The sequence below is a fragment of a genome, unplaced genomic scaffold, assembly GCF_019419815.1.
Source record: "Pyrus x bretschneideri cultivar Hongxiangsu unplaced genomic scaffold, Pyrus_bretschneideri_v1 Contig1, whole genome shotgun sequence".
Taxonomy (NCBI): domain Eukaryota; kingdom Viridiplantae; phylum Streptophyta; class Magnoliopsida; order Rosales; family Rosaceae; genus Pyrus; species Pyrus x bretschneideri.
In genome coordinates, this window is record NW_025999390.1 from 5738371 (window position 1) to 5874887 (window position 136517).

The window sequence follows — 136517 nt, forward strand, 5'->3', positions numbered from 1 at the left end:
CCCACTGACCTCCGACGCTACGCTTTCCGGACTCTAATTAGCGCCAAATTCCACTTGCGTCGCTCTCACAGAATAAAACCTAAAGCTCCTCCAGATCCAACGGCTGGCCACCACTCCTCACTCTCCCACGGTCCCACCCAGTCTTGACTGTCCAACCGAGATTTCAATCCACACCGTCAGATCAGACATCGCTCTCATCCAGCCCTCCATTATTTAGGAAATTCAATTTCAAAAAACATCGAGAGGGAGTGAAAGTGAAAAAGACCAAAAGTTCGAGAGCTAGCTCTATCTTCCCCAATTCTTCGGATTCTCTTCCGATTCTCTTCAGTCTCTGTAATTCTCTGATCCGGTTCGAGATTTTCAGCAGATAAAAATCGAGCTCCTTCAGAAATTTCAAACCTTTTTTTTTCAAAATTTTATGGCTGCTTTTTCGGTAGTGGAAATCGCCGCCTAATCGCCGCCGTCGCTCCGCGACGGTCTCCGGTGATGATTGAGCTCCGAAACGACACCGTTTCTACGTTACGGATGGCGTGCGCGGTGGAATTATTTCTCGAAGGGTTTTGAGAATTTGTGTATTGGAAATTAAATGCGAATTTGGGAGGCTAATTGTGCATGTTGGTTTTTGAATTTATTGGAGATTAATGGAGCAGAGCGAAACGGTCTCCGAAGTCGCGCCCAAGAAATTGGCGAGGCAATTGGATTTCACGACGCTGTGTCGAGCGTCGGCGAGTGCGGCGGTGCCGGACGTACAGCTACAGCTACAGACACCGTCAGTGGCGCAGCAGCAGCCACAAATCTCACAGGCAAAACCACAGTTGCATTTGCATTTACAGTCGCCGCAGCCGGTGGCGGTCCATTCCTCGAAGCAGTTAACGCCGCCGCCGGCGATTCCGCAGTTTCAAGCTCGGCCGAGTCCCGCGCCGTCCTGCAAACGTTCGGATTCCGCACCCGGTGCACAAGCTTTCGCAAGTGAGGTAAATTTCATGAATTTTGATCATATTTGGACTTATTTGTTTGAATTTGAAGTTTATTTGGTTGAATTTGGTAGTGAATATTGGAAATGTTGAGATAGGCTTTGATGTAATGCCAATATGATCTTGTGGTAGAAAAATAGTGCAAAATTGGTAATTTTATGCTTGAATGGTAAATGTGGTTGCTAAGGGAGTTTACATTGTACATTTATGAGAAATTGTGTTAAGATTTTCAGATATATTATTGATATCGGTAATGTTGTTTAATAACTTATCTGAAAGTACAAGAATTTCCTACTATCTTAATCATAGAGAGGTGGAAGCTCTGCTTTTGACATTCTCTTCGATATTCTACTTCGGTTTTATATCGTTTACTGTTAATTATTGTTCATTTCTTTTGTTTCTCTCTAATTAAGTTATGTTTAAAGCTTCCTGATTGTGAGATTTGTTGTATTATACTTTTCTTGACCTTTGTGTGCATGTGTTTCTCTTCAGCAAACAAGAATCTCCTTTATCACGCCAACGTGGTGATGGAAAAGATTGTACTCCAAAGAAGCAGAAGCAGTGCAACTGTAAAAACTCTCGGTGCCTGAAGTTGTAAGGACATCTCCTCCTCTTCATAACTTTTAGCATTAGATTGCTCCATTTGCGATTTGTATTTGTTTTCGGTATCTTGTTAATTTGAAACTTGGATGCCAAAAAATCCTTTGTGGATGATCTCTTCACCTCACATCTGGAGAGTGGGGGAGATGTTATAGATATTTGCATTTTGGTCCTGGGCTCTTCATCTCACCTTTTGCATATCTTGTGAATTCTCTTATACACTGAAACCTTGATATTCAGTTTAACCCTTTCATGTAGAGTACATGTTTTTCCAAGTGAAAATGTCAAAATGCTTTATGGTGGAAACGCAGCTCGTGGTCCATTAACATGTAAACAAACAGATATTCTCAATGATGCTTCAATTTGCTTACATAAAGCTGCAAGCTTGAATGTGAATTCTCTGTAGATTTATATTGGGAAACCTCTATCCCTCAATATGGTCTTTTCGTTCCATATGCATATTGGAATGAGATAATTTGTGGAATTAATGGTTGAGTTGATAAATCCTCTTTAAGTTACTATCAAATACAAAATGATGTCACCTTTATTTTCTAGTACTTTATATGTTTCAAATTATCCCCATTCTTTAGTACCTAAACTCAGAACTTGACAATCTTGTAGGTACTGTGAGTGCTTTACAGCTGGAATTTATTGTGAAGGTTGTAACTGCTCGAATTGTCACAATAATGTGGACAATGAAGCTGCTAGGCAGGACGCACGTGGAGCAATTTTAGAGCGTAATCCAAATGCCTTCCAACCAAAGATTGCTAGCAGCCCACAAGAATCTCGTGATGGTAGGGTATGTAATCTGACTCATTTGTAGCTTCATCTGTGCCCTTGGATTGACTTTTACGAAGTTCTTATGATGGTGAGAAAACAAGGAGGTGCAAGCATAGTACACGCTTAATGTTTAGTCTAGTTATTGATGTTTGTCATTATAACATTAATTCAGCTCAGTGTGCATTAATAGTTTCTTATAACAAATTCAGGAAGATGCTGGGGAAATTCAAGCAGCTGGAAGGCACAACAAAGGATGCCACTGTAAGAAATCAGGCTGCCTCAAGAAGTATTGTGAGTGCTTCCAAGCCAATATTCTATGCTCCGAAAATTGTAAATGCATGGACTGCAAGAACTTTGAAGGAAGCGAAGAGAGAAGAGCTCTCTATCATGAAGGCCACAATACTGTGGCCTACATGCAACAGGCCAATGCAGCCATTAGTGGGGCCATTGGAACCTCTGGTTACGGGACCCCTCTTGTGTCCAGAAAAAGAAAAGGCTACGAACTTTATTTTACCACTGGAAATCAATCCACTCATCCGATTGCACAATCTCAACAGGTACAATTTTTCTTCAAGTACTTGAATACATCTTTGTTAAGTTTTGGGTAGTTGTGTGTTTGGCGTTGAATATTTTGATAAGTTGTTCTTGTCAGGCTTCAAAAAGTCCAGTATTGCAATTATTAATACTTGCTTGACCTTAGCTCATGAAAGCTAAGATCATTGTTCACATTTTTTTTAGCTCAGGCTAAGCTAATGATCATTATTCTACAAAAATGCTTGTGGAATATGGCAATCCCTTCCAGATTAAATTCAGATTCAGTTCATTATTCTTGCTTCCATTTTCATTCCATCTATTTCTTAAGCTAACAGGCTTCGTGTTAACCTTATTTTTTAATTGAATTTTATCAGGAAAATCATCTAAGACCTCCTATGACCTCTTCTTCTCAGTTGTCTGTTCCTATCTTTCACGCTGCTAATGCAGCAGTATCAAGACCTTCAAAAACAACTACATACAGGTGTGTTACTTTTCTCAACATTGTTAATTGAAAAGTTTGCTTTATTTTCTTTCAAAATATACTAATCATCATGTTTTGTGACTGAAGATCTCCATTGGCGGACATCATCCAACCAAAAAACGTAAAGGATCTGTGCTCACGTTTGGTTGTAGTTGCAGGAGCAGCTGCAAAGGCACTTGCAGGTTTTGGTTATATACACAAGTCAATTAGATTCCTTTATTCTCTTGGCAATGCATGTGCATCTCATTTCACTTTTGAGTTTTTAGAGCTCTTTTTTATTCTTTGTTTAAAATATTTTGAGGACACTGCTAGAACCCTACTGTCCTAATGGGCTCTCCCAAGATGACAAATTTTTAGGTAATCAGTTGACTGAAAGGCTATTATTCCAAGGCATGGAACTCTGTTGTTTTTGGAAAGACAATTCTATTCAGTTTGGTTTTGGAAAACTTGCTTTCCAACTAAAACTGCCTTATCATAGTTTTAAAAGTAAATGAACAAGAGGCTGTTTCTAAAGGGCCCAAGAAAAAGGAGCTCATGGTTATTGACCAAAATCGAGTATATGTTTTTCTCTTGTATTTTCATTGTGCCATTTTCACCCGGGCTTCTGTTTATTTCAGACTAATCAATAGATTTGTGAATTTTTGATTTCCTTGGGGAGGAAAACTTCCTGCCTCTCTTTCTCCCACCTTTTAGTTGCTACAGTGAATGCTAGATATTCTACATATGGTCTTTAAAATATGTGATTCGGTTTTGAATTTGCTAATTTAATCTGTCCAGGAAATAGGGAAAGAGAGACAATTGATAAGACTAATGCCACTTCATCCACTCAAGAGGGGAATAAACATAAAATGGAACATGATAAGCAGCATGATGACCATATAGGAGTGAATCAAGCAGATAGAAATGCTAGTAGATTTTCTGGATCGAATGGAGGTGATGTGCAAGATAGTAGGCCAATGTCACCTGGAACTCTTGCCCTGATGTGTGATGAACAAGATAAGATGTTTATGGAAGCTGGATTGCCAAATGGTGCTGGAACCGATAATCCAAGTATGCCTCAGAAGTCAACTCAGGATATAGGTTTCACAGAGGTTTACGTGGAACAGGAAAGGCTTGTTCTGACAGGGTTCAGAGATTGCCTTAACCATCTTATTACGCGGGGGAGCATAAAAGGTGAGCTTCTCCAAGTTACAATTCTAAACTTATGATTGTCGAAAAACAAATACCCATGTGCTTTGTGAATATTTTTGAGAACTTAATACTATGAGAACACCCTACAAGGAAGAGATCAGTTTGGCTTCGCTCCTATATTTTTCTACCGGTTCAGAGCGTTGTGGAAACTTGGCCGATCATGTCTTCTTTTACTGTAACTAGCAGACTTTCTAGAATGAATGTGCATTTTTAGTCATGGATATAGATGGTTTTCGGGGTGTTGAATTCCCCACATCAACATCTTGTTTTAGTCTTTGGAAGATTTCTTTGCAGCTAAGTCCCGAAATTTGCAATTCGAAATGTTATAGTGGCCCAATACCAAACTTATTGACAGGAATCTTGTTGTCTTTATTAAAGCTTTAGGACAGGGTTAAAAAGGAAACCTGGGGACTGTAAAAAGTTCTATTTTGTGACTGTTGATTGACTTTGTTCTTCCTTCATGCATCCAGCAAGCCTAACAAGAGTGAGTCGTTTGTCTTTGACTTTGCAGAAACAATGTGTTCTCCCAAGGCAAAAGGGAGAGGGTAAGCCAGAAAGCATCCGTACAGGTTGGAACAGCAAAACCTACCACTGAACCCAGGTACCAGAAAGAGGCCTACAGCAACGGTATTGTGAAATCTCCTCTTTCATCAGCAAACGGTAAAATTCTTCAGCCGGTAACAACAGTCACTTCTGGTGACAATGATCTCACTCTAAAGGTTGGATTGCCCATTGAGAAATAATACTGAGCACTCAAACCAATACCGGTTGTAACTTAGGGTAGAAGTAGCTCCAAACTCAAATGGTACCACCGTGCCTCTTTCGAGACACTTTAGCATGATTTCCTGCCATATCATTTGATCTTAGGTCTTGCAGTTAGTAAAAACGAACTTTCGTAAACTAATGAGGGCTAGACCCTTTTTCTCTTGGCATAAATTAATTCTCGAAAGAGCTTCTTTCAGTTTTGTTATGCATTTCCGCTGTTGTATGATAAAGTGCTTTTTTTGGGTTTCCCATCTCAATACATAAGTGTTCAAATCTCACAATAATTGTTGATATTAACCGTTGGATCTCTTTTAATGACTAGGGTTGGAATCCTGGTAATCTGGTAGAAGAGCTAGAAAAAGCCAATCCCATGAAAGCACTGTTCCCAGATGCCATTCCATGCCACAGTACGATTACCGTATTGGTGGAGCTTCCTTGCATCTTCCTTAAACTGGATTTTCGTTCTAATTGTTTTGTTTGTTTGAATGTTGCTTCCTACCACTTTCATTTTTTTGTTTGATTTTTCGTTCAAACAGAATTTGGCTCCATTAGGGTTCTTCACCATAAGGAGACGAGCACATGAACCCAATTCACTCAATCGAATACCAAAAATTTCTGTTTGGTTGCTGGGAAATTTGAGAAAATGATGTAAATGCCAAAATAGTTTCCAAATTACTAATTCTTAAAGAACTTAGTCGCTCAAGTAATTCAGAGCATGTACTCTTGTCATCATGTTTTTGATACTTCACTCTTCCAATATCGGTCGGCCATATCTAACAAAACCATTGGAGGACTATTCTTGTATGCCTTATCTTATGAGGAGAGATTACGAAGTGTCTTGGTTGTATATAATTATATGTTTTATCTTTATTATTGTATTATACATATATACATCAATGATAAGATAAATTTTCTTTGTGGCTAAATATTTTTTTTGGTCTTGAAAGTATATAAAACTCTCACATGTTTACGCTTTGTTTTCTCTAAAAAATAGATTAGCTGATGATTTCGTCACGATAGTTCACCCATCGAGGACCTAGAAGACTCTTGCCAAAAGTAAAAGACCACAACTATGATAGGCAAACGTAAAAACTGACTGGTTTCAAATGACTTTGAAAATTAAAAATTAAACAGATCACAGATCACAAACAACAATAATAACATTTTTAAACAATAAAATTTAATCCGCAAGAAAAGAAAACCAATCAAAATATTTTCCCACAAAATTTTCTCAGCTGCCAACCAGAGCGATAAAGAATTTGATCGCACCCCAAAAAGGTTTTCATAATTTGTATTTATTATTATTCAGTAATAAATAATATTCGTTTCTGGAGGAAAAGGCAGCAGCGTGATGAGGACCCATTTACTCATCACTGCTCATCAACAAGCTCCCCACTCACCAAAGACCACGCTCGCACACGTGTCCCCTCCTCCGTCCCACACATGTCTCACCGTACCACCCTCCCCGCCAAAACTTTCTTATAATTACCGGCCCAAGTCACAGGCCAGAAGCAGCAGATCAAGACTCAGCGACTGTGACGTGAGCGAAATGGAGGAAGCTCGGAAGCTTCGCTCGGAGTTCCTCAAAGTTCTGCGGAGCAGACGATCGGGCGAAGGTGAGTGAATTGGCGGACATTTTCTTTCCTTAATTTTGTGTTTGGCTGGTGAGAAAATTTGAGGGAATCAGTAGAAAATTTTGGTAATGTGAGACGTTTTGGATTCCTTTCAGTTCCAATGTTGGTCGAGCCGGCCAAACCGGTGGCGAATCCGTTGTTTCAGGAGGCTAATCCACCAAGCTTCAGTGAGGTTCGAATCTGGTTCCCATTTGGAAATGCTTTGTACCAGTTTGGTACTGCTTAAATTTTTTTAAGGGCCTCAAAATTGTGTTTGGTAACAGAGCCAAAGACTGCTTATTTCCTAAGCCACGGTCAGAAATAGCTGAAAAGTGGAAGCAGCTATTTGCTGCTTTCAAAAAGCGGTTTTTGCAATTCACCGGGAAGCAGCTAAATCTACCAAATTCTGCAGCCATCGATTAAAAATATAAGACAAAAACACACACAGAGTCAGGAAGTAAATAATTAGGATGCTGTAAAGCATAAGACAACAAATCATCTGGAAGCCTCCATCTCCAGCCACATCAAAACTCCTGTGTTATTCGATTCCTTTCCTTTGCTTCGATCGCAGGAGAGAAGGATTCGAGAGTCTAACCCTTTTCGAATCCCCACCTACCCTCTTCACCTATCTCCTCTCTCGCACCATCAACTCCCCATCCCCACCCCACGATGCAACCATACCCAGAACCCAATTTTGTTAGTTGGGAATATTGGGCTTGACAGGTTTTGCCCAAAATCCAATATTAATCTTCTGGGAAGTTTTCTATCTGGGTATTGGAAGGGCTAGCTTTTTGGGAGGTGCAGGTGGGATGATGTCGATATCATCGAGGAAGACGCTATTTTTTCTGGGCAAATGAAGACGGAGAAAATGGATATTGATGATAAAAAGCCCGAAGAAAACGAGGGGGGAGGAGAATGAGAGTTCGAGAAAGAAAGTCCTTTTACAGAAAAAGTTTACCCAACTACTAGCTGCTTTATTTTATAGCTGTTTATTCTCATCGCACATAGTACCAAACTAACCTCACTTGCGCTCATAAGAGCTTTTACTAGAAGCACGTCGAAATTTACAATAAAAGCACCTAGAAATCACTTGGATTGATTCTTGAAAGGCAGGTCGAAATTTACCATCCTCAACTGCATTTAGATCCTCTGATTCAGCTGTTCTTCTGTTCAAACCTTCCTTCATACTCATGGCCGTCTACCGTTGTCATATTTGTTCATCCAAACACAAACAATATCGTAATGCAGTTAGTAGCACGGCCGGAATCAGCCACCGAATGACCCCGCTCATGGTAACCGAGGCCCGTGACTGGTTCGACCAGTTTCTGAAGCAGTAAGGCCGTGGTTGCAATCGTGCCGTTCGTCGTTTCTTACTAATCTACTTACCCAGTGTTCATCTGTTACTCAGATCCAATCGGTTTTGGGCTTAAGCAATATACTCTCTGATAATATATCGTCAAGGCTGAAATAATTCATCGTCGTTTCGGAAAAATCTTTTGGTAGTACGGACTATTATTACAACAGCATTCTTAAACGACTAGTTTTCGGTTTCGTCGATCACAAATTCACAATCAAATCATGATGTATAAAAACCTCCAAGCTAACATGTGCCGAGGTTGTACATTATGTGCAACTTCGTGCATAAAATTAGGCAATACAATCACATACAAGCTGCTCCTAAAATTGAAGGACAAAAAACTACAGCGCACCCAGCGTCGTCAGCCTTTCTTCGGCATGGCGGCTAGCCTGGTGTACATTCTGGCCATGGAATTGTACCCTCGGAAGTCGCCAGAACGCAGAAGATTGCCTGCCACACAAGCAACACCAGTTAACTAAAACAGAAGATAAGAGAATGAAACAGACAGCAATTTGTGCATTAACTCAAACCTAGCACCAATTATAACGCAGAATTGGGGAAGCCACGAGAATTTCATATCCTAAAATACAAATGCATCAATAAGGGAGGACGGGGCCTGCGCCCAAGTTCTTTAAAATTCTCTCCTTTCTTCCTAACAAAAGCGGATACGGAAAATCAATAAGGGAAAACCTACTGTCTTTGGGCGGCGCCTGCGCCCAAGTTCTTTAAAATTCTCTCCTTTCTTCCTAACAAAAGCGGATATGGAAAATCGGATTAACTTTCATAAGTAAACTACGGTGCACTAGTCTCAGACAACTATCATTTACGTCCTTTGACCCCTAGTTTCAGAATCCTAGTTCATCCATGTGAACAGAGCTCAGGTTTCCGGTCGTTGGCTTGAGAATAGATAACGATGGCTCACAAAGCACGGGGGATGGAAAAACAAAAATTGAGCTCCTGCGTCTTAGAAATCCAATGCTCGTATACATAATATGCGAGTCCACGTACCTGAATCACAGTTCAGTGGGCTATCAGGTTCTGGATGTGCCATTAAAGCGATTATAGCCCTACAAACAGATTGGAGTGTCCAAGCAGGGCTCCATGCATTCTTCAAAATATCAAGGCAAATCTCTCCTGTCTGCACTAGAAAACAACTTTAGGAAAATGAAACAATACTTGATATGTTTACAACAGTGCATTAAACATTTAGTGTCCAATCTATTTTTCATCTGGTGATCTCGTCATTTGTCAGAGGGTAATGCCGGTACAGTGTACCAAACATTTGACCAAATGAAATCTCAGTAAGCTTTGACACGCTATTCATTTTCAAGAAAAGACGCTACAAACGAGGTTTGAAAACACTTCTACATTTCTGCCTAGGAAAAAAAAAGTATAAAAGAGCTTCAGGTAGTCTTAGCTCAATAAAACGATAGTTGAAGAAACTTTTGACTCCTAATCATTGGTGTTGAACAACATATCCATATATTCCATCACTCTTCCATCCATGGACAGAATCACTAAGCTCCCACCTACTTACTTTACTAATTTCACAACTCAGCCAGATTCCTCAGATTTCCAAACAGATTAGATGTTGTCATACAAAGATTTCGTACCTTGAAATGCACATTTGGATGGAATATTTTTGTTAAGAACCTGACTTGTGGAGGTTGCAAAGGATACTGCTCAGGAACCGCAAAAGCAAGCTGGAATATACCGCCCTCAAATGGGGTCTCTGATGGACCCTAAAGGCAAAATAAATGGACAAATAAGGTCAAACAATACACCCCAAGAAGTTTTCTTTGTAATGACGGAGCTTACCTTGATGAGAGCAGTCCATTTAAATATGTTTGTGTCATCACAAACTAATTGAATATCTGGATCAGCAACTTTCTCACGCTGCACCTCTTTGTATTCCTTGAAAAGCCTTGCCCTTGATGCCTGCAAAAACTTACTTGTTCAAAACGGTTTCACCGCATGGTTTAAAAAGCTATGCATTACACCAATCCAAGACCAGAAGCAGAGAAGACGCTGTATAACAGCAACACCCGGCTAGCCACTAAAGTTCACCATTCGCACTAGCTTCACTGCCATCTAAGATACATGATTGTATTTCACGATTTTATATACCAGTCATTCATGTCCATAATTCCGCTCCATAAGGCCTCACCGTCTACTTCCTCTCCACAAAGCAAACACTGCTTTTTCCTCGAACCCACATTCACTCTCCCTCCATCTCTCACCCTTCTACCACATTTTTCCGGCAATCCTCCCTCTAACCGAATCCACTTTCAGCCATAAAACTTTCACCCACTTGGAGCACATTTCGAGCTAACAATTAGTTTGACTAACAACCCTCATATCCCTATATGCTCTTAAGCTAAACAGCATTCGGATGAACACCCGATCGAAAATAAACCCGAAAAACCAGTCCAATGAATTCTAACTATAACCCGACCGGCCAAAACAAGAAGCTGGGCTAACCTGCATGTTGATTGTTGCCTGGGAACTCAAATCGCAGCGCTTCACCACAAAGCCCCACTACCTGAACACAATCACAACATTCTCACAAAATTAACAAAAAATAATATAAATAAATAAATAAAAATTGGAAATTTGAGTTGATTGGAAGTTTTGATTTCGCCACACGCATCCAAAACCAAAACCTCTGGAAAAACCGAATCGATACAATTCGATTGAAAAGGGGCAGCATATGCAATTTAATGTAACTCAGGGGGTTATAACGTAAATTTTTATTTTTGCAGGAAATATTTGAACAACGGATTGAAATCCCAGAAGCTTACCTTGCAGAGAGAGAGACTTGCTTTCCTCGGGAGAGACGAAGATCGACGATCGATTTCTTTACGGTCGGGTTAGGAATGGGATTTGATATACGGTGCGAAAAGGGACATGGAATAGGGAAACACCGACGAATCAGCACCCGCCACGTTTCCGATTATATTTTGTCACCAAACAATAGTTTCCTTTCTTTTTTGGTCAGACACATGAGATATTGACCGAAAAAAAACATAGGGCATTTGACCAAAAATATGGTTGACAACGTATCATAATGTAAATAGAGGGATATTAGGTCTCGGAAAATGAGCCCTGTAATACAAGTTTCAGAAGAAAAATTGGTAAAATACACTAATATTTACATTCACAACTTAATCATCTACTTTGCAAACGTGGTTACGAGCGTTCATATCTACCCTTGAGGTTGTCAAGCACTTGACACTACCGACTCAAATAGAAGGTGTATAAAATTTTACAATTGTGGTTAATAAAAAAAACCTAAACCAACAAATATGGAATTGCACCAGGAAAAGCTCACAGTACTATTTACTTTAACAAAAAATCACATTTTTATATTAAAAAGTTAAACCTAATACTATTCACTTCACCTTTATTTTGTCCTTATCGTTAAAATTAAAAATTTCAAAAATTTTTCATTAATTTTCCTTAATTATATACGATTTACTCTGGAGTCCTTTTACAAAGTCAAAGGAGGCAAGATGCGGTTTTTATTGTGTCACATCTAAAGTCCGACAGGTGATAAGTTCAATTGGCACCGGATCGGATGATTTACTACGAGGAACATTAGGCTTTGAATTAGTCTAGTCGTTGACTGTTGAAACTAGATACAGATTCAGCCACCCACCAAATAAGACGAAAACGTAAATCAAGAAAATACACAAAAAGAAAAATTAGGGTTTGGAGAGTAAAACTGAAAAAAAAAACAAAAAAAATGCAGATCTCATATAAAATTCAATCTCTAAATCACATGGAGGTCTCCCATTTTTATCGGGGTTTTTTTCTACAAAGAATGTACACGTTCCCAATCACAAACCCAGATTATGGAGTCAAATGCCCAACAAACAAAAAAATTATATATATATATATATATATCGAGAAAAAAGACCAAAAATGAAAAAGAACGCGAAAAGAAACCAAAAATAAAATTAAGTTGTTGGCCAAAATAAAGGAGGAAAAAGGGTGAAACCGGTAATGACTTCAGACGCTACCAGCTGCACCAGGCGTCGTTTTTGTTGGCTTCAGTTTTGCAAAGTCAACGAGGTCTCCGAATAGCTTATCCTCTGGCCTGGATGGCTTGCTTGGTGGAACATAAGATGGAGCGGAAACCTGGTAGGGGTTTTTCATACCATTACCATCTCTAACGGAAAGACCGTACATTTGCTGCTGAAGGGCATACTGCTGTTGTTGCTGTTGCTGAAGGGCGTATGCGTGCTGCTGTTGCTGAAGGGCGTAGGCTTGCTGTTGTTGATATTGCTGTTGCTGTTGCTGAAGGGCGTATGCTTGATGCTGTTGATCGTAGCCGTAGGGGACTAGTTGATTACCACCATACACTTGTTGAGGATACATAGATGTCATCTGGCCTGCTTGAATAGCTTGTGGAGTCATACCCGTGTATGGCCCTTGGACCGGTGAAGAGGGCAAACCCAAATGATTGCTAGGACCAACCTGGTTATTGATTGCTGACAAATGGGTAGTTGTAATTGGCTGGATATACATACCTACAACCTGGTCGCTTTGAGATCCCTGGGGATGGAAACCACCTGGTGAATTGACCACCACCTTGGTACTAACTTGCAGTGGGGGTGGAGAGAATTGAGAACCTGCTACTGGGCTGCCATCATCTATTGACTGAGCTTCCCAGGGAGGTGGTGGCAATGATCCACTGGTTGGTGAACCTGTCCAATCATGTGAAATGTGAGAGGTTACCTTATTCTAAAAAGTGTAAACCGAATAACATTCTTCATGGCTAATACAACCACCAATAGCAAGCACATCACTTGCACTAGCCGGGAATATAGGATTATACTTTGCTTCATCTTCCTATATACAAAAGAATGTAAATGAAACCAAACAGTATGGAGACTGAAACACCAAAAAAGTATTGAAAAGCACACCATAACCCGGTGAAGCCGGCTGCTGCTGCAGTGGTTGTGACTGCACCATCTGACCATTCCAGGCAGGAGCAGCACCTTGTCCGAATGGAGACTGCTCATACTGAGGGACCCCCATAATTGGGGCATTTCCATTCGGGAGAAATCCTGCTTGTGGAGATTGAAAATTCTGCTGCTGTGGGAATTGCGAGGGTGAAGGATTGGGTTGGCTGGCTGCATTAATAGGATGGGTATTCACAGGGTTTGGGACATTCTCAGTGCCAAACATGTCGATAAGAGCAAGGGCATTCTGCTGATTAACAGGAGTAGTTGGCTGTTGTCCCACAGGAACAAGAGCCAGTGAAGCATCTGCCTTTGGGGAGACAAAGTCATCACCACTAAGAAGATCCATCCTGGGATCGGCCTTGCAGTAGAAGTTGAACCATTAGTAGTTGGAGGGGCAGTAAGCAATAACTGATTAAGTGGATTAGCACCGGAACCGGAACCGGAACTTGAGGCGGATCTGCAAAAAAATTCTGGCATTACTATTTTCAATGGATAACAAGCACCAATGGATTAGTCACCATATATTGCAGTGACTGTGCGTGCATTAAAATCCTAATTACCTCCCATCAGGCTGTTTGCTGTCATTTCCAGTGTCAACTAGAGGACCACCAACATTTACAAGTGCTCCGTTAGCTGCAGGCTTGGGTTTATCTGGCTGAACTGGATTTCCAGAAGCAATGGCTTCATGTTTGGCTAGAAGACGTTGCAAGTCATCATTCAGCGCCAGCCCTTGACACAGAAGTGATTCATCCCTAACAAATAATAAGTAAAGAAATGGGCAAAAATCGCCATGGCAGTTACACATAAAGAACATAAAGCATAAAGAATCCTTGACACAGAAGTGATTCATCCCTAACAAAAACCTTTACTAAGTAAAGAAATGGGAAAAATTGCAGTGGCAGTTACACATAAAGAACAGAAAACATATCAATATAACCTATAATTATCATTCAAGCAAATCTAACATGGATGATATTAAAGAACCCGGATAAACATCTAGATCATATTTAAACTTCACTTTAAAAGAAAATTTCCATCATAAACATCTACATCATGCCTATACCATATAAACATACACACACACATTTCATTAAAAAAAAATGAAAACAAAACCAACTCCCATTTAAGGTCCTTAAATAGGCTTGTTCCTTTGTTCGTTTAGTTTGTTACAGAGCAAGCATCTAATGCACAGACATAATTTCAAGTTTTTTTATTTTTTATTTTTATTTTTTTGGAAACTAATTTCAAGTTTTTTATTGGCTTGAATGATTATATCACAATATAACATACCAGACAGTTTTGGAAGTCACAATACCGTATATTTCCTACAAATAAAAAAATAAGGATTTGGAATTCTGTAGCATATTAGTTCAAAGGAACCTATATCATGCCATAAAATACAAGTCACTTTTTGTTTAACAATCTTCCTCACCTTCTTAAAACTTCTATAATTACTTAACTTCTTGTTTTCTTATTTAATCAATATGATCAATAATACACAAATATACACCATGCAACAAAAAGAGCCAACACAAAATAGGCAACTGCCTTTTTTTGTGGAAAAAAGAAAAGAAAAGAAAGGTAGTTGGGAATATAGTTGTGGCCTTACGCAGTCGAGTTAACAAGGTGTACCACTCTCTGCTTATATGTACGGCACTGGTCAACCAAATCAACAATCACCTCCTGTCTAAGCCCCTGCAAATTGAAAGAAAAGTTGAGCAACAAGCAACTGGAGATTGAAATTATGATCTTCAAGCATCTTCCTCACTGCACAGTTCCTTATAGATGAAACATCCAGCGTGATAAAGATCCAAGTAAATTCAGCTTAGGGGGATTTAAATTTTTTCTTCTCTTTATTAACATGTTGTATTATCCAAATCTATCAAACGACTTGAAAAGGGCATAGTAATATTACTTCAGCTGTCATCATTTAATCAATATCACATTGTAAATTTGTAATATTATTTTCTTCATATCAAAAACGATACATTTACCTCTTTGTTATCTATTGCAGTTAGCATTTCTGCCAGGACATCCATGATACCCCGTGCATTCTGAATTTCTGTCAAGCTAACCAAACAAAAAAAAATCAATTAAAATATGAGATATATACACACACACACACACACACACATACATACTGCATTATTTCGGTGGCTGCACACTATAAAGAAATAACAGTTTCCTTCTAATTTGAAATTTCTCACTGCTAAATTTCTTAGGATAAACCATTCAGAGCATTAAAATGGGAAACAACCAGTCTGCAAGGTTGAAACTTGATACATCCCACCCATCAAAGATGCAAGTAGAAGCAAAACCAAGCTTTGTCATCCAAAACCAAATTCCTGACTTGCATTCATGTCTCATCAAGGATGAAACATCAGTTGCATTGAACCACACAGGACAGCAAGACCAAAACAAAAAAGAAAATCCCCTTTCACCATAAAGACCTAGTGCATTCATACTTCCACCAGTACATTCATACTTCCACAAAAAAGAAAATCCCCTTTCACCATAAAGACCTAGTACATTCATACTTCCACCATACCATTGTATATTCATACTTCCATCGTAGCTTTTACTCTTAAATGCAACTGTCTAAAGATGCCAATAAAGCCTGCCATATGTAGCGAAATTCCTATGTGATTGGATCACTAACATGCGTAGAAAAAGAATCTCATAGAAGTTTTGACATCATTCAATCAGAACAAGGAGTTACATGTGCACCTCAAGGTTGGGAACTCAGCCTCTGCAGAAGGCTCAGCTACATCTCTCGGACGATCTGGATTTTGCAAATTCTGAGGAAATGCTGACAATGGTTGTGTCTGGGGTGGTGTGAATACAGGCGCAGATGATTCAGATCTTTGAGGGAATACTGCTCCAGAACGCTGAAGAAATATTTTGACTCAGACAATGTTGAAGATTCAAGCACTAAAACAGAATATAAGCAATGAAATAACAATTTGACACTGATTATGTAATATGAATGCTTCTCATATTAAGCTTTAATAATAAAGTTGTTTTATTAATTGAGAATTGTTCTTAATGAACATACCAACAAATCCTGGTATGCAGCATAGTATTGTGGATATCTTGCTCTCGGTCCCCCAAAAGCTTCTTGCCAGGTATCTATCAGGATCAATATCTTCTCTTTGACATGATAGTCCGGCTACAATTTGCATCATAAATACTATGAGAAAACTTAAATAGAAATGAAAGTGATATTGTATAGCACTAACAAACGATCAGACTGCTGGAGCGGTATATGCTACCTTCTTTTTTGCTATTCTAACCATATCATGGAGGAGGTCTTTCTCTGCTACATGCATATGAACAATGTCTCCACAATTCTTTATTATTGTTTCCAACAGCTAGAATGTAGTGAACAGACGAAAATAAAACCAATTTAGACCACTGTAATAAAATTTCGTTAACAATGACAAACAATGTGAATATATAAATGGCATCTACAGCAGAAAGGAATTGAACATAAAATTCAGTGAAATTTCCAGTAGACCATCAACTAGTTTTTTTGTGTGCATATAAACTCTAAATCTGCCAACTCTCTAGACTGCTGGATCTAAGCCATTCATCTCTTTTCACTTCTATGAACCGAGTATAAAGTATAAACACACAAGAGTAATCCGCACGGGAACATGTCCATCTTACTAAAATAAATTTTCTGTTTTCACACCGTACAAAAATTTAACCATGATTTGTTCCATATGAGAGTAGCACTGGTATTAAAAATCCACTAGGCATACAACAAGAAATGTAAGTAAAGATCTATCATAATACATCAAAACTCAATGATTACTTGACCCAAATAGGGAAGAACATAAAGCACTGACAAACATACAATGACAATACAGAAATAAGATACACCATGCTAAAAGCAAAGGCATTGCTCATAAATAAAAAAACATACACACACACGCACACATCCATTAACAAGTTTACCGTAAGCTGAAGGAAACAATAACACAACTCAACCCGTAAATATATGGCTAATTAAAAGACAAGTAAACTAATCAATAAGAGTCCTGGGACTAAATTTTTTTAGGTAAATAAAGTATAAAATTTAAAGAAATGAAAAAGAATGCACTGAAAACAACAAGGATTGATAGCCAAATTGGCCACTTCACTTAATTAAAATGAAACAGTTCCATGGAGCTTACTGTAAGGGCAAGAAGTTGAACTTTTGAATTCTTACTTCCAAGGCGCTTCTTTATACCTTTAACAACATCCTTCGCTTGCCTGATTTATGAAAACCAAACAGATGGTTTGAACTAGGTAATCTTCAACTAAAAGATCCAATCTAGAGAAGCATACATCCAGTTAGCTCGTGACAATAACTAAAATCAGAAGCACAACACTTGATACGAACACAACAGGGTGAAAAAGGCATTCTCATGTCTATCACGTCTAACATGCTTTGTGTACATCCTAAATAACGAAAAAGAATTAGCATTTAAGTGCATCATTTGCAGCTTTGGCATTCCGAACAATCAAAGCAATGTCTATGGCTTGTTTATGTTGCCCCCAAACCTATGGTATATGCTTATTACTACAAATATACAACGAGCATTACAAATCACTCCTACAATTGTAAAATATTGAGCTCCATTGTACACACTGACCAGTAATCAGTCAAAAAACCATTAAAATGCATCAAATTAATTAACATTTCAGCTGACCACATTCAGAAAGATCCAATTTATGACATCATACGAACCCGCGCTCACAATCGAACCCACTAAATCGCAACCATATCCAATTTTACAAACAAAATTGTAATAAATCGCCAGAATTTGTTCTTTACTATCCTTTCCTATCATTTTTTTTGCACTTCTATCCTTGAATTCTATCAGCAACCAAACACAAAGTTAACTGTTCGATCAAATTCAACCAACATCTTCACTCCCTCTTTGATTCAAAGTATACATATATATCATCACAAACACATCAAAAACATAGTTACCCCAAAAATGATGCAAGGATCAAGCTAAACAAAAGAGAGAGTTATAATCGAGTGCGACGCATACACAGGGTCGTGGTTGCATATGTCACAGATTTCGAGGTTCATGGCCCAATCAGGACCGATTAGCATGTCGCTCGTGGCGCGTTCCACCATATAATTCACCATCCCTCCTGCTCTTCCTCCGCCCGAAAGTCGCCGCCGCGATCCGAATACCACACCCACCCGCCTCCGATTGCCACCAAATCGCAGAAGACTCTAAAAATACGACGGAATCTTTCTTCCGGCGTCTCTCTCTCTCTAGAACTGCTTCTCTCTTTCTCTCTCTCTCTCTCTCTCTCTAGAACTGTTCCTCTGTGTGAGAGATCGCTGGCTTCCTCTTTCTTTTCTGTTGTTGAGGCACCGAATTGTTTTCCTTTTTCCTTGAATTGTTTATCGGGGATGGAAGTAGATTTGACAGGCCAATGAGGTGAGGACACGTATTGGAAGTTCGGAGATTCGCGTGCCGCGGTGTGGTGCGTGGTGTACTTGTTGTACACCGTTTGCTTGGCCTGCCTTTTTTCATCAACGGTTGACTCTTTAATTCTGTTATCTTTGTGTCACCGACTTTCCATTTGGTTCTTTTTTCTGTTTTTTCACCCATGACAACATCTTTTGTTGCAATTTTGACAAATGACTTCAAAATTATCGCGGCTCAAAAATTCAAAGCATGGTGTAGTTGTTACCTAAGCCAGGGCTCAACAAACGGATGCCATTGACCAAAAGCCAAATGACATGCCCACGTTATTTTTTAAATATTTCTAGAGATAAAGAGATTGGCCTATTGGACGACAAAAAATCTGGGCTCTCAACTCTCGAGTTTGAATTCCCACGAATATATTCTTTTATGTCACGCTATGCTATAAGGAGGGATATTAGTTTATCATCACTTTATGATAGGATACCTTTATTTAAAATAAAAATAACATTTTTTTTAATAATATCGACCCATTAATTTAACGACATAGTGATAATCCATTATTTAATTAAAAATGGACATTGGTTTTATCCATAGTACCAAACATTTTCACCCAATAATGTTTATTCAAAGGATAATGCAAGATTAATCAGTATTTAAATAATAATTCAATCATCAACAACCACGTTGATTTACAAAATATGATTTTAGTAGATGATATTCCCCTAATAAGGTTTTCCTATGGAATTCCGCATTTTGAAAACCCTAATTTTGTACCATGGCTCGACAAAGCTCAACAGGTCAATCTGCCCGCGCTTGCAGCTCCTCGCAATCCTAACCAACATGAAGCTGTGAGCTCCGATGCCTCCAGTGATCACAACTCCAAGCTTGTCCAGGATGGTACATCGCTTGCGTTGAAGTACTTAGAGATCCAACAACGTTGGCTTGGAAGCGCTGTGATTCCTCGACCACCTTTCGTGCTTTCTTTCTCAGATAGAGGTTCTCAAGCTCGCTGGCGCCCTGTTGTACCGGGCATATATATGAGTACTTCCTACATTACCAAACCTCAGGCATTATTGATAGAGAGACTGCTGTTAACCTGGAGAAAATTGTTGTAAATCCCGAAGATAAATGGCGTTATTTGTTCATCGACTACAATTGGAATGAGCACAGGCTGTTGGAGAAGTAGAACTGGCAAGAGACCATGCTATGAAGGTGCTCAAATCTGCAGTAATCTTTATACATTAAACGCTGAAAAATATATTGACATTCCATATAATAATACATCACAGCAGTTTTGGCTTGTTAACAGTAAAATAAAAACTCTGACTGGCTTTTACGACAGCACCGAAATAAATTTTATCATAACTAAATCGCCCTCCTTGAACGGTTGATCCTTCGTGGTCGAGAAAAGGATCCGGACAGAGCTCCGTGTACAGGACACAAATGTGGCAGTTGGGTAATGATAGACTTCTGACACTTGAAACTTCAACAGAATTGAAATGTCAGCTGGTGCCGGCTTAGTAAGGAATAGGTGCTCGGACAGAAGGCGGGCCGGATTTCATGTCCTCAATAATAAGATTCAGGAGAATCTGAGTCAACGAGCCTTCTTTACCTGTGTAATAAGCTCCAAAAGTTTCATTAGGCAACATTTGAAAATAGTAGTTAAAAGAAAGAAACACATCAAAAGAAAGCACAGGGCGGACATTTGGTCGGTCATTCATTCGGTTAATTTATGTTCAAAGTTACACAGGATGGAGATAAGTTCTTACCATCCCCAATGATCTGTTCGTCCCACTGCACTACAGGGCGGACGAGAATTCCACTGCCAATAAGCATCATCTCATCTGCCTTCTTCCCTTCCTCAACAGTCACATTGTCCTACTCTTACTCCCTGAAGCTTGCCCTCCCCCACCAGCCCTTCTGCAAGAGCCAAAACTCTCCTCGCTGTGCACCCACTTAGGATTTTGTCAAACTGAGGCATCACAAGTTCCTTCTCTTTTGTAACAAAAGCCACATTCATGTTAGGCCCTTCAGCGATGAATCCATCTCCGTCCAGCCAAATGGCTGCGAATGCACCCTTTTCTTCAGGCCTCCATCTTCGAAAGCACATTTGGAAGATAATTCACACTCTTCATGGTTGCAAATTGGGGGGTTTTATTGGGATTGAAGAAGTTACTACTTTAATTCCCTTCGAACTAAAGGGCGATTGATCTTGGATCACAATAGCATAAAGCGATGGCTGATGGCAGCCAGATGGGGATAACTGAAAATCACCCGGTCCTGCTGAGAGCCAGTATCTCAGAGATCCTGTTTTGCACTTGGAAACACTCACAGTTTGTAAAAGTATCCTTCTTATGGTTTCCCTATCAAATGGCAGGTCAATTTTCGCCATGGATGCTGACCTTAAAATACGGTCAAGGTGCTGGTCCAACTCATAGAGATATCTTCGATGGAGAGAAGAGAGAACAATAAACAAACTTGAACTTACTGACTAATTCACATCTTAAAAATCACAGCACTGAAAATCTGTGTGCATGCGTGTGTGTGTGTGTTAAGATCATACAAATTTTCAAAATCCATGTTCGATGTTCAACAAAAATTATCCAGACATAAAAGGCCAAACTCACTAACCCATCCTTTATAGCAGCAGTGTCGAAAACACCATGCCCTCTGTGGACCATGTGGTCATCAATGGGAATCACCATAGCAGCTGGATCCGTCGTAATTCCTCCGAAAACGCTAGAGTACATGGCGAGAAATTGTTGCTTACCATTCTGATTTTCGCGGTGTGCTTTTAGCCTTTCAATTGCCTTTCTACATAGAAAAGTTCAAATATCATAAAACAGAAGTAAAAAAAAAAAGTCTTGAACATGGATATTTAGTAATTAGTACTAATCTATGAAGTCTGAACTAATCTTTTCCAGATTCAAACAAGTCTCAAACTTTACCACACTTCATCGCAGAAAATATTAACTCAAGACACCAATTAATATTTTTTCACTTATTTTGCTGCACTTTTCTAACTTTTACTGCAAGCAAAGAACTTTAAGAACAGTACCGAAGCATAGAGTACTATATGCACACCCTATTTAATTATGTCCGTTGATTTTTCTTTCGTTTATTGAATCCAAGAACCATAAACGAATACGGGTGTGCAGAAGAGAAAAGTTCATGATTCAAAGGCGAGAAGGTGACCTCTGTGGAAGTCAACTGTGGAACCTCAGAGACTTGGATCCCATAATCTGGCACAACCAATATCGTCGTTGTTAGTGTTCTAATCATGAACTTATATGTGAGTACTTGAGCTTTTTCGAAAAAATTCGACACGTTTATAAAAGCGACTATGAACAGAAGTGCTTCTACGAACTTACCGTACACAGCTTTGGTTCGGTTCGACCTTCTGATGGGCCTCATCTCTCCGTCTCCGAACGACCCATGTTGAAAATTAAGCAACCCATGTCCGGAAAATAGATGATTTCGTGAAACTACGATCAAACCCCTTGAATGGCGACCTGGGTTTATGGGAAAATGCTGGGTTTGCGAGATGGGTTTTGGGAGAGACGGGAGGGAAGCCATGGAAGCGATCTGAGTGAGCTCTGCGAAAACGAAGACGTCAATCGGTGACTGAGCTTAAGAATTGCCTGGGTTCGATTAATACTGGATCGAAGGTGGATCCTGCCTTTACATTTTTTATTCCTCGTGTATTACCACCACGGCTTAAGGTGGCGCGTGGAGTGCACACTCCGGGGTTTTAAAGATAGGTTTTGAGCTTGGAAAAGATGTGTATAAGAAAAAAAAAAAAAAGTTTTAACGAAAAACGCAAAGTACTGTTAATTTTAATGAAAAATCACATTTTAATACTAAAAAGTCAATCCTGGTATTATTCACTTTATTGTTTATTTTGTCCTTATCATTAAAACTTAAAATTTTCAAATCATTGTTATTAGTTTTTTATTTTTTTAAATATTATTACATTTCATTAGAATCATATTTTAGATCGTTTGATGTTTTCTATCTATATTCAACTTTTTTATGCGATCAATTATTTTAATATCATGTTTGATTGCATTTCATTCAAATCAGTTGAAATGACGTGATAATTATATTTCTTCTCTGCAACAATTTTTTGACAATCACAAAATGACAACAATTCTTTTGAGTTTTTAATGAGCCATTTCAAAGTATTGTATTAAAAAATCAAAAGATATCAAGGAAAAATGAAGGCTTCTTGTTTCTTCTAGTGGATTTATGCCAATTTTTTAATGGATTGACGTCATTGAGCAAATTAGCTTTTGGCTTTTTGTTTGATAGAATCTATGAAGCTTTAGAGTAACTTCACCGTTGCAAAGGCTCTTTCGGACTATTCACTATTTAATCAATCTGGTGAACAGTAATTGTCTTTTGCATTTCTATCCCTACACTGAATAGTCATAGCAATAGGCAATAAATCTTAGTAATTTTTTTATTTATAATTAATATTATATTATTTACTTTGTATAAATTAATATTATATTATTAATTTATCTCTGGATCCTCCTCCTTCTTCCTTCTTCTCTACAGATTTGGTTATGCTTCTTCTTCAATTATGCATCTTCTTCTTCACTTCCTTTTTCCTTCTTTATTTGTTATCGAAAAACTTCTTCTTCAATTATGCATCTTCTGCATCTTCTCTGACAATCATCTCCAAGGAAGTCACGACGCCGACTCCGGGAAAGCCCATGATGCCCACTTGGCCTTTAAAGAAGACGGATCCGGAGGCTCTGGTGGGTTTGGGACCAGAGAGGATCCTTTCCACAACTTCCAAGGATGACGGAGGTCAAGTAGCACTAAGGTTGAGGCCCAGAAATGCAGAGGAGATCATGGATGATGTCGTCCAGACGTCAGCCTTGCATCACGTGACCTTCGGGCTCTTGGGATGGCAACTTCTGCCAGGCCTCTCCCTCGGGCCTGCTCGGGCTCACTCGCCAGCACACGCTAGGCTTCATCACCCGGGCTATTTGGCCCTGTTCTTGTGCCTGTGCCTTAGGCTGGAGCACACAATAGAAGTACTCTTAACGAAAAGCTTTGATACTGTTTACTTTAACGAAAAATCATATTTTTATACTAAAAATTCAATCTTGATACTATTCACTTTACCTTTTATTTTGTCCTTATCGTTAAAACTTAAAGTTTTCAAGCCATTTTCATTAGTTTTTCTTAGAATGTAACTTTTGTTTTATTTTCTTAAATAATATATATATATATCAAAAAATAGGATAATAAATTGGCTTTAAATTCTTAATTTATGAAATTTGTTTTAGATATTTATTATTTATGCGCAAAAAAAATATTATTAACTGTAATATTCAATGACAAAAATTAAATTTTATTTTCGAAGTGTGGTTAGTGGACTCACCATTTGCAATAGGATGTTCCTTGTACCTAATTAGACAAATTATTATAATATTTTTATAATTAGGCCAATCATAACCTAACGGCCACGGCCTACCAAGTTATCAAATTTTCAGCTAACCAAAGCGGTTGTGAAGTGTACGCGCCACCACACCGCAACACCCGCCAAATCCCGATTGCGTAAAAATGGTGCTGACTTGCTGATCATATCTGAAAGCAACAACACCGACTTCTCTCATACGTTTCACACTTGCAAATTAGGGTTTTTGAAAATTCAAATTTTCAACCCACGAACTTGGATCAAGAGCCCCAACATTTGGGGCAATTGAAGAACCTAGGGTTTGCTCGACCAAACTTCAATCAATCATCACTACAAAGAAGCAGAACCTAGTTCGTTTCTGTATCCGATTGAGCTAGGGTTTCTTGACCTTGGTTCAAAAATGGAGATAATCGGCGACGCGCTTCGCCAGGCGTTCATGCCGAAGCACGAGTACGAGAGCCTTCGGGCGGAAGACAGAGCGTGGGTGAAACTTCAGAAACCACTGCTAATGGCGTCCATGGGGTTGGTCTGCCTCGTAGTTGTTGTGTGCACGGTTATCAGCTTGAACATTGTGTTTCCGGCCGACCCGGCTAAGCGGCCGTTCTGCGGCGACCGGAGGCTTAATTCGTTGCCGATGAATGTGAGAGGCGGCGATTCCGATCCGTTTCCGGGAGCGTTTTATCTTACGGATCAGGAAATTGCGGATTACTACTGGATGGTTGTGTTCATTCCCACCTTGATCATTTTCTTGGCTACTTTCATGTATCTCGTTGCGGGTAAGGAGGCTTTCAAGCTCTACTTTGATTTTTATTTTTTTTTTACAATTTGAAGTTCTTGCTTGGATGCTAATAAATCCAAGAGGTAGGAAATGAAATTTTTGATTTTGTGTTTGTTGTAGAGAGGTGGAGACTTGGTTCATTACGAGTGCTTTAGGATCCAAATATCTAGTAAAAAATGATTGTGATTAGTGATAACAAAAGGGAAGACTTGGGAATGTATAGGTTACATATTGGACAGTTGTGAGATCTTGGTCTATTTGGTTAGAAAAATCATCAGAAGTACTATAAGGAAATGGCATTTATAATCCAGGGTTTGCTGTCTCGGATAAGCCATTGTCTAAGTACTCTGAATTGTAAGTTATGGTGTTCACTTGGTGGAATAGATTTATGCTTATAATACTTCAAGTTGATAGCTTTGTAGCTGGTGAATGAGTAGTAGAAGCCAAGTACTCACCCGGAGCACAAAAGTGAATCTCTTTATTACATAGGTAGTTTTTTTTTTTTTTTTTGGGTATTCTGTAGTAGAAGTAGGACTTCTGTTAAAGCCAATGAGAAGAAAGAATCTGCTTGCGAAGTGTAGAAATGAGTATTAATTGGTTGTGCATGGATCATGGTATACAATTTTGTTGTAGAAGGGACATTGTGTTGTTGGATATTGCCTCATTATTCTACAGGGATTTTTTTTTTTTTGTGAAAATATTCTACAGGGATTAGATCTAACAATTTTCATGGCAATAATTTGATTTGGATATGCTAAATGGTTTTCAACTTCTCATAGTTTCGATCTGGGTGCAGGAATCACCGTTGCTTATTCTGCTCCAACAAGACATGGATGCTTAAAAGTTGTTGAAAATAACTACTGTGCTTCAAAAAGAGGTATGCTCCCTTTGTCTTTCTCTCTCTCTCACACTCCTGGCACACTTGTTTTCTTTTTCCTTTATTGATATTTAGCTGTTATAACTCGTTTTCGCCCCTTCACTCTGAGATTTTGCTTCACTTGTTCATGGTTTAGTTATTGGAATATGTCAAATGAACTACTGTATCCTACATATTTCAGTCATCGCTATCTATTACTAATTACATGTGACTGGACTTGTCATAGATCATCTGGTTGCTGCATACTATCTCAACTTGCTTGGCTGTTTTGAGTTTTTACCCTGGCGCTAGTTATATGGTTGCTAGTTACTCCTAAATAGCAAATTTGGTATAGAAGTGTAGTGTGCCAGAATTTGTTCACACTTTTTTTAGTTGCAAATGAGTCAGGGTAAAGGCTTTCTTTTGTTGGTTAAAGATGGATCTAAGAGATTGCTTGCATCATGAAGATTTTTCGTACTTCTTATTAGGGCCTTGCCAGAATGGGCATACAGAAGTTTGGTTACGAGTATCTTTTCCCATGTGGTACTGATGGTTCATCCGTTTTATCATGCCAGTTTTCTTTAACGATACAAATTGTAGCATTTCTTTTATATCCTGGCATCTTTGGCCAGAAGCTTGGCGTTGCATGACAACCTCTAATAATTGATGTTTGACCTCTTTTATAATCTGCAGGTGGAGTTCGATGTCTATCGATTCTGAATGCCGTCTTTGCTATCATATTTGGTCTACTTGCATTGTTTCTTGGCTCTAGCCTCCTAACACAAGGAAGCTCCTGCTCTTTGCCCTTGTTCTGGTGCTATGAGTTTGGATCTTGGGGGATGGTTGTTCTATATGGAGGAACTGCCTTCTTTCTAAGAAGGAGAGCAGCTGCAATCCTTGATGAGGGTGAGTTTGGCGGTCGAAACCTAGGTCTTGAAATGTTGGAGAACCCCGTAGAAGTGTCACCAGAGGTGGAAAGGCGGGTTAACGAAGGGTTTAAAGCATGGATGGGGTCTTCACTCCTATCTTCTGATGAAGAAGATGAACCTAACAGTTATTAGGAACTTCCCACATATCTCCAACTCTAACATGTGAATGGTTTGGCATTTACGTGAAGCCTTTCAGAACTAAACAAGTTTCGGCGGACTTTTTGACAACTTCAGAAGAGGATAGAATAGTTTGAAATTCAACTTTGGCTCATCAAAGATGCCAGCTTTGAAATGGTTCTAGTAATGATGTAACACAAAGTGAATGCTGATTGCCCGACTTTAGGATCATGTCGATTTTGTAACCTTTGTTGCGCGTGCCCTCTTTGATAGCCTGTGAATATCTAACCAGATCTCTTCTCTCTCTCTCTCTCTCTCTCTCTCCCCCACCCCCCCGGTAACCAGATGTTCTGCCACGATTTTTATATCAAAGATCTATTGAACAATGCTGAGAAACTCATGGCATGTTTACATGCTACTATGTTGCAAGTTATGGGTTATGTTTCCTTGATAAATCATACCTTTGGGGGTATTATTTATCATTGTCATTCACGACTTCTCTTGTTTCAAGGAAACATGTTCTCAGCCTTATTATCAATTCATCCTTTGAACTTGTGTGTATTTCGATGTGATTCGCCCATATAATGTACCAAGTGATGCGTTTAAGTTTAGGTTAGGTTACACAATAGGTCAACCACTAATCAAGTATCGAACTTAACACAAGTATAATACCACATTGTCATCTATATGAGTCGAACCTAAAAGCTTTTACTCACAAGTAAAAAGAAATATCTCTAGATTGCAGGACGATTTTTGGTATATCATTTTGATTTTATTAACAATAATGGTGTCCATCAATGACTTACAGGTCCGTTTTTTTCCATCTTTAGACCCCAAGTATGGCGTAATCAAATGCCCGAATAAGAAACCCTTATAAGCCCAAACAAAACCCAATCCATCTTTTAGCAAAAATGATCTCTGAGATTTATATAATTCTTCATTTTGATATCTGAAATTTGAAATCAATCATTTTGATCTCTGACATTGTCCACCATCAATCATTTTGGTCATTGGGTGAAAAATTATGTTAAATAAGGATCAAAATGACAAAATCATTCTCAATTTAATATGATAAAAAATGAATGTATTTTTGTTATTTTATTCTTATTTTTCGAAGATTTTTCACGAATTGATTAAAATAATTAACCATAAACACATAAATCAAAATAAAAATTTATGCAAACAGCAGAAATTATGCAAATCGGGATAGCATTTTGACTATAAACCCCCCAATGAAATTCATTGGTTAGTGCTGCTGTAACGTGTAAAACCCTAATCTCTCTCCCCCTCTCATCGTTTCTCTGCAGTGGCTGGGCTGAACGGAACAACCCTTCTCGACTCTCTCGACTCTCTCGACACTCGAATTCCCAACCAGCAGCAACCACAATGGCAGCATACGACTACGACGACGCAGGCAATTACGACGAGACATCGGCGACGCAGCGCCAAACTTCGTCCGGAGCCCCGCCGTCTTCAGACCTCGGATACGACCCCAACTTCGTCCCCGACTCTGTAAAAGCCTTCGTCGTCCACCTCTACCGCCACATCCGCGAGAAGAATGTCTATGAGATCCACCAGATGTACGAGTCCTCGTTCCAGACCATCTCCGATCGGCTCTTCAAGGACACCCCCTGGCCCTCCGTCGACGCCGTTGCCCACTACGTCGACAATGACCACGTCTTCTGCCTCCTCTACCGCGAGATGTGGTTCCGCCACCTCTACGCCCGCCTGTCCCCGACGCTGAAGCAGCGAATCGACTCCTGGGACAATTACTGCAGCCTCTTCCAGGTTGTCCTCCATGGCGTCGTTAATATGCAGCTGCCGAACCAGTGGCTTTGGGACATGGTCGACGAGTTCGTCTACCAGTTCCAGAGCTTCTGCCAGTACAGAGCTAAGATGAAGAACAAAACCGAGCAGGAGATTGCTCTGCTCAGGCAATTTGATCAGGTAATTATCACATTCAGTTCCTCAATGTCAGAAACCCTAAACCCGAAATTGGATTCTCATTGTTGTTTGAGATGACCATAATTGGGGTTTTTTTTGGCAGGCTTGGAATGTGTACGGTGTCCTTAACTTCTTGCAAGCTCTGGTTGAGAAGTCGATGATCATTCAGATTCTTGAGCAAGAGAAGGAAGGGCTCGAGCAGTTTACCGCCACTGATGGGTATGATTATAATGGTGGCAGTAATGTGTTGAAGGTGTTGGGGTATTTCAGCATGGTGGGTTTGCTTCGAGTTCATTGTCTTTTGGGCGATTATCATACCGGTCTGAAGTGCTTGCAGCCCATTGACATTACCCAACAAGGTGTTTTTACCACTGTTATTGGAAGCCACATTGCCACCATTTATCATTATGGTTTCGCCAATCTTATGCTGCGGAGGTACATTGTTCATTTTGTATGTTCTTTGTGATTTGACTTTGTTTTGCGTTAGATGTGTGCGCATATATAACTTTGTTTAGGTAGCCTTACAAGTATTACTGGTTTTTTGCCTGCAGGTATGTGGAAGCAATTCGGGAATTTAATAAGATTCTGTTATACATCTACAAGACCAAGCAGTTCCATCAGAAATCTCCACAGTATGAGCAGATTCTGAAGAAGAATGAGCAGATGTATGCACTGTTGGCAATTGCTCTTTCACTATGCCCCCAGGTGACGCTTGTTGAGGAAACTGTGAACTCTCAGTTGCGCGAGAAGTATGGTGAGAAAATGAACAGAATGCAGAGATATGACGATGAAGCCTTTGCTATTTATGATGAGCTCTTCTCCTACGCATGCCCTAAGTTCATTACCCCTTCCCCTCCAAGTTTTGAGGAGCCCCTTGTTAACTACAACCAGGTATGTGAAACGTTACAGTGTTGATATGATGATTTTTCTTGGAGAATAGTGCATACGATTCTAATTATTGGTTGTGGTTATAATGCGTTTACATGATTTGGTGGTAGACTTGATGCATAGCATCAGCAAACACTTGAGCAATAACAAAAATTCCATAGACTGAAATTTGATGGTGTCATACCAGAGAGAAAAGTGGTCTTTAGGCTCTTGGGGTTTAAGGTTGGAAACAGAAATCAAATAGAAGTCTTACTATTAGATATACGGATATTTGAGGCAAACTGTTGGTGGAGATCCTCTCTGTCTTTCTCTCTGAATGGGTTTGCGTGCGGGCATGTGTGCACAATTAATATATTCGATTTACCAATTGCAGGACGCTTATAGACTTCAATTGAAACTGTTCCTTTATGAAGTGAAGCAGCAACAGTTATTATCAGGCGTCAGGACCTTCTTACAAGTCTATTCATCCATCTCCGTAGGAAAGCTCGCAAGCTACATGGAAGTGGATGAATCCAAGTTGAGGTACTTAATGAGGATTCTGTTACTTATGTTTGTCTAATTCTTGTTTTGATTATATAATATTTGCTTGTTTTGTCACTCTGTCTTGTAGGACAATCTTGTTGACATACAAGCACAAGACACATGCTGTTGATACTGAGGGAAAAGTTATCTCCAATGCTGACGTGGATTTCTATATTGACGATGTATGTTTTCTTCTATTACCTTTTATCTTGTTAATGGAAACATGAACTCCTTATGCACTTGGTTTATGGGACGTTTGTCGAGGTGATTATAAAGTTGCCTCAGAAGATCTAAAACAGTGTTACCTTAAGTCGTCAGCTGGCCTTATGTAGCATCGCCCCCTTTTTATATTTCAAATACAATTCTTTTCTGTTTTTTGATTCTTAAATTATGTTAGGTCGACTCATAGTTTTCTTAAGTGAACATGTGATTTCGGTCTGTAGTTTGACTTAACTATGCAATTCAATGCCTAAAAGGAAAAACAAAAAGTGTGAATGCAGAATGCTTGTCTTTGGAAATGGGTTCAGTTACTCTGATATGCCCTTCTTTTACACTTGGAGGATCTGCGTCTATCGATGTTTTCTTCACATCAATGATGATTTATTTACTGGGAAATTGTTAGCCTTATCTAGTGTAAATTAGAATAGTAAATGATGACGCCTATGTTTTCTGCGTGTAATATTTCTATTCTACTGCAGGACTTGATTTCTGTCGTCGAATCAAAACCAGCAAAACGATATGGGGATTACTTCTTGCGACAAATCGTTAAGGTATGCACAATTCCTTGTTTTCCCTTATTTAAAGAAATCTTAATTAGCAGCGTTAGGCAAGTAAAAAGTTAATCGCCCTGTTTAATATCTTTGAACTTTGTTGTTACAGCTTGAAGGGGTGATCAATGATATGGACAGGGTAAAGCTTGATTGAGTCATCCGTCGCTTTCTAAATTACCTGCCTCATGTACCTCTCGGCTGCAATTTTTGCTCATTTAGATTCGTGTAATGACGTTTTGAGATTTTTTTCACTTGCTAATTACCTGCCTCATGTACCTGCTCGGCTGCTCTTTTGAATTGGCGGATGTCGTTTAACTCTTAGAATTATCGAAATGTAACTTTCCAAGTATTTTTTAACCCCTGAATCCAAGTCATAATCGGGTGGATCGGATATTTCTCAAAACACATGTCACGTGATGAGAGAGATATTTATATGTAAGTATATAGTTGGGTTTTAGTTAGGTTTGAATTATGGCATGGATTATTACTTGTGATACTTATTTTATGAAACTCGTTAAAAGAACTTATCTTTCGTTCAAATGCCTCGTACTCCATCCATATATGAACAGATTTATAATTGATGAGTAAAATAATTATCCAATGTCACGTGATGAGAGAGAAACCAAATTTTAGTGCACAAAATGCAATTAAGCCGATGTGGAATAAGGATCCTTTTTAGATTCTTTCAGAGATATTTTAATTCCATCCGTTTATCGTATATCATGTGATAAAAAATTATTATAAATTTTTTATTTGAAATTAAATATAAACAATATCTAACGAAAATTGATCACATAATGTACGATGAACGGATGTAATTGGAGGATCTTCGAAATCCTCACAATCGTATATCGTGCGATTTTAAATTATTATAAAATTTTTAATTTAAAATTAAATATAAATAGCATCTGACGAAAATCGATCATATAATATATAATGAACGGATATGATTAAAGGATATTTGAAATCCTTACAAAGAGGATCCAGAGGAGGATCCTTATTCCTAGGTGCGGTCACTCATGCTAATTGACTTTCGGGAAAGGCAACATTTGACGACAGCGATTACGTTAATTTCCCTGTCGTTTTTTCAATCCGCTAACTTTGTGAGCGGGAGAATTAGACTCGCAAGTCGCAATGGTTGTCAATTCTCGCTTGTCCTTTTCCAGGTACTATTTTCATTCTACAATAATAAAACTTATTTATAGATTGTCCCCCTAGTTGATTTTTATATTTTTTTTAACAGCAAAGGACTTATAGCTCCGGTAAGAATATTAATATTCGCACTCGCTTTTTTTTGTGCAAATTCATTCTTTTCCTATATCATTTGTTTCACAAAAAAAAAAAAAAAAATGTACACAGCAATAGTTTTTTACTTTATAAAGTGCATGCTTGTATATTCGTAGTGTCGATAACAGCTATAAAAAAAGTATATTAATTTCATTTTCAGCATACTATTTTTAGTCATCAAGATAGAAAATTTACGGCTGAATAAAAATATAAAACAGTTTAGTCACCTTTTGAAATTTTTTAGTCCAAAATGGATCAAATTAATATTGAATGTTCAACTTCAACCTGTCAAGAATTAGTCAAATATTATTTGGGTAATAAATACATGTACCAAGACAAATTTGGATGACATTTTATGAACATGAAGCCTCTGTCTTTGGTTTCTACTCCTACTTTTTTGAATGTTAGTTGTGTGGTTTTAACCTGGATTTGCATAGTGCGCACACATGTACACTTAACCTCCATCAAACATTCAACGTTATCATTGCATCTCTTAAGATTTCACTTGACGGATCAATCATTCTGTTCAGGACTTACATACAAGCGGAATTTTAACGCGGTGGTATTCCAACCAATTATACACTGTCATGTTTTGTTGAGATAAACTTCAATGCACTGTGAATTCTGTTGTTATGGTTGTATTACAAACCAATCATACACTATCATGTCAGAACGTTAACTGACTAATTTATATATCGCCACAGTTGCATCTCGTTATGGGCACATAAGTCATTTGGGTATGTTGCCAGATTATCACCAAACCCCCATCTCCAGCAATTCCTTTCCTCCAACCCACATGGGTTTTTGTCAAGAAGGAAAGGTAGAATATTATTATTGTTTATTATTCTCAGTTATATAGGTAGCTAGGAATAGGCTAATAGGTGCGGGCTATAGCAACACAGACAGAGTAGTGCTGACTGGTGTGAGAGAAATGGTGATCAGTGCAAGGTGTTGCTTGAACAACTCCATGAGAGCTTTGAATTTATTTGTTAATGTTTGTGGAGTTGCAGTCATCATCTACTCCCTTTGGCTCACCAAGAAATGGCAAGTTGGAGTCTCCGAGCTCCCTCCTGTCTCAATTGTCCCTAAGCCCTGGTAAATACATATACACGCACAAATTTTACTTTTGTTGAATTGTGAATTCATATTTTCATGCTTTGGGTGATTCCGAGGTTCTGTATTCAAATCTTCCGCTCTCCAATATCGCTTGTATCAAAGAAAACGAGAAGGGTTTTTGCCGTTTTTTGTGATAGACCTATAGTGCAGAGGCTTCCTGCAGTTGTTCTTTAATCTTGTTATATTTTGCATTTGTTCGAAAGTCATCAGTTGCAATTTTGTTTGACAGGTTTATATATACATGTTTAGGTATGGGAATTGCTGTCTGCCTGAGCACCCTTTGCGGTCATATTGTTGCCAATTCCGTCAGCAGTTTTACTCTCTTCATTGTATCCTTTCTGGTGTATACAGCTTTTGTATTGACATTCGACTTCAAATTTTTGTTTACTATGTTCGAAAAAAAAACTTGGGAGGTGATTTTCACACTCGTTTTATTTTCCTGCGCTCCTCCATTTGAGTGCAGAACACTTGAAGGTGAGTGTCAAAATCGCCATCCAAACGTTTCTTCCTTTTTTCCCTTCAACTTTTTACCACTTTTTAGCAATTTGAATTTAGTTTTATGAATATTTACATAAATATCATCAATCTGGTTTGTCCTTGACCAATTTTAATAGTACATAATCTTCGTCTTCTGTCTTCTTTGCCTTGAAGTTGGAGTGATTGTCTCAATTTTCTATAGGATGGACTGGGAAAAGGTATGCCTTCATGGACTGCATTCAGTCTTTTAAGCTTGGTAGCCATTAACTAGTAATCACTTTTTCAATAAGCTGCTTTTTTGGCCTGCTTTTTTCACAGCAATTTGCCAAGTACATTGATGAGGATCACACCCTGTTCAAAAACTTCTTGAGGTTTCATCTAAACATGTGCCGCATCATTGTAATTCTCATTTTGATACCGCAGGTACAAAAAACCCTGTTTTTTTACTCAACTTCGGACATTGTCTGAACTGTTAGATCATCATAATTTTGGTGACTTAACGGTTCAGACAATGTTGAATTTCCTGCGACTTTGAGCTAAACACAATTTCATTTTGCAGATTAAGGCTACCGTGCTGGCAATCATTCTTTGGGCCATTGGTTCTGAGCCGAGGACGGAACATTTCAACTCTTCTGATGTCACAAACTTCAGATACTCATTTCTAGCAGCACCTACACAATCGTTACAAGATATATCAAGACATGGATTCAGAAACTACGAAGTTTCATCACCAGAATTTGAATCTCCACCACGCCCAAGCCTTTTTTCAAATGTACAAAGATTTTTCAGAATGCGTTTTCAAAGAAGAGCCACCCTTAGTTAGGGCAGAAGTATATAAGTTTTGCTTTTAGGGTCCCCTGCATTTTTGTATTTAGTTGAAGGGGTTTAGAAGTATATAATCTTCGCAGTGCCATTAGTTCACTGTCGCTGAAATAGTGAAATGGTAAATGCTTTTACCGTTGAAAACCAACAACTGCTTGTCCGAAACTCTAAATCTCAGCTCACCAACCCCGCCATCCAGGTCCAAAACTCTACGGACGATTGCCTGCACTGCCACCCTCTCAGCGGAGATCATGGCGTCTGAACATGGCGGTTCTGCATTTGCACACATTCCTCAGGTTCCTGAAGCAACAATTCCCGTGGTAAGGAAATTAGATTTTCCCACACTTTCTTAAAACTTGGATTTCTTTGTGAATAGTTCAAAGACTCATGGTTCACGGGATACTGCAATTCACACCAGTATTGCATTTGCTTAAAACTTTGGATATTTGTGTGTCTAGTTGTCTTGGTTGATCCACAAGAGATAAACTCGCGCTCCTATGCCTTAGAGTAGTTTAGCATCATCATACAGTGTACATGTCCCAGACACCTTATCAAAACCACCCGAATTTTTTCAATGCAGCAGGTCTAGCTATGAAGACATATCGTTACTATGATCCGCGAACACACATACTAGACTTTGAAGGTAAGTTTTTGTATATAATGCTACTTGTATTTTCCTTCTTTTGTATGCCATTACCTTGCATCCCTCTCTTCTATTGTTGATTGTATTTTCAGTGGACTTATCGTTTATTTCTGTCAGAAGATCGATAAGATTATGTAGGCTATAATTTGTTTGTACCTATTGTTCTACCCATCGTTTTCCATCCGCGACAATGCTTGAACGTTCTTTTGTTCACATCTTCTAGTTCCAGTCTCAGTGAATGACAGGAATGCTGGAAGATCTTCGTTCTGGCCCAACAGGAGCTATCGTGCTTCTCCAAGCATGTGCGCATAACCCCACCGGTGTGTTGATCCAACTATGCCACAGTGGGAGCAGATAATTTCCTTGATATTGCTTAGCAGGTATGGTATAGTTTCGTTTAAGCTCGATTTCAGCTTCAACCTTGCAGTTTTATAAGATCCCTCAACTGGTAAAACCTGCAGGATCTTGTACCTGAGAAATTGGATAAGTCTGCTGTGTAATGTAGGGTCAGTGTCTTGCGGTCTGCGTTGAGTCCATCGGCAGTGTTATAGATCGAACGTCGTCATCTTACATTAGGGCATAGTTTACTCACCCTTATTATTACTGTGCAGTAGGACTACCTTGACAGGTCTTGGTCCCAAGGCAGTTCCTCATCTTGTAGATGCAATACATGCAGCTGTGACCACTCATCTCTAAGCCAATTTTGAAGTGCATAAAGTGGCCATATTGTAACTCTCTTGTAATCCAAGAGTTACCAGTGCTGGTTTGTAGCCTATTTGTATTAAAAATAGAAAATTGCGAGCAACATGCTTGTATCTTCGTTAGTAGCATATAATATTTACACATGAGATCATAAGTTTAATTTTCCTCACTGCCTAATCTTATGATCTCAATTTGTAACTCAATTGGTTAAGAACATAGTTAATAAAATAAGAGACTGGATTGGTTAAGAACATAGTTAATAAAATAAGAGACTGGAGTAGTACTTTAAAAATACATACATACTACTCAAGAACTTTGCCTAAAGCTTTATTTATTTATTTTTTAACGTTTAATATAATTTTATTGTTTATTTTAATTTACATACGCCTAGAATATGTGATTTTTTCTGTGTTCTACTCAAGAGCTTTGCTTAAAGGTATTTGATTACTTACGTGTATAATGCGTTGGGCTTTTAAAAGATGTGTTTTAACGAATCATTGAGAGAACAACTTCAAATAATACATTTGCACATACAATACACAAATTGAAAAAGAAAAGCTAAATGCATTTACGCTTACACTCGAAGTCGTAAGTTTAATTTCCCCCAGATTCATGAGTTTAATTTCTCCCAACCCCAGTATCGTAGGTATAACTGGACGGGCTTAAAGCCCATGGGCTTTTATAATGGGAAGAGATGCATGTACGCTTCAAACAAGAGGCAGAGATTCAGCCCATACCCACAGCCTCGATGCACGTGCCTACCAAAATTTTATCGGATGTCCCCGAAGGGACTGCCTCCCCAAATTAGATAACATCGATAAGGCCGAAGCCACGTGCCCTCGATGCACGTGCCCACCGAAACGGTTTTTCACGTCACGGATAACAACATCAATTCGTAGCAGATAAAAAATAAAAATAAAAATGAAGACAACAAATTTTAAATCCAACGGCCAAGAATCCCGTACCACACAAAACCAACGGCGGATCGTGCAGAATTGGAAACAGAGATTTTCTTCGAGAAAGAAAAGGTGTAAATAGAATAAAAATTGTCAAATAGAGGCAGTTAAGGAAGAGCGGGGCCCACTTAATCAGAAGGATATGATATTTATACACCACATCTTACTTCTTACATACCTTTTTAATTTTCGGTAGTCATATCGGATGAATTAAAAAAGATCAAAGAATAAAGAATTATTAAAAGATGTATAAAAAATAAAATAAAGTGTATGAATAACACATCTCAATCAGAAACGTCAGGGAAGAAGAGAGAGCCCTCCACGACGCGCCACGTCGTCAGCCACGTATGCAATTAAGGAAAGCAAATCGTTTTCTTTCCTTTTATAATGCCCATACAGCGAAGAAACTTTACACAGCGAGCGCACCAAAACTCGAAAAAGGCGTAATTTAAGCCCAGGAACGAATAAAACTGCCTAACATGCGCCCACAGTTAACATCACCCCACGCCCACAGTTCTTCAGTTTCTACGAGTAGTGATCGGAGGCTAAGCGCTCTGGTACGACACCTCGCTGCCGAAGATCAATCGTCCTCCGCCATGGATGCTCACAACAACTCCATCTCTGCCTCGCCAGCTTCCGCCCACGCCAATTCCGTCTTCGCTCACGTTGTTCGCGCTCCCGAGGATCCAATCCTTGGGGTACTCTCTCTCTCAAAGTGTTTGATCTTTGCTTGAATCAGTTTATGAGATTTCAGATTTTCGCGTAATTTGTAGTGATGGAGTTTTGATTTCGGTTGCGATTAAGCTGAACCGTTTTCAAATTTTGGTAATGGATGATGTTTAAACTGTAATTTGATCGTTCGGGCCCAAAATCCTTTTCGGTTTTCGATTTCAGAGTATTTTAATGTTAGCTTTGATGTTGATCGTGATTCATATACTAGTTTGATCGCGCTTGTTTATCTTTATCCCAACACCTATCGTATTAATCTCCGTCAATTGATTGATTGATATCCGATTTTTTATTATATGAACAGGTTACTGTTGCGTATAACAAAGATCCAAGCCCTCTGAAGTTGAATTTGGGTGTTGGCGCTTATCGAACCGACGTGAGTCCCTTTATGTACTGAATTTAACATGATTCATCAAGTTGTAGTATGTATTGTTAGCGAAATCGATCTTCTCTAATGTATGGAAATCGAATGGTTTCCGCTCACAGGCAGAGCTGATGTTCGTTTCATTGTCAAAATTATGCGTATTTTTGTATGTTAAAAAGGGAATGACATGTCATCGTCGTTTGTTATCGTCGTTGTGTATGCGTTAATTTCTTAACTTGTTTTGTTGTCATGGAATGGCAGGAGGGAAAACCACTTGTTCTTAATGTGGTGAGAAAAGCAGAACAGCTGCTCGTTAATGACATGTAAGCTGTGTCATTGTCCAACATTATTCACGTTAGCCTGATTTGTGCTGTTAATTATTGGCTTACGATTTGATTCCTCATTACACCCAGGTCTCGCGTTAAGGAATACCTTCCAATCGTTGGACTGGCAGATTTCAATAAGCTGAGCGCTAAGCTGATTCTTGGTGCTGACAGGTATAGAAGACGGATTGATATCTCGTCGAATCCTTTTTTCTTTATCACGTTTTGTTTGGAGGTGTATTGATCATGTTCTTTGATGCAGCCCTGCTATTCAAGAGAACCGGATTACTACCGTCCAATGTCTCTCGGGAACTGGCTCATTGAGAGTTGGAGGTGAATTTTTGGCAAGGCATTATCATGAAGTAAGTGCTTACATGTTGCATCTTCTCTTGTTTCTACTGTTGTGTAGATTATAGTTCAGCGAACTTAACCGTATCTATTTTACTGCAGCGCACAATATACATACCCCTGCCGACATGGGGAAACCACACCAAAGTTTTCACTCTGGCAGGGTTAACTGTGAAAAGTTACCGGTATTATGATCCAGCAACTCGTGGCCTCAACTTCCAAGGTTTAGAACTAGACGTGTTCATAGTTTCTTATTGTGTCTATCACAGTTGAATTTCTTTGCCCCAACTTTTTCATCTTCTGCCATATAGTTTTTTCTTAATTTACTAATAGTTCTTCCCTCGTGGGGTAATTGGCTGCAGGCCTTATAACGTGTCAATTCTTCGTCCTGTTTTAATGCTCTTTTCGTTTCGTTTAACAGGCCTCTTGGAAGACCTCAGCTCTGCCCCAGCCGGAGCAATTGTACTTCTCCATGCATGTGCTCATAACCCCACTGGTGTTGATCCAACCCTTGAGCAGTGGGAGCAGATCAGACAGCTTGTGAGATCAAGAGGATTATTACCGTTCTTCGACAGTGCTTATCAGGTAGATCGCGTATAAAGTTCCAACTCCTCTACACACTAGTTTCTTCTTTCTGTTTAATGTCATGCTATTCCAACTTCTCATGGTGAATTGTTTTCTTTTCTTCATAGGGTTTTGCTAGCGGAAGTTTGGATGGCGATGCACAGTCTGTTCGTAGGTTTGCTGCTGATGGTGGAGAGTGCCTTATTGCTCAAAGTTATGCAAAAAACATGGGTCTGTACGGCGAACGTGTTGGAGCCTTAAGCATTGTAAGACTCATTCCATAACTTTCAGTTGCGATTTCCCTTATTTTGATGCATCCCACAAGAATTTAATACGAAAAAGAACTCCATAATTGGCATACATCTTAAATTGTCTCTTGATTGTATTCGTTGTCGAAATTTCTAATTGAACATAGGTCTGCAAGAATGCTGATGTTGCAAGCAAGGTTGAGAGCCAACTGAAGCTTGTGATCAGGCCCATGTACTCGAACCCACCCATTCACGGTGCATCCATTGTAGCCACCATTCTCAAGGATAGGTACTCTTTGAATCTTGTTCAAATACCTGTTAAATGGCAATGACTTGATGTGTCTTCATCTAATTTCTGAATTCCAAACTGAGTTTGTTTTTTCTTCACTATTTTGAGTTCTAGTTGCCTTATCGATTTTTTATTCCGTGGTCAGGGACTTGTTTAGCGAATGGACAGTTGAGCTGAAGGCCATGGCTGATCGTATCATCAGCATGCGGCATCAGCTTTTTGAATCCTTGCGTGCTAAGGGTGAGTATTTCCCTATAGGGTATATAGAAATTTTTTGTTAATCAACATCGAATGGAAAAGGAAAGGCGAAGAAAGACAACATAATTTATATGCATTTCCGTAGCAGTTTGCATAGTTACATCACCTCGCTGAGTTATATATTCTGCAGGCACACCAGGTGACTGGAGCCACATCATCAAGCAAATCGGAATGTTTACCTTCACCGGATTGAACTCCGAGCAAGTTGCCTTCATGACTAAAGAGTACCATATTTACATGACATCCGACGGGTAATCAATCAGCTTTAATCATGACTTCTTTTATTAAACGAAGCCTAATCTTCTGAACGTCGAGGGTAGAAATTTGGTTGCATATCGAAACGCGTCTTGACGCAGATAGAGCGAGGATTTGCAGAACGAGGTGATTCGACTTAATTTTCTTTCTTCGTTTTTGCAGGAGGATTAGCATGGCGGGTCTGAGCTCAAGGACCGTCCCTCATCTTACCGAGGCAATACATGCCGCTGTTACTCGCGCTGCATAGTCGTATGTTTGGAAGGCAGCATTTTCTTGTTGTGAGCCAACTCCAATATTGGACTCTTCCCTTTCTGCAGTTTTCTTGTAATAATTATTTTACCTCATTGGATGAGGTTAAAGCTTTGGCCGAGTATCATAAAATGAAGAAAATCTGGAGGATTTGTGTGATGTTTTCTACCTTCCCCATCTTTAACTTTATATGCATTCAAAAGAAATTTTCATGTCAAACTATAAGTTTTTTGGAGGATCCATTGTTTCATAATTTTTGTATGTTTTTGATTTCAATAGTCTGGGACGACATAGTAATTTGAAAAATAAACGGTTAAGATTTGAACAATGAAGATTGTGTATAAAGCCAGATTCTTAGTAACCTACCCAAAAACGAACTCGATGTTTAGAAAAATTAGAATTGTTTTTGGAAGGCTAAAGCGCTTTCCGACGAACAAAAACACTTCTAACTTCTTCTGGCTCAGAGAAAAGTTTTCTCAAGAACACATCCCAAATGTTTCATAAAAAAGTACTTGAATGTCGTGAAAGTTACGACGTGCTTATAATAAAAGCACTCCTACTAGATACACCATAAGATATTTTGTCTAGATAAACGCTATCCTAAAAAGAAATTTTTTATTATAATCTGAACACAAGTAATACATTAAATATTTTTATACAAGTGATGAAGAATTTTATTTATTAAATTATTAATTTTAACATACATATCTCACCATTTATATAGTGACGTGATGTATCACTTTGTGTGTCTAATCATCTAGAAAAATCTCTCCTTCCCAAACGGTCTTCAAACTTCACCAAGGAAGATTATTTTTTTTTTTTTTGGGTAAGAAGAATGTAATCCGAACAGGAACAGTTAAATCTCAAGTAGGGTAACAAAAAACACGAATATAAAAGAACGGAACTGAAACCTCTTCGGACCAAAGGATCAAATGATCCAAGCCATTAAAATTTGATTCAATGACTACAAATAAAAAGTCCTTTAAAAGTTATAATAATTGTAACCGTTTGATCAAATTTTAATAGTCCGAATCATTTGATCATTCGACTCAATTCCTTTGTATCCGGATAGGATCCGGTTCTAAAAGAACATGGAATAGCTCATGAACAAATTTCTTTTTCAATTAATCGATTAACTGGATCCAGACGCTGCAGCAAAAAATTGAAAAACACAAGAAAAAAGGAATTTAAAAAAAATAAAAAAAAAGGAGAAAGAACTACATACATCGATATATATATAGTATATGGATAACAAAATCTAAGGACAACTCCGACAGAAGGAATAACCCAAGCAAGAAGTAAGGCAACCTTCTTACAGGAAGCTATTTATCTGCAACCCTTCAACAAATAAGAAGTCGGACTCGAGAAGCTCTTGCCATTTGAGGAAGACTTCACGTTTTCTGTTCCCTTCTTCCCGGGCGTCCCGCATTCGCTAAAGTCGAGGGTGCGACACTCCACCTACGAAAAAAATTACCTAGATGATTAGCTGATTTCGTTACAATGACAAGAACACAAACCCTTTCATGACATAACTGAAAACGCTAGACGAAGAAAAAAGGATCATACCAAAACATTGGAAGCCGAAAGAGAACTACTCCCTGGCTGATTAGGCGACCCCTGCTTGTTCTCAGGGCCCGCAATATCTCGGTCTTTCTGTCTTTCCCGGAATAAACTTTCAGGAGTTTCATTTCCCAACACCTCCTGGGCATTGGCATAGGCAGCAGCAGTCTGCTCACTTATCTGTTTCATCAGCCCAATGGCATCGTAGCTTCTATCCCCTGGGCTCATGAAAAACCCTATATCCTGGAGAGAGGAAATCGCGTTGGATTTAGTTAATATCAGACCCACGACCATGTAATTTGAGAAGATAATCATCTGCCAGGAACTGTGGTTACCTCAATTGTAATTTCAGTATCAACTCTAGGGCCGGGGACAAATGAGTTGATGAACCAAGGAGATTTCCATGCCGAAGGAGAATCGATACTTCTCTTAAAAGGAGTACCACCAAACCTAGAAAAACAAACACCGTCACCAAACAAACTCATCAGGATCATAAATTGAGAGTACTCTAGAACTACAAGAAATCATAAGGCAATACTGAATATGCCGGAAACAATGACATTGACAACAGACTAAATCATACACGCTTTCAATATTGACATCATTGCTGGCACTATCAGTCTCTGGTGGAGCTGACGTAGAATCAGACTGTACACATTTATCTGCGAGAATTCCATGCTTCTTTACACATATAGTGGGGGTTTTAACAGATGAGCATTGTCTTGCAGAAAACGATTTAGAAGGAACTCCTGGGTTGGTGGCTTCAAAGCTTTTACGTAACTGATCTTTAGGAGTTCTAGCAGTTGAGCTGAAGGGTTTTTCAGCTTTACATCCAACTACATCAGGAGAATTTAGTAGCAGATCATTTGTGTTACGTTCAACAAGTACTCCAGAAGGTTGTGCCTGAAAAGTGCAATAAGAGAATTTATACTACAAACAAATGCAATATAAAATCCACCAACATTAAGTGATTGGCCAGTAAGCCAGCAAAATAAATGCAAGGGAAACTCACACTTTGTGTAGTTGGGACGACATCAACCTTACTCTTAGCATCAACATCAGCAGTTTGTTGGAACTGCTTTCCCTTTTCCCTGGATTGACCGTCATCAAAATCTCTCTGTACAGTTCCATCATCTGACATTGCAGTGCCGTCAATCCCTTTTTCTACTTTGTTTTCACAGGTACCCTTATTCTCTTTATTTTCACCAGAGGCATCAGAATTTCTTTTCTGATCAGAAGATGGAGAAGGGAATCTTCTTTCTTCTCAGTGTCTTCAAACATAACATCAAGACGTGAAAAATCTCTGGCCAAGCAGGAGGTCACGTCAGTCCCAAGCCTTTTATCAATTCTTCTATCTGATAATGGCGACAATGGAGACAACAAATCTCGGTGTCGTTTCTTCAAAATAGATGGTGTGCCTGTAAAAGTTTTAGCAGCACTTTTTAGCAAGGCATCAGGGCTACCCTCACGAGAGGGTGAATCCCATAACCTATAGGGAGTGAGGCAATTCATAGAAGACATCATCAGCTGACGAATGCCAAGGGGACTATATTCTTGCTGCATGTCATTACAAGATTGTATAAGATCACAACTAAAAAATGGAATATCCAAGCTTGGAAAGCGAGGAGGCTCATAACATAGAGCTCCAGCATCCTGCGGTTCTTTTCCAGCATCCTGCTGTTCTGTCTGCTCATTTGAACTCACATCCACAGGACAAGTTTGCGCATCCAATCCCGAAGCAAATGTATTTACAGGGACTAATTTTAAAGAATCATTAACCAGATCTGATTTGCAGGGAGAACTGGCAGACTCGTTATTATAGATAAATCCATCATTTAAACTTGTCACAAACTCTTGGTCTTGAACTCTGAATAAATGAGTAGGTTCTCCAGCATATATCAGTGGATTTTCATGAGCAGAAACTACTTGAGAGCAAGAAGTTCCAATTACACCAGAATCCAGGGGATGATATGATTGTGAAGCTGAAGTTCTGCCAGTTTCAGATATTTGGAGGTTTGTGGGTTGGAGAAGTACTGAATCTGTGCAAGCACCCAAACCAACTATGTTTGAGCAATTTGTAAAATCTCTAGAGGGAAAACACCCACCATTCATTGAAAATAATGCCCTACAGCATTCATCGTCAGATATCAACATGTGCTCTGATTTAACTGAACCGAAGGCCATGTTACCCATGGAAGTTGAAGTTTGAAATGGAGCCTCCACCCCTTCATGGCTCTCATTAGACCTCATACAATGAGTGTACATCCTTGATGATTCCTGGTCGCATTCTAGTGAAGAAATGTTAGGTAACTCATGCAAATTTAACTGGAAATCCCCACTCATTGAAGCTCCAGCATCATGTGAGAAATTTTGTTCCAGGAATTTGGAGCAAACCAATTCAGGAGGTATTTCTGGAATGGAAAAATTGGCATCTCCTATAGTCATAGATGGGTAGTATGGTTCTGAACAAGATGCTGGACTGCAGCTTGGGTCATTCGCTAAACGGGAAACATCATTATTCCCAAACTCCTCTCTAGTATGTGGTACCACATTGGCCATTTCAGGTGCTGAGAGATAGCAACCAGCAACAGTTGAATCTTGACTGCATTCTGAAATTTCTTCTACTTCTGCACCTTTAGCACCACTATCATCTCCACTGCTCTGCATTCTTGAAGAAGATGACATCATGTGTTGGTTTTGATTTCCAACATGAGGCATCCCTTGAAGCTGTGTAAGTAAACCCTGATTTCAAGTAAGAATCCAACTTCTTCTTCACAGAACTGTTCCAGTGATTTTTTATGGAATTGTCTGTCCTGTTGACCATGCAAGTATAGATATATCACAATTGTTGCCAGTGCACCAGAGTAAAAGGACATACAGTAGTAGCAATGGAAAACATTCAATTTTTGTTAAATGTACGTTGAAACAACAGAGACTCTTTGCCTCTAAATAATGTATGGGCATACCTTCCAGGCAAGAACTTCGTTAGCTCTGCCCATTTGTTCCCATACATTTGATGAGCACGTATCAGAGCCAACTCCTCTTCCTGTGTCCATGCCTCTTTGTTTATGCCAGGATTAAGATGATTATGCCACCTAAAAGTAGTTCCAACATGGTAAGAAAAAGAAACAAATACTAGATCAGGATTGAAGAGTAACAGGATTGTATCAATGAAATCATCCACAAGAAATTCTGTTATCATACCTTTCCCGACACTGCTTACCAATACGTCCGGGTAAATGCTGTGCAATAGTGGACCACTTTTTTGGACCATATTTTTTCACCAACTCAATAATAACTTCGTCCTCCTAATCAATTTTGCAGAAACAACTAGTAAGGAAACATTGCATGTAAAAAAGAGAAATATGAGTTGATCCGACAAAAAATCTTAACAAACAAATGAGGTGACAGAACAAACACAAGAATAAGATGCAAGTAGTGCGATACCTCTTTAGACCATGGACCTTTGACCAGTTCGGGATTCAAGACTTTCTGCCATCTATGTAGGCATTGCACATCAGTCCGATCCTTGAAACACTCCGCTACAAATAGCCAAGATTCCAATTAAAAAATGAACAGAACATAGATAAATAATAAGTAGCATCAACTGAGATAAAAATCTTTGGTCAATTCAAATAATGAGGAGAGAGAGAGAGAGAACAGGGCTAAACTTTAGTGAAAACAATCTTTAGTGTCATGGCATACTAACAGAGATGGACACATTAGTAACACAATAATACCTATTTTTTTCCAATTCTTTCCTTTAAAACGCTGAACAGCCCTCCGCAAGATCTCATCCTGAATGGACAGAGAATATATTATTGTGCGCCGCATATTCCATAAAGAAAGAGGGATAATGAATGAATGACAAATATGCATGTAGCTAGGAGAATGTATTAAACAAAAACACAGTAATTTGAGATTTAAATATCAATGATGTATCAAATAAAGCAGCTAAAGCAATTTAAAAATTCACACTGTAAAATTCCGACTGCCAAGGTGTTAATACGCACCAAGCCATAAACTTATGCATCTTTTTTACAGCATGTTATTTTAAAAGAAAATTTACCTCTTCAGGTGTCCATTGTCCTTTCGTAGAACGCCTTGTAGGCCCACTAGTCCTCCTACAAAAGAGTTGCTTAAATATCAGAAAAAAACTGAGTCGTATAACTAATTCCCTGTCGAGGAGAACTTTACCATACTAAACCAAAAAAAAAAAAAAAAAAAGACCAAGAGATAGAGAGTCCTATAACACAGAAGATCGACAATTTAACAATGCACACATGCACTCACACACGACACTCTTGTAATTGCTGAGACAATGTCTTAATGACCAATGAACATATGCACTTTAGTTTAACAGTTTTTACAAAACACGGATCACATCCTTGTAGTGCATTATCCTTCTTTAATTTCACTGAAAACGATCGAGTAGGTTGACAGGAATAATCATGAAGTAAATCAATTTTAATGAAGCAAATTGTCAAAGGACCATGGGCAACTGGAAATGACATCAACAAAACAATGAATAGTCTTCAAACAGAATTACCCATGGAGAGCTCGAACTTTCTGAATGCTGTCACCGAGCCCTTCTGCAGGAGTAGAATTTGTTCTTTCACCTTCCATAGTTAAACAACACACAAGTCAAGCTGCATACCCCGATTCCTACTCGACGATTTTCTCTAGTATTTGGACTCCAAATCATGATAATTAGTATCACCCTAAGCAATGGTGGGGCCGAACTTGTTGCACAGAAGACCCACAAACTGCAAAAAAAGACAAGAAAGTTAAAAGGACATTAAGCTCAAAAATCGATGGTAGAAACTCATCAAGAAATGAAACCTCATATGGAGAACTAACAAACTACAAATTAAGACTTGATGATCTGAGCTCAATTGTGATTTGATTCAGCCAAAGCTTAGTAATTCAAAAATAAAATCAAAGTTGGCACACAAAAAAACAAAATTCAACAAATTGTATCCGCTACAACTTCAACAGTCAGTCCTCGGTTTCAAACTGAAGAATGGGATTGAGTAAATTTTTAACTGATTGTATCAAACTCAAGTTTAACTGAAAATCAATGAGAACTGGATCAAAAACCAGCAGATTAAGCCCTCAGACACGAATAAATTATCCAAGAATTCAAATTCAAATAAACCCAACTCGCAGAGAACTTAAAATCCGAGCCAGAAAAAGCTTCAATTAAATCGATTCAATAAAAACAATTGGGATCAATACAAAAAAGAAAATTCAAATTCAATCAAGTGAAAACCCTAAATCACTGACCGAACTGAGCTTGGAAGAACGAAGAGGAGAGATTCCACGGAGAGAGAAAGTCGACGATGCGATCGCAAAAGAGCACATTTGAAGATCGAAAGCGAAGAAATGGAAAATTTGAAAAGAGATCTGGTCACACACAGTGCGGAGTAGAGAGAGAGAGAGAGGACTGAGAGACTGAAACGGTCCGGAGCTCTATTCAAAAATAAAGGGCGGATTGTGGGAGTTTCAAACCTGGAGTTAAAGGTCGAGCAGGTTTGAAATAACCAACGGTGGATATTTTGCCACGTATGAATTGATGCCGGCCCCATCAAGACCTGCCTTACCACCTAATTCTTTTTAAATTTCAACGGGACAAATAAATTTTCTCCTCCTTTTTACTTTTCTTTTTCCTTATTCTTTTATAAAAACTAATAAAAAGGATTTGAAAACTTTGAGTTTTAAGTGATAAGAACAAAATAAAGGGTAAAATGAATAGTATCATAATTGATTTTTTAAGTGTAAAAATATAATTTTTCATTAACATGAACAGTTCCATGAATTTTTCGTTAAACTTCCATTTTCTTTTTGGGCAATATTACGATTTTGAGATTTTAATTTCAGTACAAACGAAACGATTTCGTAATGAATCTAATGATGGTGCCGTTTTCAAAAAAGTAACAGCATTATCTCAATCCACTAGCTATTGTCCATCCGTTGACCAATCCTGGCACTTTTGAGTTTTTTTATTTATTTTATATTTTATAAATAAATAAAATAAGAGTTTTAATCAAATCATTCTGGTCCTGTTAATTTTAACGAAAAATTACATTTTTTAATCTAAAAAATCAATCATGATACTATTCAGTTACAACCCATTTTTGTCATTTTTGTCAAAACTCAGTTTTCAAACCATTTCCATCAGTCTTTCTAAATAAAAATAATACCAAATGTTAAATTTGAATAAATAATAATAAACTTAATACTTTTGTGAGCTGAAAACACAAAAGTAGATATAAAAGGAGTGATGAGAGAAACATTTTTGAAATTTAGAGTACACAATATTATTAATAGAGGGGTGGTTATGGAGAAAACATAATACTTATGACCTTAAAAAAGGTTAATTAGGAAGAGAAAATAGGGAGACTTTAAACCAGGAGTGATTAGTTTGGTCAAATATCTTTATTAGGATCAAATGGATATTGCCGATGTCCGTTTCATTAATTCAAATACTCAAAGACTCCTGTTACATTATTAAATGATCATTTTCAAAAGCCATCACCTACCAAACTAGATTACAAAAAATGAAAATTTCAATAATTTCAATAATTCGTTTCAAAATACTTTTAAAATGGTTGAAAGTGTTTGCTGTGAAAATATTTTTAAAATCAATCTATAATGAAAATGCAAGTGAACCTAAAAAAGCGTTTGAAGTGCCAACTTTCATGATGTTCTGAGAATTTAAACGCTTCAATAAAACTAGCAAAATCTTCAAACAAAGGTAAAGAGAAATAAGAAAAAAAATTAGGAAAACAACCTTTGAATTATATAATTCGAGTTAGACGGACAAGTACCAGAACTATATTAATGTTCGAAACGATGCAAAAAATACCTTGCTTTTTATAGCTAATAGAGACCGGGCTATATCGAAAAGCAATTGTGCTAATATTAATCTCTATGAGGTATTGCACAAAATTTATCCGAAATAGGATCGAGGGGATGGCTCTCGTGTCGATCAAAATCTGCGGACTTTATTCGGGCGACCCCCGGAATTATCATTGTCTCTTGAGCGGCCTTTCCACCCACCCCTATGGTGCTTGCCTCCCCTGGTAAACATAAATCGAAAAATAAGATATGGGAATTGCAGATCAAATCCAGTGAAAACCACAACAGCGATTGGGCGATGGGCATGCAAAGAACTACACTAACCTTCCTCCGCGATGGTTCTTACTATCGCGGAACTTTTCTTGGTTGCCACGGAAGAGGTTCCAGTACTCCTTTTCAGCCTCACCTGAAAGAATAGCATATAAAACAGCATTCAATACAAGAGAAGAGAAATCTAGTATTCGTGACACATCAGGCTCCGGTATGAAAAACTGCAAACGAAATAAAGATGACAGTTGCTGCCTACCGGTGACTGGTTCCAAAGTAGCAATGAAATTCTTCACAGCCAGACCTCCTTGCTCGGTAAAGACTGCAGCCGCACGTGCTTTCTGAGCTGCTTCAGGTTCTTCAAACCGAATGTATCCTGATTCTTCTCCAATCTTGAAATCAATGTACTTTACATGACAGAAACGAGTGTGAAAATGTCAAAACAAATTAACCACAATACACTCAACCATGACGAATGCAAAGAATCTACCTACAAATTCTTAGAGAGTACCGAATTAATGACGCACGGCAAAGAGAAATTCAAGCAAAAAAGCAAGAGAATAATAGATCAACCTTTACGGTGCCAAACTTTTCAAAGACAGCCTTCAAATCCTCACGCAAAACAACATTCATGTTGTCTTTGTATGCAGCAGCATTCAATCTTTCTTCCTTCTCTCCACCCTTTGGAACGGAACCTTCAGAAGGCTTTTCCCCATCTCCAGCTTCCTTCACTTCATCCAAACTATTCTTCTCATCAGAATTTGCCTTATCCTTAACATCCTCTCCAGAAACTTCTACATCTTCATTAGCCCCGTTAACATCTTCTGACACTTTCTTTTCTGTTTCTTCGGTACTACCATTTGTACTATCATTGGCATTGTCAGGTGTACTACTAACCACTGCAGGACCTTTACCAGACAAGCTCTTTAACGTGAATGCAACAATTAAACCCTTGGGGTAGCTGTAACATCATAAGAGAAGTTAATCAGGTTAAACACCAAAAAGAGAAAGAAGCTGGAAACCAAATAGTGTATCCACTTACTCAGCCTCTGCTTTCGTGTTATTCTTTCCCTTTGTACTTGTAACAGGTCGAGCCTCATATTCCTTTACCTCTCTTTCTCTATCAGTATCAAAATCCTTCCTAAATCACACAATCTCTATTAGAACCTGCAGATATACAAACAAGGACTTGCAAGAACAAAAATTACAGAATCAAAACAAAAAACGATTTATTTGTTAAGCTGCATTTAATATCAAACAAAAACAAGTTGACAGGGGAGAAATTTACGTCATAAATGAACCAGATTTTTTTATTTCAATTACAGGTTAATGCCTTTTAGTATTGTCATAAACTCATTAAATAAAATCACAAAAAACAAATTCACTGTATGACAGCGGTATGCAACAAGTGAAACTTACTTCGGCTTCAATTCTAACTTAACACCTGCGGATTCCAAAGCTTGCTCCAAAATCTTATTGGCTTCTTCCTCAGTAGAAAACTCAACCAAAGCAGTGCCACATAGTAGCTTTTTGTCAGCAACATGACGAGGCAGCCTCACACTGTTAACCTGAAACAATTGAGAACAAATTCATACACTTGCAACATTAAATTGAAGGCACAAATATTTTTACAAAATACTGAAATTTCACTCCACAATGGACTTTTTTGCGGCAGACTAATACTTACATGGTTTAAAATTTATAACCACAGCTTAGCTATACAACCTATGTAGGGTAAGTCCAAACATGTATCAAATACGAAAAAGATAGAATGCGACAGCGAATCAAATGCCACTTAATGATGGTGCAGCAACCAATACCTTGGCAAATTGCCTAAAAAAAGTTTCGACATCTTCAAGCTTCACATCAAACGCAAATGGCGAAGCAGCTATTGTTCTGTTGTCTACCTGCTCTATCACCTCCTCCGGCTTCAGCATTTCATTAGCCCTACCAACCTTTGTCCCTAAAACACATAAATACGATCTATTAGGCATCGAACAGAAACAAATTTTGTTAATTAAAAGCAGCATTTTAGTAATAAAAAAAGTCCTTCTACTTGCATTCTAGAGATTAAGAACAGTGAGCTCACCGTCTTCCGAAAGCTTTAGGGTGGCAGATTGTCGAAGCGTTTCGGCAACGGCCTTTACGCTAGCGTCGGGGACAGTATCAGGCTTCACATCCCCCAAATTGAGATGATTTCTCATCCGTGTAAACGAGCATATCAGAGCCAAGCTTACCACTAACGGTCAAAGTCAAGGCCAACTCAAAACCCAGAAATCCAAACCCTAACAAAATTAATTACAAAAAAATAAAATAATAATAATTTAATTAGAGTTAAAAAACTCAGAAATTTGATAAAGTAAGGATACGTCCATCTTCGCTTTCGCTAATCGTTTTACTGAGAAAATCGTCCCTCGGAAGATTGCTGTCGCTGAAGTAAAACTCGACCTGCAAAAGAATAAATAAAATCGAGCTTTTTAGGGGGGAAATTAATTTTAATCAGAAATTTGATACATTCGAATAAAATGATCAAAAGTTGGGAGCGTTTGAATATCGAACCTGGCGCAGCACTTTCTTCGAGGTTTCTTCGTCCAAAGAAGGCGTCGCCATAGTTGTGAAGAGAGAGAGAGAGAGAGAGAGAGAGAGAGTGAGACTGTGCCTACGAACAGCGAGAGCGATGAGAGGACAGGTAGAGCGAGAGAGAGGAGAGTGAGGAGAGTGAGGGAGGGGAGAGAGAGGTTCTAGGGTTTTGGAGGGGGATATTTCTAACGTTGTTCGGGCTTTTTCAGTTCGCTTTTCGGTTTTGGTAGTTTTTAGTAGTGGGCCGGGTTCAGTTATGGCTTGTTTGTCGTACAGATTTCTGCTCCGAGATGCTCCATTTTTATCCCACGTAAGTAGTGGCTGACGAATGTTGGGACCCACGGGTTTTAGTCAAAACTTGGAAATAGTAATGCATGGGAGGGAAAGATTTTAGATTATTTTTTCATAAATTACATTACGTGATGATTAATGATTAGAATTTTTTTTTTATAATTTAAAGAAATAGTCTACCTATCAACTATTACATTATTTAGTTTACAAAAAATAGTTTAAATTTGATATCTTTAATATTACTCTAATTTTTTTTATTTTATCTATAAAATTTACTTTTACATTTTAATTTTGTCATCTTCTTCTCCATAAAGTATTGCACTATAAAAAAGAAAAAAATGTGGGATCCAATTTGCCTACGGATAGCCAATGTTGCCTACGTTGGGGAGGCAAAGTTTGCCTACTCAGTTGAGTAGTCAATTAGAGCTTGATTTTATGTACGTAGATCATCAAAATAAATTTGGCTGATCATTTGCCTACTCCATTGGATGCTCTAATCGCCTGTTGCACTGCAACTGAACTTAGAGTTTGCTCCGATTCAATGCTTCATGATCACGCGTGAGGTGAAAATGGTCATGGTATATGTTGGCGTATCCTCGCATTTAACTTTCCAATTTTAAAATATTTTTTGAATCTAAGAAACAAGCGGCGGTGGACAAAGCGAAAGCGAGAATGTTGATTTGAGTAAAGCAAAAATTGGTGGGAGTTTCTATTTATTAGTTAGAGGTTTTTCCAATAAAAAATGGTGAACACAGTTTACATTTGCGTATTTTATTTTTTGCTCGAAAGTTTGTAGTTAGTTATCTGAATGATGCATCGCCAGCACGATAGTTTAGATTGTCACACATGGTGCTTACTAAGCAAGTAATTATCCATCTCCGGGAGAAGAACATGAAATTCTTTTTCCTTTTCGCATGGACCAAGAGAAAGAGCAGCCTATCCATTTCCCATAGCCTACATTTGTATATACAGTAGAACCTCAATAATTTAATACCCAATAAATTAATAACCTCGATTACATAATATTAGTTTCCAATACTACGTCCATGACTCCAGTCCCCTCTTTTCTTTTCGCCCTTTTCAAAATGTACACCTACATCGCATAATCTCCATATACATACACACATATATGATTTTAGTAAATAATTCAGAAATAGGCAAATATAAATTAAGGGTTTTAAAATGTTGCAAATACTTTTGCAAATAAATCATTCATCATCATCCTCAATGAAGTTTGATTTTTGTGCATCACAATGACAAGAAAGAGTATCCACGAACCAACCCTCACCCATTTTCTTTCCTCCATCCATTTTTGTGTTTTCTCTTTTTCTTATCGACATCAACAAAATAAAAGGTTTAGGACTAACTCACAAACTGAATGATAAACTCTATTCCTCATGGGCAGCGGGCAGCAGCGTCTCACCCAACCCATAGAGAGTGATATCCTTACATGAAGTCCTCTTCCAGTTCCTGCAATGACTTGTTTGCCGATGCAATTTGTTTGTTCGATGTCATATTTTCAGAATTCATCAAACCTTTGTAGCTCCTTAGTTCCAATTGTCTCTCCTTCTCAAGCCTTTCCATCTCCTCACGTCGTTTCTGCAGAATAGTTTCGCTTAAAGTTAAATTGTTTTTTTCAACACAAGAACATCACATTTTACATTATAATAATGCAAGATGCAGCCTAGCCTAATGCAGTATCATTTGATCAAAAACAAGTTGTAGTACTATTACTAAATTAAGATTCAGCACATTAACCATTGCAAAATTCAAAACCCGGAGATGTAGTGAAGTCAACAAGTTATAAGGTACAGCCTCGCGTATAAGTGCAAAAATACTTGAAGCAAATTAGAAGTTAATAAGGTGAAGAATACGCTCAGATAATCACACACGCTACAAGCCAAGACAGGAGGTGGAACTTACCTTGTCCCTCAGGAACTGCTTTCTCTCAGCTCTTTCAGCTGCATTAACAGCTTCTCGCTCAGCTGCAGTTACATTTTATTAGCACATTAGTTATCGCACCATTACGCCATAAAAAGACAAGGGTAACATTGGAAAACCAATATCACTTACAATATCCATAACTACGAATAATACATAAGACATACTAGGCCAGAGATATCAAAAGGAAACTGAAGTGTCAACTTTCCTCCATAAAGAGCAAACTGAGTACTGTTTTTCAAGATTGGATTTTTAGAGCCACGTTTGTAAACAAACTAAAATAAGGCTGAGACTAAAACTTTACCTTTCAAATCAGGCTTCCTTTCTACTTTTGTCCTGTTCAATCTATTAACTACCTCATTGATCCGCTTCTCCACCCTCACAGTCCGAACCTAAATAAAGTGTCATTGTTGGACAATGATCAGTATCTCCATGCATCTTAAACCCAATGAAAATACAAACTACATAGCATGTTACTATTCCACATAATAATGTACATAGGCTACAATATAAAGAAGCTCACATTCTTCGAATTGTAGAAACCAACTTGACCAACATCCATGGAGGCACTTTTCTTCAAATTGGACCAGGGAGTGTAAACAACATCAACATTGTTTACCTTGTTGCCTGCAAAATGACACATCATTAGAACACAACAACAATGCAGTATCCTTATTGGAATGAGAAAAAAGAAAAAGGATTGGATGAAATTACAAAACGGAACCAATTACTCTAAAATATAAGAATCTGTTTAGATAATGCCTTGGATGGAATTTGCTTTGACAAGCTGAGCACAATCCTCCAGTAAACCTTCACTTATATCATCGATGGTCTGTCCTTTGTGCAGCCTAACATACACATGGGCGGAAGACATTTTGTCCACATGGAACCTGTAACGCCAAAATCCCATTACATAAAACTTCAAGCTTACATAGTACAATTTTCCTACTAATAACGAAGTTCTTTTGTCCTCTTGAGTTACCAACTACAAGTTCAAACAATCAAACACAGGATTAACGCATAAACACGGTCTGAACTAAACAAACAATTACTAGAAAACCTAGCGAAACATGCATTCCTTAAACATTCAACATCTACAATAAGTCATAACATGGCAGTGTCACAAAATTTCCGATTCATTCTTTCATACAAATGCTCACAATCCCAATTCTGAAACAATATGAACTGATCCCGATACGGTCAGAACTAAACAAACCACATAATCCCTTCGTGTTAATTGTGGGAAAATCGAAATTCTCCTTAATCTAATCCCCATCATTGACCTAATTCTTGATTCTTGACCAGAAATTTCAAAACTTGACAAAAAAGGCAATTACAAATTTTCAATCTTTCTAATGAAAATTGGGATAAACTGCGAATTGGATTGAAAATTCGAAAAGTTGGAGACAGAGAATTGGGTGAAGGAGTTACCAAATGTCTTCGGGGAAGCCATATTTGATGAGCTCCTCGTTCTCGAACTTGTCGAGGCCCATGAAAATGGTGAAATCGCCCACGTCCGATCGCGCTTTGAAGTAGAACACCATGTTTCGCCCTTTGGAATTCGATCGCCGCAGAAGAAAGCGACAAACTTTGAGGAGGAGCTAGGGCTTCCGAGGTCCACCTTCCAGCTTTCCAATTGGAATTTTGGTCACTGGAAAATCCTTTTATTTTTTATTTTTTATTTTTTATTTTTTTTCACGTTATTGGGCTTGGGTTAAGAGGGAATAGAACCAATCCTTTTTAACTTTTTCAATAAAGGAAAGGGGAAAAAATTCTTTTTGACTTCAACGTACAATCGAATATCGAGCGAGGGATTGAATTTAGGATTTCGAGTGTGTATGAAACCATATTTTACATTAAGCAGCTCATAAATTAGACTATGTCACACAATGTATCAACATAATATTTGGTATTGTAGTCGTCATGGACAGAAGTCGAACTTAAGATATTTTGATTATAATTGATTAGCGAAGTTGAAAGAAGATGAGTTTCTACTATATAATTAATTGACAATATAGGAAGTATCTCAACCACTTATAACTACATGCAAGTCCCTTCTTTTTTCAACGTCGGATTAATACTCTCAACATGGAACATACGAAAATATGGGTTACAAGCTGCTTGAGCTACAAGGCGACAAGTTGTATCAAGCCAAATCTAGGATGATCTCCACACTACACGTCATAGGTTTGATTTCTGACGTTCGTGAACCACACAATGATGGTCATAAGAAGGCTGAAATGCCTATATAAGTTTTTATGGTCCCTAAAAAGATGAACTATCATGTCAATCCACTCGTTGATCCCGTGTTTAAGAAGAAGAAAATTCTAAGATGATAGAAGATCGCCTTACTCTACATCTCTCTATCATGCTACCCGTAAATTAACATAACTTTCTATACTCTCTATATGTTGGTCATGTAATGGAAGATATAAAGAGATGGGATATATTCCAGGTTGATTCAAGAATCCCTCACAGGTCAATGAGGTCATACATCCCAACTTGCAGAATGTGACTTAACAACTTGTACACCGCCAGTTGGCTACCTGCAAGGCATCTGCATTAAGAAACTGAATGAAGCAGACTTGGAGTGCAAAATTGGATTCAACCATTAATACATTAAGATAATCATGTTTGAAATTAAACTAATTTAGTTTCTTAATTAATTTGGTGGCTCAAAAGTCTGAAAATTAATTAGGCATTTTTCTTGCAGTGAAATAAAGTTGCAAAATTTAAGTGGCTTGACTTTGCAATGTGAAAAAAGTCTAAAATATATTAAAACATAACAAACTTATTGAATTTAACGGCTAGATATGCAATAAAAAAAGAGAACTTGAACGAAAAACTCTAGGTACTGTTCACTTTAACGAAAAACCACATTTTTACACAAACAAGTCAATATTGATACTATTCACTTTACCCTTTATTTTATCTTTATCATTAAAACTCAAAGTTTTTAAGTCACTTTTATTAGTTTTCGTATAAAAAAAAGGCAAAGAAATTTAGCTGATGGACCTAAGTCACTTTAAACACAATCCTATCCTTAGAGTAGAATCTTGGTTCTTATCACTCTGATTGGTTGCTGACAAGGATCGAGTGTTATGGTCTTGGATTTGAATCTCATCCGGATTCAAATTGTAGAGATCTTAAGAATCCTCATATCTTAACCATTTATCGTACATTATGCGGTCAAAAGTCATTTGACTTTTTTTATTTAAAATTAAACACAAATAGTACCTGACGAAAACTGACCACACGATGTACGATGAACGGCTAAGATGTGGGGATAGGATCCCCACAAATGGATCCGGAGAGGATCCTCTTCCTATGGTCTTACCTCAGGCTGTCCAAAAATGTTGTGTATTTTTTAATATAACTTGTTGGCTTAAGTACACAAAAAAAATTCTCGCCCGAAGTAAAAATTTTGTGGTTCGAGTAATTAAGAGCGGTTAGGAGAGAGAAACTAGCTTCCACATTACTGACCCACAATTTTTGGGGCAAAACACGAATTTGACCAAATAAGTACAAACACTTTGACGCAAGAATCTAGCAGTAGCCGAACACGGTACAGAGTTTTTTCCCCTTGAACCCTAGCAAATTTTTTCCCCTTGAAGATAACGTTCTATACATCATACTTGCAAAGGTTTTCGAAACCCATGTATTCGTGCTGGTTAATCTTGCCGATCATGTTCGATATCCCAACTCCACCTGAAAAAACAAAAACAAAAGATAAACAAATGCCTCTCAGAATTCAGGGTATTAGCGCAACTTGAAGTTCGTTGACGGAAAAAACACTTGCCTAGTGAGACTGCACTGACAAATATGGTAAAGGCTAGAATGAATATGATTAGAGACGCCCTTCCGAAGAGTATAATCAGCCTTCGAACAATGTGCTGTCCTACTAATGCTGCAACAGTGGCAACCGCGGTCAAGTAGACAGCTGCGGAGATTGCAATGTGTGTGTTAATATACAAATTTAGACAAATTTGTGGAGTACTAGCTCCATCTGTCTACAACTGGATAAAGAATGACGACTTTGTAGCGAACTATCCTTGGCGTTGCAGGGATAAAACTTACCATAAGGAACTGGAAAACGTTTTAGAAGGTAGTATTCTACAACAGACATGGATGACGAGAATGTCATTGCAAATGTGGCCGTGGCACTGGAGACCTGCAGCGAAATCATCAAGAAGTTTTAGAACAAACTAAACCATTTTTGTGGCTTTTGGTTTTGTTTAGTAACGCTTCATGTCAAGGAAAATCAAAATAGCACCTGAGGGGGGATTCCGAGCTCCAAAAACAGTGGACCCATGATAAATCCTCCGCCTAATCCAAGCAACCCACCTACGATTCCTGCAATTACACCAAAGAGACAGTAGATAACCAGCTGGTGCACTTTCCAATCTGTCCCTTCCTCTCCCTTAGATGCTATTACCCTTCGTCCCTGGTACAGGCTCACTGCCTCGTACATAGATACACCAAGGGAAACTGGGATCTGCGGAACATGGAAACATTAGCTCATTCCTGATCGTCCATGTATTGAATTTGTACATGTACATGCAGAGAAACAAATATATTCACACCGTACTACCTGTAACAAATTCACTACCCAATATGCTGGAGAGCAAGTAGTTGTGTGTTGCTGTGGAAAAGACAGATGGTTATTACTCGTTAGCTCCACAATGTCATATAATCAAGGGAATTTGCAATAAAAATTTCTGATAGACTAGGTAAAGAGATGGAAACCTTGGCAATTTGCAGTGCAAGAAATGCAACCCAGACGAAAACCAGAAGTCCAAGCTCCTTCCAGCAAACATTCTCAATAATCGAGACCTGAAATGGTCATCTAGATTTAGCTTCGAAACTCCATCAAAATTATACCAGTGTCTGAGTAACTACTGTGCATGCACTCACCTCCGGTTCCATGGTTTCCTTTTCCTGCTCATTGGCTGGGCCACTTGGAAGAGGCTTGTATGCCACATTTTCAGCAGCTGACCAAACAAGAACATATATGACGTGAATGTAGAAATCAACTACAAGCAAGAAATTCGAATGTTTTATACAACATTTGAGCTACAGTATATCAAACTCACCAGCTGACTCCAAACACCTAGCAGCCTCCTAAAATCCAGAAGGAAAAAAAAAAAAAAAACAATGGTTAGAGTAGTGCAAAATATGCATTTCAAGAGAACTTAAACCTAAATTTAAATTAGAGCCTTGCTTATTGCATATAAAACTATGGAGGTAGAGATTCCATCCCTAAGTGAAATGAAATTAGAATTTGGACATCACCAAGTATGAGTACTAAAGTGAAATCATATGTCGTGATCCTTGAATTATCTTAATCACAGTCAGAAATTCATAGCATTACCTTCTTCATAATGGTTTCCTTTTTCCATGTTTCGACACCCTTGAAGAACGCCTTTGTTGACGTACCTGAAAACACCAAGAATAAGCGGTTGAAGTATACAGTAACACCAAGAAATTCGAACCCAAAAGGACGATTGGTCCATTACCTATAAAGAGAACAATAAGCAAAACTGTGACCATCCAATCAGCAAAGATCACGTTGAAAGCCACTCCAATACTAATGCCCAGCATGAGCATCGGTTGTATGAGTACAGCCAAATCATAGTCAATAATGGGCATATCTATCGTCGGATGCTTTAGCTTAAGATTGTAGTACACAGTTGAGGCAGCTGCACCCATGATCATACCTGAAACAAAGCAAAATGAATCCACGACGATGTAACTTCCAGCCAGTAATTCAATATAACAGTGAATCATTATGTAAAAATCAATGTACTTTGAGAAAACATTTTTATAGGACTGAACCATGAAAAGGACTTAAAAAGCCTGTTCACTAAAATTACCACGACAAATTAACACAGCAGAAGAAACTTAGGTGTCACACTGAGTAACTAAAATCAGGCAACAGTGATCTGTGATCAAGAGCTTATTCAATTCAAACAGCCTGCACAGTTTGGACAATACTACCGCTAGCTTCAAAAGCAGTTCAACATATACCGTGTTATATACCTACCAATTCAACGGCACATCTTTTCATTCCTATTAAATTACCATAAAATCTCTTCTTACATTTTGATATAGCTGTTGCTGATTTTGGATCAAACCCAATGATTAGGCTAAGCATTGGAACGAAAATGCCACCACCACCTACACCACCTACACTCCCGAACGCAGCTCCACAGAATCCAACAATAGAACCCACAACAATTTGCCACCCAAATTTCATTTCCTGTACACCAAAATTCACAAAATCGTTTGTTTACAAACCCCTTAGAGTTAATTTTTACAGTGAAATGACAAGCATATAATAGCACAGCAATTAGCAATAAGTATCCAATTTTACACAGTTTTGCCTTAAAACCCCAACTAACACATATTTCTGATTTTATCCACATGATGTATACTTCTTGATACAAATGTAATGCAAGCAGTACATTCAGGTTTACACCAATCTACTACAATTATTTACAAGGAACAGGGAAGATCCCATTTGGGACTGCTTTACTAGAAAGCACTTTTGCTCATAAGTGTTTTTATTAGAAGTGCTTTCTTGTCGTTCCTATCTCCAAAAAGTGCTTCATGACCAAAAAATGTTTTTAAGTTTTTCAGCCAAATTTATACAGATGTGCGCTATCTCTTTTGATTGTCAGACAGTGATTTAGCTGGAAATTAAAAGTACACTTGAAGATTAACCAAAACCTTCAACCGAAAATAAAATTTAACAGGTTTTGTGGGATTTACCGGCCAAACATGATGATATCCCGATTTCTCGGATTGCCATAAGAAATTCACAGCTTTGAAAAAGTAATTAGATTCGGATCCCTCTGTCCCGTTGAACCTCGAACCTTCAAGCCTCAGGCCTCTCTCCGCCGAAACAAACACAAAAGCCACCCCAAAGTGCAGCATAACCATTGCCACGGATCTCAAACCGTGCCATTTCGCTCCAAACGCCACCATATCAATAAAGCCACCACCTTTTCTTCTGCTTGGTTGCCGAGAAAGCGAAAGGAAAATGTGGGTTTTTCGTAGGATAGATTCAGAGAGGTGGGTTTTATTGCAGTGAAAGTGGGTGGTGAAGGATGAAGGCTTAATATAGGAGAGATAACGAAATGGGGTTTGGTGCGTGAATGTTGTTGCTTCTTTGTTTGGATTCAGCAATGGCGTCGTAGACGGGAGATTTCCATTGATTTGAGGGGGAGAAATGCAATTTGCTGACGTGGATTTTCTTCTTGTTTTATGCACATGCATCTCTAATTTCTACACGTGGGATAATTATCTGGCATGTTGTTGGATAATAACTGCATCTCCAGTAAAAAAAGAATTTAAATTTTGACGTTGTAGTCTATTTACTATACAAATTTCAAAAATTAAATTCATTCAACTGTGATACATATGGTGATGGGGATCATTATTGCTAAACCTATCTCATTATCACACAAAAAGAAATCAACAACTTTTTCATTAGTTATTTGCACACAACGCAATAGTGGCTGAAAATAATCATACTTATACACTTGGTGCAAATTCGTTCTTCATCGATTTCTCTTCTCTCTGACAATGAACAATTAAACCCACTTACACCATCATTTATCATGCATAACACATACCTTTTCATATTAACCAACTTACAATCATACAATCACATTTCTAAAATTAAATGGACAAACATCTCATAAACTATAGTTGCCATATGGCCCATACAATCACATTATTAAATAAATAAATAAAAGTGAAAAAAAAAAAAAAAAAAAAAGGACATGTGAGTTGGACTCCACTTATCATTTATGAATAGCGTGACACGCTAGTTAATAGTTGACTGGACAAACACCCGACCTTTTTAGCAGCAGATCGGAAATAGGCAATCAAAGGTGGCTTGTGACAATATGTAAACATGTCATGTCGTTTTAAGGATTGCATGCCTATTACTTTGGAGTAATAGTTCATGTACAGAGGGACTTTAAGGTTGTAAATTGTTAGAGCTTCTTTAAAGGATATGTCAAATAAGCATGAAGTTTTTGTATTTGGTTGATCCTGATAATTAAACATTTTATCCCTTATGCAAAAAATAAATAAAGAAAAAAAAAGATGTCAAACGGTCTGCATCATGAAACATGTCCACAACAATCGTAAAATTTCTTCAAAAGAAACGTCAATTCTGATATGGCATGATGTAAAAAAGCATACATTGCAACTACTGAAAAAATTTACAGCACTGGTTAAAGGATTCAAATCATTATTTTATTGTTTATTAAATATTAAGCTATACTGATTATTTTACTAGTTAGATCCAATATTTTCACTCAACATATACCCTTTGGAGTTAAAGATTATACAAAATGTCAAATTGCTACATAAATCATTAAATATAGTATGATATTTTATATTAAACATTTCATTTTGGATATAATATAATAATATATGGAGGCAAATTCATGAAACCACTTTTTTTTACACAAGATTTGACACATATTTTTGTGGAGTCCACTCCGTAAGTATTTTAACGATCCGAACCTTCTGTCTTTTAGAACATCCTTACAAAAAATTAGACAAATCCAAACCATTAAGACACTCATTTGTAGTGAAGAAAATGAACGAGTACAATTCTACAAAGAAACTCTAAACCTTAATCCAACAGTCATATAGTTTCAGATTTGAGTAATTTTTTGGAGGCGTGATATTTGAGAAAACACCTAAAAGCTAGACAGTTTAGATCATTAAAATACATTACAAAATGAGCCCCACAAAAATATGTGTCAAAAATTGTATAAAGAAATTGGTGCAATACATCCTAGAGGTGGGCATGGGCCAGGCCGGCCCGAAATTTGGAGGGACCGGACCAGACTCGCTTAAAAAGGAAATGGGCTGGGCTGGAGCAGGTATTAAAAATCCAACCACTGAAATCGCACCTACTCTTACTTTGTTTTTTTTCTCGGTTCTGATCGCCTCTCAGACTTGCTCATCCTTTAGATCTTCGATTTGGTCTCTGACATCAAGATCTTCATCCGTTGCTGCGTCGTTTCCAAGCAAAAAATTGGACCAGTAGTGCAATCTGTTTGATCGGAGGCAAAGGCATCCAGAGAGAGTTAATCAATAAAATCTAAAATTTTAAATAGTGTTAGAGAAATTACCTGAAATTATCGGCAACTCAAGCGCGGAACTGGAGGACAGAGAGAAAGGCGTGGACGACAATTTGTGGCGCAGCTGGTGATGCTTTGTGAAGTGTGAGCTAGGTTTATAGCAGGTGAGCTGGGTATATGCCTGGTTATGCTTTGTGAAGGTTAGAGAAGACGAGAGGAAGAAAGGGGTTATGTTGGTTTTAGGGCGTATGTGATGGGGAGAGAGAGAGAGAGGGTGGAAGCGAGATCAAGATGGAGGATATTGAGAAAGATCGAAAGGGATGGAGAGGGAAGGGAGATCGAGGAGTCGGGATAGAGAGAGAGGGTAAGGGGTGAGTTCATTGAATTAGGTCTGAGAATAAAAGAGAGTGGGTAATAGAGCGTAGAGATTCAATCAATTGGCAATGAATGGTTCGGGTCGGGGGCCCGTTTTCTCCAATTTTTAGAACTGGCTCGCCCCGTTTTGTACAAGGAATCGCCCTGCCCTGCCCCATTTGGTATTTATAATTTTTTGACCCGCCCCGTATCCGTCTCTAACCGCAAGAATTTGCCTCGACGCGTAGGTCTATGGCTCGTTTACCCACCCCTAATACATCCGTCCCATATATTTACATATATGTGTATAAATTGTTTATAAGGTAATGTTAATCTAGGCGTCATTGTCGACAAAAAAGGTAAATCTTAGGTAAAAAAAAAAAAAGTTGTGTTGAAAATTTGACTGATGAAAAGTTTTTTTTGTAATCTTTTTCATTAAAGTCACCAAATCAAGTAATCTGAATCTTTGAAATTTGATTTAACGGCTAAAAATAGAGGTCATTTTTAAAAATTATAATAACTTTAACAGTTAGATAAAATTTTAAGAGTCTAGATCATTTGATTTGATAACTTTGGTGGACCCAAACAAGACAAATGAAAAATTAATAATGTAAGAATTCGTAACTTTATCAATTAACAAACTATCTAGTAACACGTGTATGCTCAATAACACGTGTACAAAGTGTATTTTACCTATCACTAATAACATGTGTACGGAGTCTATCATTTTTTTTTAAATTTAAAAAATGGATCCCGACTTGTGTTCGCCATCATCAAATCTTCTTTAGTTCAAATTTTGAGTCAAAATATTTAAAAGTTTTCCTCAAAGCCAGTTCATACTTGATCTCGATCCAACTTTTAGCCTTTTATGGTGCTTTATATTTCACTTGCAACCGAACTCGCGAATATATTATCATAAAAAAAATGTGCTATTTTCAGGGTGTATTTAACTGTATTTTTTTAGAAGAACAACTAAGCATTCTTAAAAAACGTAAGTCGAAACCCGATAATTTATATGAATCTCACATTTGAATTCTACGGTATTGAGCAACCATTTACCGTCGTCCACAAATACATAAGAACTATATTTATCAAAGCTTATATAATTCCCGACATGTTCTACAGTTCTAGAGTTTCCTTCCTATCCAGAATAACTTTTTTGATCGTGAATATACTAATTTGACGCAGGTGCGAACTGTGGGAATAATCCAATTTGCATTTGACTACTCCATGGCGCCCCTTCTGCTATGCTACATGTGCTTTCAGACGCTCATCCATTTGGCATGCTATCGTCTCAACCTTTTTCTCATGGCTCCATCTCCATCTTAAAACCCTATATATATATACATATATATATATATACACACGTATATATGGACCAATATGCAAACGATCATGCGTATATTCTGTATCTGTTTTTTCATTGATGTAGATTAGCGTTAGATAAGTGTTAAGATTAGTCGTCCAGAACGGAAGAATTCTAATTCTGAATGATAGATGGTGTGTAAAGTGTATCGTGCTAAAGTAGTCATCCATAATAACAAGTGATCATTTCCTCACCATTGATGCATTGTAAACGTGACTAATATCGTTAATGCATCATAAAAGAAGTATGTAAAGCATAAAGTTCTTTATAATGTCAAAACAGTGTCAAAGTGAGTTTTTTATAAAAGAAGAGACGAATCATCTCATTAGAGATTAGTTGTATATTTAAATTAAAGCAGTGATAAAGTTAGTATCGAGATTGGGATTCAGATCTACTTTGATTTGTTTTGCTATTTCTCCGTTGGATTTTGATCAAATCCCAACTTGATGGCTTTGCAAGTCTTACAGGGACAGAGAGACAGGCTCATATCCGGCATGGACTTTGGTCAGCTAAAAAACGACAACAGGTTGAAGTCTTTTTCACACAGGTTATTGTCGTAGGGTTAGGGAATCATTCATAGTGTTAGACAGACAGACGCCCAGCGCCACGTTCAAAACGAGTTTATCAAGCGTTTATCGGCGGATCCGGCTTCTCTACCTTCTCAGTTCTCATACATTCACATCCCTTCCTATTTTGTATAGTCACGATTAAATCATGTCAATATTATAGAAATAATAAGACAAAAAACAATAATAATATAAAATATTAACATGATTTAACCTTAATCGTACAAATAAAAGGAGATGTGAGTGTATGAGAACTGAGGGCAGAGAAGCCAGGTCCCTTATCGACTGATCCAGAAGGAGAAAGTTGATCTGCTCTTCGAGTTTTACGTGATATGAGAGACCTGACAAAGACAAGTTGAACGTAAAAATATAAATATAAATATAAGAAATAAGATAGAGAGACACAAGATCATCAACCACAAAATTAGATTCTTTGCATCTGTATGTATCATCATGCATAAGAAATCCATGTATGTGAATCATATAATGCATGCATGCATGCAAATACAAATTTGTTAAGGAGGGCCCCCATAATAATCTCTTTTCTTCGCTGCTATTATTTAGAAAAATTCTCATTAAACATCTCTTTACAACCAACTTAAATTTTAAAGAAAAACTAACGAAAAGTTTAAAAAATTTTTTAGTTTTAATGAAAAATAACAAATAAAGATGTAGTAAATAGTACCATACAAGGTAAAAATACGGTTTTTCGTTAAAAACGAACAGTACCGGAAGTGTTTTGTTAAAACTCTCAAATTTTAATTATGAAATGTCTTTGTTATCCTGTTGCATAATTACCATTAAGTACAAGATGAAATCAACAATAAAAATTAAAATTGATCAATAAATCCACATTCAATAATAAAACCCTAACAATCACGTGATCTTTCTGTTACGTTCTATCCTGTTAAATATCGTAAAACGCTCTCATAGAAAAAAAAAAAACAAATTCTTTTTTACAGATAAATGATGAATTGAAATTTTGAATCTTCCAACCTTTATCGTCGGCATCATTATCACCACCACCACCATGCAGTAATCCGACCACCACCATCATCATGTCCATCACTAGTCATCACCTGCAGGAAACCTGCTTCTACTTCTGCTACAACTGCTGCCAAAACAAGAAGCAGCAGCTGATCAGAATCAACAAGAGGAGGAGGAGAAGGAGAGGAGGGGAGAGAGAGCTAGCATAGGCCTTCACTAGTACATTTGTACACTGAATTGGATTTGTGAGGTGGGTTTGAAGAGATATTAATAGTTTTATTAAAAATAATATGAGTGTAAAGAGTAAGTTAAGTGTAGAGAAATGTTATATGAGTTTAAATAAAACCTCCTTATTATTATTGTTATTAAATAATAAAAAGTCAGATTTCCACCTAAATCAATCTAATAAAAAAATAATAATCTATCAAAATAAAAAATAAAAAATTCTATAAACACTAGGCGAGCTCGTTTTTTCTTTTTTCCTTTTCCTTTTTCCTTTTTGAGACAGAGTAGTTGTGGTGTTTGTGCAGGACAATATTGTTTCGATAAATAAAATGATAAGTGCAGCAGGATAAGATTGCTGAGTTGCCTTCTCGGACAACCAAGTTGATGTTGATGCTGATGTTGATGCCGATGGAATGCCACGTTTTGTTGATTACTCATGGTAGCTATATGCATACGGAAGTTACGAAAATTCCATTATATTTCGGTGAATTTGTATATCAAAATTTTTTACTCTTAGATCTTAATTGTTAGACCCTTGACGATCAAAAATTTCAGCGCAAAAGATCCCTAGAAGCATATTAGAAAATTCCGGCCAATGACCATCCAATGGCACAGTCCGGCTTCGGAACGGATAATGTGTTGCCAACAAAACATATTGACATGCTTTCCATGCATTTCCAACAATACCATGAACATGGAATCCAGTAGCCAGATAAAGAATAATAATAATAATAATAAAATTAAATTAAAATCAATCTCAGCTTCCCCCATTGAAGCATAAGAGAAACTGTGTCAACCAGATAGAAATCAAACTGCACGCGACAACTGAAATGCTATAGATGCCGAAAATTAGAGTCAACCACTGATTTGTACACCAACGACTTTTGACTGTCATTACTAATTAGTACTCAATATTGTTATTTATACCACATTTACTGACTACTTGACCGGCTAAAAAACCGGTAAACGCAATACAAGTAGCGTTAGCGCGGGGTTCTTTTGGGTTTAGGGCCAGAGACCTTCTTCCATGGACTTCTTCCTGTAATACGTAATTCGATCCCATTTACATGAAGGGTTGGGTAAATCCATCAGCAGTTACTGTAAGTTAGATGACTTGAAATAGACAGAAAAGAAATTTGGCAAAAGTTTCTGTATTAACCTAACATTGTTGTAACTGAAATATTATTTCGTCCTCAATCCAAAAAAGCTGTTACAGGCTTACAGCTGTGCGCAGTTGCATAATTAGCTAAGATAAGAGGCTTTAAAGGCATTCCGGTGCCTCGGAGAGAAAAACGGTGTTTCTTTTTTTTCGAGTTGGGAAAGTTTTGGTGTCCGTGTCTTCTCTGTATTTCAACTTACTCCACCTTCTTGGTAATTTTGGCATCACTTTCTTCTTCAGATGTCGCCGCGGTCTTCGACTCATCAAATGCCAAAAGCTGCATCACGACAGAATCAGAACCTCGCTCAGCAAAACGATTTCAAAGATTACAAACATATTTACAAATATATACGCGGAAGTAACACACACGACTACTTTTCGTTTCCAATATTTTCCTTCACCCCAAAACTTAAAAGTCCCTTTAATCAATATCTATTATCTGACAAAAGGATTGCTAAGTCATTGGCATAACACTTATGAACCCCAACCAGAACCAAAACCACTGCAATTGGATTGAATTGAATAAAATTATTTTCATTATTTTTTATGGATTTATATCAATATTTGTACTGTGAATACTATATATTTGAATGTAATGCCATAATATTCACTATCTACTTTATGTAACTGCATAATCTATAACATCTTGGAAACAAGAAAGCATGGGCACGTGAACATACCGGTTTGACATCACCATTCCAAATGCAGTGACCAGCCAAAAATCCGATAACAGATGGTACAATATACAACAGTGCTGGCTGTCAACAGAAAACATACAAGATGGATCAGGTAATAAATTAGTTATGATGTACAGGGGAGACCAATGATGACGTAAAGTAAATGAAGTGGTCTCTATAATATAACGGGAACTTCATTTAACACTTAACATCAACGGGTATTTATAAGGTGGGGTGCAAGAACTAGTTGAAAAATAATCCATCAAACATAATTATGCCATACCTGTGCTGCCTGAAACCAGTTCATTACAACAATTGTGAGGACCAAACCAACCGTGTATCCCAAAAATGCACTCTTAAAGTACTGGCCCCTTTTTCCCCTAGATACATCAAACCGCAAAGCCAACGCCACGAAAATGCCTGAAGGAAGATATAACAGACAGTTTTAAAGTTAAATGTATAACATACAGTTTTAAAGTTTGAACTAATGAACTGGCTGCTAGATCACCCAAAATATGAAGCATTTTTATGCTAAAAGCCTAAGTCCATTTGCCAAATAATTACCACTTCTTATATTTGCTTTCAAAAGAAATATTATATAGGCTAGTCATATTCTCTATCCAGTAAAATCCTTTTAAGTAATTGATCCCTGTTATCCACAGTACTAGATTATTATACTTTTGTGATAGACAAAGTGAAAAGCAACATTCCTCGAATACACAAAAGCGGGAAATATAGATGCTTAATTAGGGAAGACAAAATCAGGTGGCTTGTAGGTCCGAAAGGATTCAAAACAAATGTCCTTCCAAATTCCATGATGCTTAGGTAGTATATGAAATGCAAGGGCGAGACTAATTAGAACTTAGCGGGTAGAATATTTTACTTAAATAGTATACTTCGTTTAAACGACAGATGCATCTACTTCCAACATAATATTATACTCAAACTCCATAGAACGAATTTATAACAAAATGACAAAAAATAAACCTTATAAACAGATCATGCAGTAGATACTAGATAATAGGATATGAAAATTTTAACCTTACCAGGGATTACAATATCACCAAGTCCAAGCATAGAAAATGGACGTGCAGCATCTGCTGTGGGGAACAACAGCTGCAGACCAATTAAATCATGGTTGCAGTAAGAGTATTAGAAGTTTAGCCACATTCAGAAATTGATTATTTGCTGGTACAAAAGGTCTTTGATTAATATGGAGTACAAACCTTTATAGGCGCATCAAAAGATTTTGCAACACTGACCATAACTGGAGTGAAGAAAACCCAGAAAATATCATACACAAAAAGTCCAGCCTGCAATGCACAAGGACCAAAGATTAAAAAAATACATGTATGTATATAATATATACACATGCATATGTAATTATACATAGGGTATTGATAATTTAGTATCCAATATTCAATGATCAGCAAGAGGAAACAAGGGCATATCATAGCGACCCGGAAACACTAGATCAAGAGTTCAAGCAGTCAAGACAGAGATAGAAAGGAAGCTTCAGCAGCACAAGTGACGACAAAGACAATCAGAAGCAGATTAAAATACTTCAAAAAATAATCACACAAATCCAAGAGTCCCTCTTCTTACCAAAAGGATGGCACCAGTTTTAAAAGACCCAAGAGAAAGCATTTCAATTCCCTGAAAAGAAAAATAACGAAATTCTTCAAAACTCAGTTCTTGAGTATAAAGTTACAGATTAAATAAACATTTCCAAACATATGCCAGCACCGGATTAAAATTTAAAATTAAAAAAAACTATAAAAGATATAGATTAAAAGAAAAGATGTTTATCAGAGAGGATGCTAAACATACACAAAAATCTATATAACTGGATGCTGACATACCTGAATACAGAAGGCAAGCCCCAATATATTGTTAGCCAGCCAATGCTTCTTTGAAGCATACCATGCACAGAAAAAGGTTCCAGGAATTGCAGCAACAATCTGAGATTTTGTGAACTCAATCTCCACAGCTGTGTAAGAAACGGTGCAAGGAAAATTATCATTCTGCATGATGCAAGCAAGATAATGTCAACTAGATCAAAAAAACACTCAAGACTATACAACTAACAAAATTTCTTTCATACAATGGCACCATAACTAAAATGATTTCCTACCTGCCTAATAATTCCTAGAATTTCTAGAAGATCCACTAACTATATACACAACACTTCAAACAATCATTTTAATTTCTCAACTGAGTAGAATTATAGCATAAAAGAATCGAACTCGTACAGAGTAAATCCAGAGTTTCAAAAGAAAATAAATAAAACTAGTGATGAAGTAAAATATGTCATAACAATAGTATCCACAATAAAACTTCATAAGGACATCATACACCGGAAATATGGAAAATGCCAGACGATGGGATCCTTGTTCCAACTCTCTGGCAAATAGCGTGCAATAGCAGGTAACAGTGTTGCTCTGTACACAGACCGGAGGTCAATTTTTTAACAATAATATAGCAGTTGAAAATAAACTATAAATAAAGGACTTACGAGAGAGCAATGATCCCAAGAACAAAGAAATAGCACGTCAAGACAGCATTAACCAAGTCTTTGGATAAGAACTTAAAAAGTAAAAATAGTGATAACAGCATTGCACTCCCAACAAATGGGAAACGCATGGCATGTTCATTGGACATCGTCTCCTGCATGATTGAAATAGCACATTTATAAAATTCAAGGCAAGGCAGTGAAGACTCGAACAGATGCATCAGAAACAAATAGACAGCCGAACTTACTGAAGGTGGAGTTGGCTTCACGGACCGGTAGCAACCCACGAAAACTGTGAGACATGCAGTCAAAACTACATTTAGGTTTGGATCTACCTTTACAACAAGTGGTGCTAACGTTAAACCTGCAAACAAAAGTAACTTAGTCATTTAATTTCCGAGTGATGACCATTCCACCACACCTCAACAATGGCATCTAAAAATTAAAGAATACATATTGCAAATTTTACCAGATAACTAAATGCAATGCACTAATAACACTGGGAATGGGCATAAAACAGACAGGCACGCAATCTCTCATACTTTACCCAAATTGGCTAGTCAAACAACAGCGAGAGTGTACCAAGAAATTTCTCATCACCATTTCATTTCAAATACTTATAGCAACAAAAAACATACAGAACGAAATCTGGCATTGTATGTTAACTTTGTTAGCCCACTTATCTCAACCACCAAGCATATCCTAAAACACATCGATCTTAAATGAAATCTACACATGGTTTTGTCATTCCCTAATTCATGTCCATCCTATCAACAAGGCTATAAATAGCCAATTATACTCTAGTTCTTCAAGATCACTAAATGCTTCTCAAATTTGATTCTTTTTAATCTAAATAAATAAATAAAAAATAATTTGATGATTTTCAAAACTACAGTGCCATTTCCCCCACTGAAAGACTCATCAAGATTAGAAATTTATGTAATTGTACTCCCCCACCAGCTCCATAGCCCAATGAACAACTCAATCTCAAACCCATTTTTTTCCTATTTATAAAGCAACATTTTCCATGCCCAAAAAAAAAATCCCAATAAATTACAATTGATAAAACAAATTTAAATTACTGCTTATGGAGAGCAAACCTGCTAAGGCGATATTGGCAATACGCTCAACGTTCTTCATCGTTAATGTAATCACTCGAAAAGAAACGGCTTCGAACAACAATTCCGATCAAATCGAACTGAATTGGGCCTCCTCCTCAAAACCCTAGAAATGAGATCCAATTACAGAATATAAACCAAACGAATTCCCCCAAATCACAATCTCAATTTCAACAAAACTGCGAAATTTATACACAATTTTGAAAACTGACGAAATTACCGCTCTTGTAAGAGAGGGAATTGACTGTACCAGTGGGCCGCGACGCAGAAGATTTTCAAACGGTCTCCTTCCGTACGGATCGGAGAGAGGAGAGTTCGAGATAATTTGCAGAGTTAGGGTTTTACCTGAGGAAGGGAATGCGACGGATTTGGGGGTTAAAGTCAGACTTCAGAACCACAAAGGGACGGGGCTGTTAGGTGGCTTTCGGTGACAGCCAATAAGGAAACAGATTTCGTGGGAACTAAAACGGTCAAGTGGTCAAAGGTGGACTTTTTATTACGTGGCGGGAGGTGATTCGTGGTTGTTTTTTAACGTATCTGCAACGTGGATACGTTTTATCAGTCAAAAATTTGATGACCGATTTCGATACTTTTTAAGTGAGCCACGTAGGTCGGCGTCTAGGGTCCAATCATATTTCGCCATGTCGGATTTCGAACCTCAAAATATCTCCTTTTCTAAGATTTCACCGCTGATGTCAAAACTCTTCCATTTCTCTTTTTGGTGAAAACTATATTATGGTATATTCCAATGTAGCCCTAGAAATTTTATAGATTGGCACTATTGCCCTTCTCCGATATCAGCTCACCCTTTTTTCACACGTCAGTCTTTTTTTTTTTGGCTCAAAATCATTCTCACTTGACTGAACATTAGATGTATTTAATTGAGAATTTGAGAGATTTTATAGAAATTGAATATCCATATAATTTAAGGGAGTTTAATTGATTTGTGGAGATTTTATAAAAAATTTTTATTCAATCCCTTCAAATCTCACAGGAATATGAGAGATTTGTAAATGCTTAAATTACACTACAGAATCTCTCAAATTCTCTCAAATTCCTAATTGAATATACCAAATTTATAAGAATTTTAATACTATCTTAAAATTTTGATTCAATACATGTTGAATTTCAGAGAATCATTTAAAATTATGATTGAGTACTCCTAAATTCATTAAAAGAATTAAAATCCCTCAAATTCTCAATTGAATACACCCTCAGTCAAATAAAAAAATTCATTAGTCGCATTAGTACTACATTCTAATAGCATTCATCTTCACTTGTAAGTGAAAGGTTTTAGGTTTGATTATCTTCAAAGATAAATTTAAAGCACATTATTACTAGCTCATTATGAAACTAAACTCACCCTCTCTAATTTGCTTTCACAACTATTACAATAATAGTGTAGTTCACACCAGGTTAGACTATCATATTACATCCTACTCAATAATATAAATTTTTTGTAAGATATAACCGTATAATTTTTAAAACCACAAAATAGTACTAGTACAAAACCAAAAGGAAAAACTTAAGAAAGGAAGGAAAAAAACACGAGCTGGTAGCTTAGTGGTAAATGATGGATTGCGAAGCTTTCTTTAAACTAAAAATTGGAGGTTTCAGGTTCGAAACCGAAACTTGTCACCAGTTGTCTTTTTTTAAGGAAAAAAAAAAAAAAAAAAAAAAAAAAAGGAAAGAGAGGAAGAAAAAAACAGTGACTCAGAGGGGCAAAATTGTAATTTACTAACAACAGGAGAGAAAAGGGTGGGGTGACACACAAAGGAATATCACTTTCCCGGACTATCTGGAATCCGTTAACGCCCTAAACCCAGCAACCTCCACAGTGGAGGCAGAATGTCCCAGTTTCTGCTCCAGCTCCAGCATCTTCAAACGCTCACTAAACCCAGCAAACTCCAATTCGTACCCAGCACTTGCTTCTCTCACCATCCGAACCTCACTCTCAAGTTTCCCCCCAACCACACCAAACCCAGCAAACTCCACCTCTCTCTCCGCCCCCTTCTTCCCGCCACCGCTCGATCCCCCATAATAGTCTGCAAATCCAACGGCTCAGGTAAATCCTCTTGCTTCAAGTTAATTAGTTGGAGTTTGGTGGATATTTCAGTTTCTGCTTTAGCAACCTTACAGTGTGTTTAATTGCTAGACAGCCTAGACTTAGATGTTCTATCACGGCCAGAAGAGCGAGGGAAGCCGCACCGACGCGCCAACGGAATATTCTGGATTATACTTGCTAACATTGGGATTTACTTAGCTGATCATGTGTTCCAGGTAGTGTTTTTAATGTTTGATTAATCCATATTCAACAACTTTATTAATTTGTATTTTGTTCTGTTTTAATGTTTGATTAGTTCGAATTTAACAACTTTGTAATCAGTCCAGCATCTAATTGGGTTTAGATTTTATGATTTGTTTATGGTTGTGTTAGGTTCGCGCGATTAAAATGCTCTACTTGTACCACAATTGGCCTACATGGTACCAGTTTCTAACAGCAACATTCTGTCATGCTAATTGGTGAGACATATACGATTATGTAATAAATTATGTTGTGTTGCCGGACTGTGAATCTGGATCATTCATCGGGTTGCTTTTTGTTAGAATGCGTGGTTTGGACTTTAGATTCACAGTCTAGCAACATAAGTGTAGCGAGAGAGCATTTTAGTGTTAAATAACTTGCATGTATGTACTGATTACCGAATTCACTATGCATTCTTTCAGGAGCCATCTCTCGAGCAACCTCTTCTTCTTGTATATTTTTGGTGAGGGTCCTTTTCTTTTCTTTTTAGCAGCATGGTCAACTTAATACCGAAACAAATGAAATTTGGACCTAAAATAGAAAATACAAATCAAATTTAGATAATTAGATGGTGTCTTTCTTGCCTGAACAGGTAAGCTAGTTGAAGAAGAGGAAGGGAATTTTGCTCTGTGGCTTTGTTATATTCTTACCGGTGTTGGAGCAAACCTTGTATCGTGGCTTGTTCTACCACGAAATGCAGTTTCAGTTGGAGCCTCTGGTGCTGTTTTCGGATTATTTACCATTAGTGTGCTTGTAAAGGTGAGTTCCGATCTGGAATTTATTGTTTCTCTAGACGAGACAAATCAGTTTATGCTTAACCAGTCAACCCGTCTCTTGATCAATTTAGATGTCTTGGGACTGGAGGAAGATCCTTGAAGTGCTTATATTGGGCCAATTTGTTGTAGAAAAGGTGAGTCGAGGTTTTCAGAAATAGACATTGCTCCCAAAGCATCTCCAAAATTGATTGGAGCATATGAATTCTTTGTTCCAATTTGTATCATGGTTTTACAGCTTTGTTATAATTTTTGTCAGATTATCTGGTTTTAAATGAAATTACACTTCAAATATCTGCAGTTTTATTAGTTTACTTGTCTGCGTGTGTGCACATGCTTATTTTGCGTTTTATGTTCTTATTTTTCCTAAGATCATTTACAATATGTCCTAAGTACATATTTGGGGACAGATTACCAATATGATTCTGTTTTTGGCCACAACTAGGTTATGGAAGCAGCCCAAGCTTCTACTGCATTATCGGGCACCTTTGGCAGAAATTCGTTGATGAATGTCAATCACATTGCCCATCTCTCAGGTGCTCTTGTTGGTGTTTTTCTGGTATGGATTCTCAGCAAGGTTCCTTCTGAACCCCCATCACAAGAAGGATCGAATTTCCAAAGCAAAGCAGGCAGAACTCGGTTATAATTTGCTATCGAAACCACACTATGTGCTTTTGCAGCAGTTAATATCCTGCTCACCATTGTGCTCTATATTTTGTTGACCATGTGTACATTATTCTGATGCTAATTGATTCAATACAAAAAGGATAGAAATTTCCCCAATTGGGTCAATCTTGGTCTGAACCAAATGTGTACAATGTGTAAGGGAAATTCTGAATGGCCCATAAGCGCTTCTCATAAGCACTTTTGTTGGACCTTTTATTATTAGAAGCCCGCTGAAATGAAAAGCACTTGGAAGTATTTTATAACCTGAGAGCGTTTTTAATCTTTCAAATTTTATTATCAAACATGCCCCTTAACATGTTACATTGAGTGTGAGAAAATGAGCTCTCCTTTTTGACAAAGACGATATTCTAAACTACTCTAAGCTACGGAAATAGAGATTCGAATTGGAACTACTCTAAGCTACGGAAATAGAGATTCGAATTGGACTGCAAGAGGGCGGGCACGCTGCTCTATCGACATCTACGAGACTCTTCATGTTCTCAACTGTCAATAATTATATTGATGATTAATGTGGGAAAGTACAATGTGAAGCATTTTATTTACAAGAAGTAATCAGCATGCTCAAAAACAAGCAAATTTCAATGAAAAGAAAAACTCTCTTCACTATCTACAACATTCATATGCTGAATTTTCTACCGGGATAATTCTATATGATTCTGTTTATATCCAAATCGCATCGTTCCCTTAGTTCATAAGCACAACTGTACATTGCTGTGCAATCTGACCGTAAACGCCAAGCTGCCCCTGAGATTGCTGCCTGCATATAATCGGCGATCTCTCCCCAAATTTACAAGTGTGAAACAGATTCATAGGCTTTGCAGCAAGCGATGACACGTCCAACGAAAAATCACTATCTCTTAAAACCGTTCTTCCTTTTCTAGTTGCTGAACCCTTTTGATCACTTGTGACTGCTGATGGTATTTGTAACAAATTGGGATGAAAGGCACTTGCTGATTTCTTTTGATATGTTTTCTGTAAGCTCTCAAATGGCTCCTCTTCTTTTTCAACCTGAGAGGTATTTTCTTCACTTTTCGCAGAATCCAGCATCGTGTTTGCGTCTTTTGTTAGTCCAATCGAGCGCCATGCATCTGCAACAAACGAGATAGTAGATTTCTCCGGTTGAACACCAAACTCTTCCATAATCCGGAGTATTTCTTCAGCTTTCCATAGCTGCTTTGCTTCTCTAAATCCCCATATTAGGGTCTCAAATGTCTTTAAATTGGGAGAAATACCGGACTCATACATCTTATAAAAAACTTTGATCGCGTTCTCCATTCTGCCAGAACTGCACCATCCGCTCATGATGGTTGTGAATATCACAACGTTTGGACGAACTCCTGATTTGATCATGGTTGCCAATAGTTCTTCAGCTTTCTTGACTTCTTGAGCACGCACGTAACCTTTGGCAAGAATGCTGTATGCATGTGCATCGGGTTTTATGCCGGCCTTCACCCTGTCATCGAAGATTTGCCTACACTTCTCCATGAACCCTGCTGTGCTCCATGCATTCATGATGGTGCTAAATGATATCACATCTGGTTTGACCCCAAATTCTTCCATCAATTTCAGCACCTGCAAAATTGCAAATTAATACACATTTTTGTGTCAATAATCGAAACAAACACCATTTCGTGCAAACAAATAGCTACGCAATTCTGTAGGTCATAACTCACCTGATCAACCCCATCTCTATCCATGGTGTCTACGAATCCTTTAACCAGCGAGTTAAAGAGTACAATGTTCGGGCAGAGGCCAAGATCTTTTATCCTGCGCATAAACCTTAAGGCCTCCTTCAACTTACCTTCCTTGCAATACCCGCTCATGATAATGCTACAAGGTCGCGCATTCGGATACAACTTCTTGTTCTGCATCTCTAAGATCAGTCCTTCTGCCTGACTTGTCGCTCCATTTTGCGCATAAGCTGTTAGCTAATGTGTTGTGAGTAACAGCATCAGGCCGCATTCCAGAAGCAACCATCTTATGCACCACGCTCTATGCCTCCGCAATGTTTCTTCTTACACCATGCTCCGACTGGTACATTAAAAGTCCTTATATTCGGCTTCACATTTTCCTCTCCGGACATCATCTCAAGCACTTTCAAAGAATCCGCAGGCTTACCCGAAATAAATTCTTAATTGTATACATCTAGAATGTTATAATCTTATTTAAAATCCTAATTGAATATACTCGGATTTCTAAGGATTTTAATAAACTATATTAAAATTCTGATTGAATACACTTTGAATTTCAGAAAATCACTTAAAATCCTGATTGAACATCCTAAATTCATTAAAAGAACTAAAACCTCTCAAATTCTCAATTGAATACACCCTAATTTTTTATTTTTTTTTTTAATTTTCAAAAATTTTGGGTTTCTGGGTGCTACTCAATCACAATCAGAAGACACCAGAAAATCAAAGCTCGGTTGTACATTAGAGAAGGGGATGAGTAGCTTCTAAGGAATGGCGGAGTATGGAGACCCACCAAAAGAGAAGGGGAACATAATGTATGTAATCATCTCAGAGGGGGAGAGAGACAAAAGTGATGGGGATAAGCCGATAAGGATAAAAAAGTGAGGGTCTCAAAACTTTTCAGGAAAATTGCTTCTCATTTTTTTTTTTTCTTCCTTTTTTTTCTTATTAAAAATAACTCATGAAAGTTTACGTAATCTCTCAACACCCCCGCCTTTCTCATAAATCTTAGTTTCATTTGTAAGGTAATCAAATTTCCATTAAAAGTCCAACCAATTTTCATTATATTTCTTTCGTGACACGTATAAATAATAAAAGAAATATTATGATTAGTCGTGTATGAATGCTTAGGTTAATTTGATCATTTATGCTTGAACTCATAAAGCAAGAACGTACATGTTAAGTTCATATCAAGCACGAATCCAACTGTTATATTTGGCGTGGCTCGAGTCATCTACTTGGATAGTGAGTGGGCGGGGCAGAATACGTAATGAGAATTTTTGTGGGTTCCGATGAACACGTAATGTGGTAGAGACGTTTCTATTGAATTTTTTTTCCTAATGAACAAACCAGTGACTAGAGACGAAATAAGACCCGGCTTCTCTGCCCTTTCAATTTCTATACACTTTCATCATCTCTTATTTTGTGCAGTCACGGTATGTCAACAATTTTATATTGATTTTTTTTTTATGAAGATAATAAGATAAAAAGTAGGGATAACTTGATATAGATCCAATTTTGTGAGAGATTAGTAGAATTAGTCCACTTCATTGAAATAGGTCCAATAATTGAGATTCCATGTATATTTATTTGTGGTTTGTACCATATTTACCTCTTAGGTTTACGAATTGTAATATATACACAAAATTTCTTAATTATGATATAATTTGTGGTTTAACTAATCCCTTAATTGTAGGATTAGTTATAGCCATATAATCACCTCAACCCCCAGTCTGTTTCATCCCTCATTTTTTCCTTATTCCAAACAATTCACTCTATCAATCCTCCTCTTTTTTGTCTCTTCTTTTCATGGGTGATATTTTTGTGTTCTTCCCTCCAAATTCGTTCATTTAATGGAGGTATATTATATCATATTTATATTTTTATGTTCCGCCATGTAGGTTCCTAGCATTTTTCTTCCAATACAATAGGTAGTTTATTTTTGTTTTGCGGGTAGATTATATCTGCTTTGTAAGTATAAAGCATTTTCTTCCTATACAATAGGTAGGTAGTTACTACTAATATCGGTCTTGTTTTCTTCATAAATAGTAGGTAGTTACTAGATAATATTTTAGTTTGAGTATTTAAATATTCAAATATAAAAACTGAATAAATGATAAAAAAAATTAAAGAATTTAAATATTTTTATCTGAAGGGGCAAAATTGATATCAAAATATGTAATTAGATAACTGGACTCAGTCCCAAAAACTATCTAAGTTTTTGGACCTGGATCCAAAAGCCCCTAAAAAGTAATAGTGTTATAAAATGTTGATGTGGTTTAACCGTGACCGTATAAATAGGAGGGGATGAGAGTGTATGAGAACTAGGAGGGCAAAGAAGCCAGGTCCGACGGAATCTTCGGTGTGGCTGACACACTACAATGTGATAAACTCAAATTTCCCATGTTGACATCACTGTCAGCTATATTTGATAATGGATGGTGCTATCCACATCTACACATGCTTTGTTAATTTTATATGTTAATTTTCTTCAAATTATTCTATTTGATGGTCGAAAATTGAGAGGAATGTGGGGAAGGTAAACAAATGGTGTGCGGATGGCACAATTCTTGATAATTAAGATAAAGGTTTGGGCTTTATGTTGGGCTTGACTCAGCCCACTACGGGTTATGGGCCGGGTCACCATACATGGGATCTTAGCCGTAAGCCTATGGCTCTACGCACTCGGCTTATGTAAAAGTACGTTTCGCCGCTGCCGGCAAAATTCTCGTTTCCCATCAGTTTTTCCTAGGAAAATGCCGCAAAGATGAATTCCCGGAAAATCTAAAAAAAGAGAGATCAGAAGCAAGCAACCACCTGTGATTAAACTTCAGAAATACTCTTCTTTCTTCGTAATTTACAATTGTTTTTCATTAATCACAGAATAATCACCGTGATTAGGACCCAGATTAGAGATTCATCTGAATATTCAGCCCAATTTTTTTCAGTAATTATCTTTGAATTTTTGGAATTTTCTTCTGGAGTGGTCAATTTCGGGATTGACATGTTTAGGCTGTGGAAATGGTACCAGAATTCTTTATCTGTTCATCCGATTAAGACGCAGGTCATCAGCTCCGGTTTGATTTGGGGGTTTGGTGACGTAACTGCCCAGACCATCACCCACTACACGGCCCAGGAAAGCGAGCAGATTCAAGCTCAGGTAAAAACAAAAATACCCATCACCCATTACCCAAATGGTTTTTTTTTTTATCCACAATATTCTGGTAATATTCTTGCATTTCTTGCTCTGTTCCAGTATTTGCTCAAATGGGTATCTGTTATTCACTATTTTCCCAGATCGGTCTCTTCTTTTTTCTCCTACATTTGATCATTTAGCTCTTGTTCTTGTGTTTGTGGAATTTCTTTCATGCTTTGGATGGCCTCTGTATTTGTTTATTTATTTGTCAATTTTTATTGAATCGTTGCTATGGAATTTGGAAAGAATTTCATTGTGCTTGTTTTTTTAAACTTAAAGAAGTGTAGGATTTGTTGCTTAATAATGGGGGTTAATGTGGCACCAAGCGGATATAGTTCCTTATAAGCAACTTATATTGAACGGGTTCACTATGGCATGGCATGGTGTTTGGGTTCAACAATACAATTCCATGTGTAAGTGGCGGTGAACCCATTCCATGTCAGTCTTTCATCATGTTTAGGGAAAAGTTTTGGTAGCTGCATTTTCTTTATCTCTTGATTTGGAGGATCACATATTTTGGAGAGGATATTAAACTACTTACTCATTGTGTATAATTTTTCTTAGTTTAGAGAAACATGACGTGTTATGGTAATGTTCTTAAACTGATTCTTCGGTCGTAAATGTACCAAACACTTTCTGAAATCAAGTTACGCTGTTAAGCATAACACCTTGTGCAGAGTTCCCCAATTTAGGCTACATATATGAGAGAAATATTACGTAAAAGTTTTAGAATTTCTCAACATTTTGTTTTATATTAAATGATCAAATGCATGCTCGCAAGACATTGCTATCAAATATATTGTTAATTAGTTTTCCATGTTAATAGACTAACTTATTTGTCTTCGTGCACAGGGTGAAGATGAAAAGTTAAAGATCAACTGGAGAAGAGTGGGTACAACCAGCTTGTTCGGATTTGGGTTTGTTGGGCCTGTTGGCCACCTCTGGTAAGGAAATTTTTTTGGTGGAAAAGATCATTCTGAGTATGTCGACATGTGATTTTGCTGGTGTTTTTGAGATCTTGTTCACACGTCAAATGGCCTTCTAGAATTTTACCAACTAAAGGAACCACTAATCATGGGCATTTGGGCCTCCTTAAAACCTTTCACTGCGTTTCCTCTCTTATTTTTGCTGAGAGAGACAGTTTATGAGTTTGGTTTTATTATACTTTTGCAGGTATGAAGGTTTAGATCGATATATAAGGTCAAGACTTCTGCTGCAACCAAAATCATTTCGGTTTGTTGCTTCTAAAGTGGCGATTGATGGATTCCTTTTTGGGCCATTGGATTTACTTGTGTTTTTCACATACATGGGTTTTTCTGCCGGAAAAAGTTTTCCTCAAGTCAAGGAAGATGTGAAAAGGGATTTTCTACCAGCCTTTGTTCTAGAAGGAGGTGTATGGCCGATTGTGCAAGTAGTAAACTTTCGGTTTATACCTGTGAGGTATCAGCTCCTCTATGTCAACTTCTTTTGCTTGTTGGATAGCTCTTTTTTGTCATGGCTCGAGCAACAACAGGATGCTCCATGGAAGCAATGGTTGAAATCATTAGTGCATGTTAGCAAGCAAAACGGTGAAGAAAGGTGATTCGTGCTTGCCCTTGAACTATACAGTGGATTGTACGTCAGAAAAGTATAACAGTTGAGTGAGAAAACTAAGATACCAACTTAGTTTTTGGAAGTTGGGAATTCGGAAGAGATGGATTTTCTTTCATGGTTATCCAGGTTTTACTTGCGGTACAAGTTTTCATTTATTGTATTCTCAAGGAATGATTTAATAATGTTTCTATCAATTGTCTTTGCTACTGATTGCAAGTTCTTGGTCTTCCATCCAGTTGAGTATTATCAATTTGGTTTTACCGTCTTACCCTCTGTAAATATTTACTCTCGGTAGTAAAATACCGGAAAGGAAATTTTCCGGAATTGAGATTTGATATGTGATCCTTGTTTCATATCCATTCTGTGATTTCTTAACTCTTAAACAGTTAACAGACCTGAACAAGCAGATAACAGCTGCTACTTCAAACCCAGACCAAAAAGTTACTGTAAAATTATTTACCAGAAAGATTAGTGTAATCTGTGATTATTACTTTTCTGCAGGCAATTGAAAAAATTGAATGTACATAATTTTCTTTTCAGTTCTTAACTCCACACCGTTCGTTGGCCCTTGCTGCTGGAGCCGGAAGGGTTAAGACCGTATTCACTGGTAGTTTCACTGTACCTACTGATATCGAGGTATGCATTCTCAAAGCCATTGTGTAATGTGCTGTTTCCTGGTGTGATTCCTTCACGAAGCTCCGTCAAGGAAGTGACTCCTTCTAAAGCATGGACTACCTGCTTAGTTCGGATTAAGTTTAAAGATTTTCGGTTAATTAGATGAACAGTTACGCGCTTTGTTTCAAATACATTACAGTCAGTAAGCTATAATTGTGAAACATGAAAGAGGGAATTACTTGGCTCATTCGCGGTCGAAGCCATGCTGAATGCCGTACGCAAGCAGCGGCGCAAGCAACCATTCGAACCATCTCATTCTTCTTGTAGTTTTTCTCCAATCTTGGATCAGTAAGTGCATCGAAATCGCCATCTTCCAGCGCTTGAGTGAGCAATGGCCTGGCCTGCAATGCCGAACACGGAAATTCAGTTATTTGTACACTCAAAATTTCAGGACCACGGTTGATGTTGTGCATCCATCGGATAATCTGATCAACCAAAAGTAAGGTGAGGCACTGCTAAGAAACGCAGCAGGGTTGCAAGAGAACTAACCCACTGCACTAGGCCCTTGTTCCTTATGGATTCTGAAGTACTGATAGGACGGCGTCCAGTGATCAGTTCTAGAAGTACAACCCCAGTATGAATACACGTCTGATTTGTCTGTTACCTTACCGCTTGATGCGTATTCTGGAGCCAGGTACCTGTACATGTTCGACCAAAGAACAACTGATTAAGAAAATTCTGCCCAACAACGCGAATTTTGCTCCGACAGATAGCAGTCAAAGCAAAACTGACTACATTGCTATGGCGTTGGAGTTGTAGTAAGAAGAATATCATGTTCTTACCCAAATGTTCCCACTACTTGTGTCGAAAAGTGAGTCATGTGAGTGTTGGTATCAGAGAAAGATTTGGCCAGTCCAAAGTCAGAAACCTGAACGTTAAATCTCAAGTTCGTTAATCTTATTATCGCTCGCTATCAACACCGGTTAATCCATTGAATATATAGAGAAGCTCTCAATTTTTGTCAGCAATATGAAAGAAAAAGTTAGTGCAATAGTAATGGCATTGAGAACCTTTGCTTCAAAGTTATGATCCAGAAGAATATTAGACGCTTTGATGTCGCGATGAATGATTTTTGGATTGCCTGCAACCGAGAATGAAGATGTGAAAAACATTCGCAATTTTATTTACCGGATGCGAAAAAAAAAACTTCCGAGAGACCTGTGAAGGGAACTCACAATCTTCATGGAGATATGCGAGTCCTTTTGCTGATCCAGTAGCAATTCTGAGTCTGATTTCCCACTCCAGAACAGGCTGCCCTTCTCCTGCAATGCATTGCGTTTAGTAGTGTTAGCGACGTTCTAGAACACGGATAAAGGAAAGAAAATAAAAAAACCATTGGCTATTTGGCTTATCGAATCATCTATCAAGCCATGAAAAGATTCAGCAATAGACATAAACAAATGCACCATCTGTTTTACTTCAAGCAATACATGGAGTAACTCCAGATATAGCAGTAAAAACAAGACGTGTAGGCAAATCAACTTATCAAATTCTTGCATTGAATCAAAATCAATCACTTGAAATAGGACTTACCGTGTAAGTGGAATTCCAAGGTGTTGTTTGGAACAAACTCATAAACAAGCAACCTATCAACCCCGGTTGTGCAGTATCCAACCAAAGAAACCAGATGCTTGTGATGAACCCGGCTAATGATGTCAACCTCGGCCTGAAATTCTCGCTCCCCTTGCCGGCTTCCTGTCTTCAACTGCTTGACTGCAACTTCTTTTCCACTTGGAAGCACTCCCTTGTGAACATACCCAAAGCCGCCTTGTCCAAGAAGGTTGGCTTCAGAAAAGCCATTGGTTGCCACCACTATTTGATCATATGTGAAAATCCCATTTGAGAAATCGAAAGGCGATCCAGCTGGCCTTCGAGTTTGAGGCGGATGTGGAAACTGATATCTGGATTTGATCGAAGCAGAGCCGGCATTGTGGCTTATTGGAGATTGTGGGATGTTGAAGCTGGATAGCACACTGATAACATGGACTCCTGGTAGAAGAACATCTGACAATGCAACGGAGAAAACACAGTAAATCAGTAAATGAAATTGGTTTTTTTGTTGATAATATTCTACTTTGAACTAATCATCTAAACTGCGGAAAGAAGATTCAAACTCAGGTACATAAGGAAGTACACATTCCCTCTAGCCAATGTAGTAAAGGCAACGTAATCACCTTTTGTGGCGGATGGTGGTGTTTTATGGGGATCCGCCAAAAGGGCACTGTTGTTTTTGCTCCGCCAACGATTGTAACAGAGAAACAGAATGGCAAGGAGGAGAGCGACGGCGACAAGTCCACCAACGGCGCATGATCCGGCTATGAGAGCTGTGCTCTTGTTTGTTCTTAGGTTGTGGACTTGCAAGGTGGTTGGCAGGGATGAGGATAATGGTGGATGTAGCATTGACTGAGGCGGCATTGGCAATGTAGGTTGGAGGTGGGATTATGGAGTTATTGTTGGAGGGAGATGGCTGCAGAGTGCTGGCCAATGGGGGAGGCAATGCAGGTGGTGGAGAGTCGTTGGTTGGACTCGCTAATGGTGGTGTTTGAGTGGTGGGGGGGCTGGTGGAGTAGGAGTTGACAATGCAGGTAGTGGCGGAGCGGTTGATGGGATTATAGGAGGGGAAACATGTGGTGGTGGTGGTAAAGGTGGTGATGGTGGCGGAAGAGGTGTTGATGGCAGTTGAGTTAGCGGTGGCGAAGGTGGTGGAGGGGAAGAGGTCACTACTGATGGTGGTGGTGAATGCGGTGGAGGTGAAGAGGTGACCAGTGTTGGTGGTGGAGGAGAAGTGGCTGAAGGCGGTGGTGGAGGAGTGACCCTAGATGGTGGCGGAGATGTTAGAGGAGGCAGTGGTGGTGAGGAAACAGGAGGGACAGAGTTGTTTATAGGCAGCAGAGTAGGAGGAGTACTAATGGGTGAGGATGGTGCTATTTGTAGGCAATGGCGGCATCAACGGTTGTGGAAATGGTGACGGCAACAATGGCGGCAGAAGTGGAGGAAATGACGGTGTCAATGGAGGTGGAGTGGTAACAGGAGAAGCAGCAGGAGGCAGTGACCGTGGCGGCGAAGACATTGTTGATTGCAGAATAAGTTTCTATTGAGTTTCTCGAGATGTATTGTAATTTGTATTTGTATAACAACATAACACTTTAGCTACTAATAGATAGAGGCTGTATATAATAGAGTCCCGATAACTCACTACTCACTATTAAATTTGATATCAAGGTTTGATTAAAAAAAAAAATTCATATCAAATTTAATGACGGATATATTTTTTGGTCATTTTTCTTTAACAATCCTTTATTATCGAGTTATCTGATAAGTGAACAATGTAAATTGACTTTAAGATGAACTCTAACAATGAGATGGTAAAGATTGTTTAAATTTGGATTACGTAATAGGCTAGACTTACGAAAGCAAATTCAATAATTTAGTACCAAAAGAGTATTATTGAAATATAATATATTAGATGATAGGAAATTCTTGGAAATAGATCATTTTCGGATCCTTTCTTCCTAATCCACCAAATCAGAGAATCCGTGCAGTTGAAAATTAATCAAATGGCTGAAGTTATTATAACTTTTAAAATGGACTGCTGTTTGTAGCTATTGGATTAATTTTCAACAGCTTAAATTCCCTAATTTAATGAATTAGGAGGTAAGGATTTGAAGAGGATCCCCTTCCATTGAGGAGAGCCCGTGAACAAAATCTTAATTATTTTTTAATAAATTTCTTCCAACTAACCTCTCACTTATTTTACTTTTATATGTTGAATGGGGAAGCAGCATGTGATCAGTATAAGACAGTAACTAGTTGCTGTTGTTGTTGGTGTTGTCAGTGGAAATCCAGTTCACCTTCCACTGTCTCGCTAGGGCTATAGCTCACTACGAGTTAATATGGGAAAGAAAGATTGGGGCGGAGGTCGGTCGCGTCATTCATAAGAAAATTCTCACAACAATATAGAACTCAATATGTTTAAAGTTTGATATCGAGAGAATCTTTGATAGGAGTGACACTACCACGTGGTTTGGCATATAGGGCAAGTCAATAAGACATTACCATGTTAACATAAATGGAGCCAAATTAACCGAACATAATGAGAATTTGAGCATGTTTGTGAGACAGAGCAAAAGATGAGACTAACTGTCCCGCTCAGATTTCGTCCCACCAAATCCCTGAAGACTTAATCTACTGTGAGAACTGATCTAGTAAAACAGTCATGCCGAAGTTTCTCTTTTGATATAGATGCCCATAGCAGATAATTGAGTCTATGAACTTCAATCATAAAAGTCATTAGGCACCCATCACTCACCCATTTTGGGTTTCTGCTTTTGCTCTCTTCGACTTCCCATAGTCTCAAATTCAGATTGAACAAATTTGCATACAGGTCTAGTAGTAGGGCCCCACAAAAACTCACATACAGGTTGACTGACTTTTCTTGTTGGCACTGTTCTACCTGGAGATGCTCCAATTAAAAAGTAAGAAAATACGAAGGAAGGTGTAAAATTAGGGTAGATGACAAAAGCTTTGCTTGGTGCCCAATATTTGGGTTACAAGAGTTAAATGCTGTCTTTCTTCTTGGATTACTTCTTGTCTTTGATCCGAGATCAAATCTAATCAAGTCGACAGTGTTACGTTATTGGGATACTTCGAATAAATTAGAGTATGTAAACACTGACGCTAAAATATTTTCTCAAGATATCATGGTGAACGTTGTGTTCAAACTCTCCTTGCCTACATTTCCGCTCGTCTTATAAACTGTGGAAATGGATGCTACCAAAATCCTCCCGCGAATTTCATGTCATTCAATCTATTGGATAACCCTGCTCTTCGATAGCCGATGACCAACAGATCATAAGTTGATTTTATAAGTTCATAAGAACCCTTAATACGTTCCAAAGACATCATCCAATCTGTCCAACATGGCATTCAACCCTATAATTTCACAGTGGACCGGCAATAAAACTTCCAACATGACATTCAACTGTAAGAATTAGAAGCAGCTCCTCCACTTTCTCCACCATCTTAAGTTGAATGAACAATCCTACAACCATCTCTGCCGTCTCTTCGTTAATCTTCAATCTGGCATCTAATACTCTCTTCAAAAAGTCTATAACTGAATTATAGTAGATTTTGCACGGAAAAATATATTTTGAAAAACATGAATATTGATATTTTGTTGTTAACGTGCGAGAAATAAAAGAAAAATTAACAAAAACAAAAAATAAAAAATAAAAAAATTGAAAAGGGAGATCGGTATGATGCTAGCGATTTGTGAAATACAAACGGTAGTGAAGTACCGATTGTATCATTTTCTATCTTTTTCTTCTTATTTTCTTTTTCCATTGATTTTTTTTCTTCTTACCTTACTTTATTTAGATTCAAATACTTTCAGATTTATATTTATATCTTTATTTTTGAGTGTTTTGACATGAATTATTATCCTAGTTTTATTTATTTAATATCCCTTCGGTGTCATTGAGATAAGAGATGTCGTTTCTAGTTTATCTCTTTTTATTTCTATATATGTAGAAAGTTGAAAAATCATCATAAACAAACCAATATTTTATTATTATCTGAAATGAAAAAATAATAATATTAATACAAATTGCCTGAGTCATTTAGTGTAGAGGATTTGGGCAGTTTTTATTTATTAAAAGCAGTTACGGTTATAGGATTGAGTTACCTAGCTAATATACCCTTTGTTTTTTTGTTACTGTTCACATAGAGGGATTGGGCAGTTAATGTTTCCATGGCAGTACCATTATAAATGAGGACCTCGTCGTTTTAGGTCCGATGACTATTTTCATTGACGTATTTTACCTCGAGTTTTAACGTAACATTCTCAATATTGTTCATTTTTAACGAAAATCATATTTTTACCTCTCTTTGATACTATTCACTACACCTTTATTTGTCATTTTTTATTAAAACTAAATATTTTTTGAACTTTCGTTAGTCTTCCTCAATAAACTAGTAAAAATGCAAGGTGGACCGTCTGACATGTGTACGAGGCAAACAGGCGATCAAACCTGTAAGGCGTACAAAAGCTAACCAACGGGATCCTCCGAAGGGGTTTCACTGCAGACCGAAATAATTTTGCAATTCAAAAATGTATCATATACATTATTGGTACTTATTTTCACTTGTAAGTAAGAGATTTTAAGTTATTACTAGCCCATTGTAAAACTTAAATCATCCTCTCCTGGGCTTTCCCTTAGTGTAAATAGTACTGTATGTTAAAAAATAAAAAATGTATCACATACACGAATTTTACACGTCTTGGTACACTCAAAACTTCACCAGAAAATTTTTTTCTGGGGGGTGGAGTTTACACACGACAAACAATCAGTTCCGGTTTTACAACAAAAGAAAAAAAAAAACATTATGAAAAGAAAAACTAACTCAACCCCTATGGAATCTCATGGAGATTGATCTACAGCTACAAAATCATACTTTCGCAGCCTTCCCGTCGTCTCCGGAGGAAACTAATCGAAGGGACTCACTCTATTTTCTGCTGATGTCAACTTAAATGATCATGGCATGCCGAATTTGGACAGGGCAGACTGGAAGACGGATGAAAAGGGCCGAGTTGCACTTTGGTCATCGGCTTTAATCTTTATCTGAGCTTTGGCGGATGATGTGTTGACTACACACTCTACCAAAAATGTTGAAGATTCTTCTGCCTTCTGTGCGAAGAAGAAAAACTTGAAGTTGGGGGATTGGCCGCCGGATGCAATGCAGTGGATGGCTTGGCCTTGCATATGCCGTAGGAGTGCTTGAGGCGTTGTCAATGCTGCAACTCCTTGAGGGTTCATAGAATACTCCTACTCGAAATTAGAAGCAATTTGTAAGAAAGATATACATAAAAAACCGACCAAAATATAAACAGTATAAACATTATGCAGAAAAATATATATTTCAAGGTATACCTGTGATAAAGATATTGGCAATTGGCGCCACTTCTGCTGGAAAGAGGTTGGATCCAAAACAGCTTTCGGATTAAGCTTCAACGGAGGAGGTGAAGGTGCAGGCGCAGGTGCAACAGCTAGTCCCAAGCCAAGCAGATCATCAATTGCAAAGCTAGACTGCGGAGCATTTCCCGACACACTAGGGTTTGAAATTACCAACTCCGACAGTTGAGAAGTGGGAACAGACACAGATGAAGCATCATATGAAGGAGCACTATATGCAGAAGAACTGTTATTGAGACCTCTTGTTTCCTCCTTCTCTGAGGTACTTAAAAGCAGATCCTTATCATTTGCTTCGACTCTGTTTGGAACAACAGTATCCGCAGATTCTGTCCCAATAGATACATTTCCAATTTCATCTGAAAACTCAAATGGGCCTCTGTGTTCCTTATAAGTAAACATGTACGAAGGCTGCAAGCATTTCAAAATATCAGTCTTTGTCAATTGTCAGGCCTCCCTTCAACAAAGTTCTCAGTATATTGTAAACAAGCGAAAATACCGCAATCGATTAAGACAAGTAATGTATGGTTTACACTTATATTCACATATCCATTGTGTGTGCCTTGTATTTGTCTATCCAGACACCCATGAAGGGGATTGGGAGTGTTGTTTTCTTTTAATCTGAAATCATTTAGAAGGGAGGAGAATTATTATTACCTTCTGATATACCACGGATAAACTGTTAAATTCGTCGAAAATCCGATCTTTGATTTCACTGCTCTGGGTATCAGCAAAGACAGAAACAGCTTGCTTTGGAGGGTTCACCACTTGTTCTGCTACACTTATTTTATATTGCAAAAGCCTGTAGTAGAATAAGGCTCTATCATGAACATCCTGCAACCAACTGAAAGTTTACTGAACATTCCAATGAAATATGACAAAATTCTCACCAACAGAAATTAATGCACGAATAGAATATTTTAAAGGTAATCATATATAACAACATCAAACACAACAACATGCACCTGATGAAAATCAGCAAGACCTGCAGCCAGTGCAGCTCCCAGGGATTTCTGAGTCTCAGGTGGCCTCTTAAAAAAACACTTCATTACTGCTGTTAGTAGATGTAAGCGAACCTGTGTAATGGAATTGTCCCATCACTCAATAGTATATAAGTAATTAATAACACAACCGTAGTTTTAATTCATGAATTTGTACCATTAGAGGTTCAAAAGTATATCTGTAGCTGTAAAATGCTAGAATATAATGACCACAAAGATCCTACACAATCCCCACACTAAGTACACACACAAATACTAGACCCCTGGTTTGTTACTAATTTCCGAGCACTAAAATTGAAACCACATTGGCCGATCAAATTGAGACTGCAAGTCTGCAACACAGTACTTTATTCTTTTCACAAATAAAAACTACATTCTCCGAGTTATTTCAAGAGGCCAACCAGAAAATGGATCCTCATCAAAACTAAGTAATATACACTTCACCTAAAAGAAATAATAATTTCATATCTTTCTGTTTACTACATGATGTGAAAACATTGACAAATAAACCAGGGCTCATTAAGATAGAACAGAAAATGCAACTTAATAACTTACCTCAGCGGAATGCTCATCTTCCCAATTTTCAATCAAACCCTCTAAAATATAAGGTGCATCATGCATTTCCTGAGAATACTCCCCCAGCATCCATATAAGAGCTGCCTTGGCCTTGGGTTCTTGAACATTTTTGCTGCTAATGTTCCCAACAACCGCAATACAATCCTGACTCCATTGTGGATATTTCCTCAGCAGATCTTTTACAAGAACCTGCATAAAAAAACTCCAAACTTGAGTCAACCTGACTAGCTATCGAGTATATAAAAGTAACATGATCGTTATTTTGCTTTTATTTTCTGTTTACCCTCATTTGTTTTTAACTGACCTATAGCCATGTAACATATCATTCCCAGGAAGGAACCACAGTAAGCTGGTATGCTTAGAATTACCATTATAAGTATTTAACAGAATCAAACATGATTATTTACCAGAGCTTCAGCAGTTACATAGTCCTTTTCCATCTCCAGAAATTGAAGAAGCCGATCCACAATTGCATTCACATCATACTGTTGTAGAGCTATTTTCCCAACTGCACGGATTGACTCTCTTGCAATGGGAATATCAACATTTGCAGCATATTCACATAATTCCGTCACTGAAATGGAATCAAGCTCATGCATCAGTCATACTTGAAAGCTAACAAGAAAAACAGCACCGGAGACCACTGACCAAAGAAAGGGTCATCTTAAAGAACACAATAATACACACACATGCACATTATTGCTCAAGAATCTGTAATGAATTTCAGGTGGTGTTTTCTTACCAATTTCATAAGTGTTACTCTCATTTGCCACCGCAGTCAACATCTCAAGCTTCAACTTTTTAACATAAGATGGCTCATTGTACTGGCAATAAAAATGTTTATAGTCTGAAGAAAATATGAAAGGTGCACGCATCACCAAAAGATGCAGATGACTTAGAACTGCATAAGATTGCTCTGGACTTCCTGAACTCACTAAGGTCAGGAGAGGAGCTTTAATGCGTTCATATACCTAACAAATAAAAAGAGGCAAAATAAGTTTTAACTAGAGAAGTTATTCGCATAAAATAGCAAGAATAGTACACGATGGTGCAACATGGAACATCGGCATAAAAGTCACAACCATCAGATCCTAAAATGTTATTTCTTTTCCAAACTAGATCACTCTGTATACCATATGGAGTATTTTCCAACCAATTAATATAAAAGGCATGACTAGCAGCCAAAAGTTCTTCTATACTGCTATATATATAGTAGCCCCTATATGATTATGCAACTACAAGAGGTTACCTTTTGTAACATTAAAACAGCTATATTTCTTCCTAATTTTTGAGTTGCAAAAATATAGGTTTAAATGGAATTGAATTTCTTTATGTTTACCTGCTGATGTACATCAGTCATTGACAGAGTCAACTGAAGAAATACTTTAGTGGTTGCTAGGACAACAGCACCATTTGCATGCTGAAGTCTATCCTCGAGCAGATTCATGACATCAAATATCTCATTGGGATCTGCAGGTACATATTTAGCTACCAACTCAAGTACCAGACATTGGGCCCATTCACTAAATTCCCTAATCCTGCAAAAGAGAACATGTGCCAAACTCAACTGCTGTTTTTTCGTCATTGGTTAAATTAAATGGAATTGCTGATATTGAATCATTTTGAACAATTAAAAATTGTTCCCGGGTGAGAAAGTCGTCATATTACTTGGCTCTCTACTTATGTGCTATGTGGACGATTCATCATTGGATATATTATATTCACTATACCAACATGATGCAGAACCCATATGGAAAAGAGGAAAGAGAGGGAGAGAGATAAACTACCGGTTCAAAAGATAGTATATGACTGGCTTGCTAAGCAAAATTTCTCTCTCCCTGGATACTTCTTCAGATGCGCTTCCTCCTAAGCTCCAAATCTCTTGTAGGGCAGACAAACAATTTGCAACCACCTGACAATATAAGAATATGAGAATCTCCTAACTAAAAAAAACGGTCGAAACTTCCTGAATCATCTGTAAAGTTCAATATAACATGGTGGAAAAGTATAAATCAGATAAGTGATTATTTGACTATCATATCTATAGCATTGAACTTTGTTCTTCACCCGATGATTTATCCTTTTAACAATAAAGAGTGAAATACATTTTTAAGAAAATATCAAAATCAGCAAATCTTAATATATAAAAAGCAGAAAACAGGGAGACTGGTGTCAAGTTACTTTATAGTTGACCGAGCAAAGAGTATAACTGGTAAAAGGGACGCCTCAGCATAATAGTTTCAAAATCAATAGTTAAAATTGTCAAAGCATCCTTAAGCAAGGCATTGTGAGATAACTGAAATTGCCTTACCTGAGTATCTCGGTCATTAAGCAACAAATGCTTAAGCGTTGTTGGAAAATCTGCATCAACACAAGTTGAGGCCGATATATGATACAACTTCAGAACCCCCATAACTGCTATCATCCTCACATAACTATTATTGTCCTTCAACCCTGCACCTAAAGGCCCCACCAAATACTCTACAAGGTTTGTCACTCGTAGCGAACACAAGCTCCTCAATGCAAGCCCTCGGATCATTGGGTCCTCATCCTTGCAATCTCTTTGAAGAAAATTGATCGTCAAAAGTGCAAGGTCCGGATTGACCTTTGCATAATTCCCGACATAAAGGTAACACATTTTCTTCAAAACTATATCCGATGTGGCTGAGCACATCACCATCTCCCCAAAAACAGACGAGACATCAATGCCAATTGTCATGTAAGAGATAACCTTCTTGAAAAGCTCCCGCTTTGAATCATCAACTCCCGGAGCTCGGCTGCCGGCAAGATTCCGGAGCTGCGTTTTCACATCGGCAACTTCACCTTTTCTGCTCGGAAAGTAAGTTTTGAGTACCGATTCAAAGTAATTGAATTGTTAATGAGAGAGTAAACCGTGACACAAATGATTCTGAGCAAATGCTGAAACAATTGGGGTAAGATCTACCATCTAGTTCAAATTAAATCTGCCAAATTATGTCGAAAAACAAGAACTTGAATTTAAATTCACCTGGGCTCCGTTTCTTATCCGATTAGAAAACTCTTTCCTCAGTAACTGAATTACTAAAAAGACTGATAATTCACATGCGGAAAATCAATGCATGCAGGAAACGAGATGGAGTGATCTCTGAATCGGAACAACATGCATTGTTCGAATTGCACCCAAAACTAATCGAAATTTCTTATATTGTTTGCCAATTGTCTATCACAAAATTTTCTCAGGAACCAAACAAGTGATCAGCGTTGGAGACTAGGGTTAAGAGAGAGAGGGAGAATCTGGACTTACCCGGCAGGCTGAGACGGCGAGGAAGATCGCTGAGACTGCGCCGGAGGAGCCATGATCAATCGGAAGTGAACTCGGAGATCTAACCGAGGTCGAAAAGTTTGCCACTGAATCTAAGAAATCAAGTTGAAAAACTTTAAAGAGAAGCATCCAAGCCTTCCATTTTGGAGAGAGAAACTAGTCGAAACGATGATGTTGATGTGGCTGAACCGGTTGGTTGTCTCTTGTCTGAAAGAGCAAGTCCACCCCAAAGGGGTAGACCGGCTCAAAGTGTGAAAAATGGACCGTCGCTCCCCAAAAACACTCCACCCCAGCCTAAAGCCCAAGCCAGGTCATAGGCCGGTCTAAAATGTGCTGAGCAATCAATTGGCCTATGTGATGTCATACTTACATCAGCGTGACATCATAGCGCACTTATATTTTTTTCGCATCAGGCGCGTGGGAAACATGCGCGTGTAGGGGCGCATTCTTGACAGACAATAGACGGTTGGGCCCCGTTTTAGCGCACCAATTTGGATCCTTGAGTGGCCACGTGGCTTGTTATGGACCGTTGGATTTCCAACGACTAGTTTTCTGGACAGTTGGATTTCCAACGGTCAAAAAAATTTGAAATTCGAACCCAACGGCTAGATGACGTGGTGCGTTCTGGGCTGTTAGATTTAAATCTTTTGCAAATCCAACGGTCCACATTAATTTACTTAATAAAAATACAAGAAAACTTAAAACAAATATTATTTTTCTTATAAATACCAACCATCATCTTCCACCTTACACCACATTTCAATATTTTCAGATAATAGTACTTTTGGATAATGACACGTGGCGTGACAAGATTGATTAAAAATCCTATCCGAAATTAAAACTAAATTTATTATTTATTATTTTATAAAAAATTGATAATATTTTAAATAGGCTGGATGCCAGCGCATTTTGTAAAGATGAAGAAACATTTGGTCAATTTACTGTTTATGAGGTATATCACTGTTCATTAAGTAGATTAAATAGGCTGAGTACCAAGACATTTTTTAGAGGTGGACTTGTTCTAAATTCTCCCCACTTCGGTGCTCCACAGTAACAATGGGGCTCGACTGTTCGAGGTCCAGAAAGCAATCAACAAACGTACAAAATAATTCGTTTCAATGGGCATTGGCCCGGAAAGCCCAGAAATCACCTAAAACGCACCATTTCTCGTCAGTCCCCCACGCCTCCAAGATTTTTCCCTCATCACTTCCCACCACCAAAAAACCCCACCAGAACACAGCAGAGCTCAGCAGCTGCTCCCATGGCTGCTCCCAAATCATAGACAAAAAATCAATATACAAAAAATCTACAGATATGGTTCTGCTTCACCTTCCAAGAACCCATATATCTCTCTACACCCATTTCTCCCTCTTCGCAAAACCCAAAACCCCAACCTTCGCCACCGCCACAACTCTCCCCCCAGTCCTCACCTCCGCCCTCTTCTCCGCCCCCAAATCCACCCTCTCAGCCTCCGAACCCATACCCATTTCCCAAATCCCGGAACCCCAAATCGAAACCCCTCAGGAATTCGAAACCCACATCGAAATCCCGCTCGAGAAGCTCTTCGTGCCGCCGGAAACTGAGGTCTCGTATACCAACACCGGTGCTCTGAGCACCAGAATCTTGAAAGGGTCCAATATTCTGCTCAGCAAGTACGCCAGGAACGCTCAGGTGGACCAGGCCGAGTTCGTGAAGAGCAGTGTGAGGACTGAGGATTGCCCCTCTGATGGTCTCCCGGAGTTTGCTCTCGTGGGTCGGTCCAATGTCGGCAAGTCCTCGCTGCTCAACTCGCTTGTGCGGCGGAAGCGGCTCGCTTTGACGTCCAAGAAACCTGGTCAGTAATTGGTACTGTAAATTCCATCAGTCAACTTTCATTGCTTGGTATTGTCAGAATTACTTATTGGCTATTTGGGAAGAAACTCAACAAAAGTTAGTATTGATTTGGTGGTTTGATGAAGGTTTTTCCATAAATTCAACATTTTTAAGGATAATTTGTGGCTTTGTTTTAGCATGTAGAGTTTGAGGCACCCTGATGAATGACATTGTGGCATTTTGGTCTGTAGACTGACCATGCATTCTGGCATCTTAATTCGAACTCGTTCATTTTTTTTCCTGCAGGGAAAACACAATGTATCAATCATTTTCGGATCAATGATAGCTGGTTCCTGGTGGATTTGCCCGGCTACGGGTATGGTTGAAAGATATGTATATTTGATTTCTACGGTTTTTTTGTTCATATAGAACGCGTGAAGATACTAATCTGAAATTTTGAATGGTTGCCGTGATGAAAAGTTCAAGTTTCCGAGAGCTTAGAGGGAGCGCATTACTTATTGGCTTTAGTTTCTTTACAGTTTGCATTATGCTAGGATTCGGAGTCCTGCTAAATATGAACAAGAGATTGCTGATTTCTCCCTCGTTATGCAAGTTTTAAACTGATAGTCTTTTATTACCTCTGTGCGTTGCGTAACCTGACAGGTACGCTGCTGCACCACAGGATCTTAGAACCGATTGGGTGAAGTTTACTAAAGACTACTTCCTGAATAGGTCGACATTAGTTTCGGTTTTCCTTCTCATTGATGCCAGCATTCCTGCCAAAAAAATTGATCTGGAATACGCTAGTTGGCTGGGCCAGAATCAGGTAGTACCCTTTCGTTGCATTTATGCCATGAGTATTGGCAGATATGGTGAACAAAATGTCTCAAATCGAATAATGTTAGCTTTCCGGGGGAATTTATGGGTACTAGAGGTTTTGACACACTTTATTAGCGGTTACACTTGTTTATTTTCTCCTCTGAATGATGAACCACCCACGGTTGCTTTCTTTCGAGTTTGTGTTCTAAACATAATTAGCGGAAAACAAAATGGAAACTTTCTTGAACATGCTTCCCTTTGTAACAAATACCAGTTTTGAAAGTGAATGATGCGCAGAGGTAACTAACTATCTGCCCATTCAGATTCCTATGACTCTGATATTCACCAAATGTGACAAGCGGAAAAAGAAGAGGCATGGAGGGAAGAAAGCTGAAGAGAATGTGCAGGATTTTCAGGAGTTAATAAGCGGCTTCTTCAAGACAGTGCCTCCGTGGATTATGACGAGCAGCCTGACCAATCAGGGTCGTGATGAGATGTTACTGCATATGGCTCAGCTGCGGAACTACTGGCTGAAGCACTAGGAAAACCAAAAACCTGATCACGTCTTCCCAATCTCAAGTAGGTATGCTGTCTAAATTGTTCAAGATACATCCAAGTACAAGAAGCTGAGATGAAATCACAACGTCACACGAAGTATTTTATCCCCAAGGGCTCTATAATCTGCATCTGAATATGATGTTAAACTTGGCAGCAATACATTGAGGAAAAGGAGAGCCAATGAGCTTACTGTGGCAAAAAGCTAATAGCTCAATTTTGTCCTTCGTGTTACTGTTTTAATCTAGTGTAAATGTGTTTAAATCTTTATTTAAAGTTCAGGGAATCATAATCTTTACATTTCAACTTTGTGCTCTTTTGTTCTTCCTTCCTGTGCCAAGTTGTTTAGGATTGTAAATTTTCTTTTTTGGTCCGAGTTTTAACCCAAGACCTTGGGTGCAAGAGCTTGAACCCAAAACCTCAGGTGCAGGGGTTGGAACTCAAGAGCTAGGGTGCATGAGTTCGAACTCAAGACATCAGGTGTATGAGTTTCAAGCCAAGCCCTCGGGTGAAAGCATGAACCTAACTTCAGATGCAAAGTGGTCATAATCGCTAACCTACAAGCACATTACCATCCAAGTTATGAGTGCAGTCTAGTAATTCCGATTCATCATCAAAATAGAAGCAACGTCGATCCTAAGAAGATACGCTGAAGCTAAAGACATGCTAGAAAACTCGCTGATCAACCCGACAAGCAAAATAAAGGGCAAACATAATTGTAATTGAGAGTAATTTTCATTTATATCAAAATGCAGCTGCAAATGGAGAGAGTCTAAACCATAACCAACTCCTCTAATAACACAATAAGCAATTAACATCCGTTAAACAATGATCCAAAACTTGTTCAAGTGAAAATTCAAAACTATCAAGACAAACAAAACAAAAACCAAATCGAAAACAAAACAGAGTTTGAGTTCAGTGGGCTTTGAAAACTTATGAGGAAGCAGCAGCGGCACCCTTTCGCCTCGGAGCAGCTTGAGTACCTTCCAGGAAGCCGCTCTTGAACCTCCTCGGCACATTCCTCAGGTACCTCATCCGCCCGGTTCCCGTCGTCTTTCGGCGCAGCGCCTTCTCACTCCAGTTGTCTGAAACCAAACCCACACAGTTCATCAAAATCCGAAAATTACATAATTAATTCAGGAAAAAAAAAAAAAAAAAAAAACAGTACAAGGAAAAGAGAAGTGGTTACATTTCCTGAGGCGGGCAGCAGGGTAGGCGCAGGCGGAGCAGCGGCTCTTCTGAAGGTGAAAACTGCGGCGGCCGCACCGCACACAGAGTGTGTGCGTCTTGTTCCTCCTCTTTCCGAAACTTCCTGTTCCTTTGCCCTAATTCATATTCCCAAATTCAAACCATTTGAATCATATATCTAAGTTAAATTGCTATCGAAGCTAGAAAACCAGAGAATGAGAGATCGAGAGAGAGTACCATTTCGTTGGCTGCAGAGAGAAACCCTAGATTTCAGAGGAGTTGCAGGAAATTTCTCGCGGACGAAGATTCAGTGAGTTATATTATCGTCGTCATCGACTAGATTAGGGTTTCATTTCGAATGTTGGGCCTCAAATGGACTGGAAATGGAGGCCCAATAATAATCACAGGCTTGCCATTCAATGAGCCCGTTAGTCTGTCGACTGTTTATGTTAAGTATACAAAATTGTAAGAACTTAGCGTCTGCGGGGATAGCTCAGTTGGGAGAGCGTCAGACTGAAGATCTGAAGGTCAGGTGTTCGATCCACCTTCACCGCAAATTTATTTTTCATTGTTCAATCTAATAATATAATTTTCTACAAATTTATTTTTTGGTTCATTTGAAAAGAAAATAAAACTTTTATAACCACAGTATGGACTGAGCTTAACAACTCAAAAGTGGTCCAATGTGAAAAAATGTTGTCTATGTTTTCTACAAAAAAATAAAAAATCTACATGATTTGAACTCAATAACAAAAAGAATATTAATTAAGTGTTACTTTTAAGCATGTACATAAGTGATTCAATTTGCTCCGTTCTGAAGTCCTTGTCCATGCCTACATGCTTTGAACTCAATAACAAACGGAGATTAAGTGCCACATGTAAGTATGTACACAAATGACTTAATCCGCTCCGTTCTAAAGTTTTTGTCCATATCTGACTATATATGGCAACAAGCATCGTAATGATAATTAAACTTCTTAATCTCACAACTATATATAACTACAATGATATGGTGTGTATATATATCGTATCAAACACATACATTATACGTGGAAGATATATATTAATTTTCATAATGTTTCCACTAAGAACAAACATGAACAATGTTGATAGGGCAGTAAGTGGGACACACCAAGACATCGAAACATCAACAATTCAAATTCGTTTTTTCAAAGTAAATTATCGAATTTGTTGAACTGGCGCAATCTTTCTCTTGTCTGGGTTTATTTTTTTACTATTTTTGGTGACAGACATTCCCAGAGGAATAATACTACTAATCATGATTAGAGTGAGCCCCAATATCGTCGATTTGGGAGTGTCTGATTGGTGAACATTTCCGTTGACTAATGACTTACTGTCATCTGATCATGCTACCGACTTTGTGCATGCCAGTCCATTTATAAATTTAGGGTTGGAAATGGTCCATCCCATGCATATCAGTACAAATCAAACCGTTAGGGATAATCAATTTCTTGGACCACAAGAAATTAAGGCATTTTTAAGCCCACTAATTGATGGTCCTTAGTGGTGGCCATGTGAATTGAATCATATATGTGTATTTCGTACGTCCTAAATTGCCCTATCATTGAGCTTGTGGATGATATACATAACTTACAAAGGACCACTTTGTGTTTTTAAGCCAAGTGCATTTGCTTAAAGATGCTTTAATTTGTGTTGTTGATTTGCCTAAGTACGTAATTAGCTTTTTAAGATGGTTCTTAAAACCTAATTGCCTTATTTCGTTCTTTACCAAATTTCTAATCGTACCCGTAATGTCATAGTCTTCTTTCTTTGTTTCTTTTTATCTCTTATAAGGTCATTTATGTTCCATCTTTCGTATTCAGTAATTCAAATTTCATTACAATTAAATAAGCAGAACGATGTATTCTTACAAAGAAGAAAGAAACGTATTTTTTTTGTATCAATAAAGGTTAAGGGGATTTAAACTTGGGACTTCTTCTACCATTGAGAAGTGAGGAATAAAGAAGAACACTTTACTAATCTTACAAAGAATAATAAGTTAATAACACTAGTCATGTTACACTATTCACTTCTTAAACTAAAGACGACAATTATACCAATAGCTAGTTGACGAAGTGAAAGTAAGCTGAAAGATTGAGTGAGTGACCAATAATTAGTTAAAAAAGTTTAGTGAGGAATATAGGGAGAAAAAAAAAAAAACCTTGTGTTATTAACTTATATTCATAATTTCATACAGGGTAACTTGATTCGTACGTGTCATCTATTTGGACTTGTTTTATAATAAATCAATACGTTTTCAATGAGTATATATTGCATATTGCAATGTGTCTATTTTAGCCAAAGATTAATAAAAGCAATTTTGATAATTTGGGAGTGTTCTTAACCCTAATTGAAATATTCATACAGCAGTTGTTGTGTCTGAACTTATATAAATTGGCACTAGATTTATTTTTGTTTTATTTGTAATCCATGGATTAATCATATATAGCATTGAGATACAAAAGAAGCTAGCTCATTTTATTAGGTTGGTGGACATGGGCATAGTTTGTGGCCTGAGCTAAAGGATCATCATAGACATAAATGAGATGTGGAGAATGAAGTGTCCTTGTGTGAAGCAGAGCATATATAATTAAGATTCGATTTGTGGTTGCTTCATCAAGGCAATTCGGTCGGAACAAATCCTTCCATGCATATTGATCTTGTAATCATCATGAATTGTCAAACTCAACTCATGCATTCTCCCATAACATCGTACCACCATAGGTTATTCCCAAGCAAATTGCAACACAATAAAACATGCAAACAGGAACAAAAAAAAACCCCATGAATTTGAGTTTGGCTTTTTCAAGGTAGATAATTTGTAAGGCTATACATGTAGGCATAACTTTTGTATTGTTTAGTAGCAATATATGAAACTAGCACACGATTATTTTATGTTAACAGATAATCTAAAACCATATTTACCCTTGAAGTTTATGAATGAGATCCAAATTAAAAATTTATTGGCTACAATACTTATATGCATTTAATACAATAACCATATTGACTGTCTGATGATGATTGTGTAAAATACATATATTCACATGAATTACATCTTAATGTCAGATGATTATTGTATGAAATATATATATATATATATATATATATACAAGTATTTAAGCTAATCCCCAAGAATGTGTTGGCATGGTTGAAATTCACGTATTAAAAAAAATAAAAAATAAAAAAAATCACAACTTTGTTTAACAAAATGGGTACAAGCTACTGGACCAAGTGAACATTATAAACAATAACTAACCAGGTAATGCTAGAGGTACTAAATTTGTTGACAATAGTTTGTAAACTAAATGACATGGAAGTTGATGGTTGAATTATTACTTATTGTTGGTTAACGTGTTTATTTTTTATTTGTGACACATTATTTAATTTGCAAATTTAGTTTATCTAGTATTACTCTAACCACAATCGTGACTTTTTCTCACGTGCTCTTTGTTGACAGACATGCACATTAATTTGGATTTTGAACCACTCCATCCTACAATTTGAGTTAAGTTTTATAGGTAACTTTAAGTAACTGTAATTAGTTGGATGGATAAAACAGATCAAATATGTTGACAATTTAGTTGGGATTCCTTGACATGAGTCAAAATAGATCAAATATATCTTTCTAGATAATGATGAAAGAATTCAGTTACAGTCATGAGAGAATTTAGTCAAGGGCTTATTAACAGTCTGGTTATTGGGATCTCGAGTTTTTTGGATCAGATTTATTAACAATTGTCTGTTATTGACATGTGTTATTCATATACGAGGACGATTGATAATAGCATATTCTCCGTTATATGATGAATATGGCCACATATTTTGGGATATGATTTAGACTCTTCAACTCTAACAGTTATGTTGGTCGATTCTAATTTTACCCAAGTTCACCGGGATTCTAGTGACCTGAGTTTGTAATGCTTAATTACTGTTTGTATTCATCAATCATAGTATAACTAACACCTCCCCTTTTTTCTCTAATTTTTTTTTTAAATGATAGAAAATTTCATTAAATCTGAATGGAAACATTTACATATATAAAGGCTAAAATATTAAACAACCAATCCAACTTAAAACAATCTCATCTATAAAGGTCACATTCCCTTGAAACAGAAGAAGCCACTAAATGCGGAGTATGATGAGATTTTGGTTCGCTTTTGATCATTTGAGAAGATGTGGAGTGATTGATAGTTGTTCTTTGTTTGTCTTTCAAATGTGAGAAAATGACATATGCATGCCTACTAGTATAAAGCAAATTTTAATTACTCTCATAATAGGATAAAGCTTAGTAAGTGAGGATTAGCTAGCTAGCTATATATAGTGCTCCTTTAGGAAAAACATGATCAAAATATTTTAATCACGTTGACTAATAATTGTTAGCACTATATACACACACACACACACACACACTATATTTGATGAAGCAAATATTTCATGATTTCATGTAAATATTTGATCCAAGTGCTATGATTAAAACGTGGGTTCTCGATCACTTTCTGTACTGATGATCATATTTTATGTATCCTGGATTGAAGAAGTGGTGGTCCAATCTTCTACTTGGGAGTGAAATCATTTTGACAGCGAAATTTGCATGCCAGCAGTAATAAAAATCTGCAAAAGGTTTGGTGTATAATCTTTATCCATGTCAAGTTGGAAAATGAAAATAGTAGGGTAAAAGTTTGAAGTCAGTTCATATGATTTTCATTATTCTCAGTAGATCAAGTCAATTTTTCTATTGAAGTTGTCTGAAGACACTACACCCCTCAAAAAAAATCCAGAAAGAAGAAATACAAAAACCCTAGCTCGATAGAGAGAAAGAATAACCGCACACACAACCCTAGCTACGTCAATGTCAATACTAATCTCTCAATTGTCTCTCATCCCAACCCCATTGGAAATAGAGGCAAAAACCACAATCATTTGCATACACTTGATGAAAAATAATACCAAATCCTACCCTTTAATCTCTCCCACTGATCTCTCTGCCTCTATAAAAAAAGTCATACCTAATTAGAGATCAATAATAATGTACAAGTGTACATGCTAGTAGTTGATGAGGTCCACCCTGCAAAACCGATACCACACACAATGCTTCTTTCTCTCTCAAAGTTCCTCTTTCCCAATCCCCTGCAGCTAGCTTCTTGTCAATTTCAAAAGTAAAGGGGATCGTAGACCAAATTCTCTCCCTTTCAACCTTTTCTTTTTCTTAGGGGTTTTCATTTTTCTTTTTCTCAACTGGAAGAGCACACACTTTACTTTTGGGAAATGATTTATGCCCACCATTTTCACTTCATGCACGCCCCTTTCTTTTTTAGCCATTGAATTGAACAAAGCAAATATAACCACGGACGGAAATTAAGAGGGAGTGTGCATCAATCACTACTTTCTTTTTTTGCACATGGTGCCAACCATAAAAAATCCTCCAAGAGGCGATCCTTTGGTAAAAATTTTCCTGGCCAACCCAAATCTCTCTCTCTCTCTCTCTCTCTCTCTCTCTCTCTCCCCAGCTGCCTTCTCATTGTTATTAGCTCATCAAATCAAAATCATCATAATGATGGTGGTGATGATGATGATAGTGGGAAAAGTGAGGCTTTAAAGGGAGTACAATGCTTTGCCTCAGCTTTCCAACACCGTTCAATATCTTCAGCAATTCTTTGGGCATCCATTGAGGCACCAAGTAGTCCACGTTTGGTAAACCCCACTGCGTATAACCCACACTCACCTTTCCAACCATTTGGAAATGGCGTTCTAGGCAACCCATCTTCCTTTGAAAACATATCACTCTCCTGCAATAACATATATATAAATATTAGGGTATATGCTAAACTTTTATTCCCTATACATAATAATTAGGGTAAAATTTTCTTTATAGACTTCCGTTTGTTAGACAAACGCTTTGTACATATATATTGTCAAATTTATATGTGCATGACACATTCATGCAAGAATCAATATAATCAATATTAAAGTAAGAATTGAGTTGGTACCTTTAGCCAAATGGGCACATTGCTTCTGTAACCTGTTGCTAAGACAATGGCATCAAATTTCTCCGTTCGTCCATCAATGAATTCTATAGCGTGAGGTTTTAACCTCTTGATGGCTGGACATACCTACAATATCACATAATATAACAAGTCAGAAAATAAGGAAAGTGAACTATGTGTCGACATTTATATGTATAATAAAAAGCAAAAGAAGCTAGACATATAACATTTTGATAGTAAACAAGATTCTAAGAGCTCTATACATATTTTGTTCCAGTTATGGGGAAAATATTTATTATTAAACACGTTTAAAATGGTTCCATGTAACGTCAAATCACCATAATATGCTAAACTGTCTGATAAGAAAAACTAAATTTAATTGTTCGTGGGACTGCTATTACATCATAAAGCATATCTAGATGTACCATCATTGGAAAAAATACTGTGTAAATAATTAAAAGCAATGGCTGGCAAATGGTAAATTAAAAGAAAAAGAGAAGATTAAAGTGAGATTGAGAAATGACTTGATGAAAAAGCTCGGTACCTCAACGTCTCCACTTTTGATCTTTGCTAGTGTACCAACGTCTAAGACAGGGGTCTTTCCAGACAAGTTCTTGAGCTCCAAGGGACCCAATTTCGGTCGGTCTAATCCGAGTCGAGAGGTATTGCCGAGAAGCAGCCGAGACGCAACCAGCAAGAACCGATCCACAAGTCGCATGGGCAGCCACTTGAGCAACCACATGGACAGCCCAAACGTGGATTTTCCAAGCATCTCTCTTGGTAAGACATGTACCTGATTAATTCAAATATAAAAACACAAAAAGATAAAATTAAAATTACACTCGAAAAAGCTCAAAAGGCACAAAAAAAAAAAAAAAAAAGAAAGGAAAAAAAAGCAATCAAACAATTAACATGGAGGTGATGTGTGAATCCCATTCCATGTTGTTTGCTAGGACTTTGCCTAGCTAACTCTAGCTAGTTAATTGCTTCATATGCCAAGGACGAAAGAATATTAAGGGCACAACTATTTCTTTATTCTGAGAAAAAAAAGGTTTGGAAGCAAGAGAGACATATGAAGCTTCTGACCAATGCTACGCATGCTTTGGTGTTCCAATAAAGTAAAAGATGAAAGGAAATTTTGTTTTGCTAAAAATAGGGTTTTATATTCATGTTTACTCAACTTTGAACAAACCATTGGAACTTGAAATGATAAGTAGTTTGAAATTGTTTGGGGGCTTTTTCTTTTTTTTTTTGGACAAAACAAAAACCAGTTAATGGCTCTAAAATAGAAAATATAGCACAGAGTACAATTTTCTCAAAAATGGTGTTTCCATTATATATAAATACATAATTTGTGTTAAAAAAATCATTCATAGTTTTATTCTTTAAGAAAAGAAATTAGGACAAACAATTGAGTGGTGAAAAAGTGAGTAAAAAACCGAAGAAACACAAATTAAAACTTGTTAAATACAAAATCAAAAACTCAAGGGCACCAAAAATCTTATAGCACTTTAATGGCATTTGTTTAGAGAGAGAGAGAGAGAGAGTTCTTACTGTATCTCTGACCACAAGAGAAGGCCTAGCATTATGATTACATAGATCCAAGCACACCTCCATGCCTGAATTTCCACAACCAACAACCAAAACTTTATTCTCTCTAAACTCTTCACCACTCTTGTACAAACTTGTGTGCCTTATAGGCCCTTTAAATTCTGTCATTCCCTCAAGCTTCGGCACCACCGCCTCTGCATTCTCACCGGTGGCGGCAATCAACCACCGGCACACATACTCCATCTCATCACCACCTTTCACTCCCGTTGTCCGCACACGCCAAAACCCGAGCGTGGGATCAAACTGGGCACTGGCCACGGTCTCATTGAACTGTGGCCTAATGTCATACTTGGTAGCATAATCTTCCAGGTATTGAATGAATTGTTGCTTTGTAGGGTAAGTTGGGAAATCATTGGGGAAAGGCATGAAGGGTAGCTCACAAAATTGCTTCGGCAAGTGAAGGCGAAGGCGGTCGTAGGTCTTGAGCTGCCATAAGGAGGCTATGCAATTGGATCTCTCCAGGATCACACTCGGTACACCTTTTAACTTGAGACATGCGGCGGTTGCAAGCCCTGATGGCCCTGCACCTACGATGACTGGCCCCGGAACACACACTACGAGTCTAGACGACGGTGATGGTGATGGCGATGGCGATGATGCTGACGAGGACGAGGACGAAGACAAGGAAGACTTGTTGCTCATTTTGTCAATGAAATAATAAGGATCATGGGATTGCTTGCCTTGTAATTCTCTTGTGTTGTAGTAGTCCATGGACATCTAAGCGACGATATGTAACAAATTAATTTAATTCAAGAACAGAAATAGTGAATTAAAAATTGAAGAAGCTAGCAGAGGAATTGTTCGTGAAGGAAAGAGCTTGGTTTGAGAGGAAAAAAATAAGTGAGAGGAAAACATTGGGAGAGGAGGTGTAGGTTTTGGGACTGTGTGAGTCTCTTAATCAGTCTAAGTTTAACTGTTTTAAGAGGGGATTAAGCTGATGGTTGGTTATGCAGAGTTAGTGGTGATCAAGGCGTTTTCTCTTTCTCTCTTATCAGGGAAAGATTAGGCTTGTGAGGGCGATTCCTTGATTTATGGAGCGGATTAAGAGGGTCTTATCTATTTGTGAGAATAAGTAATTCGTTTTTTTTTTCCTAATCCTAATTTTCTGTGTGTTGTTCAATGGGAGGGTTTAAGCGGAGGAATGAGCAAACTACGGGACTAAATCAGCATCCAAAACAAAGAGAGAGAGAGAGAGAGATGGATAGATTGATGGTGAAATGTGTATTTATATTCCTTATTGTTCTCATACAGGAATTTATAGCGGTGAAGAGATATAACGCAAGTGGGGACATGATATGAATATTAATAAAACTATTAAGCATACTTTAAAAAAAAAATATTTTCTTATAAAACAGTCACAATTCGAATCGAAATATTAACAATGAAGTTGATTATTGTTTGAACATGTAACAAATACATTTTTTAGTTTATCTGAAATTAGAGGTGTGAATGGATGTCCTTAAAGGGCGCAAATTCTTTTACATAATCCTAAAATAATGATCCATATTAGGATAAGTAGTCACTAATCTAGATGGATTTTCTTTCAGCCACTAATCTAGATGATTAAGGGATGTGAATTATTGGCATTGGAAATTGTGGATCGGACCAACTTGGTTTGGGCCTCGGGGCGGTGGAGTATGAATTGCATCCAAGATACCATTCACATTACATGGGGATACTTTAAGAGCTGTGGTTGATTTGTAATCATGGAAATTTAAAGTAGATGTACTATAAGCAAAACATGTTTTTGAAAGTAATTAAAAATCAAAAGTGTGAAAATTAATAAATTCTTGGGCTGAAGAAAAAGAAATATTTTGAATTTCTATTATAGTGCATTTGAATTACGGAGTTAGCTAGATGTTGTTTTGGTTGAAAATTACAAAGCATGCCGAATTAGAATTCTATAGAATGGATGACTCGTTTAATATATAGACACACACACACACTACATGCATATATGTATATATAAATTAGAGTTTTATTTAATTGTGAAAGTGCGGTGGGCTTGGCATTTGATTTTCAAAGGATTGGTGTCCATGAAGAACAAAACTTGGCTGCTGCTCCTACTGCTAGTCAATCACATATATATAAGTGTTCAGGTAATTGATTTTTACTGTCCATCCATAAAATTAATGTTGTAAACAACAACATGATGGTGGTGACAACAAATGTTTGAATTTTTTTTGAAACGGTCGATATTTTTCTAAAAATATCGAAAAAAATCAAAGAAAGACATGGGTAAAGTCTAAATTTCACCCTATATTAGAGAAACTCTTAATTTCAACTAAAACCGACACATTTCGTTAATATTTCCAACACATTGGTTAAATATCGACAAATTGCCATATGACATTCCCTAAAGTTTCATTTTAAATTTTCATAATTTCCATCAAAGGCAACCGCTATCGATATCGATATATCCATTAATATTTTTACAAATTTGTATATCGATACTTCTACCAATACCGATATTTTAAACACTGATAACAATAACGAGGGTGGTGCTTATGTGTCAAGGTACTGGATTTGGAAAATGGTTTAATAGAATGTAGTTAGTTGCTTTTGCTAATGCAAAATTATAATAAAAAATGTGTACAAAACTACATAAGTAAGGAATATAGACTACACAATACTGACAATTTTGCGTTTGACTTGCAAATTGCAATCTCTTAAAAAAATAGATATGTCTCTGTTTTTGGAGTTAAAGTTTATGAAAGCATTGCCTAGAGAGTACAACCGATAATTCAAAATTAAAATATTTTCAGTTTGGAATTTGATAATGGAATTTTGTACTTACACAATTGACTAGACTTAAATGAATAGAACAATGGAAGGGAGAAGAACAACATATCCGTAGGAGAAAGTACATAGGTTTATATTATGAAACCTAACGGCAAAGACAATTTTGTCGATGCGGGGGCGTTAAAAGATAGCGATAGTGTAATAACACACTATGTGTTCCCAATGAGTCCCAACCAGGTTAAACCCAAATCTCAATTTTAAGTAATCGTTTGCTAACTGTTCCACTTCACTTTTAGAACTACTTAGACATTAAAATAACTTTATATATACAGTATCAAAATCAGGGGAACTCATTCTATGACACATATTTTGACGCTGGCCCATTTTATAGGCCCTAATCCGTAATTTTCTTTCTAATTATCCAAACCGTCTATATATCAATTCATCATTCATAGATCATTCTTACAAAAAATAGATAAATTCAAATCATTAATGCATTTGTTTGTAGTGACGAAAATGGACAAGTATAGTTTTGCATAGAAACACTAACAATGATTGTCATGTAGTTAACGGTCTTATGATTTCGAATTTGGATAATTTTTTATAAACATGATCTATAAAGAAGACCTAAAAGGTAAATCGTTCGAATCGTTGATAAAAATGAAATCACCGTTGTGCTAAAAAAACTGACATATATGTATATATGTGACAGAAAAATCATCCTTATACTAGACCACCATATTTGATGAACCAAAGAAAAGAAATCGTTGACCCTAAAGGTCAACACTCTCAACACAGCACCCAATACTATGCCTCCCCTACTATTTTCCTTATGTTCAACTCTATTTTTGTTTTGTGATTGTTGTCACACTGATAAAAAGATTAATAATCTAATGCAAAACCCGAGGAAACCAATGATTTAAGTAAAATGCAACGACAAGAACCCAAAAATTGTAGCTAGCATCTGCAAGCATACCTAATCATTGGAAAATATCAACAAAATTAAAAGCGTTGGGGAAACAGGGACCATAATATTATCATGAATTGGACGTACGTACGAATTCGAGGGCCACCTCTGGAGATGCTATATGTGGGTTGTTATGATTCTTATGAATTTCTCATCAAAAGAAATCATTTCGACACTCATTAGATGATATGAATTGGTTCAATGGAAGTAGATTATTGGCCCTCAAATCACCGCAGTGTGATCAATTTTCTGTCCCACTAAAAGTCTTCAAAAAAAATTGACGTATTCAGTTGTTTTTAATTGGTCTCACACTCTTCCAAAATAATGTATTTTTAACAACGAATATTTTTTTTTTCAAATAGAGAAAGATTAGACAAAATTAACTTTTCGGCAATAGTCCAATGTGGACACCTACCCTTCTTCGAAGGGGTGAGAACCATTACACCCATAAACCCCTCGTCTGTTCCCCCCCCCCCCCTTTTTCCACCAAATTTATTAATAATAAATGAAAAATAAACAAGCGGCGGGACTATGCCAAGACCCGCAACGACAAAAACGATTATAAGGACAAAAAGAAATGTCACGAACATGACTGAAGACTACAAAATCTGGAATCGTAGACCACCAGTAATAAGAATAACTATTTGCCTCAAATGAAGCTAAAGTATTTGCAACCTAATTTCCTTCTCAAATGTTTTTTTTTTTTCAAAAAAAAAAAAAATCGCATTTGACGAAATCTCCAAAGGCAATTCTTTCAATCCATCATAAGAAACTACGAGACTGCATTATGAGCCTTAAAAGGATAGAGAATAACTAATATGAATCTATTTTAATCCATAAGGGTGTGTTTGTTGCACTGGACTATCTCGGACTGTACTAGCTTCAAGGACTAAGCTAGACTGCCTTAGACTAGATTAAGCTGGACTAACTTAGTGAAGCGTTTGGTGCAATGTCGGACCAAGAGCAAAATAATGACAAAAAAAAAAAAAAACCCCATGATCTGTAACAAAATATTCTCATCTAATGAAAGTGAACCCCAACGTGAAAGTTTCTGTAGAATTATCCTAGAAAAAAGCAGAACTAAATGAAATCATTCAATTTGCTCAGCCACTCTAAATTGCTAAAAAGCTCTAATATCCCAGAAAAATCAAATCCTTTAATTTGGTATTTCACAAACAACTCACAAATCCAACCCAATTCACAAAATCATTTTCTTGATATATAAGAGTTCATCTCCTTCATAAGTCCCCTGTTTATTTTATGCTCAAGTAGTTACTTGAAGATTTGTAGCCGAATAGCTCTTCAATAACAACAACAAATTCCGTCTCGACCTTCCATCAAATACTTTGAAATCCTCCGTAGTTATAAACCTTTGAGACAAAACGCAGAGTGCCCAACCCAGAACCGTTTATCCTATTCAAAATTCAGAAACCTAATTAGGGATTCCACTTGGAAGGAAAACCGAATCCCATAAAAAATGAATCGAAAACCTAGAAAAATCCAATCTCAGAAAAATCGATTTAAAAACCCAGAAAAATCAATTCGAAAACCCAAAAAAAGGGAAAATACTTGCAAATCAGGTCTTGCAGACCTGGACTTTTTAGATTCGTTTGAATCGTTTCTGTCAAACCCAGGTGCAAACTTGGGGATTCTTGCAGACTTGGAGATCTTCTGGACAAGTTCTCAAGCTTGAGGCAAGGCGAAGCGAGGGAAGCAGGGAAACGGGACAAGCAATCCCCTCATTTCCGAGGGCTCTCGCTCAGCCCAGCTAACGAAGAGTTTAGTCAGCACGAGTTTGGCTTAATCCCGTTAATTTCAATCCCGGCTTGCACCAAACACAGAATAATAATCCTACCCAAATAGTCCAGTCCAGTGAAACTTAAGGTAGCCAAACAAACACGCCCTAAATGTTTCTAGTCTCTAACCCAAGCTATATGCATAGCCTCAACGAAAGCAAGAATATTTTTGCAACTACTAAACATCCAAATTTTTTTTTATGCAAAAGCACCAAGCCCATCTTCCGATGAGCGAAAAAGGCTAAATAGCCAAAATGGTCCCTGAGATATGCATAACACATCACTTTGGTCCTTAGATTGTCCACCATCCATCATTTTGGTCATTCCGTTAAAAACTCTTTGGGCAATTTTCAAAACTTCATAACTCAATTGTTTCTTAACCAAATTTGACCCATAATATATCAAAATGAAGATAGGAAAGTGTAAAACAAGATTATACCTATTTTAAAGCCCAATAGTTGCTAGATATGGCTGAAAATAGTCTCAAGGTTGACTGGTCCATGAAAACACTGGAAAACTTACCGGAAACTGGGTAAACTTTAAACGTTCATAACTTCTTTAATACTAAACAAAATTGAGTGATTCAAAAACAAAAATCATACTTCTCGACGACACAAAGAGAATGGTATCTTTCATGATGGCTAATTTATCATAGTTTGGCCGGAAAACAACTCGAAAGTGGCTAAGCATTTTCGAGTTAGCCATTTTTGAGCCGTTTTCTGAGAAAAACACTGCGATTTATCTGTCAAAAAAGGCACCATTCTCTTTTTCTCTTCGAGAGGTATGATTTTTGTTTTTGAATCACTCGATTTCGTTGAGTATTGAAGAAGTTATAAACGTTTAAAGTTTACCCAGTTTCTGGCGAGTTTTCCAGTTTTTTCCATGGACCAGTCAACTTTGAGTTTATTTGCCGGCCATCTCTGGCAACCATTGGGATTCCAAATAGGTATAATCTTGTTCTACACTTTCCTATCTTCATTTTGATATATTATAGATCGAATTTGGTTAAGAAACGATTGAGGTACGAAGCTTTGAAAATTGCCCAAGGAGTTTTTAACGGAAGAACCAAAATGATGGATGGTGGACAATCTCAGAGACCATTTCTATTGATTTTCAATCTCAATGACCAAAGTGATGTGTTATGCATATCTCAGGGACCATTTTGGCTATTTAGCCTACAAATCACCCCAAATCCTGACAACGAAATATTGTGATATGAAACTAGATGAGGTTCAAAAGTTTGTCAAGTTGTATAACAACATCAGGGGGTTTGTGACTGTCATAACGTAGGGATCCTTCGGCCATCTCTAACCGAAGGCTGGCCAAATGGCTCGTTTTAGCCCTCTGGCCCTCCAAGATATTAATATTTTAATGAACAGTACATGGCCATATTTGTCTCCATCTCCAATCGAGAGCCAAAGGGCCATAGGGCGCATTTTAGCCCTGTCACAAAAAACCATCTCCAACCGAGTGTCAAAAGGCCAAACATAATTTATTATTTAAATTTAAAAACTACAACAACTTAAATTTAAAAACAACAACTTATATTTAAAAACTACAACTTAAATTTAAAAACAACAAATTAAATTTAAAAACTACAAATTAAATTTAAAAACAACATTAACTTAAATTTAAAAACTACAACAACTTAAATTTAATATCCATAATCAACATTGAAGGAAAGATTTTTGAAAGAGGTAAGAAAATATGAGAATTGAAATGGTGAAAATTTGTGAGGAATAGTGAATGAATGGTTTAGGTATTTATGGAAAAAAAAAAATAGAATTGTTAAGAATTTAAAAAACAAAAATAAAAATTTGAATCCAACGGTAACTAGCGTCAGATAGCCATTGGATTCAAAAATTTGTTTAAGCATTCCTGTCGAATATAACCGACATGATTAATAACAATGTTGTCGGTTATATCCGACAAGAATGCTCACATTTCTGGCTAGCACGGGGCTGGCTGGCTGGATTGGGCCAACCCTTTGGCCCTTTCAAATTTTGTGGGGCCCACAAACCCTTTGGCCTAACCCTCGGTTGAAGACGATTTTCAGGCTATTTTCGACCCTCTGGACCCTTCAGTTAAAGATGACCTTATAGAAAAATAAATCTTCTCATTTATATATTATATTTATGTGTTACAACATTTTAATATGTTTGGAGAACGAAATTTATAATATGCACAGGTATTTAATTATGAGAGTTTATGAGTTCGTGGGAAGGAGAAGAGATAGAATACACATATGTGGCATATCTTGGTTCCGTAGGCCTGTCAAGTGATGCATATGGTCCTTGTACAAACATATATGTATATATATGCAGACCTTGGGGCTAGGGCAGCTAAGCACATTTCTGAAGCACATTGCTTTCAAACAAGAGCTCAGCAATAGTGAGAAATTTATCATGGATAAGAACTTGATGCTGATATTGGGTACGTAGCCTTGCTGTATGTCATTCATTAATATATACACGTATATATATATGTGTGTGTATATGTATGACTTTCTTTTGACTTCTTCTTCTCTTCTTCTTGTATGTCATTCATTAATATATACACATAGATATATATATATATATATATATATATGTTTGTATATGTATGACTTTCTTTTGACCTCTTCTCTTCTTCTTGTATGTCATTCATTAATATATACACATATATATGTGTGTATACGTATGACTTTCTTTTGAAGTTGGGTGAAATAGATAAGGCCGTAGAGTTTGGTAGTGGGTAATATCATTGAACTGTGGGGACTGCTGCTATGCCACTGAAGTTGGTGCATGGCAAATAGCAAACATCTCCATTAGGAAAAATGGTGTTTTCTTTTTTGGAAAAATATGAAGTATATTGATTAATTACTTATCTATTAGGCCATGTTTCTAGTATGATAAGGATTATGATTACTTTTATTTTATTTTTTTAAGAAGGACAACGAGTGACAAGTCATGGTTATCCATTTATTTCGAGGACCAGAAAGACTCACATGATTATTTCAGCCTTTTAGATTGATTTCCTATTCATTTGAAGATTAGGTCTTCCAAAATACAGCTCCATATGAATTAAGTCTTGATAATATTTAGATTTTTTTTTTCGTGATGTAGTCTTCTTGACAAGTTTTATCATTTTTTCTTCGTGTATGTATATTCAAATTTCTGCAATCAATTTCTATTCTTTCCGTCTTGAATTAATTTGCTAATAATTCATACACAATACATTGAATCATCTAAGTAAATGAAGCTAATTCAAGTAGCAAGGGAGAGCAAGTGGCCCTTTGTCACGGTGGTGGAAAAATATTAAGTCATTGCATGCGGCGTGAGTTCGAACTCCACTGGTTGCTAATCTAAATTCTAATTTAACATAATCTACCGTTTGACAAAAAAAAAAAAAAAAAAAAATTAGTGAGGGAGAAAAAAATTGAGTTAAAACATGAATGTGATCTCGACTCAGATAAAATCAAAATGTTCAAATTAGCTTCCTCGGCCAAATTAAATTCATATTTACATGAATAACTATACGGTTGTGTCGTATGCTTATACGCATACAATAATGCATATTTACGATCAGCTGGTTACTTCATTTTCTAGGGTGTACGTGCTTTGGCTTGATATGCATGTCCCAATCCTGAACGATGCTTCTAAAATTTTCTAAGCCACTACGGTGTCTTGAAACTTAAAATTTTGTTTTGAAAAGTGCCCCATTATTTGATAAGGAACAAACAACCATATGTGCTTAATTAAGAGGTTTGATGAGATCGTGCTGGCTGCCTATAAAATTTTCCTAATCATACCGGCATCAAAATATTTATATATCTCAGTATTCAATCTAGGAAAGCAATGCAAGAATTTTTTTTCATGGGTATCGCAGCCATATTGTCATATATATTTTTTTTAAATAAATCTTTTGCGTTATAATATGGTGAGAACAACGAGTTTATAGTGATTGAAAGACGAGTTTATACGTTGACGTATAGTATTATTGTTACTTAAGACTCATTTGATAACTATTTTAGAGTTTTCATAAAAATGAAAATTGAAAACCAAAATAAAGCTATTTTTGAAGACTAAAAAAAGTAGCTTTCAGTTTTTGATTTTTCACTCTTCAATTTTTTTTTAACTGAAATAAAAATAGTTATTAAACGGCCCATAAATAAAACATGTATTATAGCATGCATGAATATATGTACTATTACATGACAATGTTATACTCACATTGAGGCCGAGATGCCCTTGCCCTCCCCTCCTAAAACGGGTGGAGATTGTGTTACTCTTCATCTTGCCAATTAATTTTATGGTGAAACCTCTACTTTCTTCATTAACATTCATATTTACAAACTAGAATGCTAAGCCATCAAATTAACTTTTTCCTTTTTTAAAGGAATCGAATTAACCTTTTTCTATTATCATGGCACTTAAACTACTCAAATCAAGTACGATGTACAGAAAACTAAAACTAGTTTTTTTTTTTTTTTAAGACCGAAATGCGAAGAACTTAGTTAAAAGGCAAGGCATGCGGAAAGCTAAGCCTATATAGAATTAACCTTTGCATGAACTAAATAAGAAGGATAACACCAGCCGAAAGTATAAAGTGAGCAGAATCCTGTGTTAAAAATAAGTAAAAACACATGAGGGTATAGGCTTATAGCCTTAGGCCTATCTCCAATATAGGTGGAAGAGGCCAAGAGGGTAGCTTAAGCTAAATTCTGGAGTTGTTACTATATTTAGCATTTCTCAACAAAAGAATATTGGGAATGAGATTGAGATCAAAAAGTTGTTAATATATTTAGTAATATTCCATCTTCCCCCTCATATGGGAACTGAAAATCGAATCTAACCTAGCTAGGCTATGGCAATAAGAAAATCTAACCTATCCGTATAACTCGACTTGCCCCTTTTAGAGTGAGAGAGTGAGAGAGAGAGAGTTGAATGGGACCCTTGAAAACGAGTTTGGAAGCCCACATTGGAAAGGATTCTCGCCGATCCTTTTTCTGGAAATTTTAAGAATTTTGTGTTCGTGATCATATATCGTACATCGTACGATCATAAATGATTTTAAAATTAAAAATTAAATAGAAATAGTATCTAACAAAAATTCATCATAACGATCACAGAATCCTTAAGATTCTTAAAAAAAAATATCCGCCAATAATTCTTTCCAAAACAACCCATAATTTGGGCACGCGGACTCTTTGAGACCCAGACCTACTTAATGTTAATATTTTGAAATTTTTATTTATTGAAAGAGTAAAGTGCGGTTTGCTATACGTGAGCCTGGCAGTCAGCACGCATATACGAGGTTTTGTTACTTTAGAGCTTTACCTCTTACCCCAAAAACCTAGAGATAAATCCTAAGTGCAGAACAAAACAAGTTAAAATGCAAACCTAGTTGTGTGTTTGTTTGATACATGTACAGCTGCATGCAGATATGAGAGGTTAATTACTTTAGAGTTTATGTTCTTCTCACCCAAAAACTCGACAGCTAAACCCAAAGTGCATAGGCATGCGAATCTAGAGACGAAATTTTGATGCCCTGAGCAAAAAAATTTAGTCATACTCATACATCTACAATTGGTAATTCTTGATTGTCGATGTAAGATTAAATTATGTACTCAAATCTAGAGAGAAAATTTTATGCCCTGAGCAAAAAAATTTAGTCAGACTCATACATCTGCAATTGGTAATTATTGATTGTCGATTTAAGATTAAATTATGTTGAAGGTATATGGTCAGCATAACAGAATATATACGAAGCTCTGTATTAGTATTTAAAAGATTTTGTGTATGTCTATTCGTTGCCAATTGATTTGGGTTGTAACTAAGTTTAAATAACATAACAATATAATTATAAACTGATATATAATCAAATTTTTATGCCAAAGTATGTAAATTGGAATTATTTGCAAGTCTTGTGGTATGTCTAATCAAGTATTCTTTCACCTTTACTTATTCGATTACTTATTAAAATGCCTACTTTACCTAAAAAATAGTTTTGTTTGATAGCTTTTAAGAACATTGAAAGCTAGCACAAACCACTTGCAGGTGCAATACAACACTTGTATAGTCTCAAGCTTTTTGATACATATCTTCATTGGTCATCATAAATTGCATATCTTTATACTTGTAGCCCACATGAACTAATGATGGGTACACACCATAATGCTTTTTTTTAATTATTTGCTCGTAGAACCTTGATTCATCTCTATCATGTAATTTGATCTGCTCTATGCAGTCGGTTCCTATTAACAAACCCCTGCCACTTAAAATTTTCAATTTACTTTAGCACTTAGACATTTTGTTTTGTCTATATTAGTCAATTCCACTATGAGTTTAGAGATAGTTTCCTGGTTAAATGATGCTAATTAACTAGTAGGGCGGTCAAAGAGGGTGATTCCATCATATTTAAGCATAAATTAGGAAGTGACAATTAGGTTATTTTAGGTATAATCTTCATCCAAACATGAAATATTATCATGTAAACACGACATAAACTTTCATACTTTGGAAAGCACCCACACCACTCTGTGGTTCCACTTCCATTAATCTATCTTTGCTTATAGTGCTGGACATTCTTCAACTTTTCCTAAATCGTGATACGTTTTGTAGTAGTCATCCACCAAATTCTAATAAAGGTGTGATCCTATCATGTTGGTTAAAATTTGACCTACCATGCTTCATGCCTTTTCTTTTCCTTTTTCTTTAACAACTTATTACTCCATTTAAATGAAGAAATTAATCCATATATATCAACCTTAACAAGAGAAAAATGCATCATCACAGTCCCACATATATATAGCCATCTCGTATATGGGATGTGCGATGTGTATAGTACATGATGATGCAACGAAATCCCAGGACCAGCTCTACGTCTCCAATTTGCTCTTTTTTTTCTTTCCTTTCTTTTTTCTTTTTGTCACTTCTAAGTTTCACTGCTTTCATAATCAAATTACACTCCAAGGTCCAAATTAGAAAAACAAAAACAGTGAAAAATGAATGTGTGAAAACTCAACTCCTCGCGAATAAGTACGCGTAAAAAAAGAAAAAAGTTACAAAATCAGTACTTACATCCATAATTATCCATTGAAAATCAAACCCGCGTGCACAAATTAGTACTTTAACCCACTAAAAGTACTCTAATCGTAGCTTAAGTTGACATAATCTTTGTGGTTTTTTAATCATCCTATTTAATTTGCGCGAGGGCATTATGGGGACGATACTATAAAATTCTGATATTAACAGTTTAATATTTGTAAGTTGTACTATATATATATTTATAAAACCAATCTAATCATCACGAAATAAGTGGGGACGTGAGGAAAGGAGGACAAGCAACTCACTTTCGAAGTACTTAAATTAATAAAATTTAAGCACTCAAATATGAATAATTTAGTATGTTAATGGGAAAGATAGTATAGGTATATAGTATTATTGTGTGACAATTAGGCACATTAGGAAGCCTAACCCTAAGGTTGAAAATAACATCACTGTGAAGTTTAGATCCATTGATTAATTCCCCTTTAAGTTGAAGCACAATTAGAAAATGAAAAATTAGATTAATTACAGGCTCTGTATAATTTAAATAGAAGTTTGTTGAAAATAAATTCCACATTAGTAGGAAGAGAAATCTTGTATATATGGCCTTACAAGTAAGTTGGTCTATTCCTTGTTGTCAATTAACTTTATGGTAGAACCTCAATTTTCTTTGTGATATTAAAGCAAGTTGTCCCACATGTGATGCTCAACGCCTACATGTGTTCCTCATCACCTGATTTGTTTTGTCTACGTGTTAGACTTGAAATTTTGCCACAGTTGAGTTTGTGTGTTTAAAATGAATCTTACTTTGATAAGAGATGGGATATTGCATGGGCTTATAACTAAATTGAACGATCTCCTATATTGCTAATTAATTTATAATCAAACCTTAATTTTTTTGAGGTTCATTTATTTTTTTTACCTTTCTTTTCTTTGGCTTCCTGAAAGTGCCTGCGTCAGAAAAGCAAAGTGAACGATTCATATTTGAGGTTTGGGGTAAGTTAACAGGCAGAAAGACCATATAAAATTAGTCTATTATATCTGACTTATTCGAAGTGAAAAAAGTGACAAGTGTTATACGTAAACCCAGAAGACATTTTGATAGTGTAATTACCGAAAGAAGTTAAATGTCTTCTTCTGTAGCACCTATTTAAATCTTAGTGGATGATCCATGTTAAGACTTACACTGCACGTTTTCTATTTATTTTATAAAAAACATTTTGAATGTGGTTCCTAACTACCAATGTTCTTTGATTGAAATCTTTGTGGTTTTTAGTTTTTTATCGAAGTTTCTAACATTAATGTAATAATGTATTTCTATGTAAGTTATTATATTTTTAAATTAAAAATGAAATTTGTGGTTATTTATATTAATGAAATTTTAAATAAAACTCATAATTTATAGGAATAAAAAAATTAAAAATGAATTATACTCTCCAATATATTCTGTATATATATATATATATATATATATATATACATACACACACACACATATTGGTACGTTCATCAAAACCAACCAAAAAATTATTGTACCAAAACATAGGCAGATTTTTCAAAAACACAAAAAGAGAAGATATTAAGTTTAATAACTTTATTAAATTTCTTCTATTGAATTTGACATTGATACATTCTCAAATAAATAGAATGTGCACATATAAGTGTAAAAAATGGATTACAGAAAAGATTGAATGGATTTTATATAAAAAAAAATGGTACATTTTATATTAAAAAAAGAGTGCATTTTTCATATAACAAATTGTATATTTAACAATGAGTACATATAAGATTAAAAAAGTGAATTTTTTTTATAAAAATTTAATAGGTACAAACTTATTCTAATTTTATTTTTTATATTTTGGAAATGTTTGAATTGAAAATTAATTAGGAGTTTAATAAGGGTGTGAGTATTGAAACTCTAAATCAATTACTAATTTTTATTATTAAAATTATGTAACTTATATGTAATTCATTAATTGTCACATCCCGACCTGGGACGGATCACTTCCCGGGCCCGCTCCACTACTGTAGCGCGATATTGTCCACTTTGGGCTTACCATTCCCTCACAGTTTTGTTTTTGGGAACTCACAAGCAACTTTCCAGTGGGTCACCCATCATGGGATTGCTCTAGCCTCATTCTCGCTTCACTTCGGAGTTCCTACGGAATCCGAAGCCAGTGAGCTTCCAAAAGGCCTCGTTAGGTAGGGCTGGGAATATACATATAAGGATCACTCCCCTAGGGCGATCTGGGATGTCACAATCCACCCCCCCTTAGGGGCCCGACATCCTCGTCGGCACACATGCGACCATGGTTAGGCTCTGATACCAATTGTCACATCCCCGCCCGAGGTGGATCATTTACCAGGCCCGTTCCATCACCGTAGCACGATATTGTCCGCTTTGAGCTTACCATTCCCTCACGGTTTTGTTTTTGGGAACTCACGAGCAACTTCCCAGTGGATCACCCATCATGGGATTGTTCTAGCCCCCTTCTCGCTTAACTTCGGAGTTCCTACGGAACCCGAAGCCAGTGAGCTCCCAAAAGGCCTCGTTAGGTGGAGATGAGAATATACATATAAGGATGGATTGTAAGATCCCACATCGCCCAGGGGAATGATCCTTAAATGTATATTCTCATTCCTACCTAGCACGAGGCCTTTTGGGAGCTCACTGGCTTCGGGTTCCGTAGGAACTCCGAAGTTAAGTAAGAAGGGGGCTAGAGCAATCCCATGATAGGTGACCCACTGAGAAGTTGCTCGTGAGTTTCCAAAAACAAAACCGTGAGGGAATGGTAAGCCCAAAGCAGACAATATCGTGCTACGGTGGTGGGGCGGGCCCGGGAAGTGATTCGCCTCGGACCGGGATGTGACATTAATATATTAATGTCAGGGACTTTGATCAAAATCTAAAAACTGATAAGGTCTTAGTCAATGAACATTAGAAATTAGGAACCGGATACTAATTTTTCCATTTTATAATTCCACTATATTTATTTATTTATTTTATTGAAAAAGAGATCAGTTGGTGGCTTCGTCATGGCAGTTCATCGTTTCGGCAATTGGAAAGACTCGTAGAGGCATTTCAGCCTTTCACTGACCACCATCATGCGATTTGCTAGCCTCATAAACTGAAACCAGGACATAACGTGTGGAATACGGGCTTGAAATTCATTCTAACCATTGGGCCACCCCGTAATGGTTATTCCAATATATTGAAACATAGCTCTTTGTTTGATTTATTAACCTGGAAAGCCAACATGTCCATGCATATATTACCTTATCATAGCAGTTCTATTTTGATACTAAATACCTATTAGATTTAAATCATTTTGGACATAATCAGGCTATTCAACAAGTAGCTTCATCTAATTTTTTTTTTCATTTTTGATATAAAAAAAAAAAGGTTGAGATTTAGTTCAATTTGAACCGGTTTATTCTGTTGAGAATGAATTCCACATATATGAAATGAGGGACTTTGCATGTGCTTATAATAGATTAGACTACTCCCTATATTTCCAATTGTTTTTACGGTGGAACCCAACTTTTTTCATGGTATCAAAGCCAGGTCGTCTCACGGCCACACGCATTGCATGTCACCCAAGTTGTGTTGTTTACGTATTATAAGAGATTTGACTACTCCTCATATTAATAAGTAATTTTATAATAAAACTTCAACTTTTTTCACATTTATAAAAAAAAATTCCAGGAAAGAATTTCCGCAACAAATATATATTCTACCTTGATGATTGCAAACTCCCAATTTAATAAGTTCAAATAAGAGCTTTTTAAACCCTTTTTGAACACAATAACACTTTATATTCCATCAAATATCATTGCGCAACAAGAGATGTATCTATTTGATAGAGACCTATTTTGATATGATAAGAAAAATATATACATGAATATATTTATATAAAAACATCATTCCCAGAGATTTTATTAATTATGAATATAATTCTTCCACTCCCTCCATGGAACAACTTTGTAGAAGAGACAGAATCAGCGTGGGTCACGTCCTCCACTCCCTTCAATAACCTTTGCCTTTTGCACTCCCAAAACCCTTCATATAAAGCTCAACGTTTTGATTAGACAGTTGTGGGGATGCAATTAACTTTAATTTCCTTTATTAAATTAAATTAGCTAGTATCCCACTAATTTCAAAATGCTTGTATATACCACTTCAAGCATGACATAGGCCAACAGATGATATACTTTTAAGAAATAAATTTGGATCCTCAATAGACGAGGAGTTCCTCCTCGATGCTTCGCTATTGATATACGAAATTTGGTAGTTATGATCACAATCGTTTATATTATAAATTACATTAAAAATATCTTATATGCAAAAAAGCAAATTAAAAAAATGAGATTGTTGGGCCATTGAATTGTATAAAAATAAATGGTCGGATAGTATAAAAGCATTACGAACTGTTTATCTATTTACTACATTTGATTTTTTGCATAAATGATCTTTAATTACAGAGTAATTTATAATATGAACTATTGTATTTATAAATACAAAATTTTGTAAATCGGTAACAAGGCATCTTTAAATACTTCTACTTATTTTTAAATGACACTTTGGATGCAATCCCTAACTACTAATGTTATTTGACTGAAACCTTGGTGGTTTTTAATTTTTGATCAAAGTTTCTGACATTAATGTAATAGCGTATTTCTACGTGGGTTATTATATTTTTAAATTAAAAATGAAATTTGTAGTTATTTATATTAATGAGATTTTAAATAAAACCCATAATTTATAAGACTAAAAATATTAAGGGTAAAGTACAAAAAACTACCTTAACTATTGGTGTCACGACACTTTCATACCTCATCTTTTAAAATTGACAATGTCATACCTCATGCTTAGAATTTGGTCCAATGTTATACCTTCCGTTACTTGGCCGTGAATTTTTCAGTTAAATGCTGACGTGGCTTGATTCGGGACCCACTTTCTATTAAAAAATTACTAAAATATTATTAAAAACTAAAAAAAAATTATTTAATATTTTTTAAATATTAAAAGAAAAGTTAAAACATTAAAAAAAAAAACCCTAAGTTTGTCCCTTCCCCCCTCTCTCTCTTCTCCCATCTTCATCTTCTTCCCTACTTAATCTTCAACAAAAAAAAAAAAAAAAGAAAAAGAAAAAACCAGTCCAATTCGTCCCCGCAACCCATAAGAAAAAGGAAGACAAAGGAAGAAGAAAAAGCAGAAAAGAAATAAAAAAATAAAAACCTATCTAGTTCGTCCCCGCAACCAAGAAGAAGAAGAAGAAGAAGAGGAAAAAGAAAAAAAAATAAAAATATACACATGTCCAGTTCGTCCCCGCAACCCAGAAGAAGAAAAAGAAAATAAATAAATAAAAATAAAAAACCAACCACTTCTACCCCCAAAAAACCCATCCCACAACCCGGAAAAAAAAAAAAAAAAAAAACCAAACCCAATTCCTCCCCCCTGCTAACCCCAAATCCACCACTCCCACCCTATCATAAAGGTTTCCCGATTTGATCTCAATGGGATTTGGGTTTTTTCCTAGTTTTTTTTTTTTTTTTTTTTTTTGGTTGCAGGTAGTGGGTGCGGGTTTAGGGAAGACAGGACACCATTTTATTTATTTATTTATTGTTTTTTTGGGTTGCTAGTTCAGCTCAGGTGGGGGAGAAGAATGGGTTAGGGGGTGGGGAAGGGGGGAAGACAAACTGAGGATGGGTGAGGGGGGAAGACAAATTGGTTTTTTTTTTTTTTTTCCTTCTTTTTTTCTGGGTTGCAGGAAGGGGGCTGGAAGGTGAAAGAAGATGAAGATGGGGGAGAAGAGAGAGAAGGGGGAAAGGGGACAAATTGAGGGGTTGTGTTTTTTTATTTTATTTTAATTTTTACTTTTCTTTATTATTTTAATATTTAAAAATTATTAAATGATTTTTTTTTAGTTTTTAATATTTTTTATTAATTTTTAAATAGAAAGTGGGTCCTAGATCAAGACATGTCAGCATTTAACTAAAAAATTCATGCCAAGCTAACGGAATGTATAACATTGGCACAAATTCGTAAGATGAGGTATGAAAGTGTCGTGACATCAATAGTTGAGGTAGTTTTTTGTAATTTACTCAAATATTAAAGATGAATTATACTCTCAAATATATTATGTGTGTGTATGGGTACGTTCATTAAAACGTACCAAAAAATTATTGTACCAAAGCATGGGTACATTTTGCAAAAGCACAAAAAAAAAAAAAAAAAGATATTAGGCTTAATAACAGTATTTAAATTTTTTCTATTAAAGTTGATATGGATACATTCTGAAATCAATGAAATAGAATGTACCCATATAAGTATAAAAAATGGATTAGAGAAACGATTAAATGAAATTTTATATAAAAAAATGGGTACATTTTTAATGAATTGATATATTTAAGAATCGATACATAATGTGACATCCCACATCATCCAGGGAGTGGATCATGTAAGTCTTATATGTATATTCCCATCTCTACCTAGCACAAGGTTTTTTGGAAGCTCATTGATTTCGGGTTCCATTAGAACTCTGAAGTTAAGTGAGTTCGCGCAAGAGCATTCCCAGGATGGGTGACCTTCTGGGAAGTTCTCGTGTGAGTTCTCAGAAACAAAACCGTGAGGGCGTGGTCAGGGCCCAAAGCGGACAATATCGTGCTACGGTGGAGTCGAGCCCGGGATTTGTGGTGGGAGCCCGGGCCGGGATGTGACATATAAGATTAAAAATTTGAAATTTTTTTATGCAAATTTAATGGTTACAAACTTATTCTATTTTTGTTTTTTATATTTGGAAAATGCTTGAATTGAAAATTAATTATGAGTTTAATAAGGGTGTGAGTATTAAAACTCTAAATCAATTACTAATTTTTTTTTTTTTTATACAAATTATGTAACTTTCATGTAATTCATTAATATATTAATGCTAAGAACTTTGATCAAAATTTAAAAACTGATAAGATCTTAGTTAATGAATATTAGAAACCAAGAACCGAAGACTAATTTTTCCTATTTTTAAGCAGCCAAGCTTTCCTCTAATTTCGAAAGGGTATGCGACTATATGGTGGATTATCTGAAAGATGCTTATTCCCTAGAAAACAACTAGCTAGCTGATAGCTCTGGGATGATACTAAACCAATCATTTAATGTACATGAATGCTTTGCAATAGCCTCACTAATAAAACAGATATTATATAAAATGTAACATCAAATAATTTGGATGGAATTGGAACTAATGATCTAGTATAATTAGCTTCTATGCACAAAATTATATAGTACTACTATTCTGTATTGTTTTTTCCTCGTCTCTTTTTCTGTGTGATTAGATTCGTTTCCTTTTGTAGTGACCAAAATATCAAGTGCTACAGTAGCAAGGAGCATATAATGCATTTAAACTTTTTTTTTTCAGGGAAGAAGATTCTCTACCTTTCTAATCTCTCTATCATTCCATAGCTTCTTATTTGAACGATCATGGTTAAGCCACGTCAATAGCTTATATTTATTTTTTTTATAGAGATAATAAAACAAAAAATAATATATGAGAGGATGAGATGAGAATAAGAGAGTAGAGAATCTTTCTCTTTTTTCTCCATAGGATTACTGTGCCTCTGGGATGCATATCATATGACATTTGTTTGTGTGAAAGAACCTTTGAGTGGTCAATTATATATGCGGTTTTGAATATGAAGGTTTAATTTTTATATGCTTTCACTCGAATCAATAATGCTTTGGCTACGTAACTTCTATAATTTTCTCAATTTAAACCAACTGAATTTTTAAATGACGTTGAGTGTACTGCGTCGGTCTCTAACAAAAACATTATATTAGGGCATAAGCACATAGAGGAAAGGTTATTGGCAGAGTCGAGTTATGCTCAACCTATACATAGATAAGCTTGTTGTGTGTATGTTAAGACAACACTAAATAAGGCTAATGACTATTTAGGCCAATAAGATTCTCTTAACATGCAAAACTTGTCAAAACTCTTCATTAAGAAAACGAAAAAGAAAAGGAAAAGAAACCTTGCGATCGAGGAATTACCACCATTCTTTAAAACCAATCTCTTTTGAATTCAAACAAAATAAAATGTCACTAATGATCTAACCTTCCATTTTGGCACAATGTTCTTGTCATTTACTATTTATGAAAAGTAGAAAAGAGAAATAAAAATTAAGATCACCAAATCTTAATTACTATTACTAATAGCCTAGGGGAATCACCTTTCTACAACAAATGGCTTCTTTTCAATTTCTTAGCCCTAATTTGGTATTGAGGTGATTCTGAAAAAAGTGGCTATCAAAAAAAAGTTTTTTATGTTTGGTAAACATTCAGCTTCAGTTTTTTTTCACAGTTTTGGGTAAAAAAAAAAAGCCAAAAACACAAACTTACAAAACCTAGCTTTGAAAAACCAGTTTTTTTTTTCACATCTGTTTTACATAAAAGTTTATCACACACTATAATACTGCTTTTTTTCTTTTTCAAAAGCACTTTTACAAAAAAATTTACCAAAAACTCTGCTGCTTTATTTCACAACTGCTTATATCACAGCACAGCAGAAACAGTTTTTTTTTTCAAAGCACAGCAATACCAAACCAACCCTTAGTACAAGAATTGCTTTCATGACATGCTCAAGCTGTCCACATTGATTAGGATTCAAATTAACATCATCACAATTATCTCCACAACATTTCCTCAAGAGAACAATTGCACAATATGCAAACCGCCCCACCAATGTTTTGCTTTGACATACAACAAAAACCCCACAAGGGATTTGACTAATTTCATGAGTCTTAACCAAAAAGAAAACCAAAATCTTCTAATTAGTGGATGACACACCCCACCAAAGTTTTACTTGCTAATTATTCAACAAGGATTCCTTAATAAAGGCTATAATAAAAGGCACATTAGTGGGGAAAGGAGGCTCTTAGATCAAAACACCTGAAAATTGCTTGTTTGCCAAGATGTGAGAAAGTGAAAAAAAAAAAAAAAAAAAAAAAGTAAAGGAAGATAGTAGTGCGCTAGCCCACCGCATAGACTAGAGGCTGTGGGACTTGAAGTTTGTTATTTAAAGTAAGGTCACAAATTAAAAAGGGAAGCCGACATAAGTTTTACAAAACTAAACCATGACTTGGAATCACAGATCAAGTATTTTGTACTTATTTTGTGTGTGGTATGTATTATTAATTGATACGTGATAAATTTATGACAATAAAATTAAGAAGTGTTAAATTTATTAACACGTATTAGCCAATAATAAAGGTCACAGAGAGATCACATACAAAATAAATGCAGAAGATTTGAATTATGTAATTTCATCCAATGTTTTCATGTATGATTCATAATCTTTCAGGTCGAACTGTTCTATTTTTATTTTGCGAAGTTTTCGTTGTTGGGATCAAGTTTTTGTCGAGATTATAGCAAATATTTTGCTTTCTAATGACCACAAAGACAACAAGCCCATAAATTTAATGAGTACCTAATCTAGGGTAAATTACTTGATTGGCCCAAATATATTGGATACAAAGCTCCTTCATATGCTTAAGGCTCAAACCATGACTCTTTGACAAAAATTGAGGTAGTGGATTCATGTATGTTTATATTCATCCAAAGCCCATAACATGAGATTGAGAATTCTTTTGTTGATTTTGGAAATATCAAGAAACCCAACAATTTTCTTTTGACAAATAACAACCAATTTTTTTTTTTTTGTTGTAACTTCAAAAAGCCAATGTTGCTGGGAAATTTGGAAAAGAGTAATACTTAGGAGACTAAATTTTTTGAACCAAATGATGTGTCACTAATAAGAAACAAGCATGTTAAACAACACTTAATTTATGATTCAATCATCTCCAACCACATTATTTAGTTTGCAAATTTGGTTTAAAAAATTTGGTCTCCCTAACATTATTCTTTGGAAAAACTCAAAACACTTTTGTCCTCTGTTTTAATTTTTCTAGAATTGTCAATTTTTACATTGGAACAACTTAACTCACCCTATGACAGTTCTAGAAAAATGGAAACCAAGAAGATAGTTTAATATGTGAACCACATTATTGCTGGCCCATTGTGAAGCTTAGGCCACCCTCCCCTTTAGTGTAGATAATATCGGTTGTTTACAACATACAAATATAAAACTTGGGAGAGTCTCGAGTTCTTTTTCCTTCTAAATTTCTCAATTTTACCCGGCGCAAGGTGAATTAGGTTCGTTACCTTGGAGTAGAGGAACATAAAATATAGATACCTTTATCAAGAAGAAAAATATTAGTAGCATTTTAGCAATGCCGTTTATGAGATTTTAGAAGCTTTGTACGAAATTTATAAAAAGGCCCCTTTAAGATTTTTTTTTTTTTTAATTTTTAAAGTAAGATAATGCATTGATGCTAGAAGGCAATAACTTAAATAAAAACAAACTTCATGACTCACTAATTGTAAGTTTACAAACGTCATTAAATAATAAATAAAAAGAGTTACAAACATACCTTCACTAAATAATCAAAAGTAGTCAAATCTTAAACAACCAAACAAGAAATAAAACTTCAAACACTCTAACTTTAAAGTTTCACTTGTATATATAGCATTTATTATATAATAAAATTAAAAAAAAAAGCATTTTATAGGGTGTTATAGGCACTCCAAATATCTTATCGTGCACTCCAAATTTTATAATTAAAAAGAAAACAATTTACGCTTATAAAGAGTGCACAATGAAATTTTTAAATGCTAATGAAAGTAAATTTTTTTTGATATATAACATTATTACATATAAAAATTAAATGGTAAATTTTTTTGGAAGCCCTTCAAATTTAGGAGTCCATATTTTCTGCACCCAAATATCCCTATGACCCCTCTGTGACCCATCTGAATATGTGACACATGTCCACCCACTCACTAATATTAACTCTGTTAATGTTTTAGTTAGCGTTGATCCCTGTTATATGCTAAAATTATCAGTCTCCATCTGTAAGTAATTTGTTCTTATTTTATATGTGACTGGATTGACATAGATGCAGCTTTTGTTTATGGTTGTTTTTTTTTTTTTTTAACAGCCTTTGCCCAGATTTTGGTCTTGATTAAACTAGTCCAAGCTGGATTTTGAAATTCTCAATCTTCATGTCCAATCACTGAACCATGGAGCCCAGATTTTGATCTTGATAATTTTGGAAGCCAAAGTAAGGGAGGAGAGTCACGACAGAGGGAATTGGAAGAGTCCAAGTGTCATTTGCATTTTGCAATTATTTTCTAAAAAAATTTAGCATATAAAAGAGGAAATAACATGGGTTAATGCGAACTGAAAAATTAACATAGTTAATGTTAAGGAAAATATCTCTATTATTTAGTCAATATTGTAAATTGATATTGTGGTTATTTCCTTTCCTATTTAGTTTCTGGACAAGCCTTACTTGTATGCTATAGTTTAGGTTTTCCTTTACCCGTATGGTTGTATAAAAGCTGTAAACCTAGTTGTTCAATATACTAGCATTACAATCCCATTCCGTGATTCTTATGATGGTACCAGAGTGATTGATATCTGGGAAAGTAAACAGTAAACACATAAACAACCCTAGCAAACCCTAGCCATGAGCGATAACACAGACACGAAGTCGAAGTCAACTTTCTCGAGCATGACTTCACATCTAAAGTGGGAGAGTCCTAATCATCCACTTTATCTCCATCATTCAGATCAACCCGGTGCAGTACTTGTGCCGCAGTCATTGGTGGAAGACAATTACAATACATGGATCCAATCCATGACCATGGCCTTAAAGGTCAAGAACAAACTAGGGCTTGTTGATGGAACTGTCAAGAAGCCGAGTGAAGATGAACATGAAGAATTGCAGCAATGGAATCGATGCAATAATCTGGTTAAAACATGGCTCTTAGGATCCATGTCAAAAGAAATCTCAAGTAGTGTCATCAACTGCAAGGATGCAAGGCAGATGTGGCTTGATTTACAAGAACGGTTTTCTCATGCAAACATCGTTCAATTGTTTCATGTAGAAAACGAGATCCATGATTGTGTACAAGGCAACATGACGGTAAGTTCATATTTTACCAAACTAAAAGGCTTATGGGACGAGCGCGATGTGTTGTGTTCTATCCCTGCATGTAGCTGCGATACAAAGAAGGAAATCATCTCATATGTTGAGACTCAGAAAACAATGAAATTCCTCATGGGCTTAAGTGATTCCTTTTCCACTGTCCGCAGCAATATCCTCCTTCTTGAGCCTTTACCCACAGTGAACAGAGCCTACTCTCTTGTTCTTCGCCATGAGAAGCAGGCGGAAGTCTCAAGTGGAAAAAATACCTCTCAACCTGACGCAGCAGCATTTGCTGTAAAGACCGGTGGCCGCGAGCTTGAAACTGAGAATGGTGGTCCTCGCTGTGGTAGATGTAGCAAGACAAACCACAGCACCAAAAATTGCCGTGCCCATCTCAAATGCACTTTCTGTGGATGGAAGGGTCATACCTTCGAATATTGCCGCAAACGTAAAGCGGCCGCTGAGACTGAACAAAGCCGCTCGACACCTTTCAAGGGCAATCAAGTTGCCGTGCATGACAAGGAAGATGGGATGCCAAGCTTTCCTTTTTCTCAAGACGATTGTAAGCAGATCCTTGCCATGTTGAACAAAAACCGTTCCTCATTTGCCAATCACGTGGGTAACTCTTCAACTAATGAAGAACTTTCAGGTAAAGCATTTTCTCTCATGCATAATGGCATTAAAAATGTTTGGATCTTGGATAGTGGTGCAACGGACCACGTTGTTTGCAGCCCTCATTATCTCACATCATCAAGGCCAGTTACAAATCACACTGTCCAACTTCCAAATGGCTCTCTTGCCACGGTCACTCACATTGGACAAGTGGTCTTCTCTCCCACACTTGTGCTTGACAATGTTCTGTGTGTTCCATTCTTTACCTTAAATCTGATATCCATTAGCAAACTTGCATATGATTCCCTTTATATTACCATCTTCCTCAAACAGTTTTGTGTCATACAGGACCTACGCTCGGGGAAGATGATTGGGACGGGAATTGAACGGGAGGGCCTCTACTATCTCGACCCATCCAAGAAAGGAACATGCAACACCATTAGCACAACCAACCCACATCTTTGGCACCAACGCCTCGGACATCCATCCAAAACTGCCTCTATGTTATTTCCTTTTAAACCAAGTTTTTGTGATTCAAATAAGTGTGACATTTGTCCCTTAGCCAAGCAAACAAGAGCACCATTTTCCCTGAGTTCCATATCCACTAAATTTTGTTTTGAATTGCTGCATGTTGACATCTGGGGGGGTTATCACGTTCCTTCTATTTCTGGTGCAAAATATTTTTTAACTATCGTTGATGATTACACTAGGAGCACCTGGATTTACCTAATGAAATATAAATCTGATACACAGCAGCTTCTTGTGCAATTTGTTCATTTGGTCGAAACCCAATTTAATGCTAAAGTCAAAATCATTCGTAGTGATAACGGCCCCGAGTTTAAGCTTGCTAGTTTTTATGCTCTGAAAGGTATTGTCCATCAAACCAGCTGCGTTCACACACCACAACAAAATGGTGTTGCTGAACGTAAGCATCGCCATTTATTAAATATTGCCCGAGCTTTACTCTTCCAAGCCAACATGCCACAACGTTTTTGGGGGGACGCCATACTCACTGCTGCCTATCTCATTAACCGCACTCCCATACCCCTTCTCCACGGGAAAACACCCTATGAAATGTTGTTTCAAACAGCCCCCAGTTACTCGCACTTACGTGTGTTTGGCTGTTTGTGCTTTGCCTCTACTCACGCCTATAAACCTTCCAAATTTGATCCTCGTTCCCGTCGTTGTGTCTTTCTTGGGTACCCATATGGCCAAAAGGGTTATCGACTTTTCGACCCCCATCTTAACAAAATTTTTGTCTCTCGGGATGTGCTTTTTTTTGAAAATCATTTCCCTTATCATTCTACCACTTCCGCTGCTCAACCACAGTCCACTCTACCCCCACATCCCTTATTACCCATTGCTGTCGATCCTTTTCCTGTCCCACGACCCATACTACCCTCCACATATACACCCACTGAGCCATCCACCTCCCACACACCCACTGAACCATCCTCCGAGCCCTCACCCTCCCCACTTCCTTCTCCTCATTCCCCACCTGTTACACCCCCACCTGCACCATCCCCCGACACCACCATTCTCTATTCCCCCTCCCCAACTCAACCTATTCTACCCACTCTACCACGCCGTAGCACACGCCCCACCAAACCCTCTTCTTTTTTGCAGGACTTTCATGTCGAGGTTGCTCTCCCGTCCAGACCTGCTCCCGCTTCTTCTACGAACGTGGCTCTTTCCTTGTCAGGTACTTCTCATCCTCTCTCCACTTCTTTGTCCTATGATCGACTCTCTTCTCACCATAAGGCCTACATCACTAATCTTTCTCTCATTCAAGAACCTACGAGCTTTTCCCAGGCTGTCCGTGATTCACATTGGCGTGATGCCATGCACCATGAGCTGGCTGCTCTTCAAGCCAATCATACCTGGACCCTCGTGACTTTGCCGCTGCATAAACGTCCCATTGGTTGTAAATGGGTTTACAAGATCAAACTCAAACCTGATGGCACCGTTGATCGGTACAAAGCCCGCCTTGTTGCCAAAGGTTACAGTCAAATTGAAGGGGTTGATTACCAAGAAACCTTTGCTCCTGTCGCCAAGTTAACCACCGTCCGTGTGCTCCTAAGTGTCGCTGCTGTGCAAGGTTGGCATCTTCATCAGCTGGATGTCAACAATGCTTTCTTAAATGGTGACCTTGACGAGGATGTCTACATGACCTTGCCTCCTGGTTTCGGACGAAAGGGGGAGACTCGAGTATGCAAGTTGAATAAATCCCTCTACGGTTTAAAGCAAGCTTCAAGGCAATGGTTCATTAAGTTATCTCATGCTCTGAAGGCTGCTGGATTTGTTCAATCACGGTCCGACTATTCACTATTCGTCCGAAGTCGTCATGGTAACTTCATTGCTTTACTGGTATATGTTGATGATGTGATATTAGCAGGGAATAATCTGCATGAAATTGAAGAAACCAAGAAGTTCCTCTCTCAGCGTTTCAAGCTCAAAGACTTGGGGCAACTCAAATACTTCTTGGGAATAGAAGTTGCACGATCAAAGCATGGAATTACTATATGCCAACGTAAATATGCTCTCGAAATATTGGAAGATGCTGGGTTTCTAGGCGTTAAGCCTTCTCAATTCCCTGTGGACCAAAATTTGTCACTCACACAAATGGAAGGAAAGGAGCTGAATGACCCTTCATCGTATAGACGACTTGTGGGCAGGTTAATATACTTGACCATAACAAGGCCTGACTTGGCTTATGCTGTTCACATGCTAAGTCAGTTCATGGAGAAACCTCGGCAACCACATCTTGATGCTGCACACAAGGTCCTCAAGTACATTAAACAAGCACCTGGACAAGGGATTTTTCTTCCTTCCACAGGCTCATTGCAATTACAAGCATTTTGTGATGCTGATTGGGCTAGATGTCGAGATACCAGAAGGTCGATAACAGGGTTCTGCATTTTGCTTGGTCACGCACCTATTTCTTGGAAGACTAAGAAACAAACGACAGTATCTCGTTCGAGTGCAGAGGCCGAATACCGTTCCATGGCCACCACATGTTGTGAAATTGTATGGCTGAAGAATATTTTGAAGGACCTAGGAGTGAACCATTCGCAGCCAGTGAAGTTGTTTTGTGACAATCAAGCAGCATTACACATTGCTTCAAATCCTGTTTTTCATGAAAGAACGAAGCACATAGAAATCGATTGTCATCTAGTACGAGAAAAGATTCAAGAAGGAATGGTACGCACGGCTTACATACGGACCAACGATCAACCAGCTGATATTTTCACTAAGCCGTTGAGTTCAACACAGTTCGAAGTTCTCCTTGGCAAGTTGGGTGTTATTAACATACACTCCAACTTGAGGGGGAGTGTTAAGGAAAATATCTCTATTATTTAGTCAATATTGTAAATTGATATTGTGGTTATTTCCTTTCCTATTTAGTTTCTGGACAAGCCTTACTTGTAGGCTATAGTTTAGGTTTTCCTTTACCCGTATGGTTGTATAAAAGCTGTAAACCTAGTTGTTCAATATACTAGCATTACAATCCCATTCCGTGATTCTTATGAGTTAATATTAGTAAGTGGTGGACACATATCGCATATTTAAAAGGGCCACAGGGTATTTGAGTGTCGAAAAGTTAGACTCCAATTGTTTAGGGCCACATATGACCTTTAGTTCCCGAAAACCGACTCTATTTTTTAGACCTATATTATCAAGCAAATGCAAAAACAAAATGAAAAGAAAACAGTGATTATAATAGGTTTCGTCAAAGACCATCACGCTATAAGAATCCTTCATTTGGCCAAGCACTGGTTGACTTTTGATCTGTACGTTGTCCTAAAATGCGTCGATCCTTATAAAATTCATGCCATAGTTACATAGTAAATAATCAAATAAAAGTCATGTCATGTCATCTTTATTTCTTTGTGACTTATGATCCCATTTGGGTTGGGAATTGGAATTGCGTTCTTCACATCGCGGCAGCTTTCCTCTGTCACCGTTTACCGCCTACCCTTTCCATTTCCGCACAACAAACTAAAATAGGATCTAGGAATGCTAAATCAGTCGGTCACTGTTTAACGTTGTCGACGATGCCGACAGACCGATAGTTGTCGGAGACCGCTGGTCACGCCACAAAAGGGGAACGGGCTCACGTAGGTCATAGGTAGATCGCATATCATCTTTTTGGGGTGTGAGTAGACATTTAACCAAAGGTAAATCTCCAAAGTAATTAACTCTATTTAAACAGGAAAAAAAATTACATGGGTTTAATGTAAGGAAAACTAATGAAAAGAGTTTGAAAACTTTGAGTTTTAACGATAAGAACAAAATAAAATGTAAATTGAATAGTACCAAGATTGACCTTTTAGTGTACAAATGTGGTTTTTCGTTAAAATGAACAGTACCAGAAGTTTTTCGTTAAAATTTCCTTCAATGGACCTTGTGCCAAGTAGGGGACATCAAAGGA

General features: G+C 37.2%; 21 protein-coding genes, 1 non-coding gene and 3 pseudogenes across 25 annotated transcripts; 12 read left to right on the forward strand and 13 right to left on the reverse strand.

The window, feature by feature from the left end:
• Positions 1–263: 263 nt before the first annotated feature.
• LOC103957468 lies at positions 264–6242 on the forward strand (annotated as a pseudogene).
• Positions 6243–6568: 326 nt separating this feature from the next.
• LOC108867957 lies at positions 6569–12193 on the forward strand. The gene is made up of 3 exons (XM_018649901.2): positions 6569–6941; positions 7055–7131; positions 11058–12193. Exons 1-3 carry the CDS (start codon positions 6677–6679, stop codon positions 11307–11309), a joined length of 594 nt encoding a protein of 197 aa, XP_018505417.2. The 5' UTR covers positions 6569–6676; the 3' UTR covers positions 11310–12193.
• On the reverse strand, positions 8420–11177 carry LOC103957467 (protein PEROXIN-4). Its single transcript, XM_009369626.3, has 6 exons — positions 11097–11177; positions 10777–10837; positions 10114–10233; positions 9909–10037; positions 9304–9433; positions 8420–8745 (listed from the first exon to the last, which is right to left on the reverse strand). The coding sequence occupies exons 2-6, from the start codon at positions 10780–10782 to the stop codon at positions 8657–8659; spliced, it is 474 nt and encodes a 157-aa protein (XP_009367901.1). The 5' UTR covers positions 10783–10837; positions 11097–11177; the 3' UTR covers positions 8420–8656.
• Positions 12034–18646, reverse strand: LOC103957469 (TOM1-like protein 9). Its single transcript, XM_009369628.3, is given in 11 exon segments — positions 12034–13004; positions 13224–13628; positions 13631–13722; positions 13826–14017; positions 14875–14960; positions 15260–15335; positions 15993–16153; positions 16321–16434; positions 16538–16636; positions 17444–17522; positions 18311–18646. Coding segments are annotated over 11 exon segments (2103 nt in total). The 5' UTR covers positions 18412–18646; the 3' UTR covers positions 12034–12306.
• A 1264-nt stretch (positions 18647–19910) lies between these two features.
• On the reverse strand, positions 19911–22424 carry LOC103957470 (D-amino-acid transaminase, chloroplastic). Its single transcript, XM_009369629.3, is given in 8 exon segments — positions 19911–20315; positions 20473–20581; positions 20583–20789; positions 20791–20849; positions 20852–21147; positions 21335–21513; positions 21899–21945; positions 22075–22424. Coding segments are annotated over 8 exon segments (1197 nt in total). The 5' UTR covers positions 22280–22424; the 3' UTR covers positions 19911–20220.
• A 1749-nt stretch (positions 22425–24173) lies between these two features.
• Positions 24174–27120, forward strand: LOC103957471. Its single transcript, XM_009369630.3, has 3 exons — positions 24174–24910; positions 25709–25789; positions 26462–27120. Exons 1-3 carry the CDS (start codon positions 24535–24537, stop codon positions 26827–26829), a joined length of 825 nt encoding a protein of 274 aa, XP_009367905.2. The 5' UTR covers positions 24174–24534; the 3' UTR covers positions 26830–27120.
• A 938-nt stretch (positions 27121–28058) lies between these two features.
• On the forward strand, positions 28059–31478 carry LOC103957472 (eukaryotic translation initiation factor 3 subunit L). Its single transcript, XM_009369631.3, has 7 exons — positions 28059–28761; positions 28862–29193; positions 29310–29649; positions 30020–30168; positions 30257–30350; positions 30867–30938; positions 31048–31478. Exons 1-7 carry the CDS (start codon positions 28201–28203, stop codon positions 31090–31092), a joined length of 1593 nt encoding a protein of 530 aa, XP_009367906.1. The 5' UTR covers positions 28059–28200; the 3' UTR covers positions 31093–31478.
• A 1678-nt stretch (positions 31479–33156) lies between these two features.
• Positions 33157–34793, forward strand: LOC125468275 (tetraspanin-19-like). Of its 2 annotated transcripts, none has more exons than XM_048581759.1 (5): positions 33157–33320; positions 33571–33670; positions 33956–34036; positions 34137–34241; positions 34378–34793. In XM_048581759.1, exons 1-5 carry the CDS (start codon positions 33157–33159, stop codon positions 34639–34641), a joined length of 714 nt encoding a protein of 237 aa, XP_048437716.1. In that variant the 3' UTR covers positions 34642–34793. The 2 variants fall into 2 exon arrangements, with proteins under 2 accessions (XP_048437716.1, XP_048437719.1); XM_048581762.1 differs by having other exon boundaries at positions 33180–33320; positions 33591–33670.
• Positions 34794–34876: 83 nt separating this feature from the next.
• Positions 34877–40727, forward strand: LOC103957474 (aspartate aminotransferase, cytoplasmic). 2 transcript variants are annotated; one of them, XM_009369636.3, is made up of 12 exons: positions 34877–34960; positions 37975–38046; positions 38296–38357; positions 38448–38531; positions 38620–38719; positions 38808–38928; positions 39127–39290; positions 39398–39535; positions 39685–39806; positions 39952–40046; positions 40195–40315; positions 40482–40727. In XM_009369636.3, the coding sequence occupies exons 1-12, from the start codon at positions 34892–34894 to the stop codon at positions 40564–40566; spliced, it is 1233 nt and encodes a 410-aa protein (XP_009367911.2). In that variant the 5' UTR covers positions 34877–34891; the 3' UTR covers positions 40567–40727. The 2 variants fall into 2 exon arrangements, with proteins under 2 accessions (XP_009367911.2, XP_009367910.1); XM_009369635.3 differs by lacking the exon at positions 34877–34960 and adding an exon at positions 37347–37639.
• Positions 40728–41797: 1070 nt separating this feature from the next.
• LOC103957479 (transcription factor MYB3R-1) lies at positions 41798–47590 on the reverse strand. The gene is given in 14 exon segments (XM_009369641.3): positions 41798–42026; positions 42135–42371; positions 42464–42578; positions 42712–43031; positions 43141–43376; positions 43379–44870; positions 44872–44941; positions 45095–45223; positions 45333–45436; positions 45576–45670; positions 45869–45926; positions 46198–46252; positions 46678–46894; positions 47415–47590. Coding segments are annotated over 13 exon segments (3120 nt in total). The 5' UTR covers positions 46755–46894; positions 47415–47590; the 3' UTR covers positions 41798–41894.
• A 1318-nt stretch (positions 47591–48908) lies between these two features.
• Positions 48909–52039, reverse strand: LOC103957478 (la protein 1). Its single transcript, XM_009369640.3, has 10 exons — positions 51816–52039; positions 51626–51704; positions 51346–51495; positions 51077–51219; positions 50676–50824; positions 50299–50397; positions 49830–50217; positions 49516–49663; positions 49314–49395; positions 48909–49210 (listed from the first exon to the last, which is right to left on the reverse strand). The coding sequence occupies exons 1-10, from the start codon at positions 51864–51866 to the stop codon at positions 49120–49122; spliced, it is 1380 nt and encodes a 459-aa protein (XP_009367915.1). The 5' UTR covers positions 51867–52039; the 3' UTR covers positions 48909–49119.
• Positions 52040–53295: 1256 nt separating this feature from the next.
• Positions 53296–55671, reverse strand: LOC103957477 (coiled-coil domain-containing protein 25). The gene is made up of 6 exons (XM_009369638.3): positions 55500–55671; positions 54831–54958; positions 54592–54695; positions 54373–54460; positions 54051–54112; positions 53296–53726 (listed from the first exon to the last, which is right to left on the reverse strand). Exons 1-6 carry the CDS (start codon positions 55610–55612, stop codon positions 53574–53576), a joined length of 648 nt encoding a protein of 215 aa, XP_009367913.1. The 5' UTR covers positions 55613–55671; the 3' UTR covers positions 53296–53573.
• Positions 55672–57521: 1850 nt separating this feature from the next.
• On the reverse strand, positions 57522–61280 carry LOC103957476 (sulfite exporter TauE/SafE family protein 3). The gene is made up of 12 exons (XM_009369637.3): positions 60840–61280; positions 60168–60327; positions 59585–59785; positions 59440–59504; positions 59162–59189; positions 58983–59059; positions 58815–58901; positions 58660–58710; positions 58342–58563; positions 58146–58239; positions 57868–58008; positions 57522–57776 (listed from the first exon to the last, which is right to left on the reverse strand). The coding sequence occupies exons 1-12, from the start codon at positions 61053–61055 to the stop codon at positions 57691–57693; spliced, it is 1428 nt and encodes a 475-aa protein (XP_009367912.2). The 5' UTR covers positions 61056–61280; the 3' UTR covers positions 57522–57690.
• A 6528-nt stretch (positions 61281–67808) lies between these two features.
• On the reverse strand, positions 67809–72549 carry LOC103957480 (signal peptide peptidase). 2 transcript variants are annotated; one of them, XM_048581780.1, is made up of 12 exons: positions 72390–72549; positions 72122–72245; positions 71270–71385; positions 71025–71176; positions 70865–70950; positions 70372–70499; positions 70115–70165; positions 69736–69822; positions 69556–69625; positions 68793–68929; positions 68513–68590; positions 67809–68109 (listed from the first exon to the last, which is right to left on the reverse strand). In XM_048581780.1, the coding sequence occupies exons 2-12, from the start codon at positions 72159–72161 to the stop codon at positions 68029–68031; spliced, it is 1026 nt and encodes a 341-aa protein (XP_048437737.1). In that variant the 5' UTR covers positions 72162–72245; positions 72390–72549; the 3' UTR covers positions 67809–68028. The 2 variants fall into 2 exon arrangements, with proteins under 2 accessions (XP_048437737.1, XP_048437741.1); XM_048581784.1 differs by having other exon boundaries at positions 72360–72516.
• Positions 72550–73911: 1362 nt separating this feature from the next.
• LOC103957481 (rhomboid-like protein 11, chloroplastic) lies at positions 73912–76009 on the forward strand. Its single transcript, XM_009369645.3, has 7 exons — positions 73912–74204; positions 74295–74419; positions 74577–74662; positions 74867–74907; positions 75037–75203; positions 75292–75354; positions 75663–76009. Exons 1-7 carry the CDS (start codon positions 73988–73990, stop codon positions 75861–75863), a joined length of 900 nt encoding a protein of 299 aa, XP_009367920.1. The 5' UTR covers positions 73912–73987; the 3' UTR covers positions 75864–76009.
• Positions 76010–76385: 376 nt separating this feature from the next.
• Positions 76386–78663, reverse strand: LOC125479859 (annotated as a pseudogene).
• Positions 78664–80531: 1868 nt separating this feature from the next.
• Positions 80532–82721, forward strand: LOC103957482 (protein SYM1). Its single transcript, XM_009369646.3, has 3 exons — positions 80532–80755; positions 81644–81735; positions 81965–82721. Exons 1-3 carry the CDS (start codon positions 80600–80602, stop codon positions 82371–82373), a joined length of 657 nt encoding a protein of 218 aa, XP_009367921.1. The 5' UTR covers positions 80532–80599; the 3' UTR covers positions 82374–82721.
• A 132-nt stretch (positions 82722–82853) lies between these two features.
• Positions 82854–86170, reverse strand: LOC103957557 (annotated as a pseudogene).
• LOC125480159 (loricrin-like) lies at positions 85523–86157 on the forward strand. The gene is made up of 3 exons (XM_048590625.1): positions 85523–85574; positions 85759–85944; positions 85994–86157. The coding sequence occupies exons 1-3, from the start codon at positions 85523–85525 to the stop codon at positions 86155–86157; spliced, it is 402 nt and encodes a 133-aa protein (XP_048446582.1).
• A 3103-nt stretch (positions 86171–89273) lies between the features above and the next one.
• LOC125476059 (beta-adaptin-like protein A) lies at positions 89274–95135 on the reverse strand. Its single transcript, XM_048581791.1, has 11 exons — positions 94888–95135; positions 93916–94432; positions 93392–93516; positions 92944–93142; positions 92347–92575; positions 92012–92178; positions 91584–91793; positions 90993–91103; positions 90685–90861; positions 89989–90438; positions 89274–89883 (listed from the first exon to the last, which is right to left on the reverse strand). Exons 1-11 carry the CDS (start codon positions 94938–94940, stop codon positions 89593–89595), a joined length of 2529 nt encoding a protein of 842 aa, XP_048437748.1. The 5' UTR covers positions 94941–95135; the 3' UTR covers positions 89274–89592.
• Positions 95136–96019: 884 nt separating this feature from the next.
• Positions 96020–98397, forward strand: LOC103957486 (GTP-binding protein At2g22870). Its single transcript, XM_009369649.3, has 4 exons — positions 96020–96739; positions 97024–97093; positions 97381–97543; positions 97860–98397. The coding sequence occupies exons 1-4, from the start codon at positions 96220–96222 to the stop codon at positions 98076–98078; spliced, it is 972 nt and encodes a 323-aa protein (XP_009367924.2). The 5' UTR covers positions 96020–96219; the 3' UTR covers positions 98079–98397.
• A 410-nt stretch (positions 98398–98807) lies between these two features.
• Positions 98808–99652, reverse strand: LOC103931034 (60S ribosomal protein L37-3-like). The gene is made up of 3 exons (XM_048581812.1): positions 99517–99652; positions 99281–99416; positions 98808–99176 (listed from the first exon to the last, which is right to left on the reverse strand). Exons 1-3 carry the CDS (start codon positions 99517–99519, stop codon positions 99025–99027), a joined length of 291 nt encoding a protein of 96 aa, XP_048437769.1. The 5' UTR covers positions 99520–99652; the 3' UTR covers positions 98808–99024.
• Positions 99653–99761: 109 nt separating this feature from the next.
• Positions 99762–99834, forward strand: TRNAF-GAA. Its single transcript has one exon. It is a non-coding gene; the product is annotated as a tRNA-Phe (tRNA).
• Positions 99835–103972: 4138 nt separating this feature from the next.
• LOC103957487 (indole-3-pyruvate monooxygenase YUCCA6) lies at positions 103973–108083 on the reverse strand. Its single transcript, XM_009369650.3, has 4 exons — positions 106839–108083; positions 105829–106077; positions 105288–105410; positions 103973–105086 (listed from the first exon to the last, which is right to left on the reverse strand). Exons 1-4 carry the CDS (start codon positions 107610–107612, stop codon positions 104847–104849), a joined length of 1386 nt encoding a protein of 461 aa, XP_009367925.2. The 5' UTR covers positions 107613–108083; the 3' UTR covers positions 103973–104846.
• A 23105-nt stretch (positions 108084–131188) lies between these two features.
• On the forward strand, positions 131189–132471 carry LOC125480160. Its single transcript, XM_048590631.1, has 2 exons — positions 131189–132122; positions 132434–132471. Exons 1-2 carry the CDS (start codon positions 131189–131191, stop codon positions 132469–132471), a joined length of 972 nt encoding a protein of 323 aa, XP_048446588.1.
• The last annotated feature ends 4046 nt before the right edge of the window (positions 132472–136517 follow it).

What these genes read in the sequence shown, in the direction of transcription:
- LOC103957472 (XM_009369631.3), top strand. Translation starts at nt 28,201, where the DNA reads ATGGCAGCATACGACTACGACGACGCAGGCAATTACGACGAGACATCG. An exon ending in CCCTTGTTAACTACAACCAG is followed by an intron (nt 29,650 to 30,019) that starts GTATGTGAAACG and finishes TACCAATTGCAG; the next exon opens with GACGCTTATAGACTTCAATT. An exon ending in GTGGATGAATCCAAGTTGAG is followed by an intron (nt 30,169 to 30,256) that starts GTACTTAATGAG and finishes TCTGTCTTGTAG; the next exon opens with GACAATCTTGTTGACATACA.
- LOC125480160 (XM_048590631.1), top strand. Translation starts at nt 131,189, where the DNA reads ATGGCCTTAAAGGTCAAGAACAAACTAGGGCTTGTTGATGGAACTGTC. An exon ending in AACTAATGAAGAACTTTCAG is followed by an intron (nt 132,123 to 132,433) that starts GTAAAGCATTTT and finishes TGTGTCATACAG; the next exon opens with GACCTACGCTCGGGGAAGAT.
- LOC125480159 (XM_048590625.1), top strand. Translation starts at nt 85,523, where the DNA reads ATGGCTGCAGAGTGCTGGCCAATGGGGGAGGCAATGCAGGTGGTGGAG. An exon ending in AATGCAGGTGGTGGAGAGTC is followed by an intron (nt 85,575 to 85,758) that starts GTTGGTTGGACT and finishes GCGGTGGCGAAG; the next exon opens with GTGGTGGAGGGGAAGAGGTC. An exon ending in AGGGACAGAGTTGTTTATAG is followed by an intron (nt 85,945 to 85,993) that starts GCAGCAGAGTAG and finishes TGCTATTTGTAG; the next exon opens with GCAATGGCGGCATCAACGGT.
- LOC103957480 (XM_048581780.1), bottom strand. Translation starts at nt 72,161, where the DNA reads ATGAAGAACGTTGAGCGTATTGCCAATATCGCCTTAGCAG. An exon ending in GCATTTTCCATATTTCCGGT is followed by an intron (nt 70,500 to 70,864) that starts GTATGATGTCCT and finishes TTTCTTACACAG; the next exon opens with CTGTGGAGATTGAGTTCACA. An exon ending in AAACTGGTGCCATCCTTTTG is followed by an intron (nt 69,823 to 70,114) that starts GTAAGAAGAGGG and finishes TGTGCATTGCAG; the next exon opens with GCTGGACTTTTTGTGTATGA.
- LOC103957487 (XM_009369650.3), bottom strand. Translation starts at nt 107,612, where the DNA reads ATGTCCATGGACTACTACAACACAAGAGAATTACAAGGCAAGCAATCC. An exon ending in TCAAAAGTGGAGACGTTGAG is followed by an intron (nt 105,411 to 105,828) that starts GTACCGAGCTTT and finishes GTGATATTGTAG; the next exon opens with GTATGTCCAGCCATCAAGAG. An exon ending in ATGTGCCCATTTGGCTAAAG is followed by an intron (nt 105,087 to 105,287) that starts GTACCAACTCAA and finishes ATGTTATTGCAG; the next exon opens with GAGAGTGATATGTTTTCAAA.
- LOC103957482 (XM_009369646.3), top strand. Translation starts at nt 80,600, where the DNA reads ATGTTTAGGCTGTGGAAATGGTACCAGAATTCTTTATCTGTTCATCCG. An exon ending in GCGAGCAGATTCAAGCTCAG is followed by an intron (nt 80,756 to 81,643) that starts GTAAAAACAAAA and finishes CTTCGTGCACAG; the next exon opens with GGTGAAGATGAAAAGTTAAA. An exon ending in GGGCCTGTTGGCCACCTCTG is followed by an intron (nt 81,736 to 81,964) that starts GTAAGGAAATTT and finishes ATACTTTTGCAG; the next exon opens with GTATGAAGGTTTAGATCGAT.
- LOC103931034 (XM_048581812.1), bottom strand. An exon ending in TGCTGCCCGCCTCAGGAAAT is followed by an intron (nt 99,177 to 99,280) that starts GTAACCACTTCT and finishes GTTTGGTTTCAG; the next exon opens with ACAACTGGAGTGAGAAGGCG.
- LOC103957486 (XM_009369649.3), top strand. Translation starts at nt 96,220, where the DNA reads ATGGTTCTGCTTCACCTTCCAAGAACCCATATATCTCTCTACACCCAT. An exon ending in GTGGATTTGCCCGGCTACGG is followed by an intron (nt 97,094 to 97,380) that starts GTATGGTTGAAA and finishes GTAACCTGACAG; the next exon opens with GTACGCTGCTGCACCACAGG. An exon ending in GTTGGCTGGGCCAGAATCAG is followed by an intron (nt 97,544 to 97,859) that starts GTAGTACCCTTT and finishes CTGCCCATTCAG; the next exon opens with ATTCCTATGACTCTGATATT.
- LOC103957467 (XM_009369626.3), bottom strand. An exon ending in AATGGACTGCTCTCATCAAG is followed by an intron (nt 10,038 to 10,113) that starts GTAAGCTCCGTC and finishes TTTTGCCTTTAG; the next exon opens with GGTCCATCAGAGACCCCATT. An exon ending in CCCACTGAACTGTGATTCAG is followed by an intron (nt 8,746 to 9,303) that starts GTACGTGGACTC and finishes CTTGTGTGGCAG; the next exon opens with GCAATCTTCTGCGTTCTGGC.
- LOC108867957 (XM_018649901.2), top strand. Translation starts at nt 6,677, where the DNA reads ATGAGGACCCATTTACTCATCACTGCTCATCAACAAGCTCCCCACTCA. An exon ending in GAGCAGACGATCGGGCGAAG is followed by an intron (nt 6,942 to 7,054) that starts GTGAGTGAATTG and finishes GATTCCTTTCAG; the next exon opens with TTCCAATGTTGGTCGAGCCG. An exon ending in ATCCACCAAGCTTCAGTGAG is followed by an intron (nt 7,132 to 11,057) that starts GTTCGAATCTGG and finishes TTATTTTTGCAG; the next exon opens with GAAATATTTGAACAACGGAT.
- LOC125468275 (XM_048581759.1), top strand. Translation starts at nt 33,157, where the DNA reads ATGGTGATCAGTGCAAGGTGTTGCTTGAACAACTCCATGAGAGCTTTG. An exon ending in TCAATTGTCCCTAAGCCCTG is followed by an intron (nt 33,321 to 33,570) that starts GTAAATACATAT and finishes TTTGTTTGACAG; the next exon opens with GTTTATATATACATGTTTAG. An exon ending in GCAGTTTTACTCTCTTCATT is followed by an intron (nt 33,671 to 33,955) that starts GTATCCTTTCTG and finishes CAATTTTAATAG; the next exon opens with TACATAATCTTCGTCTTCTG.
- LOC103957474 (XM_009369635.3), top strand. Translation starts at nt 37,421, where the DNA reads ATGCGCCCACAGTTAACATCACCCCACGCCCACAGTTCTTCAGTTTCT. An exon ending in CCGAGGATCCAATCCTTGGG is followed by an intron (nt 37,640 to 37,974) that starts GTACTCTCTCTC and finishes TTATATGAACAG; the next exon opens with GTTACTGTTGCGTATAACAA. An exon ending in GTGTTGGAGCCTTAAGCATT is followed by an intron (nt 39,536 to 39,684) that starts GTAAGACTCATT and finishes AATTGAACATAG; the next exon opens with GTCTGCAAGAATGCTGATGT.
- LOC103957481 (XM_009369645.3), top strand. Translation starts at nt 73,988, where the DNA reads ATGTCCCAGTTTCTGCTCCAGCTCCAGCATCTTCAAACGCTCACTAAA. An exon ending in ACATTCTGTCATGCTAATTG is followed by an intron (nt 74,663 to 74,866) that starts GTGAGACATATA and finishes GCATTCTTTCAG; the next exon opens with GAGCCATCTCTCGAGCAACC. An exon ending in CTTCTTCTTGTATATTTTTG is followed by an intron (nt 74,908 to 75,036) that starts GTGAGGGTCCTT and finishes TTGCCTGAACAG; the next exon opens with GTAAGCTAGTTGAAGAAGAG.
- LOC103957471 (XM_009369630.3), top strand. Translation starts at nt 24,535, where the DNA reads ATGGAGATAATCGGCGACGCGCTTCGCCAGGCGTTCATGCCGAAGCAC. An exon ending in TTTCATGTATCTCGTTGCGG is followed by an intron (nt 24,911 to 25,708) that starts GTAAGGAGGCTT and finishes ATCTGGGTGCAG; the next exon opens with GAATCACCGTTGCTTATTCT. An exon ending in CTACTGTGCTTCAAAAAGAG is followed by an intron (nt 25,790 to 26,461) that starts GTATGCTCCCTT and finishes TATAATCTGCAG; the next exon opens with GTGGAGTTCGATGTCTATCG.
- LOC103957478 (XM_009369640.3), bottom strand. Translation starts at nt 51,866, where the DNA reads ATGGCGACGCCTTCTTTGGACGAAGAAACCTCGAAGAAAGTGCTGCGC. An exon ending in TTTTTAGGCAATTTGCCAAG is followed by an intron (nt 50,825 to 51,076) that starts GTATTGGTTGCT and finishes CAATTGTTTCAG; the next exon opens with GTTAACAGTGTGAGGCTGCC. An exon ending in AAGAACCATCGCGGAGGAAG is followed by an intron (nt 49,211 to 49,313) that starts GTTAGTGTAGTT and finishes TATGTTTACCAG; the next exon opens with GGGAGGCAAGCACCATAGGG.
- LOC125476059 (XM_048581791.1), bottom strand. Translation starts at nt 94,940, where the DNA reads ATGGCTCCTCCGGCGCAGTCTCAGCGATCTTCCTCGCCGTCTCAGCCT. An exon ending in GAGTAACACTTATGAAATTG is followed by an intron (nt 92,179 to 92,346) that starts GTAAGAAAACAC and finishes ATTCCATTTCAG; the next exon opens with TGACGGAATTATGTGAATAT. An exon ending in TATCCGTGGTATATCAGAAG is followed by an intron (nt 90,439 to 90,684) that starts GTAATAATAATT and finishes AAATGCTTGCAG; the next exon opens with CCTTCGTACATGTTTACTTA.
- LOC103957477 (XM_009369638.3), bottom strand. Translation starts at nt 55,612, where the DNA reads ATGGTGTTCTACTTCAAAGCGCGATCGGACGTGGGCGATTTCACCATT. An exon ending in CAAAGCAAATTCCATCCAAG is followed by an intron (nt 54,696 to 54,830) that starts GCATTATCTAAA and finishes GTCATTTTGCAG; the next exon opens with GCAACAAGGTAAACAATGTT. An exon ending in AAGGAAGCCTGATTTGAAAG is followed by an intron (nt 54,113 to 54,372) that starts GTAAAGTTTTAG and finishes ATGTAACTGCAG; the next exon opens with CTGAGCGAGAAGCTGTTAAT.
- LOC103957476 (XM_009369637.3), bottom strand. Translation starts at nt 61,055, where the DNA reads ATGGTGGCGTTTGGAGCGAAATGGCACGGTTTGAGATCCGTGGCAATG. An exon ending in TTGCACTGCAAATTGCCAAG is followed by an intron (nt 58,711 to 58,814) that starts GTTTCCATCTCT and finishes TCTTTTCCACAG; the next exon opens with CAACACACAACTACTTGCTC. An exon ending in GGGTAGTGAATTTGTTACAG is followed by an intron (nt 58,564 to 58,659) that starts GTAGTACGGTGT and finishes CATGTTCCGCAG; the next exon opens with ATCCCAGTTTCCCTTGGTGT.